General features: G+C 46.1%; 1 protein-coding gene across 1 annotated transcript; it reads right to left on the bottom strand.

Moving 5' to 3' along the window:
- Positions 1–9,725: 9,725 nt before the first annotated feature.
- On the bottom strand, positions 9,726–85,478 carry clmpb (CXADR like membrane protein b). The gene is made up of 7 exons (XM_053872185.1): positions 85,071–85,478; positions 31,145–31,296; positions 23,595–23,799; positions 20,927–21,094; positions 17,225–17,347; positions 16,058–16,208; positions 9,726–15,029 (listed from the first exon to the last, which is right to left on the bottom strand). The coding sequence occupies exons 1-7, from the start codon at positions 85,099–85,101 to the stop codon at positions 14,690–14,692; spliced, it is 1,170 nt and encodes a 389-aa protein (XP_053728160.1). The 5' UTR covers positions 85,102–85,478; the 3' UTR covers positions 9,726–14,689.
- Between the last annotated feature and the right edge of the window lie 44,609 nt (positions 85,479–130,087).

Raw genomic sequence — 130,087 nt, 5'->3', positions numbered from 1 at the left:
TGTCTGAATATTTGCTCTCAGTAAAGCCACCTGGGACCCACGGAAATTTCAACATTGGTGAAGTATTTACGCTGCATTCAAGGTGTGCTCTTGTTTTGTTAAGCCAGCAGTTCAACTATCCACCTGCATGGGTGAACAGCTGCAGGGCATGACGGCCAGAATCACCTGAAAAGTTGGAACAGGACTGAAGAATAGGCTGTTCAGGTGTTTGCAGGAGCTGAGGTAGCAGGCGTATCTTCAGTCTGGCTCACTCAGGTCAACATCACTGCTCCATCCAAGCTATTCTCTCTGTATATGCAGCTTCTACTGCTATTTTTTTTCTTTATTTACCTTCCCAACAAGCAGAGTTTGACCATGCCTCCACCGAGTCTCCTTTGAAACTACGCATCGGCTCCAGTATGCACTGCTTACGGACAAACTCTCTCTCTTGCTCCCTGTTTTTCACACTCCATATACTCCAAACCTTCATCGAGACACATAGTGGGCTGATGAGGCTTCATGAAACAGTGTCCTGATATTTGGAGCTCAGTAGGTGGAGCAGTTGGTTTAAAAATGAAGAGTCAGATCCAGAAATTTTGGAGCAGACTGTGGCCCACAAGAATAAAGATGCTGCTACATGAACGAAGAAGTTCAGGTGAGGCAGGTGTCTTGGATGGTTAGGTTCAAGGTGAGAGGCTGGGGAAAGGGTTCTGTCAGTGAGTGGTCCCCACAAAGATAGAGGACGTGTGTGTCCTCCTGCTCAATATAGCAACATTCAGAGTCCCGCTTTTATTAGCAGCAGCGCTGTGTGACTCATCGGAGCCACTGTTTATTAATATTTGATGTTCATTTGGCAGCCGCTGTGATCTTTGCAGTTTCGCGGGTGAAATGTGACGTGCTCACTGGTCGAGCCTTCGCTGCAAAGATCGGAATCAAAGATATTGAGTTGTCAACCGACTAACAACACGGCGGAGCTGGCAAGTACAGAACAACCTGTCCTGAGTTCCGACTCACTGCGCTCCGTTGGGCTTCACACATATGGCCTGCTCTGGCGGGTAATATGGTGAGGGAGAAGAAAATGGCAGCACTTCACTCCTTGACTTGTGTGTCCACGCAAAGTGCCGGTGAGAGGCTGCGTTTCTCCCTCACTGTCTGACCCCGGCGCTCAGCGTGTGTTCCACCGTCATGTGGCCCCACTGACGTAAGAGCAGCCAGGCAGTGGAGAGGTTGGTCAAGCCAATAAAGCCTCTATGGCTCCATGACCTGCAGGTAAAACACCATTTCAGGTGTCTCATAGTCTCGGAAGAACCTTGAGATCAGAATGAGTCACAGCCATAACCTAAGTGATGATCCTGCTCAAAGGCTCAAGCGTTTCATTTACCTTGAATGTGGAAGCCCTCGATCTCCTCAGGCGCCGTTCATCACGCGACTGACAGAGAGTAAAGTAGTACAGCGCCCCCATCTGGACAGATCACCACATCGCACTGCAGGCGCCTTTCTTTATGAATGGAATCTCACCTACTGATACAGTAGCTTCACAGTGATATTAAACGTTAAATATAGTACTTAAGAAGTTAGATTGATGCCCTATTTGTTATGTTTGAAAGTAAATTTCTCGTAAAAAATAAATGATGTTTGAATGATCATAAGTGATGTTTCATCTGGCTCTGAATATCGGGAAGACGCAGATAAGGTTCCTGAAGTTCAATTTTGAAGTTGAATGTTCACGTTCAAGAAAGTAATAAACTCATAAATGTCTTGTGGGAAAAACTTCATATATCGGCACTAGGACAACTGCAGAAGCTGAGGGTTAAGAAAGAGCCAGGTCATTCCCACCTCAGAGAGGAGGCACATCCTTTAAGGTCCTTGCTATCGGTGCAGGGTTGCATTCGCTCGATCCGCCCACTAATCTGCCACTTCAGTCACAGGGAGGGAAACACGTTTGGAGGGCTTTACTGAGCGGCGAGCCACGGGACCCAGCCTGCTTTATCTTTGCTCTGTGTGGCCTGGAGATAGGAAGCTGAAGACCAGATCGATGTCCCTGCATCGGCTCCTCAGCAGAGGTCGGTCTCCAGGCTGACGTCCTCGGAGGGAGACACACAAGTCACCGGCAGAGGTGAAGGACTGTGACAGGAAAATAAATATGGATCTCCATCAGTTGGGAAAGGTGCAGTGTACAGGTGAGACTGGTCACTGGATCCAACATCAACATGTCACTCTGCTGTTCACCCTCAACATCACTGCCAGTCCGGCAGATGCCAGATTTGGACTTTTGTTGTTTGGATCATCGGAATCTAATTAGAGCCTCTGACGTCCGACAGCTTGACTTCCAAACTCTGCCCAGTTCCTTCTGCAGTGGTCCACAGTTCTGAACCGAGGATCGCTCAGCCCAGCCTCCAGAACGGAGACAGAAATCCTTCAGGAAGACAAGCCGGGTATTGTGCTCGAGATTCCCTCTGACTCATGAGGGTCTTCTCTTTCGCCGCTGACACGAGTTTGAGCACAGACGTCTGAGTCTGACCGAGCACATGACTGGTGAAGTCAGCCAGCTGCTGCTCTCGGAGAAGGAATCATTCATCCACACGAGAGGCGCAGGGGAACGTTTGACTCTTTGAAGACGAGAAGCAGTCTTCACCAATCCAAGGTGATGTCATCATCTTGTTTAAAAAAAGAAATTTCCTATCTGTAATAAAAAAATGGAAAAAAGGAAAGGTAAATTAAATTCTAGCTTGCTGGAGGTCAAAAGATCTGAATGGTTCCTGTGTTGCCTTCCACGCCTCCCAACTCTGACCTGGATCTTCGGACATTAAAGTTTTGAAACGTACCCATGTTTCTTTGTTGAATCAAGAAACAATGCAACTGCACAGTCCATGTCTTGTGAGTGAGGTGGAGATTTACTCTTGCTGAAATAAGAGCCCAGAAGATACATCAGGTTTATGATCATTCTGTCACAGGAGAAGACGTGGAGCGGGACCCAAGTGCAGTGGTGAAAGTCACAGCAGGCAGGAGCGAGTCAAAAGTCATTTTAATCATTAACAACAACAACAAAAAAACAACAGAAAGCGTCACCAAACCAGGAGAAACAAAGCAAAGTCTTAATGTCCAAAAATAGTCACCAAACTGGCAGAAGTCCATAAACATGAATAAGAGTCCAATGGAAAGCGTCACCGAACCGAGAGAGTCAAACACACATAAATCTGGAAACAGAGAGACAAAAGCACAATGAACAGAGAGAGTCAATCACAAAAGAAACCTGGAAACACTTGGAAACAGGAAGAAACAAAACACTAACTCAGGCACCAGGGTTTCAGGCAAAGTCATCAAAACAAGCTGGCTAGCGCACAGAACAAGAGAATGAACGAGGAGAGCCAATTTACCACAGGAACAAGAGGAGTGGATCTGGCACATGTTGCTGGAGTCCAGGTGCTCTTGTACACAGGTGATCAGAGGGTGATTGGCTCCAGCCGTGTGACACAGGAACAGGAAGGAAGGAGGGAGAAAACAAAACAGGACTCACGGGAGCAAAATAAAAGCGGAATCATGACACAGACATTGATGACTCAAGACTCAAGACGGCTTTATTTGTCGTATGCACCTTCAACACAGGGTCTACAATGCAATGAAAAGCTTATGATAAGAGGAGCGGGGACTCGTTGACAGCACAGTGCATGCCATGCCAGAACCACGCAGAGTAGAGTGCAAAAGAAAAGTGCAAAAGGGCGGCAAAGCGGACAGAGATGACCTGGTGTCCAGAGGTGCACCAGGTCAGTGCAGAGTTGAAATGGAAAATAGTGCAGAATGACAGGTGTAAATAAGGAGTGGAAGGTATAAACAAATGAGGTGAACAGCAAACTTGGCATCACGACACGGTCTGTCACCCGGTTTCACCGTTCAGCAGTCTGACAGCTTGGACATAATAGCTGTCCACAAGTCTTGCGTAATTAAACTGAGGGACTGTAGGTGGCAGCGTCACACCTGGATGAACCTGCTGCACATCTGCCTGTGAGAGTCATGTCAGCATTGAGCAGGACCTGAGACAATCAGTGTTCTCACTGCACATGCGTGGTTACCTCTGACCTGTCTCACGTGATGAAGCTGACCCCAGCTGGATGGGACCAGTGGCTGATCAGGAGTCAGTGATGGAAAGTGCTTTTTCCTTCAACAACTTCAGCAACGCTTCATCAGAGGGAGAATGCGGATACACACAGCATTGCAATACTCGTGAAGGCCACTGGAGGTCCCTAGAGCTCTCCAAAAGAACAACATTTAGATTCCTGATGTGTGAAAATGAATGTCGAGCGCCCCCTGCAGGCGGGTGCTTCTGGCTGCTTTCTCCTGAGCGGCTGCCCTGACCTTGCCTCTTTGTCTCTGTGCTGCCGTGTCCACACACACACCTGAAAACTGAATGACTCGCAGCTGCTCAAGTGGACGCTCCTTTTGTGCATGTTCCTGAGGCTGTGCATTGTTTTGTAAAGAAGACAAAGTCTGCAAGTTTCCAGCAGCTCACCAACGAATAAATACTCATGCCTCTCTCAGTCTCTCTGGGCAGAGGAGGCCCGGCCTCTGCCTCACCTGCTTCTCCTCTCACTCATCTCAACTCCTCCCTCACCTCATCTGCCGGTCTGTCCGGGTCGTCCCATCCTCACATGTGCCCTGCACAACCCTCACATGTTCCTCAACAGCTTCCCCACTCTTCGGCCTATTGAGAGCTGCCCTCACTTGCACCTGGCTGAGTCGCTACTGCGCTGGACCCTTCATCTCCCCTCCTTCCTCACTCACTCTTTCTCTCTTCATTCGTCTGTTCCCTGAACTGTCTCTGCCACATTTGTCTTCCTCGCTCACTTCCCTTGAAAAACACATCCATCCCAGCCCTTGAGCAAATTGTTTCAACTTAAACTTATTAGATTTTTCAGTCATTACATTTCACGATTAGAGGCCCCATCAGTAGTAATAAGCTGATGAGGCTTCACCTTATTTTCAGAGCTCAGTAGGTGGCGCTCTTGGTTTAAAAGTGAGGTGAGGTTTCATTCAAATGGTCTTTCAAATCACAAAGTTTAGATTAGAGAGCGCCATCTAGTGGGCGCTGAAGATGAGGACACTGTTTCATGAAGCCTCGCCAGCCCATCACTACTTATGAGGCTTCATGAACTGGCATCCTCATTTCCAGAGCCCACTAGGTGGCGCTGTCTGCTCACAAGTACTGGAATTTAACCTCACCTCATTTTTTAAACCAAGAGAGTCAAACAAATCTAGAGGTGAAGCTGAATAAAAAGCATGCGCTGTACAGGCCAGGTTGGTTTATCTGAAACTGGAATTACATGGATTGAGATTATAGTGACATCCGTTGTTTCAACACAACAACAAGCCAGCCTCCATTAAATGTCACATCAGGATAAGGAGAAAAAAACCTTAAATCTTAGTCAAGTACCGCTGTTGCGCCGCAGGCGACGGATCACCCTGTGTGAGGTGATGCCTTCTGAAATGCAGCATGTTTCACACTCTGGATTAATCGGATCCCTGTGCAGATTGCAGAAGAACTTTTTTTCTCTCCTTCCAGCCTGAAGCTTCCTTCAGAAGCTGCATCATTAGATTGATGCCCCTCAGTGTTGTAACACCCTCAGTGAACTGTGTCATCCGACACAGTTGGCACGCACCGCATCTGCCCCGCCTGCAGAGTCCACACTGCAGCGTCCGGTCACCGCGCCGCTGCGCCGCCGCCAGGCCCTTCTCATGTCAGACCCTGATCGTCCCAGGTGGAGGTTCCCGTGGCAACTGGCAGCGACGTGTACACAGATACATTTGTGGTGGAACATCCAGCAACACTCAAGCTCTTGAAACTTTGCAATCAAAGCCAGAGGAGCTGGGACGGCGAGGTGACAGCTGGACGACTGAAGCTGTGCTCAAGACTGGAGCTCCACACATCTGCAAGTGTGCTTCTATTGTGCTTCATCTCCTCCACTCATGGAGAGATGGTGAAGCTTGAAATGTCCAGAACCGTCGCACTTTTACAGCCAAAATCTTAAACAAGTCCGGACTGAACACATTTATTCGTCGATAACTGACACTTAATAGTGATAAACAAAAATAAAAACTGATTTTTAATGGACGAAAAACATGACATTGCTGAACTTTTTGCTGGATGAAATTCAAGTGGATCAAATGTTTTTTTTTCTTCAAGGCACTTAATTGTATACTTCATTATGAAATGATCAATAGATCTTATATTCCCTAAGGTTCACCCAGTTATTTTACTGCGCCTCCCAGTTAGGTGGCTGGTGGGATGTGGATTTGAAGCGTCTCCTCTGGTCACTGAGGACATGATTTAACCTCCACTCTGGTGGCTGAACGTGGCAGATGCCAATACTCCTGAACATGGTGTGGCCTGCACTTCCTCCAGCGTCAGCAGAGAGCTGAGGTTTCCACAAACCACACAGGCACTTTATTAGACAGAGAAATCCTGACAATTGCGATTTACTATTGAATTCTTCCACTGAGATCCAGATCCGCTTGCTCTGCACTTCAGCGCTAACAGCTGCCAACGACCATTAACCGGCTTCTGTCTACTGCCACTTCTCCCTCCTACAGTAACTGACTGCACTGGATATTTTTACCCTTCGCAAAGTCTAACTTTCTGTGACTGTCATTTCCCAATTACAGAACATTCCTCAGGCTGGGATCAGCATTCTGACACGTACATTCTACATAGCAACGGTGAAAGAAATGCCCAAAACTTGAGTAGACTTTTGAAGAAATGTTTTGATTTTATTTATTTTCCCCATTTTATTTTATTTAAAAAAAATAATACTAAATAAAACTTACACTTTTACACTTTTTCATGGGTATTGTTCTGTTTCCTGTCCAACCATAGTTGTTTTTTTTTCCTGTTTTTCTTTATACAACCTGAATTTTGTCAGAGACAGTCAGTGAGCTGTTGCTAGCACTGTCCGTCATGTAGCAGTTGGAAATCCAAATGCTACAATCCAAAAGGCTTTCACAGACTGCCATCTAGTGGCTCTGAAAATTCGGATACAAGTTCATGAGGCCTTTTCAGTAGTAATGGTGATGAGGCTTCATGAAACAGTGTTGGTATTTTCAGAGCTCAGCAGGTGGCGCTCTCGATTCGAGCTTTCATTGAAACATTTGTTCAAAAATCGCCATCTGGTGGGCTGTGAAAACACACACTGTTTCATGAAGCCTCATCAGCACACTGATGCTGCTAAATACTGCCCTCTGGTGGTCCAACAATAAAAGGCCACTTTACGCTGGCGTTGCAGCAGAGAGCCACACTGTGATGAGAGAGCTCTCTGATGCCACGAGGGCAGGTGCGACGGGGGAGGAGGACAGCGGGTCAGTACTGAGGCTGGTCGAACACGTCGCCATAAAGAACAGCTAAAGTAGAGAGATGGAGCCAATGACGTCTTCCTCGTCTGTGGATAATGAGCTGTGCACTGCGACCCACATCCTCGCCGCATTTCACTTGCGCTGCTAATTCTGGAGCCGCGTGGATTCATGGAGGTTAATAACGTTCCCTCTGCCGCTGCAGTGGAGCGCCCCGTCCACGTCGGTGTGAGGTCTTCAGAGCCAACCTGCGCTGGCTCCACACCTCCAATGATGATGAATGCCGCCTGTAATTGGGGATGGAAATTGGCCACTGCTTATTGTAGCGATGCGCTCGCTCCCCGCTGTGGCCACTATAGGGACTCTCATTAAAGCCAGGTCTCATCTCATTTGCTGCCAAATATGTGCACTAAGCCACTGAGGTGAGAAGCTGCAGCTCCTTATATAGACTGGACGGGGAGCCACAGTTGGACTCACCGTCCATGGGAAGACGTGTCGGCCCCGGGAGGGCCGGCACTATGGACATCCATGTCCCGAGTCGACGCCCCAAACCTGTGACCAGGAGAGAGGGAAGGAACGTACCAAGAGCTGCTCCAACTCTCTTCTTCTCCTCCTCACTCCTGACCGCAGGACACTCTCACTGAGGACCCGGCTCTCACAGGGGGTCACCTCCGCTGCATTCCTCTGCAAGTCAAAACTGATAAATAAAAACAACCGATGTTCTGCATCGCTCCAGCAGTTGCTTTGTTACACCTTAGTCTGGAGTTGGAACGCTGCTGAAACCTGAGTGTTTATAACTCAATAAGTTAGTAATAAGTGGGGACCTCAGAAAAGTGGAGGGAAGCTAAAAACAAATAAAGAGAATCCAGTTTTTCACCGTAGAAGTAAGTATAACATCATTATTATCTAACATATATTTGTAACATAACTGGTCAGTAAAAGCCTCGAGCCTGCACCTATAGTATTAACTTTAATTATTAATAGAAAAAATGTAAACAATAGTGAAAATCGGAAATTAAGCAGAGAAAACATGAAATAAAAATGAATCTATCTTTTATATCTACATATGAATCTATGTTTTCTCATCTAAGTGTTTACAGCGCCCCAACATTTCAGATATTTTACCCTTTGTGAAGCGACACACTGAAATACAGCGAGCTGTAAACAAAGACGTCATTCTGCAGTGTTTTCTTATCAATAACGACAGTCAGTATTGGTTGTGCAACATACTCTGAATATATTTAAGATGGGAATCATTTTGGCCTCAAACTGCCTTTCTGTAATTCTACATCCCAGTGGTTTGTGATCATCTGATGTGAGAATAATTGACCCTAAAAAAGAAGACATTATTCCGGCGTCATGAACACATACGGAGATTAACCAGGGAACAACAACAACAACAACAAAATAAATAATTAAATGTAGCCGGTCGAGATGCCGCGTCGATGTATGTGTATTTATTCAGTTACATAAGGCATGAACAGCTAATAAGTGTATGGCGGAGATTTGGGGCGGATTAATCCCTGCTGATCATGGAGCGTGTGCATGTGTGTGTGAGCGTCTTCTCTCATCTCATTTGGGAGCGCATCAGTGACGCAGATCACAAGAGGCGCTTTCCCCCCGGTCAACACCAGGGGAGCCGTTACATCAGTGACTTTCACGACAAAGGTGAGGAAACTCTTCAAGTATTTACCGCGGAGATTACAGAGCAAAATCTGATTCGGTTTGCATTATTCCGCACAGCAGCTTGAACTGACACGAATCTGTGTGAGAGTGCATGTGCATTTTAATGAAATAAGAGTTGCTTCTCTTGTGAATTTCACTTGAATCTTTATGTCTGTGCGCTTCCAACACGCTCCATTTAGGCATCTTCCCACAGCCCACTAGATGGCACTCTGCTCTTTGACCTTGTTCATGGTGATGGATTTATTACAGCGTTCCGAGTTGAAGCAGTGTCTGCAATAGTAAATATGGGAAGTGATGATCAATAGTGATGAGCTAATGAGGTTTCATGAAGCAGCGGCGCCCTCTGTTTAAAAATGGTGTGAGGTTTCATTGAAATGGTTGTTGAAATCCAAGGATTTTAAAGCAGAGAGTGGCTGTGTTTCATGAAGCTTCACTTAAAGTCGAACACCCACCAAGTGGTTTTAACTATGGTTGAAACTAGTGAGGCTTCATGAAACAGTGTCCCCATTTTCTGAGGCCAGTAGGTGACACTCACTTCATACATGTTTTTTTAAGTGGGCTGAGCAATTGAAATATTGTATAAAGGTGTACAAAAATAAAATCACACAAAAATCTGTGGAGGTCCATCCATTAATGGTCATCTTATACCTGTCATTCCATCTAGTTCTGATCCGTTCACCATCTCATCCAAATACCAACAGACCAGGTAGGTTGTCATTGAATGTTTTAATTGCAAATGAAAGAGTAATAATTCAGAAATCTTAAAAATATACATTTTTACTTGTGATATATACATGGATTGTTCTCAAAACATATAAAGTAAGATAATTCGGCATGGTTTGAGCCAAACCAAAGAGAAGCCAGACAGAAGAGAACTGAGCGATGCTGCTAAAACCACTGAGAAAAAAGGAAAAGAAAAGGGTGGTACATTTCCCTTCAGGAGCGCCGTGCTGCCGTCCGTCCCCCTGACGGCCACTGAGCTCCCACACAGGCTGGTGTTGAGTCGAGCACACAAGAAAGTGCCAAAGTACATGAATGAAAGACTAAAAATAAAGCTTGGTCAAACTGCCTGTGATTCTATTTACATTTGTATCTTGCGTAACTTGAATACAGTTATGTTACATCAAAGCAAAGCTCCATCTCCCACCACATGCAGGTGCCGTTGCTTTTCTTCTGGAGGTGGACGCCAGCCCCATCCATCACATTCCACTCAGACCACACAGTCTGATCTTCTTCAACCAGAAATGAACTTGTTGACGTAAAATATAGCGGCTACATGACGCCTTTGTTCCTATCACATAACACAGGATATAAGTGGCTCCATGACAGCGGCACCGTGCGCATCATGAGGTGATATATATCATAATGCTCATTGTTTTTAAGAAACCATACTGAAGGTGCTGCAGGCAGGAAGAGCGTTTCCTTTCTGGCCCGGCTGACGAAAGCTGCGGAAAAATCCATTTATTGGAGAGAGCGCAACTTTTGTCAGGACACAAAGCGACACACATGAGAAGGGGAATGCAAACGCGAGGGATCATAAAGTGGGGGATCGGCCACCTGAGACTTGCACTTGCTGGAAAGCAAATCAAAAAGGCTTGGGAGGAATTGAGCAGCTGGAAGACTTGCATCCCATCCTCCACCTCCACTGCTACTTTCATCTGTGATGGTGGGAATTTCAGCGTCAGCCAGTGGTGCACGTCTTGACTCCCATGGCGGCGTGGAGGGAAAGTCAAGAGTGTCATTGTTTCAGTGCATAGCAGCGCCGCTCTGGCTGAGAGTGGGAGCGTGCTGTATGTAGCGGGGCATGTTTCCCTGCCTGATGGGGTGTAGAATGTCCTTTTCCTTGCCGCATTTAGTATCCTGGCTCCATCAGTCACTTGCAATGCCGCTCGACATTCAATCCATCAAATTGATTCTGAAGGAAGCAAAACATAAGCAGAGCTGCTGCCTGGGCTGTGAGTCGTGGGCGTGTGAGGGAGCCAGTGCAACAGCGCATGTACCTGTATTTCCGTACGCACTGGACAGTGCCAGTTGGTCTATATACAGTGTTCACCTGGATCATGTGAGTGTGTGTGTCTTCAAGACTGAGGCCCAGTCCACATGGAGCAAGAACCCAGTCAGAGGTGCTTCTCTCCTCTCGCTAAAGAGCAGCCAGGTGAGGATGTCAAGTTGAGTTGCTTGACACTTCAAACAGAAAAACTGTCATCAAGAAGACAACAGAGACCACGCTGCTGAAACTCATGATGGGCTGATGAGGCTTCGTGAAACAGTGTCCTTATTTTTAGAGCTCAGAGTTGAGTTGCAATTGAGGTTTCATTGGAATGGTGTTTCAAATACACAGATTTTAGAGCAAAGAGCGCCATCTCGTGGGCTTAGGAAATGGGGACACTGTTTCATGAAGCTTCATCAGCCCATCATGAGCTGAAACTTGATTAAAACAAACAAACCAAAACTATCTTGACATCAAACATCTCAGATGATTCCATTTTTTCTAATTCGTCTCAAAACATTGCAAGCAGTTAGACAAAAAAAATAGCTTTTAAATTACTGCAACGTTCATTTTATAATAAAAAAAAAGCAAAACAAAACAGAGAGATCAAAACCATACAGAAAATCTATGTGCATTTTGGGTTCCAAGTGACTCACAATGGAACAAACGTTCAGACTGATTCAATGCCTCAGACAAATGACTTCACTGTGGCTGAGGAGGAATTCAGAGCACAAAATACACAACTATGTGTACATTTCGTCTCTGATCCAAGTGATGATCCGTCTAAAAAATCACTGCGGCTACAAATACCCCAATATCGTGGATTAAAAACATGTTTTAAAGTGTCAACATGAACCACGGTCGACTGTGTTTCGGAGCTCCTTTCTGAACTGCTTTTTCCTCTATGAAAACGAAACAATTGTGATTTCAAACCGGCAGCGGTGCGTCTGCGCACATGTGGACTGGGCTGGGATGGACCCCGCAGCCCTGCATCACCATGGGCCAGCGCTGCTTCTGACCCACCTTCACATCAGACAAAGCAAAACTAAACAGTAGTCAGGTCTTCTCTTCTTGCTGGATTTACTCCCACCGGCAGGACATGTGGGCGGAGCCTGAGGGGCTTCCACTGACTATACGTGCACCCACACACATTCACTAACATGCATACAAGCACACTCGTGTCTCGTCAAACATCAGCCACTGTCTGGCGATAATGTCAAGGCAGTCATTCACAGCTACTCTCCAGTCAGGTGAGGTTAAATCCATGTGTTTAAGTACGGGAGGGGGCTCCTGTTTCTTCATGCTGCTCAGGAATCAGAGTCCTTATTTCAAGAGCTCAGGAGGTGGCCATTGGAGTGCCATCTAGTGGGCACTGAAGGGGAGGAAACTCATCGGCCCTTCACTAACCGACACCACGTTTCCAATGGTGGTTTGGTTCGATTTAAGGGACTCCAGAATTTGGGGTTAGGAATTCACTCAAGTGAAGTCGTGGGATAATTCACGATGGAGCCGAGGATTCAAAAACCTTTGACAAAGACTGAACTCCTGCTACTGAAATCAGTGCACAGGGATTTCGACTTTAGAATTTTGCTCGCACAAGCTCTCAGCTTCCGTCTCTGATATGCCGAACTTAATCGCCAGTCCCTCATACCCTGCACAAGTCTTGTCAGAAACCCTGGTTTGTCCTCGAAATGTATGGCATTATCTATATTTATACACAAAAATGGAGGTAACTGATTAAAACCATTTGAGACATAAATTCTGCATTGACTCTGTGTCAAACTGACTTGCGAGGATACGGGCCAAGGGCAACATGGCGTGCGGGTGGAAGCCTTGGTCAAAGGGTCACACGGATCAACAGAAATCGTTCTCACGCGATCAATAAAATCCATGACTCCCGTGGGAAAAGATCACCTTGGATCTGCCAGACGGGCCAAAAGGTTACGACCCTTCTGAGAGCACCGACGTCTTTGATGGGGAAGTGGACACAGAAACACATGGCTTTAAGTCACGCTGGTCTCCGTTTTGAAGAAGGAGACGCTCCCTTAAATACCCTTGTTTATTCATTTGAATGACATCATGTGCATATATTTATCTGTACAATATTAAACAGGATCGATTACAGAATGTACAGTACATTGTCCCGTGGCGTGGGATTGCTTTCTCATCGTGGACCGCGTTCCGTCGGCTTCTCCCTCACACTTATTCTAAGTATTTCCTGCCACTGACCGTCAAAGCTGGATGCGCTGGATGGAACGCTGACGAGAAGGACGAAGAAAGAAAAGCTTTCAAAAGAAAGAGGGATTGCAAAGGCACGCTTATATAGGCTTCCTGCCCCGATTCTCAGCTACTTTCAATCCAACGGCGCTCGGCCCGCCTGAACAAAAGGGGGATTGGCTGAAAAAGAAGGGCCAATATTTGAGTGGGATTGCAAACCGCCCCCATTGTTCTGCATCCAGGGAGAGTTGTGACAATGACTCCACGCACACACACGCGCACGCACACACACTCAGTGCTACCTTGGTTGAAACATAGTGCTGTGAATTCTTTGTGCCTTAACGCTGAGTCGGTATCGGAAGCTGAGATAACAGGATCCACCATCTTGGTATATCACACATTCATGGTGACAGAATTTGGTTTCAGTAACAGATAAACAAAATGCAAAGAGTCAAAATAACCCACTCAAGGGCATCGGCGGCACTTCTTTAAGTGGATGAATGGACACAGCTGTCTGTCACCCTTTCAACCTGCTTGGATAGAAGAGACACACAAAGGGATGGGGTCAAAGAAAAAGCCCAGCTATCAGATGCTTATCCCCTATATGTAAAGCACTGGCTTTCTACAGGCCTAATACGTACGATCTGTAAATACTAGTGAGCTGAATGGCGTCCATCGACAGGAGGTGGACGGGGGCATGTGACAGCGCCACGGTCTTGACCCCAATGTCAGTGCTACATCCTTGTACCTGAAGATTTCCGCTGCTAACTGGCCAAGCTGCTCGAGCCGGATGAGTCAGTCTCGCTGTGGTTTCTTCACCACTGATGCAGATGATGCAGGCTCCACGCGCCTGTCCACATGAGTGGGCACGATTGGGGCAACCCATGGGACCTGGGAGGGGGTGGGGGCGCGTGGTCTCAGAGCAGGTGCCAGAAGCAGCTGGATGGAGTTGCAGATTGACATCAATCAAAATACGACCGGGCCTCCTCTCCAGCAGCACTGTCACGCGTTTGTTTCCTTCCCGAAGGTCTCCACACCTTGTTCTCAGCTGCGCTCTGAGGACCAGACTTCACTTTGTCATCCATCTTTCAGGGTTAGCTTCTTCCTCTATATTTGCATGCTGTAGCCCTCCATTTGCTAAATAAATAAATTCTCTTCGCAGGGGTCCCTCCTGCTGCACGTGGTGTTCCCCGTGTCTTCAAATCCAAAAGAGGGAACTTGGAAAACAAGTTCAGAATTTAGCTGCGGGACACGACAGTCTGGTCTTTTTGTTGTCGATGATAATCCGTTGAGGGCAAGCGTTTCTTATTTTCCCTTTTTAAAGTTTGCATTCATGAAAAGTACTCTTGGACTTATAGTATTGATTCGTTTAATCATGTCCGTTAAACTGGTTGCATCTTCGATAGTCTTAGTCTTTGGGTGGCAAGAAGGTTGTAGGAAGGGTCTCAAATGGCTGCAGAGAGGGCTGCTCCTTCAGTCCTACACAGTCTGAAAGGCCTTGGTCTGAGCAGGGACCATGAGGGTAGGTGGTGTGGGCCCAGACATGTTCCTGGAGCCGTACTTGGGGGTGACCGGGGGCTCCGGTGTCTTGGAAGAGACCACTGTGGTGTAGGCTGGTGGCGACTGGGGGAAACCGGGCGGCTGCCCATTTTCCTTCAGAGCAGCAACAGCAGGAGGCGGGCGAGGGCGGTGACCGCGCTGGATGCTGTTGTGCACCATGGACTGGGTGGAGGACGCACCGGAGCGCGAGCTACCGGAGCGGGAGGAAGAGAGGGAGTTGGGTTTCACCAGCTTTGCCTTGGGGGCCTCTGCATCTTCCCTGTGGGGGAGAAAAACGCACACTGCAGTTATTGTAGGACGTATAAAGTGCACTTTTAGAGGCAGGAAAAAACAAAACCCCATGTCTATTTCCAGAGACCCGGATCACTTGGGACACGTATTACGCCACAGGCAATTCATGAGTTGCCCGCCGACTGAGCTCTGTGGTTAGCTGGGGTTCATTTGCATGGAATAATGGAAACTGTTTAAGTCACTGTAGCTCCCCAGACGCCCAATAGAAGGGAATATGTTTTGCCTTAGAAGAGACTGAAAACCTCATACTTGAGTGGAAAAACAACAACAAACAATTTGCCATGAGCTTTTGTAAGAAAGTGGGCGGTAAGTCGTGATGAACTCCATGCTGATGTCTATGATGGCGCACGACATCCAGAGTGGGGGTCGCAGACGAAGCCCACTGACAAGTCACTGCACTGTAACCAGTCAGAGCACAGACTTTAGGGTAACATACTGTATGCAGTGATGGAAAAAACGAAGAAGTGGAATGGAAGAGCAGCTCGTCGTAGCGGCTTCATGTGATGGGTTGGTGAGGCTTCATGAAACACATTCCCACTAGATGGCACTCTATAATCTATGGATTATAGAACTGCCACTTCAATAAAACCTCACATCTTTTTAAAACAGAGAGCCTCTAATAGACCTCCATAACTTAAAGTTCTTCTATTAAATGTCCGCAAACTTCATTTGAGTGAAGTGGCTTTGGCGACCACTGCCAGGACATACAGCAGTGTGGCCACGGCACCACAGACAAATAGATTATAAATAAATACATAGCAATATGAGATGCATTTCTAACCTCTGTATGTCTTTGGGGTGTAAACAAACCACCGGAAACACGGAGAGAAGGCAGCCCAAGTTCCTGCCAAACATCGTGATGCCCACAGCTGGGTTTGAATCTGCACGCCATCAGCCACAGGGAGGCTGTGGCGCCAAGATACCACTCTACCAGGCTGCCGGCTTCCACGCGCCGTCAAGCGGGTCAGAAAGCTCCATGACTTCACATGAGTTCACCTGATTTCATTGGGAGTTTCCTCTTCTTCGTACTTCTTCTTCTCCTTTTTCCGGAAGATGAGCCGGACGAGCCAGGTGAGCAACGTGAGGACGAGGACAGGGGCAGTAAAACCCACCACTCCACCTACGATCTCACCAACTTTTCGTTCACCTGGCAGAGAGAAGATGCCATCAGTATCACGTGTGTGTGCGGCACAGGGTTGTGTTACGTCTTGCGTCGGTAATGTCCACTGCTTGAAAACTTGACTTTCCTGTCACTGTAGTATTCAGAGAGCTCCACCTAGTGATGGGCCGACGAGGCTTCATGAAACAGTGTCCTCATTTTTTCAGAGCTCACGAGATGACACTCTCTGCTCTAAAATCTTTGCATCTGAGCAACCATTTGAAACCTCACCTGACCAGCTGAACCAGCTCCACCTACTTTAAAAACAAGGACACTGTTTCATGAAGCCTCATCACTAACTCCACCCACCCATCCTCCTTTCATCAGAGTATACGTACAGTGATGATCTCATCAACTGTTTTCCTCCTTTTAATATTTCTGAGGAACAAGTTGACACAAATGTGATACTTTTATTTTATTCACGCACTTTACTGGTCCTGGATTGTGTAATTACCCCGACACTTCTACCTTTCACAAGAAGATTCCTTTATGGGATCAGATTAAAGTATTGTCACAAAAAGAAGATCTGTTCATAGCAGAAGCATTTGTCTGCAAACTATCGTAACATGTTATGTTTCCTCCATTCCGACTAATCGCAACATAGGAGGCGTGGTCAGGAAGAGGAGGCGGCCATGTTTCAGCAGGTCGAGGCGAGAAAATCCAATATTTCCATTTGCACACATATATATTACACATATTACTACTAGCTGTGTAAGTGTGAACCTGAGAGAAGTGATTCAACAATGCAGTGTTTCCGCACCAAAAGTGTGGTTTGGTCTAAAAATACTTCTGCCTCTGCAGACCTCTCTGAAAATGCAATTGTACGACAGTGACACGTATCTAATGGCGCGTCGGTGGCGACCAGTAGACACCAGTTAAAGTCATGCTGAGGAGGAAGATGGAGAGGCAGTGAGGGGAATAAATGTAATTCCAGCTGGATAGTGGAGCAGCTCTCATCAGTCAGTCTGGCAGTTTGTGGATTGTCTCAGGATGCCGAAACTCACGTTCCATTGGGACCTCGATGGTGCAGTTTTCCTCTCCGACGTCATTGCTGGCGGTGCACCTGTAGACGCCTGTGCTGTCCATGGTCAGGTTCCTTAGAGTCACAATCTCAGGGTTCTTCAGATCTGGAGAACAGGATGATGAATCCACCATGAGAAGACGTAGCGTGACAAACAAACATAGCGTGCAACATACTTGGGATCTGGGATGTCAACAAGGGAGGTAGTGGATGATGAGTTATGAGCCGACAACATGGGCAAATCTCATCATTCACATTCCAGCAACAGAACCTTGAAGCATCATTAGGGTGTGCAGTGTCTCGTCCTGTCAGCAGAGGGCGCTGCCTGATGTGATAGTCGTGACGGGCTGATGAGGCCTCAGGAAACAGGCGCTCGCTGCTCTAATAGCTTGAGAAACTTTTCTAACACCTCACAGCAGTTTTAAACAGAGAGTGCCACCTGCTGACCTCTAACAACAGCAGAACTAAATGAATGTAGAAAAATACATGTTGGATGTCAAAATAAAACACAAAATACAAAACACAAAATATAAATAAATAATAAAACATCGGTAGTTAAAACCCCATATTCACACAGTTTTTTGCCTTTCTTTTAAAGGATGTCTAATGAAATAAAAACAATAAAACAATAACAAGATATGAAACTTCATGAAACAGTGTCCTCATTTTCAGAGCCCACTAGATGGCGCTCTGCATTTGAACAATTATTTCAATGAAACCTCATCATTTTTAAGAGGCGCGCCTCCTGCTGATCTCTGAAAATAAGCACAGTGTTTCATGAAGCCTCACCAGCACATCATTAGCAGTGAGTCTCTATTGTTAGACATTCATCTCTCTGTGATATGAAAAGTGAGCGATATACCAGACCAGACAGTGAGTCACAATGAGCGTGTACCTGAACACGGAACTTTCACACATACTCCTCCTTGGTATCGTCATTTCTACACATTGTGAATCAAATTCCACGAGAAACAACAGCAGGCATCACTGGTGACCACACATCGCGAGGTGGACGCCACCTGACATGCCCATGGGACATTCAGTCATGGCTGTCAGTGACAAACCACCAGATATTACCTCTGGCCACACACATAAACATCGGCTGATCCTCCCCAATGTTATCGCCCAGCGAAAGCTAATTAGACTGAACAGGTGTTGCTGGGTGGAGGTCATTCATTTGAAGGTTTGTGTCGGCGCGTTCGCTGTCAGGGATGCAGTGGAGCACCACAGGCGGAGATGAGACAGAGAGCTTCGCCACTCGACAATGTTTACGCTGCTTTACGGAGTACGCAGCGGGAAAATGGTCGGTCTTTCTACCGTTCATCGACGGAGCTGCTGTTGAAAGGGAGGAACGTCCGGCCGCGATGTTCGGCAGATGACAGAAGCCGCGGCATGTGAAGGAAATCTGCCTCAGGGAGCGAGGAGCGCTTCTGTTCAGGGGCCTCCGCTTTACATGTATCTTTTCCCCACTACACACATACACTTCAGTTGTGGTTGACGTTTTCTCCTGCAACCTGCTTGAGCTGCGCTGACATTTCCATATGATAGACATCCAACAACACTGATCTGGACACTTTCATGAATCATTTTGAAGGATTATAGAGATATGTATCCGCTGCAATCTAAATGCCAAGTTAAAAAACCAACACATTTAGTGGAATTATTTACACATTCATGCAGGCAAAGGGTGAAAACATGAAAAGCTGACGCCATAAATGCTTCTTCCTCGCTTGTGTTTGAAAGCCACTGTACGACAAGTAAATGTTCTGAGCGCTGAAGTATGCAACAGCGTAGCTATGCCTGGGGTGTCCACATTTATGTCGTGATCTTCCAATGGTGTTGAACAGAAGTCTCCATCGGAAGGCATTTCTGAGCACAGCCTGAGTGTGGGGAGGAATCAAAACCTTTCTGAGACTAGGGGGCGCTCTTCTGCGGTGAAAAAATGTTCCAACCATGCACACGGTTTTGTTTGTCCGTGATAATTAGCGGAGCTTGAGCATCCCAGACGACGTCATGTGACCGACACCTGAGACCCTGAGAGGGCCTGAAGAGGCAGCTCTGCTTTTATCACAGAGGAACTGAACGACGCCATCCTGAAAGGCACCACAGAACTTCTGTCTGAACGACATCATGATGAGATCATGCGCCGCTTACTCGGCTAAGATTGGCAACTCACGTTAATTGCGCCACTAATTGCATCCGTAGCCACTTGACTTTCAGTCATATGGTGCCGGAGCCATTTATTATCCGTGATAAACCTTTCATTCACTCTCATTTTCTGAAGCCCCTTCAGTCGGCCTCCACGTCTCCACCATGGCTTCCATTATCCTCTTCAGACTTTTGAGATTGTTTACTCTCCAGCGTCTCAGTTTCATGGGACGCTGCCGCAGCTTTTCCTCGCCTCTACGATGCACTGACGGGTGCAGCGGTTCGCGCTGAACTTCCGCCACAGTGGTGTCCTGTTTCTTACAGTCAGACAAAGGTTATGAAGGTGCAGGTTTCCAACAGGATTTTTTGAAATCATGAGGAGTAAGTCTGCGTCCAAACTGCCATCCTCACCCGGTCCACCTCTTCATATGTCCGGCCGGATGCGACTTCAGTTCCGTGAGCGACGGACTTCAGTTATTATCACTTTCTTTGGGGATTCTTCTGTTAGAACATGCGGAAAGCCACCATAATCATGGTGCGTTATCCGTCATCTGCTTGTTTCAGTATTATCACTTTGTTTAAATGCATTGGATGGTGTGAGAGTTCATTTTCTCATTCGCACAACCATTGTTTACAAGGAGCGGAAACCCTGGGGCAGGAATATGAACTACTGTCATTTCCGGACTATAAGCCGCTACTTCTTTTCTCGCGGTCTGAGTCCTGTGGCTAACACAGCTAGCACAGCACAGCACACACAGACCGGCAGTAGCACGACCGGTCTCAGCGGCTGCTTCTCGATTCTGCATCTGTGGCACAAAAGCTGTTAGACACTGTCTCCAGACAAAGTGCGTTCAGCTCAAAAGTCCGAGGTGAACACAAGTGAGTCGGGTTTTGGTCGCTGACTTGATTCCGGCAGGAGAGCTGCACCTTGCCTACTGTGAGAGCAGCGTGGACCAATCCAGACGTTCCGTATTACGCAGCTTGTCTCCACTATTTCCTCAGTCTCGACGATGGAGCCCGTTTTCAAAACTAGTTTAGAGAAGCGGTACAGGTCAGTAGGCGGTGCACCACTGACCTGTCCACAGCGCAGACAGCACCACTGAACCTGCGGCTTATGTATGAACAAGACGTATTTTCCTTCTTACATTAGTGGCTGTGGCTCATATTCCGGTGCACTCTATAGTATATTAGTTATGAAGGTGTGCTACAAAGATATACTACAATAAATCCATCCTTTATGATTTGAAATGACATCAGAAGAGCCACTGTTTTGGACAATACAGAGTGTAGCATGAGGAATGTGTAGCCTCTCATCAATCCACGAAGAGCAAGACCAAAGGAGACAAACGCATGTGCAGAGTTCAGATAAAAACGCCAGCATGTGAAGTCAAAAGGTCGGAGGACGCAAGCAAAAGACATTCAGTGCTTGCTGAATGCAAAGTTGTGATATTCGGTGAAGAATGGAGGCAGAGTAATATCCTCCACAGATCTCTTAAGTGAGGTGAAAAGTCAAACGGCAGGCGATGATTTCTCCTACCTATCAGGGCCAGATTTGGCAGTTTTCCCAGGCTCTTGCCTCTCTCCAGCACCCGCTCCCACTTGTAGTTGATGGGTTCGGATCCGTCGCTGGACTTGCAGTTGAGCTTGACGTCACTGCCTTCCGAGGGTTTGCCATCCATCCAGCAGATTGGCTTGGATGGTTTGACTGCAAGAAGAGATCACAATCCATTAAATTCACCACAGGAGCAGAGAGGACATCCATTATGCAGCACATCGGTAAAAATAGACACAATTTTCTTTAAACCCTCTAACAAGACAAGATCGGCTTGGTTAGCTGCGGGACGCTCTGACATACATTGACTTTGTCTGACAGTTGGCTCATGTTCTTTTATAAACAGAGAAGCAGAACGTCAGGCATGTCAAACATAAGGCGCGTGGGCTGCATGGGGACTCTGACATAGTCATACATGGCCCACAAAAAGAGGCTGACTCTCTACGAACCCTGTTTGCATGTGGATGGCCATGATGTTGCAGCGCTTGTGTCTGGTACGCGACCACAAATGGATAGTGACGGGCAGATGGGGCTTCATGAAACAGTGTCCTTGTTTTTGCTGTTAGTTTGAAAATGAGGTGAGGTTTCAATGAAATGATTGTTGAAATCCAAAGATTTCAGAGCAGAGAGCGCCACCTAGTGGGCTCAGAAAATGGGGACACCGTTTCATGAAGCCGTTTGGTGCACTATAGGCATTTAAAGGGAACAATAAACCGCCTTTGAGGGAACAGTGTGTTAGTTATAAAGCGTCATCGAGATGCATGGTCCTCGCCTGTTGGCTCCACATTTTCCGTGCCCACTAGATGGCACTCTCTGCTCACAAGCCTCTGGGCTTGAACAACATTTTCAATGAAACATCACATCATTTTCAAACGTTTTCAATGGTACAAATGTTAATTATTTTGATTTGAAGACTTCAAACCAAGACCAGGTCACGTCACACACACTCAGTATCAGCTGCCTTGGATAAAAGGGCCGTGAAATTAAGGCCCTGAACTGTGTTTATTTATCCTCATCAAAAGATTGTACGGGAAGCCAATTACTCTCAGACCAGTCCTTAAGTAGCAGTAATTACCGGCAGCCATTTTGGTGCCGCCTGATGTCACAACGGCTGCCGTCATGAGACGACATGTCAGGTCAAAGGTGACCACCATAATTCAACTTGCAGAAAGCACATTAGACCGAGGTTAATATTCATTATTCAGGAGTGTTAATGAGGATCACACGCGCACGCACGCACGCACGCACGCACGCGGTGCCTTGTAGGGAGCGGATCAATGCGACCGTGGAGCTGCCCGTGGTGACACGTCCTGCACAGGTCAGAGGTTTGGGTCACAGTCCAGTCGCTGGAGGCTCGGCTGCTGCTGCTGCTGCTGCTGAGCTGCATCTCTCTTGTGAGACGCGCTTTAAGCCCAGCCTTTGAAGCATAAAAATAGAAGCCATTCCTTGCCAGTGGCTTATTTTTAGATCAGCGCTGAGCTATATTTAATCATCGGCTCGGTATTTTTGTGGCAGTCACATTATAAACGCTGAATTTGGCTCTGGCTTCTCGTCAGCAGGGAGGGAACGTGAGCGGCGAGGCGCCCACGCAGACGCCATCCCCTCACATTGCTGGCTTTTGTGGCCTTGTTTACGGCGACGGTGCATCGTGCTCAGGGTTATGGAAGCAGATAAGGCAGCAGGGCTGGGACACTCCACTGCAGCAGGGGAGACGAGCCCAAACACCATCCAGTTGCCGCCGACATATCATATTATCCCGGACAGCAAAATGCAAATGTTTCGCCTCCCTCAAAATTGAAAGTGTCACCACAGAGCTGAGGGCTATTTGTAAAAAATGAGGCACTAACTCACTGAAATGTCTTCATGGAGGAGAGATGAGAGCGAGAGCGGGAGGATTAACAGACTGTTCCATTAGAAAACCAATAACTGTGGCGTCGGCTAATCTCCCATGATGTTTTAATAAATCGCTTGCTTTTTCTGACATTGAGAATGATCTTGTTCCTCCTGCCGGACACTGTCCTCTGTGGCCACCCCCCCCATTTTTTTCGGCCGCATGCCCTTCAGAGTCGTCGAAGCAATTTAACATTTGCAGGCAACGACATGGCACATTACCAGTCGCACAGCTTAGCCACGTGCTTCAGTTGTATATTTGGCAAATGAGCTGAACAAAAGGCGTGAAAAAGTTGAGATAAAACACAGAATAATGACTTCGCCGGAGCTTAGGAGACCCAAACAAGCGCTTGCACAGATGCGAACACTAATCTACTATTCACACCACCAAACTTTTCTAAGAAGCTTATATGCATTTAGATTGATGGAAGTTGACTTTTCCAATGACAAAGACTGTGAAGCTCAGAGCCGGTTTTAATTCCCGTCTCCACGTACGAGGACGCGCGTGTGGTCACCTGACGCAGCTGGAAAATGCTTCTGAGTGAGTGGGCCTTCATGTCATGTTGGCTGTTCCTGGTGCCACCTCAAGAGCCCAAACAGGAACTGTCTGATCAAATTCAATCACTACATCATTCGGCACGACAAAGGAAATGTGGCCGGCTAATGATGCCGTGACTGTGACTGTGAATGTGTGTGTGAGACAATGTATACGTCCTTGATCTGAAAAAGGCGTCTCCTGTTTTCCGGCGCTGCAAAGACTCACCGAGGACCACGAGATTGACTTGGGTCCAGTGGTACTTCCCCCCAGTCTTGACTTTGCAGTAGTACTCTCCGGAGTCATCCTCCGCCAAGTCGCTGATCAGCAGCGAGGTGTCGCCGCGCAGGTAGTCGCCAGCGAAGGACAGGCGACTGGCCTCGCTGCCCGTTGCCTCGTTGAAGTAAATATGGCCGCCAAAAAAGGTGATGATCTGGGGAGATTGAAAAGACGCAACGTTTAAAAAGCACAACACTGAAGCGACAGAGACACGCTGCACATCTTTACGGCTTCTTTATTCGTGAATCATTCATTTCCCATTCTTGGAGGGGAGAGCAGCTCACGGCAGCTCCACAAACAGTTCCCTGGATTTGATCACTGGAGAAGCCCCTTTAATAAAACCACAGTACCAGTACTGCAGTACCTTATTAGACACCCATTTTTTTTCCTTCAGGGAGCAGAATATTTGTGTGGCAACTTTAGGTTTTCAAATAATTTTTGACAAACGCAACCATTAATGTTCACTGAAAGGTTGGGAAAAGAACTGATCGGACTGCTATTGGCATCAGCGGCATCAGTGCCGCATCAGACCCCAAGACACGATCCCACCTCGAAGCAGAACATGCTTTTTATACCCCGGGACGGTGAGGGTTTGACTTCCCAACACCCGGCCGAACAACCTCAACTGACTCCAGACTTCTCTGAGTCACTGTTGCGTGACTTAGCTCGCCAAGATATCGGCATCCGGATAGCGGCACAAATCAGCCATCGGTTCTGTCTCTGAATGTAGGCCACGTCAGCTGGAATTTGTTTCAGGTTCAGAAAGAGCCGGAGATGACGAATGAATATATCAATGAATAATTTACCCCTGACATCTTTTTCAGTGACATCATTATTTTATCCCGCGGAATCGGCGGATCCGGAGCGTTGACGCCGATATCCTACGTGTCTGTTGCTGTTAACATTTCAACTGACAGTGTGTGGCGGCGTGGCGTGGGCAGGATGGCAGCCTCCACGTGAAACTTTGCAAAAGAAGTCAATTATGAATCAACAGTGGGGGATAATCACTTTACAAATGAGCAGATTTGCTGAAATGCCAGCGCCGGCCTTCACTTGGCTGATTATCTGGGCGGCATTCATTCTTATCTATTATTCTTTTCCTTATCACAAAGAAGTGGGATTGACAGCACAGATAAAGGAGTTAAGTCTTCACGGCGGTGTTTTTGCCGTGTCAGCAGTTAATACTTAAAGGCTTATAGTGTCAGAGTGGGTGTTCTCCCCAAAGGGTTCTCATGGCCCTGCACCTCGCAACAGGTACGGTGAGTCGAGTCAGAGAAAATGGAAAGAGTCGTTTGTTGGCTGCCCATCCACACAAAAACAATACACAGGAAAATGCATCTGTTTCCATAGGAAGCTGTAAACAGGGATTATTCAGATGCAACTGCTTGCATATTATTATTATTATTATTACTATTATTCATAAACAGTAGCATTTTTCCTCCACATTTTTTCAAAAATAAATGGCAATATTGGTTTTGATTTGACTGTAAGCAAACTATTAGGTACCTGATGCGCGAAAGTTACATGGCCGTTATCAGAATCGTCCTTTGAGGCGAAAATGTTATACTAAACTTTCACCTCTAATTTAGTACTAAAGAAACCTGTGGGATAATTGGACAATTAGAGCTCAAAGTTAAAAAAACACACGCGCACACACACACACACACACACACACACATATATATATATATATCAGAAATGTTTTTCAGGATGGGAAATAGATTTTCATAGATCTATATAATTACAGGAGGCAGAGATAATGAGCGAATGAATGCATAATACAGGGCATTAAAGTGCCTCTCCTTTGGGCCCGTAGGTGTCGGGTTCCCCAGACGATGTGAGCGTTTGAAACCAGATGCGTCAAGACTCCTATGGTTCGCCCCACATCCGTCAATCGTCTGAGAGGCTTCAGAAGGCTTCACGCTGCACGGCTGAAACCATGGATGGACATAGGGAATGTGGCAGTGACGACTGGACAAAGACCTGCAGAGAAACGTTCCCTAGTGTTCCAAGAGCAGAGGAGCTGAGTTATGAATATCGACCGGTGAGATGTGAAGCGCTGGAGCCACTCTGTCCATAAATCCTTCAGCAAGAGCATTTTGAGCTCAGTTCATTCATCAGCCAGTCGGTCTTTGAACTGAACTCACCGCAGGGACTCTCCAGCTGAGGAGCCACTGTCTACACTGAATACTTCAGCGATCCCAAGCATGACTAAACATGGTGTCCATTAGTTTAGAGTGGGACAGTGACAGCAGCTGATGCATCATGGCTCCCAGCGACAGCTTCATCACCACGCTGCATGAGATAACAAGACAAACGACTGTACGACGACCAAACTGTTCCCTTCTTCGCTTGTTCTTTGGAAACTCTAGAAACAAAACACCGGTTGTTTATCCAGAAAAGCACTGGCAACATGATCAAGTTTATACAAGCAACTTCGGGTGAAAATGACTCATCTATTTTTCTCTCTCATCGGCATTAATTTCACCCAAAAGTCATGTAACGCTCTCCAGATCCACAGTCCTTCATCCCCAGCTGTGGCTCTTCAGCCATGTATCACCCTTTTACAGCACGATAACTGAAACACTTCACACACGTAAAAACAATGGCGAGAATGGAACTATAGCTTGTTCGCTGGTTCTTCTGAAAACAACAAAGAATAAAATGAGAATACAATAATAAAGTTTCCTTTAGCTCCATTTAAATAAAAAAAGTTCAACCACCCCAACAAAGCGAATGAATTGTATTAAATGATGACTGTATGGTTTCTTTACTGCTAATAAAGTGGTGATTCATTTTAAAGCGTGAACGAACCCGTGCAGGTCTGTGTTCTAGTCTCTCATGCTGCACTTACACCAGCCTTTGTTTGCTCATTAGTCAGGTCGTGCCCAGCATGCCGGGGTCACACGGGGCGTCACAAACACACACAGCCAGGACACACACACACACAATCGCCTCCGCCTGATGACCTTACTGCGCTAACCACCCACTTATTTTTTAGCTTTATTGGTGGTTACCTTTCACTTGGAATTTGTCCTCATTTAAAAGAAAGAGAATCCTCCGCATGATGCCCCTCAACAGTAGTGTTTTACAGAAAATGTGCCCTCTCATTGAGGCAGAGACAAACCAACAAACCAGCGCTTTTTTGCTGAGTATCAACAGCTTCTGATGTCACTTGTTTATCAGCGCGAGTGTGTGCATGTGCACTTCCGTCCTCCTCCACAAACACAAACAAACGCAGCTGTCACACTGGCATATTACTCAGGGCCAGTGAGCGCCTGCAGATGGGTCTCTCTAAATGCTGGTGCCACTGAGCATCAGGGCCTGTAAAGAAACAGGGGCACCTGCTGTGATCACAGGTGACGACCGGCCACTTACACACGCAAACAGCCTCGCCACGCTGCGCACAGACTCGCGGGGAGCGGTGCCATCGGAGGGCGGGCGGAGGCGTCCGCCGGCACCACCTGAACATATTGCCAGCTCCTGCCCACGCGCCGCCGGCTGCTGACGTGAGGAAAATGTGACATTCATTACCGGCCGACGTGAATATACGGCGGCGCAGGTTCACCCGCCGGTGATGTGGGCCCGTCTGCTGAGGGACTTTTACGAGGACAGCAGCTTGGTTTTAGAGCCGCGGATGTTGGGCGGCTGCAGAGGAAGTGCGCCTGACGGCGGCGGCGCGATGCTAGCAGTCGGAACATAACATGAGCTGCTCTGTTTACTCAACTGCTGCGCTGCTCGTTTCACAGACTTGTAAAACCAAATCACTGAAGCATGGAATCGTGTTAAATATGTTTTTTTTCTTCAGCAGCAATTAATAGCAATTCTCATTTCATTTCTTCTGCAACAATTGCAAGTGAATCATGGCGTTAAAAACCAGCAAGGTCCCAGTGTTTTTGCAAGATAGTTGCAGCTATTTCAGAGCAAAAGTACGAAACTATATATAGCAAATGAGTAATAACAATAATTATGATTTATTATTAAGAATTATTTTTTTTACAATTGTTGAATCAAACTGTGCAAAAAAGATGCGTGTGGCTTCCAAACGTAAACATGGACTCACCGAACACCTTTAGCACTGGGGTGTAAGAAAATATCAATGCGCTCAAATATTGCAAAGCTTGATTGTGTGATATTCCCTGTATATTTCAGGTCAGCTATATGCATATTTAATACCTTCATACTTGTATATGCTGCTGCATTTGTGACGTGTTTAATACTTTTTTTTTTTTGTGAAGTAGTGATTCATTCCTCTGTTGGAGAGCGATATTTCACAGAATGTCAGGACAATAAGATCATTTCCATGCACATAATATTGCAGTGCATTATCTGATTTGCCCCCTTTAAATGAGAGTCTTAGTACAATACATTGCTGGACTTACAGTACCACAATACATCATAATGGATCGTATCGCCACTCCTGTATCGGGGTACACGTCGTATTGCAAGATGCTTGCCCTGCACAGTCCTAGTTTATTTTAAAGTATTAAAACAAGACTCTGAGTCTTGAAGAGCACTGAAATTACAGTTTAAAATATAATTTTATACAAATAAATAATAAACAGAATACAATGTTTAATCATTCCTTGGTTTGATATTTTGAGAAACACTTTGTTAAATGGAAATGAGGACGTGACATCAGTTGGTAACTATTTAAAAAATGAAATTTAATAATAATAATAATTATATTCCTGTATTAAAAATAAATGATCCGAAAACTGAAAAACTAAAAAAACATTAAAAGGCAATTCAGTTCAAAACAAACATCCATCAATTGGAGAAGGATAAATGTCCATTTATCAATGGAGTATTCTGTTTTTCAGTTATTACTTTTAAGACTTTATTTCTGTCACAACGTCAAATTCAGTTCCCAGAGCTCTGTTTCAGGTGAAAATTAAAAAGCCAAATGAACCAAAAAAAGGTGAGGAATTTAAAAACAATAAAACATTTTCCCTGACGTGGCTTTGCCAAGGCGTCGCTCTCTTCTCTCTTTTTTTTTTTTTGAAAGTCACCCTCCCCTGTACATCAGCTAAGAGGCTAAATGTTGACAAGCTGCTTCCCCGTCTCAACACGGCCTTGCAGCAGAACAAAAGAATGATTTATTCATCCAGCTGCAGGCGCAGTCTCTTCTCTGATCAAATTTTCAGATGTTAGGTTTTAATTAATGGCGCCTCCAATGTTATCTTCCCGTTAAATATTAATCCAAACGTTGCATTCTCAGCGCCGACCATCAAAGGCGCCTGTTTTCTCCCTCCTCTCATGCCGTGGCTCTCTCTCCTTTATTCTGCCACACTTGCTATCTGCGAAGCAACACGTCAGTGCACCAACGTGCAAATAGAACGGAAATCTGCCTCTGACAGGGAGCGGGAGTCATTCTTACACTCGGCTGCTCTGGAGGTGCAACCTTCAATTGGAGTGAAAATGCAGACCAGTCAAGGGAAACTGTGACATCTTCACCAGAAGCCTCACTTCGCTCCCGTCTGTCAGATTCCTCTGTTCTCCTCACCGTGGCTGACAGTGTTCCGGGGACAACTCATTAGGCCTTTAGTTCTCCAGCCGCTGCAGACGGTGCCGCTGAGCTTTGCGCCGTAGCATCAACAGTTGGATTTCTACTTGTGACTGTGGAGGAACTTGGTTCTGAACGGGAATCAAACCTGCTTTTGATGATAAGTGCATCGCTGCCTGCGCCGCTTCCCTCCACAGATCAAGTGAAGCATTCATGCAACAAAAGACCCTAAATGTCATTGAGTCTATTATTCAGCTGACGGTGCCACAACTCTGGCGATTAAAACCTCTCAGGAGCAGAAAACAATAACAGGTTAAAATAGCCCTGTAGTCTCATGTATTATTGATCAGACATGAACTATGCAATAAATAGCCTTTTTAATACGTTTGGAACCAAATTAAAGTAAGTCAGCTGTCAGGCTCCTCAGCTGTTTTTTAACCATAGGGCCGAGGCCCATGACTGGGCCGCTAGAAGTTTCAGTTTAACACCTCTGTGCTGTGAGCAGGTCAGGTTGCGCCATCTTTGCATTCCAAATGAGGCAGGCCATCTAGATGAGGAGGAGGAAGCAGCCTTTTCATATCTATCTACTCTCCCAGTATCAAAGAATGTGACTTGTGAAAGGCAGCAAACAACTGACAGTCCTTCTGGAAATCGAGAGCCAAACCAATATTTGGACAGGATACTCAGACTCGCGCTCTTGTCCGATCTTGCATTCACAACCAGCTCATGAATAAACAACAGTCGTATTTTAAGGCTCTATGGAGAAGAGCTTCAGTGTTGACAGCGCGTTGACCATCCTGACGGTACAGTCAGAGACTGGAGAACATGCGGCTTCCTGAATCACGATTCCTCATGCTTGGAACCAACGTTACAATAAATAACACACCCAGTTGAGAAATTGGTTGATGGACTCGACGGAAACGCAGAACATTTGGGGCCTAAGTGGTCCAAGGAAAATGAGAAAGTGAAGGTGGGTCTGGCAACCCGTTGAACCTTATGTCATCCGAGTCTGTCAGGTAGTGAAATGACTCAAAAATCTACGACCAGATTCCAATGACATTTGTTGATCTTGGGACAAGGCAAAGACCAAGGCGGTTGTGGCGCCACATTATGTACTTCATATTTACAGTGCGTGTGAGTTGCGGGACAATGCTGCCATCAACTGTCAGTAAGGTATTTATGGCTTAAAGAAGTACTGCATCAAACTGCGAAAGCAGTTGTTGGACAATAGGCAGGTCAATGAGTCTAGTTAGTTGCTGCTGAGAAAACCATGATGACCTGATGCCTTATGTCTTCTCCCCTAGTTTCGATGTTTCCACCTTGTTTTCATGTGTGTGGTCACGTGCGACCATCATGCTGAAGGCGTGGCATGTGGTGGAACACCGGCATGTTATGAGTGTAAATTAGCTCGGTGGAGGTCGGCGCTCTCTTAGGGCCTTTGCAGAAACAACTGTAGAGCTTCAGTAGGGGGGAAAGTTGTAGCGCCGTCACTGGAAATACCAGCCCAGCTAGTATTCTGTAACTGTCATGAGGTGCTGTTCATGTTGATCCCAGCCACTAATGCTATCAGTGTATGACACGTCATCATGTTGGTGAGACATGTTTGTTCACTGTGGCTTCATCAGACCATGACAGAGATGTTGTCACCCAGCTGTCTCCCTCCGACAACGCAAGCCCCATCTCAATTGTACCTCAATGATAAGAGCATTAATATTAACAGCTCACAATCTTCCACAATCTGAGTGGTAATAAGTCACAGATGCGGCTTGATAATAGCTCAGTAGAGCGACTGGAAATTTGGTGCATGAATATGAAAAGTGTTGACGGTCCACTGAGTGGAGCCAGACCCCGCTGCAGAGGTCAGCTGGGACATGTCGCCAGTCAAACATTTGTTCAGGCCCATGTTTGTGGTTTGCAGGACCAAACTGGAATGCTAACACCAGAGAGCAAACCTGGGTCGGTCAGCGACCTTCACAAATCCAGTGGATCTTACCACTTTCTGCTTGGAGTTGGGCTTCTGCAGCAGCCACTCGATATCCAGAGAGTTGGACGACGGCAATTGGTGGTGACACGGCAGGGTGGCGTTGTCCCCGACGACCTTCTTCATCTCCGTCTGGGCATCGACTGACAGCAGGCTGACTAGAACTGGGAAGGTAGAAGGAAGTTGGGGAGAGAGGAAGGAGAAAAGGAAGAAGGCTGTCAGATGCAAGCTAGCTATCCCCATCCAGAGCTCAGACATGTGACATAGATTTCTCAAACGGGAAGCGCAACACTGCCGAGGACACGGGAAGAGATGTGACCCAGAATCCTAATCACTACCTGCCAGATGTTGAGATGCATCACAGAAGACACTGAGACAGAATGGAGCGTCTGAAAGTGAATGGAATCTGGCACGGAAGGTTGACACGGAACGAGGTGATGGTCTTCTGGAGGTCAGGCGCGGTCACTGGGGACACCACTGGTCCTGGACAGTGGACACCCTCCGCATGACTTTCACCAGATCAAATCGAATCTAAATCTAACAAAATGGAATAATCTGAGTTGTTACAGACGACAGCAAACGTGAGAGGAAGGAGCAAGTGTTCAGTGTTTCACTTCAACTCACTCTGAGCTGCAACCTTTCCTCGATAACTGGACCCAAATTAGGCCAAATGCATCACGAAAGACTCTCCATCAGGTCAGCAGACCCAGTCACACATGAAGCCAAGTGTTTGGTCGCAAAGGTAATTTTCTTCATTCCATTGTACTTGTCAAGGCAAAATGGTGAAATAAAACAGTAAACCAACCCCATAATACAGATAAGAGAGGGAGAGCGTCTGATTGGAGGAGAAGAGAAAAACAGTTGAAACAATGGTGTGGCGGTGTGTGAGTGGGCAACCGTGGACTGCGGCCAGGCTGTCAGGGTGTGAGTCTCGGCGGGGAAGCAGTGAAGCTAATTTATTGGAGAAGGCTGGATAGCCAGTGCGCTTTAGTGGAATTAGCCAGAGGCGTCACTGGGAGCTAAAGCAGGAGCGTGCACGTGTGTGTGTGTGTGTCGCTGGTGGACTGCACCGCCGAGATATTCCACTCCCTCCACCTGGTAGAGCGACTTTAGAATAATGCCCAGCTCTACTGAGCTTACACAACAAAATGCAATGTGTATTTTTGGCGCTACACCACTTAGCCACTTGCTGTTAATTCAACTGCTGAATGAGCCCAACTCTCTCGGGGATACGCGAGGTAAAGTTAGCTCAGCCGACACACGACTGCCAGGAACCACGCGAGACTCTGTTACATTACGACTCTGCATATCGCCTTTGAACACATCGTTCACATGATGTTATGCACACAGACTGATCAGTATTAAGCTCAACTTGTGCTATGAGGTGATGTTTTTGCTGAAAAGAAATGCCAGCAGGGGGCAGTAATGCGTCTCCTCTGCCACGAAGGCAGCAGAATATTGCCAAGTTTTAAATCGTTTGTGACAAAACCTAGTGGAAATAAAACATTATCGACTGCATTTAGTCAGCCGTTCTCAGCCGTGCTCGGCTGGATATTTTTTTTTTTGTCAAGACCATTCAAGACTTTTCAAGGTATATAGCATGTTACATTCTGGACCATTTAAATAGATTTGTTTATGAAAAACCACCCCTGAATGCTACATTGGTGGCCATAAACAAGAAACTTGGTTGGAGATGAGCTAACTTAGAATTTGGCTTTGGAGGTGTTCAATATGTTCTTTTAGATTTATGAGAGTAAATGTGTTTAATTTGGTCTAATTTTTAGACTAGGTCTTAGCCCTTCTTGGTCTCGGTCTGCATCCGTCCCACACTCGCTCAAAGTCCATATCTTGACTTGTATATGACTATGCAGATATTACACATATCTAGCTGTGAACATTTGGTTTCCCATACTAGTTTACAAGTGATCCTCACGTATTTTGAAGCCTTTCTACAGAGCAGACAGCACCACTGCACCCACGGCTCATGGAGGCACAAGATCTGCTTTCCTTCTTACATTTAGTGGGCGGTGCAAATATTCCGCTGCACTCTATAGTCCAGAATTTACAGTAGTTGACTTAAACTGCCAAAGAAAATTTATACTACGAGTCAAGAACAGTTTCATACGTTAAAGACCCTCTTTCTCATGAGCTGTTTTCAAAGACAAGTCTCAGTTATACTGGTGAAATGAGACAATTCACTGAGATGTGACTTGGATCTTATTTCAATATTAAAATGAAAGAGAGCAACTCAAAAAGCAGCTGCTGCGTACTGGCAGATGGACTAAACACTGCAACAGTTAACTTTGCTACGTGACGCAGGGGCCTTTCGTCACCTGTGGACCCGCCACAAAACATGGCAGCACGACGGCCTTTGTGCTCAGTCGGCAAAACTGTCCCAGTGTGGTCCCAGAATGCCTCGGCCCCGTCCGCTGGAGTGAGGCTCCGCCCTCATGGGGCCCCACAGGTCGCAGGGGCACGTCAGCGGCGAGCGTCTAAACCTGTTAGTCAGAGCTGACGCAGAACTCAGAGGAGGAGACGCCCAAGTGGGAAATCCATCAGTTTGGTGTGAGCTTCAGCAGTTGCTCAGAATCTTTCTCGTTCAGTTCATACATTTGACCTGAAGGTGCTTCATTGTCAATCACATCTCGACGCGCTCTCACTTGACATTCCTCAGCGTTACGGTCACAGTTCCGGGGTCCCTCCGGTGGCCTGCGAGTGACAGCAGCGACTCAGAGGTCCCTTCCCTTCATTGAACCATCTGCTGACTTCCAAATAATGAGTCAGCAGGAAGATAGGTCCCACATGCAGCGGTGCTCCTGAGTCCTGGAGGTATCGCCTTGTATGACTTTTTCATGAATTATACGCCGAGTCGTGCATCTTCTACGAACCCTGACGTTATTATTTTCCATGCCGAGGAACATATTTCTGCTTTGTCCAAGCATCTCCAAGAGAACCACTTCAAAAGTCATTCTGCTTTAAGAACAGAATCTTCTGTTGTTATGTTTTTTTTTCCATATGAAAACCCTTAGTTCCATTTGAAATTTCTAACATTAAAAAAGGACAGTCCCTGGAGAGGATGTGACCCAGTAAAGGAAGTGAGTTCCGATCAATGGGCGACTTCTGCCGCGGCGGCCCGCCTCACTCATCAGGAGCCGGACGGCTGATCCGTTCACTCTGTTTTGGCTCTGATAAGAGCGTCCTCTTCCAAAGCTCCGCACACTTTCTTCAATGTGCTTTGCAGAAGAGTTTACCCGAGAAATAGATATGGCCAGGTTGACTGAAGAAAGTGGAGCCAGGGATTCTTTTTTTTTCTCTCCCACAGCTCATCTATCGAACCATTCAGTTTGAGTTCAAAGGCTCTAAAATGTTAGACGTCGAAATGCTTAGGCTCTTTTTGTCACTCCTTTTTTGTCATTGTATTCTTTATCAAAGACTTTTGTTTCGAGATGATCAGTGCTCTGCTCATGATAATGTTTCGTTTCGTTTCTTGTAACCCACTAAAACATATAAAACTCCCAAACAACAAAATGGAATGCTCAGATCGAGACTGCGTAGCAGTGGTTCTGCTAGCTTCAGTATACAATGTTTTGCTGAGGAAGTTTGTGTGTGTATTTCTGTTGAAGCATATCTATCATAGTGACGTCCAATTTTGGAGAAACCCCTCGCCCCTTGTGGGGCCCCTTAGTTGTTTGTGGGGGCCCGTTTTGCATGGCCTCACAAAGCCTCAGTTTAAGAGTGAAAACCTCAAAATAACTGGGCGATTCTAACTGGGTTCCAGTTTGGTCCAGAGTCCTGGATCAGGTGAGCCATGTGTTTTGGAGGGTTAGGTTCAGGAATGGAGGCTGGGGAAAGGGTGATGGCCAGGAGAGGTCCAAATGAAGATGGCATGCAAATGTGTGTGCGTGCGTAAGAGTGCATTTAAAAAAAGATATTCATCGAGTTAAAAAAAAAAGTTCATTTGAATGTAAAGGACAATTGCTGGACCTCATAAAAAGAACAGACAGACAGAGAAAAACCTATTGTCGTTGGCCGAGATAAAAATGTTGATTCATCATCCAAAAATACATATATATATATACTTCATTAAATAAATGTATTATTTATAGACATAAGTCCACAGTGAACTAGAAATGGCTTCTGCCAGAAAGAGTTGGCAGAGGAACGGCAGATGGCCTTGGTTGGTACATAATCGCTGCTCCCCACTTTCCCACTCCTTTAGTGTCTTGCGGGGCAGCTTTTGTGCTGGTGGAAGGGATGACACTGGGCTGCCAAAGTAAGCTGGCCTTGATGCGAGCTGCCGCTTGTGTACGGCTTGGCCTCATTCACGGTGTGCACAGCTGGGCCGCCTGGACCGCAGCAGCCCGTCATTCGTGTCAACATTGATGATGAGGCGTGGAGGAATTCACTTCTCTGGCAGATCTGCGCACACAGAGTTTCAGAAAAAAACGCTTTTGTCAGTCAAATTTCACGACCTCCATTTTCAAACTGCAGGAAGGTCAGGTGACCTAGAAAGGACGTTGTTGGCGTGCGGCTCACGACGAGCCTCGCCCAAGTGGCCACGTCTTCACCAGATTCCATAAGGACATGGCAAAGGCCAGGTCGATGAGCATGTGACCCGGAGGGAGGATTCGCGCAGCGAGGACCTGCCTTTGCTTCTCCACACCGGGCCCTGACCTCCGTCTCTCATTCCCCCTCCTTCTGTGGTGGGTGCCATCAGCTCTTCTCTAGTGGGGCGCAGTCTTAACAAAGGTGAAGAGGAGCGACGGACACGTCCTCCCATGAACACCTGAGGAGGTGAGCTGGGCCAAGATGGACACGTCTTGACAGAGAATGGCAGAGAAGCGGCGGTGAAATATGGATGGAAACCAATTTCTATGAAAAAGCCCTAGAGGGAGTTGTGCGCCAGTAAATCTGCCTGGCAGAGCCCAGCAATCTTATTACAGTGTGACCAGTGAGACGGACAGACGGACAAACAAGGCTGGACCGGTCTTCCACACAGCCCCGACTCGCTCAGCACATCAGTCACATTTTTAAGCTCGTGACGATTAAGAGAGGGGTTTGCAAGGGATGACAGGAAGGCGCAGGAATCGCTTTATTTTGAAAAGTTCAAGAGACTTATTCACTGCATCGCTCAGCAATTTCATCAAGGGGTTTGGTGCTTAACTTCAGCTGGCAGTGAGATTCCTTCACCAGCCTCAAAGCAGTGCACATGCCCCAGACAGTGGCACCCTTCTGCCTGAAAACCTAGGTGTGAAGGTGAGGAAGAAAGAGACGGACTGGGCTGCAGAAAAACATGCTCGACCTCAAATCATCTCATGAAAAAAAATACATATATTTATCAAAATGCCTGTTATGTTTTTTAAGAATCTGTAATGCAAATATCGGGAATATAGGGAAGATTATTCTTGACATTCAACAAGAAAGGAAATCCAATTCTAAATTTATTGTGACAATACATGATCCCCACTCAACTAACCTTTAACAACAGAGTCAACACAACAACGTAAGAGCAAGCTCCACTCTGAGAGATGGAGTCGCAGGCACTGACATGCTGTGGCTGACCCGGTGAGCTTGGTGGCTAATACAAGCAGAATACATTCACTCCCTCTCAGTATCAGAGATTCTACCACTCCTCCAGTCTCTACGTTGACCTGAAATTTTCCAATTTACTAATCGTGTTCAATCAATTGCTCCGCCATGCTTCAGAGTCCTGCGTGACCTGACTCGTTTCCTTCATTACTCTTCTGTCACAAGTCATATATCATCAGCAAACATCATGGTCCACAGACACATACACGTCCTGTACAAGCCGCACATACTCTGATGCTCCTGACTTCCACATATAACAAGTGATGGGCAGATGAGGCTTCATGAAACAGCGTCCCTCTGTTTAGTGCTCCGTAGGTGGCGCTCTCAGTTTAAAAGTGAGGTGAGGTTTCAATGAAATATTGGTTCAAATCGAAAGCTTTTTGAGCTCTGAAAATGGGGACACTGTTTCATGAAGCCTCATAGAAGAGCAACCCGCCTCACTGCCCACTCAGCGGTGGGTTCATGGTCTGAATTAGAGTTGAAACAATGAAGAAAAGGAAATGCTGCTGGGAGTAGCGCAGCTGTGAGGGCAGGACAGTCCATCTCACGTATGGCTCCGTACCGTGCACTCGTTTCAGCGTTGCATAAACACACATCGTCGCGTCTGATGTGACTGGCTCGGTGTTTCAGCGCGTCGGTGACAGCTCTGTCCGTCAGGACGACACTCGCTCCCACAGCAGAGCAGCGAGGACCAGCCTCTCACTGACAGCCAACCAGAGCCAGCGCCACACAACACTGTAATTTACCACGCCGCTGTCATCAGACATGCAGAGTCCCGTCTTCATCCTCGCCAACCAATCTGTACAAACCCGCTCCATATTCTCTGCAGAGGGAGAAAAGTCTGCAACCAATTTAATAACAAAAAAAAAAACAGAACAAAACCTGATGATAAGCAAAAACACGACATCATATAAATAAAAGGCATCCACTCTTAGTGCTGACATGACCAGAGTTTTTTAGCTGAGACGTGGACATTCAGAGAGGAACAATGTTGAAAGCAGCCTGCTTTCGACAGCGCTCAGCACATTCGTACCGCTGGACAGGAAACACCCACTGAGATGACAAAATTGAGAGTTCTCTTTTCATACCGTTGAATATCCAGCCGAATTCAAACAGACTGGTCACATGACAAGGAGGAACCTCAGCATGCCAGCGCTCACAAAAGCGACCTCAGGACGGTGGAGACGGTCTTTGGCGCCGCCACAGCTTCCGTCTTAATTGTGACTTCGAAAGAAGGGAAGTTCCAACATGGAAACACGTGTCAGGCATGTGACAGTTTACAGCCCGTCGGGTTTTATGGCGGAACGTATGGCTGTTTCCCCCTCACATGTAAACCATGTGTCACACTTCATCTGGAAGCATCCCAGAAAGCCCTTGACCTTCTATCTCTTTTTCATTTCATTCTATTTGACTCGCTCTCCCACAATGCCTCTGGAGCCACAGAGTTCCTGCCTCAGCCTGCAACAGACCATAAGTAGTCAACGAGGATGTTATGCCATTTGCTGTCTGGGTCTGTTCAGGGATCTCCTTGTGAAGACACAAAATATTGACCCACATGTCCAGAATAAACTGAACCAAGGTCAGTATAAGATGCTCCGCTGACATTCTGCAAACGGAGTGGCAACAATGGCACCAATGCAAAAATGACTGTTCCAAAATGTTGAGCTGAGGACAGTGATGGGCTGATGAAGCTTCATGAAACAGTGTCCTTATTATCAGACGCTGTTTGGCTTATAAATGTTGGTTCAGAAATATAATGGTTTCTAAACGAGAGGATTTATTGTTCAAATCCAAAGGTTTTCATGCATCTAGAGCAGACCTTGGCAATGTGCGGCCCGAGGGCCATATACCGCTCGATGCCAGTAATTTTGTGGCCCTTCTGCCATCAGACTATAACTATAACTGTTATGTTGTAATTTTTCTGCTTTTTTTTGTTGTTTCTCTTTTAGCCACCACCACCACGTCAGCAGTAAATACAACATGTTCTTGTTTGAAGACTCAAAATACATTGAAAGAATACTGGGAATATATTTTTAAATAAATTGAATTCTGGTCCATAATTATGTTGATTTATATTCAATTTAAGTGCATATAAAATGAAACATTTCAATAGGTTTCATGGCATATTTACACTTCTTAATATCGGTACTTACATTTCATCTTTTTAGATCAATTTTGTCCTTGTTACTTAAGTATATGTTTTGGATATTTTGCCATCATGTTTTGCAGTCATCGCTATCTTCCTTTTGATGATGGCCCCTCGGAACAGTTACGCGTTCTAATGTGGCCCTTTCAGAAATGTAATTGCCCACCTGTGATCTAGAGGGCTGTGAAAATAAGGACACTGTTTCATGAAGCTTCAAGTTGTAGCACATGATCACGTCTGTTTCTAAGGTCATTGACTGATGGACGGTTATTATGATGGAGCCATCTCCCTCTGGTTCTGAGGGGAAAATGATTTGCTCTTATACCAAATTCCAAACTGCAGTAGGTTCCAGGACAGAGCCAGGAGAGGCCTAAGACAATGTTGGTGCTCCTTCTTTGTACAAGGTAAACAAGACAAAGAGCCACATGTGCGCGATTGTCCGGGCCATGCTCCACTGAAAGGGCGCCCTCTCTGGGTCTCTCGAAGCATGGTATGTAGAATGAAATGAGATTAGCACAAGGCTTGCACTTTTAAAATGGCATTGTACATTTCCCCTGCAGAAGAGGAAAGAAGGTAGGAGACGTTGATAAAAGCTAATTACAGCGCTCCCTTCAGGGAATAAGATTCAGTCAAACCTGCTTACAGTGCGATACACATGGTATCAGCGCTGCATCTGGCGGAGTCACCCACACACACTGGTGGAGCTGTCCGAGGCCATAGCGCCTCTCCATAAATCTCACGCTTTTAGCCCCAAGTGGCTCCGACTGCACTCCCATGCCGGCCTTCACACCACTGCCAAGTCTGTTCCTCTGACAGACACTGACTGTAATATTCAGGGTCGTCTTAGAATCCTGCTGCTGCTGCACCGTCTCCTGACTGAGGCGTGTTTATGGTTTACACCCAAGTTAGAAAAGAAAACTTGGACAGCAGACAAAAAATGTGTTGCATATAGTTTCAGGCATTTTTATCAGATTATTATCCTCTGTATTTTCTTTTTCCAGACCATGTTTTACATCCTGCAGCAGTTAGGTTGTTGGCAGGTCAGGAATAGTCAACTCTTAAGAAAAGCCTGGTGAGCAACATGCTCAATACTTTGGTGTGACCCTGAATGACTTCATCTGAGCTACGGCACTGCAGCACAGGGCCGCACAATTTGACGTGGTCCTGCTTTCACGGTCAACAGTCGCAATGAAAGAAGAAACAAAGGTAGAGGTAAACCACATGTTGCCGTCACAACGTCTCCGACTCTACTCCGATACACTGGGCCCACACTGGCTGGAGAACATGGTTGGCTCCAGGGCTATTTTAAGTGAATTGGAAAAGGAAAGTCCCTGATGAGGCTCGCGACCTTGCCGTGGCTCAGCAGTAAAGGATGAATGAATATGCTGAAACAGAAATGCCACATGAGCTGGCCAAGTGTTTGCGGCTGCTGCTGCTTATTCAAAAAGAAATTACATTTACAAAGCTGCATTCTGAGCAGGTCAAGGACTTGACACTGACACTGCTCCACTTCACTGGGAAGTTCACAAATAACTAGTGGGGACGACCCGCGATCCTTTGTAGGGGTTTCATCGATGACACAAACGTCTGGGAGCCAAGAAGAGAGCCTGCAGTCAGACGCCACCACTGGGCACAAACATTAGCAGCAGGAAAGGTCTCAGTCAAACAGGAATGAAGATGGTAGACGTCAGGGAAATCCGTCCAATCTGTACATGGAGAACATGGCTCGGTGAGGTCGACTGCTATTGTTCTTTCAGCTCAAATATCCACGGGTCCGTCAAGCCTCGCCCTGATGAGCGGCTCCATACGACACAACAGACTGTTACCATGGAAACCACATCATAGCACATCATAATATAGAGACCTCGCTGTCTGTTCCTAATAGATTCTGAAATGAAAGTGTGCTGAGCTTCATTCGGGGCGTCCGTCCGTCCGTCTGTCTGTCAGATGCGGGTGCACTTCCTGAACTGTCTGGAGAGGAAACCCGCCATGTGGGGACAGAGAACGACAACGCTCCAGGCTGAGACCTGACCTGAGCAGAGACGGTGGCATGTGGGAACACCTTAGAATACAGGTTATAATAATGAATATGATACAATAATAATCATAAAATAGTTATAAAACAATGATGAACACTGGTGTTGACCATTTGTTAAAGCTAGCCTTTCCATTCTTCGTCTTGTAGTCCTAAATGAACGCCTGACCTTGATGAAAAAACAGTAAGAGGAAATGTGAGTTTGTAGCCCTCACTAGGATGTTGATGCAAACCCAAAGCATTCTGTCGGATTGTAAAGTCTCCTGAGGTGTAGCTGTTGATGCTTCTGAGGTGTTCAGTGGAAGTTGCAATGATCGTCCACCGACACCCAAAAACAAAAGAAAAGAAAAACGAAAAGGTAGCTGGGACAGGGAGTTGAAATTCAAGACCAGCTTTTTTTGCTAACCGTTTTCTTTCGTGACCGTTAAGAGTCGTCCGACGGGATCACACGCCGAAGCCTTTCAACACAGTTAAAAAGGCGATTTGCTGACTTCTTACCCGGCCTGACAGATGGTACACTGAGAAGCAATATGAGCTCCATTCATTAAAACTCCGTAGATGGCAGGTTTGCCTGCTGCTGATCAACTTAAAACTCTCCTGTTGCGTGTCGCTATCGAGGATATCAGCAGAATTCTGCAGGACGCGGGACAGATGGGCTGTGAAGCACGGAACACCGCGAATCCCAGCGGTACACGTACATGCAACCATTTTCCACCTTCCATAAGCAGGAGTTCAGCTCAGGACGCCCCTCCGAGATCAGACTTTAGAAATGGCTCCTAACTGCAGGCGCGTGAAGGAACTATCATATTGTTGGCACACGGCGAGTGGCGAGACATGGGCACCGACCTCAGCCGATCAATACTTAATAAGCCGTCGTGCTGCCAGCTCCGTTTTGCTGCGATCTGCAATTTTTTAAATGTCCATTAGGTTGGAAATATAGCTGACTGGGTGTATGACCACAGGAAGCGGTGGCGTGGTCACCCGGGCTCAGGCCCATGATGGATGCTCTGCAATAGTGCACGTCCGATGAAAACTCCTCACACGAGCTGCCTCACGCCCTATAAAGTACAACACCCCTGACTTTTATTAAATGCCATTCAGGGGCCCCACGGTGTTTCAAACAAGCCTTTAACAACTTGCAGGGAGACAATAAAAGCCTGGCTGTGCTGTTGGCAGCATGTGACGGCAGATGAAGGCACAGAAATTAAGACAATTTGTGGTATTTTGCGAGCGGCGCTGCAGTGCAGCAGCAGTTCGACTCCTCATAAAAACACCTCCGGTGCGTCACCACTGCAAGTTGACAGCGCTGTTTACTCAGATCCTAGAGGCTAAAGTTCACCTGTGGTCTGAGGACCAAGCCACGCTCCACACGGGAACTAAACACCACACAGCAGATTCCACGCTGCGCATTTCAGCTGCTAATTGAAAACAGACGGGACTCTAGCTCCCGCTCTCCATCCGCTCACGCTGCCTCGCCGATATGAACGCGACGGTGAGTGCTCGGCTATGTAGATCACATGTCGGCGGTGTGGAGAACAACAAAGCGGATGACGGCAGAGTCAAGCCGGTACAGCTGCCGCGCTTTCAGAGGACACAGAGGTGACACATCTATCTGAAGCAGGGACTGCCGTCTCCCCAGAGGTGAGCACATGCCATGTCTGTTTTGGCAGCGCCACACTGAAAGGTGTGGACAGAAGGAGAAGCTGACTGCGGCAGCGGCGGCTCCATGGCGACCGGGGAGGTCAACTGTGCGTCAAGGCCACCAGGAAAGACCTCACGTTTGCTCATTTAGCAGAGCTAATGGAGCAGGCTACCATCTGTCCTGGTGATGAGCTAAATCCATCCATGCAGACAACTAAGATTAGTCACCTGCACACACATTAGCGCCACGTGAGCCCAGCACCGTCGGCGACATGACATTGTTTAGCCGGTGAATTACGGCAGAGATGGAGGCTCGCCTTTCTATAACGCGACTTTCAAGTTTCCTCCAGAGAGTGATACACACACGCCACCAAACAAATACTGCTGCCCTTTGTGCAGCATAACACCCTGCCGCACGCTCCCCAACCAGTGTCTACAAAAGTAATGCCCACATGGCCCCATGCGGGGGCGGAGAGAAGATTGAAACCAGATGAATGAAGCCCGGGTGCAGCCAGTTCACCAGCCACATATTTCACTCCGGAAAGCTTGATTAAAACAAGGTGCGGCCCGAGTGCGCCCACAGCAGCTTTCTCTGGCTGCGAGGCGGACACACGCCCGGCTCCCCGGGCAAAGATGACACAGAGCTGAGGTCAGGACTGAGATTCGGGCTCCCAGAAGAAAGAAAACACCACATCCACAGTCTCTCCACCGACCACAGACAGATGACCCACTTTTAAACGCCACCGCTTATCGTTTCTTAAAACAAATTCATCTGTATTTGTTTGCTTTTTGCAGACGGGGACTTGCTGAGCAAGAATATCTTTCAGTTTAAGAGAGAAACCAATGATTGTTTAAAGGAAAATAGGTCACACACTGCAAGGTGTGTGTTTTAAACTCGGCTTCAGTGTGAGTGTTGGTGTAGGAACAAATGAGAAACAGAGGACAACTCAGCAGGGAGATGGAGAACAAGACGTTGCAGGTGGAAGGAACTAAATATCTTGACGACGGATGAGGAGCAGAACCCTGCTTTAACTAAGTTGATGACTATGTCAACACAATCATGCTTTTGTGTGTACAGCCGTGCTACAACCGACAACGCAGCACATGAGATGAGATGGAACACATTTTCCCTCCACTGACGTCGACATTCATCCTATTAATTCTATTCATATAACACTTACATACATGTACAATCTTCAGTCTTTTTATTACAAATATGTTTTTATTTTATTTTATTAAACCTCGCCATCACATGTAGGGAGGAGATAAGGAACACGGACAAATCCTTGAAAGACAACAAGTTATGTGAAGCCAAATAAAGTGCAGCGATGCTCAAACACTCTGTGTGCGGGGGTTAGCAGCAAGTTACGAGAACAGAACGGGCGAGGCTGAGTCACGACAGCGTGAGAAACCAGTCTCGTGAATGAATCCAATTTTATCCGATCATCTGAAAAATTGCAAGATTGGCAGTCGTTGCCGATCCTGAGTTCCTGAGTCGGGACTCCCTTGTTTGCTTCCTAGTTTCTCTGCCTGCTCACTTCCTGACTGGTTACATTCCGTTCATCGGGAGCAAGACATTCTGGACGAAACCCTGGAATGTTCTTAAGGAGGTTGACAACTCAAAGACATAGTCCCTTGGTTAGCAACTACACGTCACATTCCAACACTGCAACAGCAACACTGACTCTGAGCTGTGCAAGGCTTCCACACAAAATTGCAGTAAGCAGTAAGATGAGGCCTCACGTCGCTGAAACCTTTATTGCGCTTGCTAGTGACCATGAGCAAAGCTTGTTTTGAATGCAGCAGACACGACACGGATTGGGTCTCCTTCTGCACTGGGCGGTTATCAAGCCCGTCAGATGTGCGATCCTCCAGCGGGAGGTCGAGCGCTCTGTACTGAAGCCCGAGACATGTGCGAGCGTGACAGGCTGATCAGAAAGGTTTTCATCGAGTGTGTGCGATCGTCTGGATTCCATACCACTTTCCATCTCTGTCTGTTTTCTCTGCTATGCAGCCAGGCGTCCAAGCTCTCGACACGAAGCCAAACACACCCCCCCCTATCCCCTTGACATTTAAGCTATGTTACTGCTGAGAGTTGCGCTCGACCTGCCTGCTGCCTGCACGCGGGCAAATAAAGTGCAGCTCCTTCCATTCGGCCATAATGTTTAATCTACATGTGCTCGCTTGACGAGAGGTTAATCTTATTACAGAGTGCTAAACGGCCTGCGTTGGCAACGTCGGATAAGATGTAGACAAGACACTGGCTAATTAAAAGAGCAATTAAAATAGTGGAGACAGATGTGGAATAACAACGGTCTTCTGCCGTCCGTCACTGCTCCTTACCAGCAGTGATGGGGAGGAATGGAGGAGCTGAGGAACTGAGAAGGACGGTGTCTGTTTAGGCTTTTGTGCTGCACAGAACCCTGCGGCAACAGCTGCGGTTTACCAGCCACCGGCTTCTTCTCATTGGAAATGGACATTTATTCCAGCTCCTGATCAACTCTTGAGTCGCAACAGTGGGGCAACAGGAGGCATCAAGAGAGAATATTAAAGGTCAGAGTTTGAGCTGCCCAATTGAAAAGGAAATTCTCCATGACGTAGCGACAGCGTCACAGCATGGGGAGTCTCAGGATAGTCTTTAAAAAACAACAAACAAAGCATGACGCAGGCTTGGCATCACGGAGACTTGCGTCAGCAGGAACCGTGTCGTCTGACTTTATCATCGCCGTTCCTGCTCCTGGTTCCTACAAGTGCCACTTTGGCGATTCACTGCTTGACTTGCAGAGCCACAGCGCCCGGGAACTCGGAGTCTCACCCTGTGGGTACTACTACTACCAGCTCCAGCCTTTCCCCAGTCGCGGCATAAACAAGTCCCCTGGCCGTGGTGACTTAATCCCCTGTGACACCGCCACAGGGAGACGCAGAAAAAAGGAAGCAGAGAGAAAGGAAAACATGCCCTGTGCTCCACTTGAAGTGAATTAAACATTAGAATGAATGTGTATGAGGTGTATCTCAGGACACATCACGGAGTTCAGGTTGTAGCTCCACATATAATGAAGCTGAGGTGGAAATATTTCCCTTCCTTTTGACTCAGAGAGATAAAGGCTTGGTTTCCTTAATCAGCCGTGAGAAAGTTGTCCCAGAAGGAGGCAATACATGGACTTATTGGAGGGAACTTGGGACAAAACATGCCAGGCACACGGTCCCCTGCGCATCAGGCCGTGGGCCATATTTCATTTTTAATTGAAAAAAAGAGACAAACAAGAGGAACAACAAGGTGCTGGTAGAAGTCGCAGCAGCCTGCCGGGTGATTATTTTCTCCTTTTTTCCTGAAAGTTTGATGTATGATTGGTAGTTTGCAGGCACTCTGCGGATTCTGCTGATGCAGGGAACTTTTGTCTTGAGATTAATGAAAGACATTGGGCTCTTTGGCATTTGGGATCCCACAGAAATGGTGAAAACAGCGGTGAGGGGGCCGGCGAAAATGCTTCTCTTGCTTCGGAATTGTTTCGAAAAGCAACAAGAAAATAGCGAAAGGAAGCGCCGTGTTTGTAGCATCCAGCACTGTCGAACAATTACTCACATGAATGGCTTTATAAGCCCCTTGATGTCCCCCCTTTCACTTTATATAAATGCTGAAACTAATTGGTGGAATATTAGGCAGTTACTTTCTGACTTTAATGTGTTAGTCTTCAAATTCCCAGGCTTCTTCAGGTGGGTCACAAACTGATCTCATAATTACAGTTTAATACACTGTTAAAACACTGTAATACACTAGCAGATGTGTCGTCTGTAACAAGTGGAGATTGAAGGGTATGTGGGGGGAAAAGTGCGACCACTGTGACCCTCGAACCAAACACGGTCACGTATTCATAATAAACAACATCCAAAATCCAGGAGGCTCACACGAAAACATCTCTGACCTTTCACAACACACCACATTCATCCACCCATTTATTTTCTGCCAGTTATGATGTTTGCAGTTAAGTTTAAACTGTCCCTGTTTGATTCTGCGATTCATCTTTTTATGTTCTTTTTTCTTGACTCTGGTTATGTGTGACATTCCATCTGACTGACTCCTCTGCTGATGAAATATGCTCTTTGAGGTTCATGTTAAACCTCCTGTTTTGATTCAGAGTTGAAATAAGAGCAAATATTTCCAATCTCCCAGGCTGACGTCCTCATAATCGTGTGTGAAGTCGCTGTGCGTTCACTTGAGAACACGCATGAGAAGCAATAGCCTGAGAGGTGAGCGTCACCATGAAGGAACCCACACATCCTCAGCCACCACCATCATCATCATCATCATCCATCTGACATCCCAGTTCTCTGTCAACCATGATGCGCCGTGAGAGGGAGCTAAAGCACCCAGGACACACCGATCCCTCCCTTGCCAAGGGGATGACAACTCTCTGGCCGTAAGAAGAAGAAGCTCAGCTCGGCTCGAAGGTGCCACTAGCTGACCATGTACATTAGAGCAAGTATTCATCCTGAGGAGTGGAAAACATCCTCCAGAGACCGAGGACGCTCAGAAAACCTTGTGAAAATTGAGGACAGAGGAGAGACAGGAAGAATGAACAGATGTGGAAAACCTTTCTGGCTGTGAATGTTTTTCACTCCAGCAACAAATGAGACATGATATTGGGCTCTTGTCCTTGTCATGGCTGCCAGTCTACAATGTAAAGGATATAGCGAAATTAAATTTGCTTGAATCTGCCTTGGCTTTGGTGGAATTATGTAGTATCTGGCTTTAACTCCATCATGACGTCCACATCATCGCTCATCGTCCATACGAAGTGATTTGTCTTCCTGCCAATGCTTTCACAATCTACGCCTCCTCTCAACTCACCAAACAAGCCGCGCACTGGCTGGCACAGACACACTTGGCTGGTGCTGAAACTGAGCAGCCGTAATCACCGCTAAAGTCAGAGACAAATGATGACCTTGAAATTCGGGCTGCGCCAATCGATCAGCGCCGGTATGGCCACTTAAGATGTCACCATGGTCGGCCAATCAAATGTCCAATATTTATTTATTTTTTTAGATACTGTTTCTATTCCTGCATGATGAGGAGTGTGGTTACTGTTGAAAAATACACCATAATGAAACAAGCTGGAATTTCTCTGGAAGATCACGCTGCATGTTGTGATGTTGCAGAGACGCCTGCAGACCTGCAGCCACAGACAGCGAGCTAGCCAACCACCACGGCACCCATCTGGCAACACTTTTACATCAAGGAACATGACAACCGAACTGCACTTCGTTGCAGCCTCAGCACAAAAACACGACTCTCTGTGTCAAATCCCTGCGCCGAATTTGAGCACAACCCAGAAGCTCACAAACGTAAGCAACGTAAGCAACTCCAGGCGTAAGCAATGCTAATACAGTTTATTGTTTTGGTTGAGCAGGGCATGGAGAGGAGCCGTCTCTCAGGTTGTAAGTGATGACTCAAGTTTACATGGTGGGGTTGTTCTGTTCATTGTTCATGGACGTTTATTTATTTTATATTCGATACTTTGGCTTTTGTATTGTTTGTTTGTCAGTAGTTTTTAGCGGTGTTTTTCATCATTATTGTTATTTAGCAGGTTTAAACAAAAACAGACTTTTTTTGGATGATTTAGTTGTGGGGAAAAAAAAAAATCTGCAATCGGTACCGGCCAAACACTACTTCCAATATGACTTAATGCCAGATTAAAGCAGTTAAAATTTGGTAGCTGGACACTAGCTGGTGTCACATGTTATGAGTGGAACATTTAGAGTCTAAAAATTGGCAACAGATTTTTTTTTTAAATTATAACAGTTGGGGCTCATCTCTTTGGTTCTGGAGTCATTTTTCCGCTCCAGCATTTAGGACAAGTCACAAACTGAGGGTAAACATGCTCATAGTTCACTAGCAAACATTATTGTCATCTATAGTCGACTATTTTCCCACTGGTATAAATGTGGAAGGGTATTCATATTACACCACTGATTCACGTTGCAGGCCACTGAGGCCAGTGAACGACGGGCGAGGATGCTAAGCTACCAAACAATGACGCATCTTGTTGACTCTGAAAACGCGCTCTGCAACATTCATGTGCTCCAAACGTAGCCAAGTGGCAGCACTCGGTCTGCGGCTCTCCCCAGTGAATCAGGTATTAATCTGTTTGCTGAGAGGAAAAAGCCATTCTCCTCTGCTCTTACTCATATTTTGTATTAGCGTGGCCCAGAGATGATGCAATGTGACATTGGTGCTCCGCATGAGAGGCCAGCCTATTAGAGGGACACAAAAATAGGTCGGCTGAGACTCCATTTCACCTAAATCTGTCATTATTCTTCCTCAGCCGCTGTATACTGACGTCATTAACAGATATTAATGTGCATCTGCGCGGAGCGGGCCTGAGAAGGACAGCCGCTGGATCAGAGCCGCATCATATGCTGATTAGAGCTTCCTGCGCAGGAGCCACGGAGAAGACCACTTCTCCTGTGAGCTTTAATGAGCAGAAGAGTTTAGCCCAGAGCAAGGTCTTTGGGAGCAAGCACATATCCAGCGGAAAGACAGAATGTCCTCTTCTCATCCAGCAGACTGGCTGGATACAGCATGCATACCTAATTACACGTTCCTGCCGCCGCGCGCAGGCACGCACACACACGTTCTGGTCGGCTCCTTAGATGATGCACACTGGGCAGCTTTACAACACACGGCTGCGTGTTCACCAGGGTGGGACAGTAATGCTGCCCTAAGCATTGTGCTACCTTCTCATTCTGCGACCTTCAAGGCCGACGTCCTTGGTCCCTGAGATGTCCTTTATTGCTCCTATCTAATGCAAAGAGAGGGGGGCGGGGATGGGGGGTGGAGTGGGTGGGTGGGTGGGACTCCCTTCTTAACTGCTCCACACTGCATAGCAAACACGAGCAAATCCCATCACGGTCGCCCAACATGCTCATCTTTCGCTCGCATCAGCAAGTGTGCAGCATTTCCGCACTCTGCACTGCAAGTCCGTAACATGTGCACCCCATCTGAATCCAACATGCTAATGTAGCCGGCAATAAAGGTCATTTAGATTCTGCTCATGCCTCCTCTTTCGATCGTCCGTCCACTCCGTACTGTACGTGCGGGTGATCTGCACTGCAGCAACAACAGAGGGGAATTCTTAATGACATCTGAAGGGCTGTTCATGGCCTTTTGAGGTTCTAACAGATGTGGTCTGACACATTTTACATTCTCAAAGTAGGTGGATTAGAAATGGATGGACACTGCGATGGGCGCCATAATGTCACTGGGTTTTAGAGGGAATTAGTGGGAATGTCACTCAGTCTCCCACACCTGAATGTCACTGGTCTGTAATTGGCTCACTTGTGAAATGGCAGCGCTACACTGTAGCTGGGAGCTATGGCTAAATCCAGAAGGCTCCACATAAACACGACTGGCACCACAATGACCAGGGAACATGCGACTTGTTTGTATTCCATTTTTTCTTCAATTAGGGGCGAATAAATAACAATTTTCAACACGGCAAACACTTCACTCTCCGCACGTAATTGCTCCTTCCAAGCATGAAACGCACCACCACAGCTATTTACATGCCACACAGTTGAGCCGAAATAGCTGCCGAGCACCAGTTGCTCACCTCCCAACGTCCTGGTTTGCTGAACAACAGCATATAGTTAAAGTTTGGGTGGTTAAATCACCCTGCTGTCTCGCACATTTTCTTCCCTGAAATGAGTGCTTTTCTTCTGGACACTAGACCCCAGTGTTCACCTCAATTCATCCGTTCATTGTTGATGAACCCTTTCATGTGCTGAGTTAATTCGCTTATGACCTCCTCATGGTAAACGCAGCTCAGTTTACTGAGTTTGCCCAGCAACCAGAAGAGAAGCTCGACATCATCCATCAGCTGCCTGCACATGCGATGACCAAAAACCTGCTTCAAGAGAAACAGCATCTTCAAGCCGAAGGATAAAGCGGAGTATTCCGGGGTGAAAGGTCAAACTGGCCACAGCTGCCTTGACTCTCCTGGGAGCAAACTGATCAGATGGATCTGAATTCCTCCCCTGCTTCTATCAAACCCCTTTGTAAACACCATAAACCAGAGCGGCGGACTTCCAACAATGTGAGGAGCAGATCCTCTCCCTTCTGTTGCACTCTCCCACTGGTGACCCAGCTGGGCGTGATGAGTCTGCTCGGCTCATGCCGCCAAATCTGCGGCCACACAATGGACTCTTGACCACTTCAGGCACTTGCTGGATGATCTTCCAGCTGACTACTTTTGGAGACGCCGACGCTGGTGATGATTCGCATCTGCTTGTCAAATGATTGTTGTGCATAATAAAACCCGGATGATCTTGATGTACTTTGAATGATTTAATGGCTCTTTGCTCAATAACTTGACACTGGAAGCCTTGAATTCACTACATGTTGGGATGAGCAGAGTGTTGCCACGTGGCATGAATCACTTCTTCCAAACTTGGGCCTGACCCTGGTGTGTTCCTGGCCACGGTTGCTGGGAAATGTTCCTCCTTCACCAGGAACACACTGTCTTGTCTCTTGTTATCAAGGAGCGGTTTACCATTCGGCCGTTCATTTGAAGGGTTTTACCATTCAAATCTTTCAAAAACAAAGCCCTGTCGTGGTTTCCTGCAGTAATTGGTTGTTCTTTAATTGTGTAATTCATTTAAACTGGTCCCTGTCTCTGTGATTCGCTCCACCTGCTCTTGACAGATGTCTCTTCCGGTGTTTTCTCCTCCCGTTCTTGCTTTCCTGTCACCGCGGTGCTTGTTTCATTTGCATAATTTGTGTCGCACTTCGATGATGTGCACTCATTTTGATGCATTCTTTGTTTGAACAGCGCTTTTGTTGACCTCCACGATGATGAGCAACACTGTTTCAGCTCTGTCGTTAACTAGAAAACGTCTCTTTTGTCCTCCTCCCCTCATGCTTTCATCGGTAAAACATTCAGCCATTTCTACTCCGCCTGCCTTCAGCCATTCTAACATCTGTGTTGTTTTAAGAAAAAAAAAGGAGAAAATGCATCACCTGCTACGTGCTCATCGGACGCCTTAGCGCACTGGGAGACACGTGACGTAGTGCAGCCTCCACTTGACGGGCGACTAATGTTCCCACCGGCTCAGACCGGCCGTCAACTCTCCAAACCATGACAGTAAATCTCATCATACATCTTGGGGCTGGAACTTGAGATTCCACTGTCAGACAAATTCAACAAAAGCAGACGCTTGAAACTTTATTGTGGTTCATGAAGTTGGGTTATTTAAGCTGGAGATGTGACGCTCCTCCACCTTCTTTTCCCAATAAATATGGTTTTCATCTTGTCATCTGCGATGTTCCCAGCTCCATGACAGTTCATATACATAAAACGATTCTTACATATATCACATTTGTTTGCATGTTTGCAATATTAAATATTGATATTTCTCCACAGAATCTATTTTTTTTTCTCCCGACAGAACCATAGGGTCATGACCATAGGTGAGAAGGAAGGCTGACTGGTAAGATGTTAGCTGAACCTTCTGGCTCAGACCCTTGGAACTACAAAATCAAGGAGGATCCTTCCCTCGTTGGCTCCTTGTTACAGTGTAGTAACAGCTGAAACAACACCGCTGTCTCTCATGTTGCTAGGAAGGACAGAGCACATTCACAAATGTTGAAACAAAACGGGCCACAGAATGAGAGTGAGAAATTCAACATTGCACTTTGTGCATGCGTCTGCTTGTGTTAGCACCACAATATATTCTTATGAAAATGTAATGTAAAATAACTGTCATCATCTGTACAACACTGTCTCATTTGTTTACAGTTGACCTCCACACTACCTTCCTGGCAGCATTTAGCTTCACCCATTCACAAGTGTCTCAGTAAATGGTGACCTTCGTGCGTGAAGTTAGAGGTCACTCTGTCATTCGTGCTTTTCAAACTTACACCTACTCACGGATAGAACGAGCAAAAGCAATCACCCACTTGGGCCGAGCACAAAGCTGCTGCCTGTCTGGCGCTCAGGCACACACTCATCCTGACTGACCCTTAGCGTCTATGACCAACAGTCACATTCCTCTTCTGGCTCAGCTTGAGCTTTGTTTGGATTAGCTGAGAGAGAGCAGAACCTCTTTAGTCTCCAAGGCTGAGCGGCACACGTCAGCCTGCTGCTGGGCTTCAGCAACACACACACACACACACACACGGGATGAAAACCCCAAACTCATGTGTGAGCATGTGCGCACACAAGTCCACACACATGCTCACGCTGACACTCGGCTGTGATCAGGCCTTATACAGGCATGGTGGCGACCCATTGCCTTTCATGGGAGCTGACTTCCTGACATCCTGTCCTCGGGCTCCTGTGTTCTCTGCACATGATTTGTTCACAGCAGTAGATCGAGGCCGGGACAAACAAAAAGCAGAGAAGGAAAAGGCTGTAGTGCGCAGAAAAAGGACGCGGGAAAGTAAACAAGGAAGGGAAGGACGGGATTGAGGGAGAGCAGAGCAGACAAAGAGGATGAAGCGTGCTCATCCAGTGTTCAGGTTTTAGTCAGTTGGCACAAACTTGTTCTTCCCACTGAGCTTATCCTAGATTCCAAAACACCTGAGAGCAACTCCAGATCCAGCCAGAGAAAGACCAGCGGCCGGCTCGGCAGGGACTGACACACACAATGCACATCGCAGACATGCGAATAATATTATCGGTTGCTAGGTGGTCGCTTCATCACCCTGCCTCCCGAGACAGACTTCAAAACTCTGAAGTGGAAAATACATTCACTTATACTTACTGTATGTTTGACAGTAAGCACAACATCACCAGGAAGCCGTGTTTGAAATGTGAATATTCATTCAAAAACCAACTGTGGCTTGTTTGCAGTGACAAACTGTACCTGATATTTAAATGAATATTTCCTTATTTAGAGGGTTTCAAAGTCACAAAGCCATGTGGAGTGAGGAGTAAAACTGGAGCTGCTTTTGGTGCCTTTGTATGGAATGTAAAACAGAGACGGTGCAAGTGTTTAGCTGCAGGTTTGACTTCATCACAATAGGCAGTAATTCTTGCAGAGTTTTGTAAAGAAGACACTGAGCACATGAAGGGATAATCCTACGCCACTCTCAATCAAGGCTAATGTTGAGCGTAAACCAGGATAACACTGATCAGAAGACTTGCTACACTGGCTGCGATGATGCTGGTCTCATTAGTTGCTTGCTATGGAAGTGCAACGCTGCCTCCAGCTCACAAGAAACCCACTCAGCTCTTTCTCAGGAGAGCTACGGACATAAGCATATATGAGACGGGCTGTGCGTCTTGCAATACGATACGTATCCCGATACAGGAGGGCCGATACGATACATTGTGATACAGTACATTGTAATAAGAGCCATCATTTTAAGGGGGGGATCAGGTACAGAACAACCCAATAACTCGTGTACGAAAGTACAAGTACAGTGTTCGTATTCAACATGTCACAAATGCAGCAGCATATAGAAGTATGTATGTATTAAATGTCCATATAGCTGACAGAAAATATGTAGACAATATCACACAAAGTATTGCGATGTTTCATCAAAAATATCACAACAGTATCACAATATTTGTATCGATATTTCCTTACACCAGTGAGGTGACCTGATCTGTGCTCCCTGGAAAGAGCTGTACTTAAGTCACCTATGCAAATGATATAACCTCCATTTGGAGAGAGAAAGCTGTAAGGGTGAATTGGTCACTCTGAATTGTCCTTGTCAGAATGTGGCCGTTTCCCCATACGTGAGCGTGGATGGACAGGTCGGGGTTCCCCCACTGCCTCTCGCTGGAAGTGACTGGGCTCCAGCCCCCAGTGTCCCCAGCGTGCCAAGAGTAAGCAGAAGACTGGAATGAAGTATCCTCACGTATCCACTCAGCTGTGCTTGGCATGGAAGGAAATATTCACAATTCTGCTGCTACACACTTAATAAAAACATTTGACTCGTAGACTGCTGTTCCTGTGAGGGAGGTTCTACAAGAATATTTTTTATGACTGAATAACATACAAAGCAAGATGTTGTGATGCAGTAATAGGGTGAAAAAGTCACGGCATCCACAACAAGTGCGCTTTTCCTTAAATGTTGTCTCAGACGAGTGGGGCGCAGAAGCGTCCAGGGAGGGCGATGACTGAAGCGGTGAATGTGTACGGTGTAAAAGAGCGAGGCGCATGGGTGTGTGACGGTATCCCCACGGTGGAGGTGAGTCACTGGATTGTGTCTCGGCCAAACAGCCTTTTATGGACGCACACCCACCGCTCCGGTGAACACGCTGGTTTGTTCTGAATAGAAGTCGCCGTTTCACTGTGGCTTATTTATCTTCAGGTATTCTCCGGCAGAGGAATGAGCTAAGGCGCATTAATTGAGGAGCAGTTGCAGATTCAGGGCTGCACAATGGCTGTTATAAAACTGGCCATTTCTCCAACGCCGCAGGGCCTTTTAGCGAGACACTCCAGTCTGGCCCTTGCTGACTGAGCCATCCAGGAAAATAATGCATGTTCCCATCAGTCATACTACTCTGCCCCCCGCTGCCTCCACACACCCGAGAACAAATCCATCAATCCTGAGTATGGTGGCCACAAGGTACCGTCTGGGAGCTCTGTTTCTCTTGGAGGGAATAGCGGGGAAAGACAAGCAAAACTGAACAGCCAGTTACAGATATCGACACAAGGTCATGGGAGGAATGTAAAAGCGCTGGTAAGTGGTCCTCGCAGGAGACCACTCCCACGCTGTTAATGCAAAAGCTCTTAGCTGTGCGGGTGGAAGAAGAGCTGCTTGAAACCAAAGTTCAGAAGCAAAGTTTTTTTTCTTCATTCAAGTATTTTTATCACTATTTCATGGATACCTTTCATCGCAGATAAACTCCGGTGATGGTGTCGTTGAAAATTGTACGTGACAATCATCTGTAAGAGTGAGAGCGTGACAGGTGAAGGAATTTGACCTGGGGCTGAACTGGGAGCAGACCACGTCGACAGGTTTATGGTTCTCATGAGAAGACGTCCAAAACGTGTTATAGTGTGAGACGAAAACTACAAAATGGCATTGATGACTTTGAAATGGTTAGCAATAGCATTCTGTCAGGGAAGGTTTCCCGCCAATAGCTTATTTTGAATTGGATTCATGTTTAATACACCAAATATTCGACATGTTTTTTACTCTCATTAAGACAGCGCCCTCCTCCCTCTTCCTCTCTAAGCCTTTTATCTATCCGCCTGTGCCCTGCTCCCATCCACAGTCTCATTAGCTAGCAGCGGTGGCGGCGGCGGCACAGCTCCTATGAGAGTCTCGATGAGACCCACACAGCACTGTGACCTTCGTTTCATGGTGGGGCCACTATCAGTGACAAGCCATCAGCTCCAATGTCGACTGAGGTGCGCACACACACACACACACACACACACACGCGGCAGGACGAATGAGCCACACAGCAGCATGTGAGAAGCTCACGCACACAGCGTTGGGTGCAATCCGGCAGATCATGGACTGAACGTATGTCAGCAGCCTTCAACCTTCAACCAGCTATTCACCGAGGCTAAAGAGGTGACACATCTCGCAGGAAGAAGTGACAGCCATCTTGGCCTCCCCCTTCTTTCTCATTCTCACACATGATCCATCGCATGACGGGGGGATGGGGGTTATAAGGGCAAAAGCCTGCTGGGACCGCGGTCCTTGAGATGCATGCACGCGTCAACACAACACACCACACACACACGGGCTTCGCAGTAAATAACAGCCATCAACCTGTGTTTTAATCAGCGTCAGGGACGCATGGCTGCTTCCTGTGATGCTAACAGGCCATTCTTCATTGACGCGGTGCAGGCTGGGCTGGTCCACCCTGCTGTAGAGACCTGTAAGGTCAGCGGCCGGACCCTCTGCTTGACCTCTCAGGTATAATAGTGACAAGTTCGCAGATTTCAGCACAGCACACAGCAGGTGAAATATAGCACACTGAAGCAACATCCGTGTGTTTTCTTGTAACTTGAGCTCCCGCTGACATGGACCCATCCCACTAGTCACCAGGAAAACAGCTGAAACAATCTGAGTTTATGCAAATTTTTGAATGTGTCACCATGATCTACAGCTCTAAATGTGACTTGGAATGAAAAGTCGAGGTTAAGATGTTTGGTTCCAGATTCATCATAGAAAAAAGAAGAGACTGCTGCACATCTCAGTTCCGTGAGCCCTTCTTCCACATCTTTTAGGTTTGAGGTGAAGCAGCACTTGGACGGTAATTAAGGCTCACAACGTGTCTATTATCTCAACATTAGAGCTGCGCAGAGTGTGCCAAGTCTTTTCACATCTTGCTGCACGCTACGAGGGCCAGACTTGCCACACTCTTTATATGTCCGCTAACATCTGGCACTCCACCCGTATCAGCTCATCAGGGACTGAGAGAGAACTCCACCCGCTGGCCTGCTCTTCTGGGCCTGTCTTTACAAGTGTCTGTGGAGCAACACTCTGCTCGGGTCCTCACACCAGCGTCAACACAGCATGTGGATTACGCACTTCAAATCAAATGCAACAGATGCAGCATGACAAAACAACTCGTGGAAATAAGTAAACATGCGTGACAAGGCTTTTGTTGGTCCGAGTCAACACTATATTGTGCAAGTCATTCTGGCTCTTCAGTTCACCAGTAATAGGTTTTAATCTCCAGCTTCATATTTGAACACTAGGCCTGCTCAAGTTGAGAATGGGTTCCGAAGTCCTTCCTTTCAGCTGCAGCCCCTCTCTGCGCTCAAGTGTACACACACACACACACGGCATAGATCGCCGACGCCACACTTGTCATCATCTGCACGTGATAACGGGGAACACGGGCGCCAGGTTTGACCTGATGGTCAGACAGCATCGCCATCTGCTCCCAGCATCCATTCCTCAAAATAGCATAAGAATTATGATGAATTTTTAAGGCTAGAAATGTATTAAAGGTGTTTACAAAGTTTTCTTATTTGTGGTGAGTGACCTGAAATGACTGGATCATCCGAATCGTAATTAACATCCCAACACCAACCGGAGCTAATGGTCAGAGCAGAGCAATGGCAGAAGTCTGAGCAGGTATTGCGGTAACCTGTGACAGGTGGCTATGAATAATAAATGCATATCATATCGGAAAATAATACTGTGGCGACTCACTGCCTGGCTTTAGTTGCATGTTCAGTTGTGCATAGAGATTGTAGCCAATTCACTGCACTTTTCACTGAAGCAGAGGCAGAAGCCCAGCTGTGTGCTCCACACTGAGACTCTGGAAACGCTCCTCCATACAGTGCGTATCATCACAGAGCTTTTAAGGCCGTATTAAAAATAAATACAGTTTTTGTTTTGTTCTTCTACTGCGGGCCACTGGAACCAAGGCAGCACACTTCTTTTAGCCATTCAGAAGAAATATATCGTCGTCTCAAGCAGAGATTTTTATCCTCTAGCTTCATTATCTCAGGCAGCTTTTCCTCTTCTGCTTTGAGCTATAAAGGCAGGCGTGTTTTGGTCTGGCCACTTTTAGTTTTGCTCCATTCAAATGCATACATTTGCAGGGAAAAAGCTCACTTGGTGTACACCATGGCTGCCGAATCTCTCTCTAGAAATGTCGACACCCTCGTCCAAATCACTCGTTGAAAACATGAATTACATGGGAGCAGAGTTGAGAAGCGGCAACAGTAGTGTAGAAACAGTCAGTCGCACCGGTGTAACTTTCTTCTGTTAGAAAGTTGATTTACAGCAGAACTCTTGACATGGGTGACCACACTACTGAATTAAATGTTGTGCTTCGTTCAGTATGAGCAGTTTATGTGTTAAGCCAAGCTCTGTCTAAAACATAGGAAATAAAATCAAAAACAAGAGGAGACGACTGGAGGCCCTGCTGACGATGCAGAGCATAAATAAGAGCAGACCTCTGGAGCCGTGTGGACTCTCTTCCCCCTCCTCTGAATTACTGATCAGCATGGATGAAACACACTTGGATGTGCAGTTCATCTCCACACCCTCTTGTTGGGATCACCAGTCCGAGCAGGGACGTGGCATCCTCATGTTTAAAGCCACCGTGGCTGCAGGAGATAGTGTCCTGGCTCATTAGGATTCCAGCGCCAACAGAGAAATGAGCTGCGTCCTTCCATTTAAGGCAGATTAACACAGTTAAAGGTCTCCTATCTGCAACAGCAGGACCCACAGTGGCCGGCGCGCGACAGGCGTGGCCACGCAAAAGTGCCAGCCTCCATCTCTGAGTAATGGGGGAGGTGTCTCTGTTACTCAGATGGATCATTGCGCTCCAGCTCCCTGGGTGAGGCAAGAGATCATTTGTAGGGACGGACAGAGTCTGAAAGCAGACAGTGATTTAGACAGATCGCCCGGGAAACAAATAAAACACACGCACTTTAATATACTTCAGCAGAAGGGGTTAACATCACCAACTGAAAACCAATGAATTGGAACACAAGCCGCAGTCTTCAGCTCTGGGCTGAGGTAATGTGCTATGAATCTTAACACGCAGTCCCATATTTATTAGTGCATCACTTTGGTTATTAGCCGTGCATTCCGCTCCCATGTACTTTCCTTCCACTCACAGACTGTCACCATGGGGATCTCCCATCCACGACCACAGTTTCAGTCACTCACAAATGTATTCATGAAAGTGCATATATCTAGCAGGTTTGGGAAGCCGTCATCTCACTTCTGACGTCCTGGCTTAAAGGCTCATTTCAATGTTTTACCCACAGTCCTGTTATTCACCACTTCAAAACATCTTCCTATATTCATTGTTTATCATAACAGGGCTTGAATAAAGTGTAGAAAAAAGAGTGTGTCACACCTTTCACTGGGTAGAACATTTACTTTTTTGAAACTTTTGACTCCACGGCCCCTCACATTTACCACTGTGTATGTTGTGGCCCATATGGTGAGTCCAACAGCAGCGAGGAACTTGGTGACCCACAAGTAGTTAAAAAAAAAAAAAAACATGGTGTCTTGCTTTTTCATTCCCAGAAAAGCACACAAGTCATTTGTAGAGTTCATATGTGTCCCGTGTCAAACGGAATCACTGACGCTGGGAAAAGATTGGGAAAGACGAAGATGAGTCCAGCCAGTCCACCAACACGCCTTCTTCCTTGCATGTCTTTTGGGCAGCCGCCCCAAGAGGCGGTCTGCTCCGTTAAACAAGTTCACATAAACTGTGAATTGCCGGCGAGTGTGCGGAGACCAAGATGAACACTTCAAACCATTAAGGTCCCCCATCGTTGCGCCGTCGTATTTCCTAATTCTCCGCACTTGAGCTCTGAATTGCCACCGACACTTTCATCTTGAAAGAGCCGGGGAACGGAGCGATAAAGATCATCTCCCACACTGGCCACTAGCAGCTCTGCTTCATCATCACAAACATCAAGAGAGCCATAAACGGTGAGCCATTAAACTGCCCGTCCATGTGCCTTGGTTTATTTGCTAATGAAAGGCTCTGTAATAATTAATTTCAGGCCTAATTCTGGAAGAAGTTGTGACACTTCACACGGAAGTGCAGCTCAGCAAAACATCCCTCACTGCCGCTCTCCAACTGAGCCATCTTTCACAATCCGGGGTGATAAAATATTTAGACTGGTGCAACTTCTACATCTGGGGGATGATTATTTTCTCCGCTCTGGCGTCTAAATGAGCAAAAGTCAGCCAGAGTTCAAAGGTGCCAACTCTTAGTCGCTGCTCTACCAGACGAATTCACATTGTGCTTTGGTACCACTCTGAACTACCGTAAATTCAGGACAATAGAGTGCAGCAGGATATTAGCCCCACCCACTAAATTCAAGAAGGAAAACAGATCTTGTTCATCCATAAGCCGCAGGTGCAGTGGTGCCGTCTTCACCGTAGAAAAGCAAAATGCATGAGGATCACTTGTAAACTAGTTTGGAAAACAGGCTCCAGCATGGAGATGGACTCATGAATGACTGGAATCTTCGCACCTCCAGGAGATCGGCGCTGTGGGCGGAGCTGCGGACACGCGGGCGAAAATGGCGCATTTTGGGTGCTTCGAGGTCAATAGCACACCTGTGATGTCATCGCTTTGATGTGACCAGGCTCAATATTTTGGCAGCATGAGGCTCTTTAGCCTGTAAACATCCATATCTTAGCCGCTTTGTTGTATGAGCCGCAGGGTTCAGACCTCGAGGAGAAAGTAGCAGCATATAGTCCGGAAATGACGGTAGTTTGATGGGATCCTGACTTCTTTTGTTTCATGCTCATCATTAAGTGACACAAAAATGAAAACTTGAGTGTCTCATTGAACGTGTAATTGAACAGTGGTAGCTCGAGTCTCAGTCCACTACGTTCACGTATGTTGCCTTTGCTCTACAAAGGTCACTTCCTTTGTAATGAATAGAAAATTTGAAGCAGACGTTCCACACGCCCAGATACTGTTTCTTAAAACAAGCCTTCCTTGAAACCACTCCATTTTTTTGCCAGCGCAGTACCCTGGAATGTCTATTCCTGGAATTCAGCAACATGAGAACTCCTCAAACTGCTACAAGAGAAAAGCATTACAATCTGTTCAACTTTTCCTCAAACAAATCTGTCATCGGTGCATTTATTTTTCGTGCCCCCAGACAACAGAGAACTCAACTACAGAGCAGAGCAGAAGGCAATTAAACAGACACCAGAGTGACGTAGACATATGTTAAAAAAAAAAACATTCGGCTTTTTCCGTTTTTTGGAGCAACGCTGCGGAGCGATACACAGTGAAAGATTTAGCGCAGCCATCACAAAAATAGTTTAGAGTCCTGCTTGACTGTGGGATTCTGCAGACACAGTTTAAAAAGTTCTCGGCGTATTTGACCGCCTCCACCATGATCAGCTCTCTGCAGTGGCAGGACTCCAGGTGTTTTAAATTGCCTATTAAGCATGTTTACGACGAGTGACCGCAGTCATCGCAACACACTGTCAACAGAAACGTTGTCCATTTCTCTCCCACAGATCATTTCTTGAGCTGCATGTACTCACATTAACTCTGCGAGTCTGAGACCCTGCTGCGTGTACAGCCACTTTGACCGATTTTTCTTTTTATTAACTACGGTGTTTTGTGATGACAAATGACTTCTGTGACTCACCCAGCCGCCTCACGCAAGCTGCCACTTGTTTCCACCAAAGTCAAAGGGAAATGACTGGGACCTTCATTTCAATTTCACTATATAGCCCTCAAATTAGGGAGGAAAGCTGAGATAAAAAATAATTTACATTGGTTGCAGTAGAATAACAACTCACGGAAAAATCAGGGAACAAACAAAAATTCAACAACAATGGTGAGTGACAAAAGTGTGATCATCGTGCCAGACTGCTAATGAAGACTAATGCCAGCACTGAAAAGGAATTGTCAAAATAATAAAAGGTACGTTAAGTAGCCTTTAACATTTATGTGATGCAATGTGTGAAGTATGAGACTACATTCATCATTTTTGTATGATTTTGATCCAAATGCATTAAAAAGACTAATACAGGACAGAGACTAGAATCAAATCTAAGGTTGACGCTCAATGTTTGTGGAGATGACACGTACTCCCTGGTCGAAAGTCAAGCGTTGCCACCTGGAGCTCAGTGCGTACGGTTCTTTTTACACATCAGTTTATGAGCTTTGACTCGACACCATCTCACTATTGGCACCTTTATGATGTCATTTTCTCTGTTCTCCACTTACAGTATGTATCAGACTTGGAAGATTTAAACACAAATTGTCAAATGGATGATGTGTGTAAACAAAGTTGAGCAGCTCATGTTCATTAAAAATCATGAATGACACATGAGGAAATATAGTCAGGCATTTACAGCCCAATTAACAACTGCTGACACCATGAATGGACCTCAAGGTGCGTATCAGCGGAAGGTCTTTCCAGGAGCACCTGCCTGACATACATTTGACATGGATCTGCTTTTCTCTCCACTTAAAATCTTCAGCCTATAAAAGCTTTGAACAGGGAAGACGCCAAAACAGTACAGTCACTTGCCTCACAGTGAAATTAAACAACAGCTTTAAAGGCAGATTCAGACTGCACTATTCCGAAGTGAAGCGAACTGATAATTCCAAACATGCATTCCACACTCCTCCTGCCGCTGCCATTGAATCTGTGCCTCTAAAGTGAGATACATGTCAGGACCAAACATTTCCAATACCGGCAGACAACGTGACTGGACATGAAAAGACAGATGAGATTGACTGGATCAGACAGGGGGAAGCTAATGGTCATGCTAATGCACTAGCGCTACAGTGTAGCGCACGCATGCTAATCCATAAACAAATATTCACACACGGTGACCCGCATCAAGTGCTGAATCCACGTTTACTGGGGGTTTCACCGCCTGGGAACGGAGATGCTGTTTGGATCCGCCGCTCAGTGGGAGCACATCACCGCGGCAAGGGGCAGTTTTGGAGGCAATGACATTAAACAGTGGTGACCGTGGTTACATAATGGGAGCTGTTAGTGTCTGAATGCATCTACGTGGACCACTGTCTGCACTGACTGCGTTCGCCTTTCCTTCCGCTGCGCATTCTCCCTGCGTGTGAAGTAATGGATCTGTTTATACTAGAGTATTGTCAATACACCAATCGGCATCTAAAGAGTGGTCAGCCGCGGTGACGGAGGCTGTGCCTGCGTTCCAAGCAGGGCGGCTGTGGAAGGGACAGGGTTTAAGAAAGGGCAAAAACAGTCGTCAAGTTCACACCACGTGGAGGCTCACTTCCCGCACGCGAATCGACATACTGGTGTGAGGACACGTAAGACACTGGCTAAAGGTTAGAGTCGGAATGGGGACCATTTATTTTTCATTAAACAGTCACACAGCAACAGAAACCACATGACAGCCTTTTAACAAGTGTCTTCTGTGGACGCTAAATGTACCTGCTAACAAATCCTCCTCCCCGACCATAGAAACAGCTGTTTTTCCTTCATGTTTTGAGACTAACTGTAGACATTCGTTACTGAGCTGAAGGAAGCGCTCACATCAGGGCTCAAACTCAAATAATGCAGATGATATTTCAAGCCAGCAGATGCAGTGCAAACTCTCGTGGCCAGCGTAGTTGTGGAGGAGGGTCACATTGGGTGTGAAGTGCAACACACCAGTAATAGGTACTGGCTGCACATTGAAGCAACACATGCACATTTTACCACACAGAAAGAAACTCAAATAGAAAAGAAATATGTATATATTCTTCTGTTGGATGGTGCAAACCCCAAATCACCACCAACCTAATTGTGTTCAGAGTTAGAAGATTATTATGACTAGTTAATTCTATTTCATGAGCCACAGTGCTCGCCCAGACCATGCAGAGGATTTCAATAAGGCCACTTGGGTTTATGCCTTGAAAACCTTTTCATTTCCAAGGGATTCAAAGGGAACTTTTGCCACATTGCTGAGTCATGTCAAACAGATTGACTTCAAGTTGATCTGCTCATATTTGCTCATTGAACTTCACTAGGTAAGTGGTCTGAGTCAGGCACCGACATTTGTGTGTCAATTACAGTGTTTCCCAACCGTATATACTGTATATATGTATATATATATATATATATATATACGCGAGTGAACTCGTCCTCTTCAGGGGAAACTGCTAATGAAGTCAAGAGTGTGTCGCTGCGCTGCGTAACTGAGCGAGGACGGCGGCCGCAGCAGAGGCGTCCTCCTCTCCAGGCCTCCCTGCCTTCCATGGCTACCGCGGCTAAGATTGCAACCACACGGATCAATCCACTGATCGCACAGATCGTGTTGCTTCCAGCTCTGGGTGCAGGCTCATTAGGAATCTATGGAGAGACGTGTGAAGAAGACGGAGACGCAGATGGAGTCGCCAGATATGAGCTGGCATGTCTTTGTACCGTAACACAGTTCCCTAGTTTGGAAAGTGAGGTAAATCGGATTCGAAAAACAAGTGGATTAACTTAATCACCCCTCGGCTTTGTCAATGACCTTCGCTTCTGAGGCATAATAAGGATTAGTCCGTGGTAGAAAGACATATGCCACGCAGAAGAAAAGATTAGAGTTCTCCCGTGACAGCATGATTGAAAAGTGCTATTCACCATTCCTCCATGGTGAGACGGCGTGATAAGGCTCTGCGTGATAACACGTCAGAGCACAGTGACATCATGGTTCAGGGCCGTCGATACCGACGCGTGAGCTCATGCGATTCATCAGGATTTACACCTCACCTTCATTACCTCCACTTCTGTCAGGGGAAGTTCAAAAGGAATTTGGCATCAAGAGGAAAGTCAAACTCTTGATGGAAGTTGTGCGAGAGGCTTGCAGAGGTTTATATTAGCACCAATATTTAGGTCAAAGAGACTCCTGGTTGTGCTTCGCCCGATAGCAGGACTGCCTCCACAACAGAAGCAAAAGGGACTCATGCAACCCAGTAGCCCAAGAGTCAGTGTATAAATAGATGGGATTACAATACTGAGGTTTTACTTGAGGCGGCAGTTAACTCAGACGAAGGCAACTTCAAAGAACAGCAGTGCATGTGCGTATGAAACTCTGTGATAAGTTTATATCCAAAGAACATCAGGAACAGCAGACTATCATGTGACATATTGTCTGTCAGCTATGTCAGCTAACCAAACCGTCACATTACACCAATGAGCCTGCGCTGCACAACAGATCAACAACAATGACTGATGCTGGAGAAGCTCAGCGCAGAGGTGGAAAAGCAGCAGCGATGAGAACCTCAGATTAGCGCCCCCTTCTGTGCAAACACAAACAAACACTCTGCGTACGCGGTGTTTCCAACACTATTTTGGCGACTTTCCAAACCCTCCCGACGACTGTCATTGAAAAAGCACTAGGGACAAATGTATCACTGTTTTTTCTGTGTAAAGCGCATACAGTATTCAGCTCCTCCCCTCTCCTCCTGCAGTCAGTGAGCGGAGTATACAGCGCCACTCATGATGACTACATTTAGCAACTTCAGCGACGGCCAATGGCGACTTTCCCTACTAAGGAGCTGGGTATACGTCCCTAAAAGGAGTTTGGGTTACGGCAACAACAATCGTCGGGATCGTCAGGTTTAGGCTGACGTATAGAACTGTGGTAGAGGATTAGAAAGCCACACGTGCTTTGCGTTTAAGATGGAATTTTGTAGTCGACGCACACAAAGACAATAATTGGCTCTTCACGAAACAGAGCGGAGAGTTTAGGTTTTCATGAGGGCTATTGATTCGGAGCACATGCATCCTCCACCATTTCTGTCATCGGTGCAGAGGAAATAGCTTAAGATTTCAAGCAGTCCACGCTACGATCGATGGTCTGCAACGGAAGGAAGTTATTCTGAGACCGTATGAAAGACAATACAGGAACACAAATGCCGAGTGGCTCAATAGGACATTACGGTTGACAAGGTTATGCAAATTGATAACAGGCGTTGACCTTCGGGCTGACTGATGGGAAAGGTGAGGTCAAGTGGGAATACGAGGCCGCTGGGCTCGCTGCTTCAGGCAAATGGAGGAAACGAGCTCTTCAATAGAGGAGGACAGATGGCAATTGATCTCGAGTGACAAAACAAGCTGATCAATCTGCCAGCAGCCTGACATTTCCTAACTGGACGCTTGAAATGCCAGAAGAAAAGCCTTTTTCAAACAAAAAGAGAAGATACATTTCGTGGTCAGTAATAGACGCGGCTGTCCGTCAAGGAGGGTCTCAGCGTTTGATGATAAAACTGATCCTCAGATGGCGACTAAAACATCGCCAGAGCTGCAGACCATCACTTCCTCTTCTTCACATTTTCGACTTTCAAGTCCCTCTGGTATGTTGCTTCACGCTTCCCTCTCTTCCTTTTTTTCCTCATTTTCTCGCGTTGTCCTCCAAGCCAGCTTTGAGAGAAATGACATTAAAACATGGTGACTGCAGTTACGTAATACAAGCTGGTGGAAGACTTGAGTCCAAACACGTTTCTGTGTGTTTCTAATGTCTGCACTGGAAGACTGTCATTTCACTTGTGTCTCCGCTTTTACCGTCGCCACTTCTCGAGAGCTCATTCTGTTAGGATGTGTATAAATAACACGTGCCCAGAGACACATGGCTGAAGCCACTGTGAGCCTATAGACTATCACGATCGGCTAAATTAAACTTGTTCAGCCTAGTTTGCATCAGAGGTTTACTCTACTTGAGAGAACCACAGGAGACAAGCAGTTCCATTGTTAGAAATGTCATCATCAAAATGATGTCTTTGGCTTACTGGCTTCATACCTTCCACTTGCTTCCTACTACTACAATAATAAGTGTTATGAAATTTCTAGACAGAATGACAAATATTGGGCCAAGGTCACGCTGCTCCAAGCTATAATGTGAGCAGCGATGGTTCATCCGAGGACAGACGCACCATCACTAAAAGACAAACAAGGGTCCTTCAGTGGCGCTGCTTGACCCATCCTCTTGGAAATGGCCTGTGAGGCAGGAGAGCGGTCCGAGGGGCTTCAGGGGAGCAATATTGCTGCACCTGAGCTGGCTGTTTTACTCCAAGGGGGTGTGGAGCAGGGATGTTGGGGGGTGCGTGGGGTGAATGCACAATTTTTCTTGTCCAAAATGAGCCCAATGTCACTATGACAGCGCAGCGCTCCGCTGAGGGCACCGCAGGCCAGGGGGGAAAATGATGGATGAGTCGCCAAGCAGCCTCTCCTGCTTCATCACTGTGTACACACCAACCTGCGCTCAAAGTCAGAAAAAACACCGCGTATAAACACACACACTCAATGACAATGCACAACCTACACGTGGACGCCGGTGAGTGGCACACACAGCAAACATTCCCTCTCAAGGCCATCTGCGGGAACATATTCTCACACATTCGCCATGATTGATTTGGGGCTATTTCAACGCTTATCAGTCGCCTGGGATGCAGATTCTCGCAGGATGCGTCACACACTAATTCAAAAAGAGCACACAACAGCGGCTCCATTATGACTGCAGCGCCGGCTAATGCCACAGGATCAATGGCAGATCCTCCCTCTCTTCTTCCTGTGACCCAAAAGCAGCAGAGTGCTGCCACGCTCTGCGCCCTGCAGTGCTGATTTCTTCTATGACCGAGCTGCAGCCCCCAATAAGGCCCTTGGGTCATTCTGCGCTTTAACTACCACCTCCACATATCATCCATCCCCCAACCTGCCCCACCATCCACCACCAGCACTCCACTCATGGGGATCGCAGCCAGTCACAGAAAGTGCTGACCTGCAGGACGGTCGCCCTGCCGGCCGCCAACCGCGGGTTAAACACATTCCCTCCTCAAAAACTCGTCCAGGGCACAAACGCCACGCTTGTGGAGCAATTGAATCAATTCGACTCCCCAACTCAAAAGCATCTGTTATCTCATTACGGAGTATTTACAGTAACCGCGGCAGATTACAGATGCCATTTTTTAGGAATCAGATTACACTAATTCCATTACATTTAATCAAATACTCCTCACAGAGCTCACAGTAAGCTGCATCTGTGACTTTGCTCATGCAGATCATGCAGGTCCACGCGGGCAGTGAAGGAGAAATATGGACGGCCGCTGGTGCACAGGCATATAGCTGAGTGGCCATCCATCACGACCTGCAGCAGAACGCTGCACGGGCTCTGTCCGCACCCCCGTCTCATCACAGGCAGACGGGACAGTAAGAGAAAGGCCTCATAAACATACTCCCCCAGGACCGGGGAGGGCGGCCAGTGAAATCCTCCAACATGGGCTCGCAGGAAAAATGCCTGGCCTCTTAGATTGATGGACTAAGCTGCGGCGCTTGTAGTGTTTTTCCTTCTACACGATCCGCCCGGGTGTAGGGCCATGATTACTTGTAGTCAGGCCGCGGCTGGGAGTGGATGGCGACTCCAGTCTAAATATTAGGATTAATGACGCGGCTGGTGGGTGGAGTGGAGCATCAGTCACACTTCTATTGCCTTGCACTGTCGGGATGGCAAAGCACTGCAAACACAGGGCTGGACAAGACACGGAGATCCTCTGTCGGCTGCTGCGATTCCCACAGAGAATGCAGCAGAGAATCCCACGTGAGCAGCAAGGAGAGGTGAAGCGCACTCCCACTGTAATGAGCGCCATCATCTGTTGGCTTTTCCAACTCATTCAGAGGATAATACCCGCAGAAATGTCTCAAAATGTCCACACTGCTCTTTAAATGTCACTTCCCTTTGTTCCCATAATCACTTCTTCATCCATGAAATTCTTTCAGTTGGTGATATCGGAGCCAAGGAATGTGGAGACACAGATAACGGCCCCCCTGACTGATACAGTGATTTTGTTATGTCATCGGAGCTCTGCAGAAGGAGGACGATTGCTAGTCTTTTTTTTACCCAGGCTGCTCTGTCAGTCATCCTGACCGGTGGATATATGGGTTAAAGATGTTTTTAATACGAGAGAGACTCAACCAGGTAGGATGTTTCAAATATCAGTTTTAATAAACTTGCTGTTTCATTTGCACAGAGGATGTAAATAAAAATAAAGGTGTCACGGGTCAAGGACGTGGAGAGGGACCGAAGCGCAGTGGGGAAAGTTACAGGGAGGCAGGATCGAGTTCGAAATAATGTTTCAATAATTAAACAACAGAATCACAACAGAAAGCGCCACAGATCCGGGAGAAACAAAGCAAACTCTGAATGTACAAACAGAGTCACCAAACTAACAGAAGTCCAATAGACATGAATAAGAGTCCAACGGAAAGCGTCACCGAACGGGGAGAATCAATCGAACTTAAATCACAAGGAACAAAGAGACAAAAGCACAATGAACAGAGATAGTCACAAAAGAAACCTGGAAACACGCGTAAACAGGAAGAAACAAAACACTAACTCAGGCACCAGGGTTTAAGACAGAGTAACCAAAACAAGCTAGCTAGCACACAGAACGAGAGACCGAGCGACAGAGAGCCAATTTACCGCAGAGAACAAGAGTCCAAATCACAGGGAACTAGAGGAGCGATCACATGGAAACAAAGGAGTTGAACACAGGGAGCAAAAGGAGACGATCTGGCACACGTTGCTGGAGTCCAGGTGTTTATGTACTTAGGTGATCAGGGATTGATTGGCTCCAGCCGTGTGCCAAAGAACATGGCTACTCATAGCGTTTTTTTATACACAATACAAACTAATACAAAAACGGGACACAATTTCTAAAACCCAGAAAACAAGTGAACAGCAGAAACAGTGAATTATTTGCAGCAAACTAGCACATGCAATTGTGCATCTATTTGACTGCACCATCTGCCGAACACAGCAAAAACAGGGTCACCTGAAAATATCTGTTGGCCATTGTTTCAATCGAGGAGCAAGGCAGATAATAAGTAATAAAATAATAACTAAATAGAACCTCCAAATGACTGGACTTATTTTGGAATTTTAAATGACATTTTTCATGTTTACCCATTCATAAGCTCACTATATAATGACAAATGATATATATATATTATGTTATGATATATAAATGTTATCATATATAAACATAGATATGAATATATATTGTGATATATATTTCTGAAAGTAGGCACATACTTTCCAGCATCATCATACTGGGGCTTACATTCAATATGCAACTGAAAACACAATATATTGTCTCAATATAAATATGATAAATGATGGCTTCGATTTATGCCACCAACAGAAACGTGTTTGCACTAATAATTAGATATATTTTTCAAAATAAAATAAATAAATAAACGCTCACAGCTGTGAGCACATTTTAAATCTAAACCTAGACTTATTCAACACGTGAGGATGAATGTTTCCCATAACTGATATGAAATGAATTCAATGGTTATATATGGGAAGAAGGAAGAGAAAAATGAAGCGGGGAAATATTGGAGTGGGCGTTGCTTTAAGTAGGTCACAGGGAGAGCTGCATGCTCCGCCACATTAGTTTCCCATAAACATGTAAAACGTGATGTTTGCATTCACCCAGATGGTTCTGCTCACGGATGGCAAGACTGTTCACCGGTACAAAGCAGTGGAAAGGTCTCGTACGGCCCGACTGCCTCCTCCCCTCCCAGCTCTGGGACACCGTTGGTAAATAGATAATGTCAAAAGGTCGTCGGGCTCAGGGTCGGCACAGCAGTGTGTTAGTCCACATGATGGAAATGCATGTACAGTTTGCCTTACAAAGGTTCCCATTCATCCAGTGCTGCTGCGCTTCATGACCTAAAAACTCAGTGAATAAGTCGTTCCTCAATGTCATTTCACGATGAGGCCAATTAAATGTCGTTGAAGAAGACACGGCCGCAGGGCGGCATGTTTGGGATGTTTGGAACCAACCTATCCGGTGTCCCGGAATTTCAGCCACTGGCGAGCAAACACGGCGGCGAGGGCTTTTGCTAACGGTGCACTTTCTCTGACGCCCTTGCCACGGTGCAGCTTTAGGATCCTGTAACTGAAAACCGTCAGCTCTGTCATTCTCCAACCCTGCCACTTCACCACCGCCCTTATCTCGCGCGCCGATATCGACCGGCTCACGTGACGCCATCAAACGTTCTTAAGTGAACAGGAAGGTCTTTTGCAAGAGGCCGGCTCCAACAGGCCGAGCAACACACCTCTCCGTAGGTTTGGCCTGGCGGCACAGCGGCCTTCCAAAGACCAGCATTGATTTCAGACAAATGTCTTTGGACATCTCCTCTTTGTGGTCGGCTGCACCTTTCCTCTCGGCTGCTAATGAGCGGCCCGGGCCGATGGAGACGTTCCTCTTCATGCCTTGTGTCAGGAAACACAGCTGATTCATTAGCGAGGAGGAGTGAGGGCGGGAGGGAGGAATGATGGTTAAGCCTGAGCTGTAAGACAGACAACTATGTTCCCTAATCCCTTCTGAGCAGCCGTAAGCCTTCGGTTATCGCGCGTTAGAATTGTGCATCCCTTAAACACATTAACTCAGGCCCTAATGCTGCCCTCTTTTGTATGACACAGCAGCGGCGGCGGCGGCGGCGGCGTGTGGACCAAGACGGTGGCTGAGCTGAGCAGACACACTCATGCTAATTGCTGTCAAAACTCATTTCATTCTGTGACTTCTTTCAACTAAACGTCCAGCGATCGCAGCAATCAAACATGACGTAACACACTCCAGAGGTATTAGTGCCCCAAGAGCAGTCAGACCAGACACCCAAATTCTTTTGCCATTTTCAGCCACATGCTTCCCTCAACGCCCCTAGCTCTTCGACGCGTCCTCGCTCACCTTCAAAGGACGGAAGGGCCACTTTATTAGTAACCTGTGCTGCTCTCAGACGGACCGCGCTCACGCGGCCAGTCCGCGAGCGCAGAGACACTAGACGGATGCTCTCATCTCATCACAGGTTTAAGCAGCTCTCATTACAGTGAAAGACTGCAGAACCTCACTCCTCCCTGGAACCGTCTGAAGTGAGTCTCAGCCATGTCCAGGACAGAAGCTTCACCGCCTCAACTCAGTCGACCACATCTCGACGTGTTTTAGCAGCATGAATAAGTCATGACGAATAAAAAAAACACTGTATATTCATAGGTCAAGAGGTCACGCAGAAGGCCGTAAAAATGAAAGACTGCCTGCAAGCACAATTGTCAGTACATAAATTTGGTCTGGATATGTCGACCAGTTGATTAAATCAGCCTGCCGCGCTGTGATTGGAATAGATAAGAGCTGTGTGGGGCATAATCAGGTGGTGCATTTTCTTTCTTCCATGTGGGGATAGTTTTAGAATTCCCCCCTTAAATTGCTTAGAAAGTGATTGTTTTAAGTCTCTAGCTGGTTTTACCTTTATGCTTCTGTCGGGTTTTTCATGACGTGACGAAGTCTTTTGTTTACCTTCCAAATGATGTCCATTGATGGTCATTTTTCATGGCCCATGTATTAGAATAAAGAAAAGGGTGTTTTGATTAAAATTTGTTTTGCTAAAAATGTGGTGTGAAAGGTGAGTGTCCTTTGATGTGTCCTTCATGAAATGGCCCCACACTTGCAGTGGTTCTGGAGGCTCTTGGCCTCTTTGTTTTAAACTACTTTTTTCTTTTAGAATATTTTGGATGCTCTTTCGTTTGAATTTAATGTGAATAATTTTTTTTTTGTTTTTAATATTTGGCATCATAAACATTTGTTCCAGTTGAATGACACAAGTGTTATTTTTGCAAGCGTCTTGCGTCTTCCCTCCAGGACGAACAGGGTTTGAAGCACTCACCGCGCTGAGCATCGCGCCGAGAGAGAAGCATCACGAGTGGGTGACCACTAAACAAAAGGGGGGGTGTTATGTATTGGCACTGCAGCGGGGCTAAGATGCGCGGCTGCTTTGCTGAGGCAGCAGATGACTTGCTCTCTCAGCGTCCCACGGAACCAAGGCAGGATAGACTTAATTGCCTCATTAGCAAAAGAGCCGGTGAAGAGTCGGCTTCCTCCGAATTGTTCAATGTCAAGAGTGCGGCCGAGAGGAAAGGTTCAGAGAGTAAGCCGCGCCTCCTTTTTTTTAACCAAACGGAAAAACGTGTATTTACTGACATGACCAGAAGCTCAATTTGACTTTGCACCAAAGAAGGTCAGCAGTTGGTCTTCACTCCAAACAGCAGCTCCCTGAAGTCGAGCCGTGTAAAAGGACTCGCCGCTGCTCTTAAAGATTGGACGGCAGAGAAGAGTCCTCACGCCAGCTTTAATTATGTTAAAAGCTTGAAATTGCAAACTCGGCCGTTTCCTTCGCCGCCGCATCTGTAGACAGCAAATCAAGCCAAATGCAAACACTCTTGATTTCCCACTTGTAGCAAGACACACAAAGTCCAATTACATCTGCTGCTGAGAGAGAGCCTGATGGTTGGTCATTTTTATAGACATGGAGGGCAGAGAAGGTCAGTTACGGCACATTACACAGGGCGAGGAACACGCCAAACACTGCAGTGACACTTGAAACGGAAGCATCTGGGGCCAGATCCTGATCCTGTCTCCACGCAGTCTCTGTCTCGGACCGGGCCACGCAGCCATGACCCAGCCAGAGAAACAAGAATGGCAAAAAGCAACGATCTTCTATAATGAATGTGCTCGAGTGTTTATTGAACAGCCATTTGCATCAATTATCAAGTCTCCAAGGTGCACTGCATTACAGCGCGGGGAGGGAGGGAGGCCTGGGTTTGGAGGGTGAACGGGCAGTGCAACACATCTGCACAGGCAGTTTAGCGTAAAGGCTCCATTTCATCAACAAGTCAAGTCTAACCAGTTGGAAAAAACAAAGGTGCTGGCGCCATCTGTTCCGAAGCACGAAGCTGGAGAGAGAGAAAGAGAGAGAGCTCCCTCCACTCTGGCAGTCGTGACCTTATCTCTGGTGGAGGGAAACTTCCTCCAGTCAGACTTCGGCCTGTCACAAAGCTCTTTCATATGAAATAGTGAGGCAGCGCTGCAGGGCAATTAGTGGCATTACATACTTAATTATGTACAACCCAGCGATTGATCAGCGCCATTCACTCGCCGGCGTTGTTCCCGGGCTATAGACGGCCAAGTGGCCGGGACTGTGGATTGTGCAATAAAGCGATTCATCCATCATCCGCCATCCAATACCTACGACAACAGGAACCACGTTCCTGCACTTAATGGCAACAGCATTAGGAAGGGATGTGATCATCCAAGGCTTGGACCCGATGGAGAATTCATCTTCATATCTGGCAGCCTTAAAGGGTCTTCACAGGGGAGTCCACACACTGTGCCATTCACCAGCCACAGTTGTGTGTTTCACAGATGTACGGAGGACGGTGGTCTGAAAGGCTGTGTTCCAACACATTATAGTCTTCTACATGGCTCTTTCTAAACAGCAGCACCAGCCTGAGAAGAATTCATGCAGCGCATCCTGGAAACCATTTCAAGTCTTGAACTCACATACTGGGCTGTGCTGGTCTGCTTTGAAATGGTTTCATGACAGTGCATGACTGAAAATGCACAAAAATGAGGAAATGCCTTATTTGCTGAGAAAGAATCAAACCTGCGTAGCTTTGATATCATGAAGCTTTGAGATGAAAGCAGCGACAACTCTCAGCAACTTCACCAATAATATTGACTAGTACTTATATGGCTTACTTTAAGAATGTGTTGGTGTCTTGATCACTCTTCTATTGAAAGAAGATTCTATTGAAATATTGAAAAAAAAATCAAATCTTTGTGGGGACATTTCGTTGACTTTCAAGGTTTCCCCAGAACCTCACCCTTAATAGAACCATCAGAAAACACCCTCAGAACCTAAACCAAACTTGAACCCACTCGCAATGACCTTGAAATTTTTATTCTCAAATTGAGGCTTAACACACACACACACACCCAAGAAGTGCCAGGTAACGGTTTAACTGAGGGTCAAGTCAAGTGAAGCTTTCAGAAAACACTGGCCTCCAATGGAAGGATTGAAAAAAAGACACTGGAAATAAATAATAATAAAAAAGATCGGAATTGCAATGAACTAGGGTTAGTCATCTAGTAGGTAGAAAAATAGTTTGTGCTGAGCTTAAAACAAAACACAAAATACAATTGATGACACTCACTACACACCACAATGAAAGGACAGTGTCCTGCAGCGACGCCGCACTACATGGCAGACAGGTGCTTTAAAATCCAGCTGTTATTTACAAGCAAATTCAACAATGCCAGCGTAACTCGCTCTAACTTTTACAGGCAGAGCAGAGCACTTTTTTAAAATGTGCGTTTCCATAAAAAAAAACTGCTGCAGATTGAGCAGCTCGATTCCAACAGCGTCTTACAGATGGACTTGACGACAACTTGCAGACCTAATGTGTATAACTCATGCCATTATATGCATCATTTTCCCGCAGAGACGAATCCATTTATGCTGGTATTCAATCTCAGATTGACAGAAGGGTTTTTTCCCCCGATGCCGTTTGTGCACGAGAAGCGCTGGGATCCTCCAGATGGTCAGGTGAGCACTCCGTCTTCAGCCGTTCTAATCAATGGCCAGCGAATCCCCTCCCTTCCAAACACCATCCATCTTAAGGTCTTTCCAGTGCTGCCCGGCGACGACCAAAAGCAGGAGAAGATAAATGTCTGAAGGGCAGAAGGGCCTTTACTGATTAAAGCCACAAAGGCTTCAGGGAAGACTGGCCAGCAAAAGAGGAAATGGAGTGAGACGACGGAGCGTGCGGGTTCAAAACGCCTAATGGAGTGTCCTGCATACTGGGCTAATAGACTGCTACAAACTGAAAGGAACAGCAGGCGTCTGAACAGACCAAGGTGGAACACTTCCTCCTCTTCGTTTAGTCACAGGAAACGGCAGCAGATCAAGGAGAGCCTCCTCACTCGGCTTTTGTTGGCGCTCCACAGCTTTCAATCAATTCAAAACCACTGACATACAGTGGAATAGCAAGCACAGCGAAAGGAAAGTCGATAGTCTGATCACAAGAACAAATAACACGCCGGTCCATTTGAAAACTCTTTCTGTGGTCTGGCCGTCAGCCTTTTTCTCTGAGTGATTCCAACACAGCGGCAGGTTTGGTGTCAGGCTTGATATTTGGACCTGCCGATCAATAAAGACAGCGTGAGGTCAGCGCCGCGCTGGTTGGGGATTCACAGGTGCACGGTGGGGCCAGCGGAAAAACTTAGCTCCCTGACATGAAATATCAGTGATGGGCTCACGAGGCTTCATGAAACAGTGTGTCATGAGGCCTGCTCTAAGGTATTTGGATTTCAACAACCATTTCATCAGTAGAAAATATGATCGTAGTTTCTAAGGCTGTGTATTGGCAGGTATCTTGCGATACGATACAAGACACTGCAATATATTGTGATGCTGTAAGTTCAGCAATATAGTGTAATAAGAACCAGCATTTCGATGGGGGAAATCAGATACTGCAGTACAATGCTATTTCATTCTTACGAACATCAGTCCAGTTAGATTTTCAGTTCAATTTCACACAGAGGAATGAGTCGCTCCCTTGATTCACAAACGCATTAAACGCGTCACAAATGCAGCAGCATATCCACGTATCTATGTATTCAATATTTAATACCGAAAAAAAATATCAAGACAATACCACACAGTCAAGAATTGCCAAGTTTCAACAAAAATATTGGTAAAATATCTTGCACCAATATTTTAACATCCCGAGCAGTTTCGTCTTTTTAGTTCAGTAAATACTGATCAACAGTTATGGCATCAATAGTGCGGTGGGCACTCAGCAGGCAGTCAGACACCCAAGCAACCTGCCCTGATCCGTTGGTTTCTGAAGTCCATCATCTACGACGCCACATTGAGCTCCCGATGCTGGCCTCGCCGGCGGCCAGCCTTCACGCTGGCTGTTTTCTTATTCGCTCTCCCGCCACTCTAGCGCTGTAGTCAACGGCATCACGGCTACATTTGCCACTTTCTGTCCCAGAGGTGTTGAAACAGACCCTGGATAGCAGCATGGAGTTCCGCGTGGTGACGACACCAGCTGGCTCACAACGGTCGTGGACTGAAAAATGACAGCAAGATGACTTCACCCATGATGAAAAGGGGGTTGGCTTTCCAATTAGCTAACTATAGGCAACCACAAAAGCACTTCAGAATTAAACTGGCCAAGAGTCTTCATCAAATGGCATTTTGATGTGGGATCAATATCACCAAGTCAATAAGGGGCTTTTCCTTTGATGTCAATAGCAAGCACATGCTTTGGGTTTCCCTCTTCTGAACACAGCTGGGTCGTGGTGACGCTGTGGAATCACACAGTTGCATTGAAAACAAAGATACACCTAGTTTCCGCCACACGGAACACAGATCAAAAGCATGTTCTACTTAGAGAAGACAAGCATGTCAGTTTTATTATGCACTGCCAGTTTCCTCTGAAGCGCACAGCACTTGAAAGCACCACGGCGGAGAGCGAGCACTTTCAGATGATAATATCTCAACCCTTCAACTTGAAAACAAATCATCCTGAATGGTGTTTTTGCAAGCTGTATGGATTAGACACCTGGACTCCTGCGGCGGTGCTGGACGTTTCTGCACAGTCAATAAGTGAAGCTAGGAATTAGCAGCAAGTCAGAGCAGTGGCGGGAATCAATGGCGGGCGATTCCATGCTCCGACTCCATGACGGCATCAGCATTTATCGCAGCGTTTTGTTCAAGGCTTTGATCCCGCCGTTGCTGACATCCAGGACTCACAGACCCTGATTCAAATATTTATGCTGTGGAGCAGCAAATCACTTCACATTTTCCAAAGAGGTAGAACGAGCTAATTGCGTTTGCTCAATTGACTTTTACGGTAATTCAGTGCAGCAAATAAGTCAGAAAGAGCAGATTACAGCGTAACGCTGAGGCAGGGATTCGTTGAAAACTTTTTCGCGCCGACATGCTCCTGATCGCATCATAGCTCTCGTCACAGGAATGTTGGTTACTGCAGGAGAAGATCATGGCTGCAGCGTGGTGTTGTGACACCAGCTCATGGCACAGAGGGACCCGGGGTTTTACTGAAGGAAGTGTCTGATATTTCAAAGTTGGATGGCCGTCCAGTCCCAGGCACGCTTTTGGAAAGATAAAAAAACAAAACGTGTCTCAGTAGTACGACTGGCATCAGGCTAAGAGAGAGATCCCATTTGACTTTATTCTTTTGCTTTGTAGCCAAACCCAGTAGTGAGTAGGTGTGTGATCACGACAGTCGTGAGGAAGCCTGGTGGGTTCATAAACTACAAAGATGATCCTTAGAAAGGGGAATTTCTTTGGGAAAATCATGTCAGTGGATGGAACCCAGCTGCTCCAGACAGCTTGGATTGCAAGAGTCAGGAAAAGTCCCTCAAAAATTCATGCTGAAACTAAGAGCAGACACATGGTAATGTGCTTATTACACAGTAATCCAAAGACATGCGGCCAGAACAAGGTCATATCCAGCTGCCTGGACCTGACTAACATGCTCTCTTTTCCCAGCTTGTTCATTTGTGAAGTGAAAACCTGATGGTCTTTAGCTATGATTTTTATTTATCAATTCATTTAACTGGTCGGTGGTTCTGCTTTCTATGTCTTTTTTGTTTTTGTTAATCATTTTAATCTCTCTCATTTTAAGTTCCCCTGTATCATGGCCACACACACACCACCAGCCGAGGACACACAACCTTCACGGACACGTTCAACAGCAGTTCCTGCGCAGCTAAACCCTCTTTTCCATCCAAAGTGTAGCTGTTTCTGACATGCAGCGATGTATAACAAGGCTCACTACAGAAACGAAGCAACCTCTCCATTTCAAAGCCTTTCTGTCCGGAGGTTGTGTTATCCCTGAAAGCCAGATTAAATGTGTGAACAAGATTCACTGAAAAGCTCAGATCCAAGAGGAAGAAATCTAAGGTTCCTAATGCCAGTCCAATTTCTCTCTCATTATCTCTTTTTGTTTCTCAAGGCGTCAACACTTGTGGTTCATTTCAGCTGAATTATTCATCACGTATAGAGCAGTTGTGTGTGTGTGTGTGTGTGTGTGTTCCACATATCAATATTGCTGAAACAATAAAATCAGCAACGACGCTACGTCGTGTTATTCGGGTCTCTTTTCTTTCTGGTAAAGTCTAATTAAAATGAGCGCAGCATCTAAAACAGCAGTTTTTCATCAAATGTTTGCGGAACACGCCCTCTGAGTCGAGCGCGGTGTCACAGTAAACCAGTGTAACGTCATGTGCCGACTCCACATGTGGCTCCAGTTAATGTGAACGCGAGTCTCTCCGGAACATCTGTCAAAGATTAGCAGTCAAGTAAAATACGCAGTTCCTGTTCATAGGTTCCAAAATAATCTGGCAGGCCTTTTCCTGCTGGAGGATTTTGTAGGTCAGGAATCCACAAAAATAAAAAAAAAAAGTCCACTCTGTCCAGTACCAGCGACAAAAGGCGTTCACGTTTAATGCGACACATTGTCAGAGTAAAAACGACACAACACAGCTACGCCGTTCATTCCACCCTCGTGACCTTTAGATGCGCCTCGAACGTCTCTGGCTGCGATGGAAATGAAACCGAGCGCGACCTTCAGCTCGGAGGAGCGCCAGCACTTACTGTACAAAGCAGGTACATTTCCACCTACAAAACACCCTGTCTTTACACTCTATTCTGGTCTTGCTGCGACCGAGTCCAAAGACCTTCTGACTAAAAGCAATGCGATCAATGAAACATGAAGAATCCCTCAGGTACGAAAACAGGAAGGCTTGTTATTCATGGAAGCAGGTGATCATTCCGGAGCCGCTCCCATCAGTAGGAAAGTGCTTGGAAGGCAAGTCCGGGGTTGTTCATGATATGGGTTTTTGGGATGGCCGACCCCTTGGCTCTCAGGCGCTGCTGGGCGACTCCTGTGTTCCACCGTCACTTGCCAAGCCTTTCTCCATCCACTCCTCCTCAGCGCATTTGACATCGTGACTGAAAGGGACGTCATGGTGGCGCTTTTCCTTCACGACATCATGCGACATCAGAGCCGCCGACCCCTAGCTGCGCGTGTAAACCATCACCGCGAGGCGCAGAGCCATTAGCATTCCTGGCCATCACGCTCATCAACGGCAAATTAATTTTACCTGCCAATTAAAAGGGGAGTGGAGGTCGTTCAAAGGTTTACACCCCTGCAACGCGACATGAGCCCAGCGTTCCAGGCTGGTGACTGCTTTTCTGCTCCCCAAAGTTAAAACGGCGCGAGGTGTTAAGAAAGGCTGCGATGACAGAAGATTTAAAGGCATGTGGCAGCAAACAGCCATTGATCACTGAAGCGCTTCATCTACTCCACTGCAAAAGGTATTTATAGCAAATAGGTGTGGATTGAATCTGAATATATTTTATGGTTATTGCGCCGCGACCTAGCCGATGTGCCGCCTGCCATTCACTAGATAAAGCTCTCAGCGATGAATAAATCCAATTATTACCTCCGCCGGGGACTTTATGTTTGCGATGATTCGCTTGTTTGTTTGTCTGAGTGCAAAATAGCTTTAGACGGATTTGGATGGAATTTTCAGGAACTATGTGAAATGGGTCAAGGAACAGCTGATTCAGTTTTGGGAGTGATCCGGATCACCACCAGGGTCCGGGCATTTTCAGGATGCCGTGTCATTGGGAGAATGTGTTGGGGCGGGGGTGGACTGGCGCTGCTTGGCGGAGGTTTGCGCTCGCTCAGTGCTTTGCTAGCTTCGTGTTTAATGAGTAGTTCGAAATAAAAGGGAAAAACGTGGTTTCCTCTATTAAAGATGTGGACTGAAGCAGATAGACAACCTGCAGCCCAAGCTAAATAAAGACATTAGCAACTGAATACCTGACTTTATTATCATTATTATCAGTTTAATCATTTTATTTAGAGGATTATCTGTCGTGTTTTTCCATCTCAATAAATGAAAAATATTTGCCAATGGTGTCGAGTGTCCCATATCGTCCTGTGTATCAATATTGAGTTTGCAACGTTGAGGTCCGTTTATCAACATTATCAATGCTACGTACGGACAATGGTGTGATCAGGGACAGTGACACGGTGTTAAATGGAGGGGTACAAGTTTGTACGTAAAGGGAGCAGAGATGGGCCTTTAGTGTCGTGACAACCCTCATTCTTACACACGTTCACATGTACGGCAAGAATGAACCCTTCTGATCGGCAACTCATTGTGCAAGTGAAACGCAAAGCCTTGTGTGACCGTGAGTACACAATGTATTTTTCAGCTACACAGGTGCTGCAACATTAACCAGGATCAAAACAAAGGCCTGATGTAAAATAACTGGACAACTGCTTCCGAGACGTCCAAGTGTGTAGCCGTGTCCGTGTGTGTGCCAGTGGTGTGTGTGTGTGTGTGCGTGCGTGCGTGCTCGTGTGTGGGCGTGCGATTCAGGCGCAAACACATCAAGATGTCACTTTGTAACCTCTGGCTCAGGAGGCTCCTGTCATCTTCACATTTCAGAGATCCTCTGCCTACCAGACATGCTAAATATAGAACGGGGACACAATTTCTGTGTGGATTGGCTGCGCTCTTTATCTACATCTAACAGGAGCTTGCTGCATCCATGCTGCCTCACTGTTACAGACATGTGCTCACGCGGGGAGACACAAAAGGATGCCCCTCTCCCCTCACACCCCGCTCAATATCAGGGAAAAGATGCAGTTTGCACCAACAATGGAGAACATCACCATGGCGATAAGACATGGCACGTACTCTCTGCCAACAGACCGTGCCTCATTTCTCCTATTTTCCACCTATTGTGAAGCATTTTGCGTATTTTAGATGGATAGATCGATGGATAGATAGATGGCGCTCCTTGCATTTCCTTTTTGGTACGTGTCTGCAGGTTTTTTCTAATTACATTTCAGTGGAGTGACTTACACGACGTTATTACTTCTTGAAAAGTCATTTTTGAAACTCATTCATTGGAATTCATTTATTCCCGACAGCCAAATAGATGAGCAATCCATCAGCAGTCTACTTTACCTGGCCGAGTCAGCCGCCGCGCCGCACCATTACCGAGTTACTTGATTTGACCTTGTTCTCTTTCTTACTCGAAATCAGCAGAGTTGCAGGAGGGAGCCCAGGGAGCCCACGGTGCCAATTAATTTCACTACTTATCTCTAATGTGAGGAGTGGATATTACATCTCGGAGAGATATTACATTAAGGACGTCACTGGAATGGCACAGCTAAAGCCAAATAAAAAAGGAAATGAGAGCCTTTTAACGCCTATTGATTCTTTTCGAATAAAACAGCCTCTTCCTCCGCTGGCCTCGATCAGGTGGCAACGCCGACTACAGTTGAAGGCAAATCTTATTCCTCAGAACAAGAGGGAAAAGAACTGTGGAAAATCCTCCATCTATTTTCCATTGCTTATCCGGACGAGGTCACAGTGGGTCGGAGCCAATCCCAAGTGACATTGGGCAGGAGCGAAGGACTCACCCTGGACAGGTCGGCAGTTTATCACAGAGCTGACGCAGCGTGACAAACAACTATTTATACGTACATTCACATCATATTTACACGGCATAAAGCTGTTTGGTGCATAGCTGAGCGCCAGATACCTTCATTCCTCATGCCTCCAACAGGATCGGCAGGGAGCTGCCAGTTATTCTTTCATTTATTTGAATTAGAATGACAAGAGACTGAACTTTTCACTTTGAAAGGTTAGATAGATATAAAAAACAATTTTAGAAATAGTAGTTAATATAATGGTTTTGACAGGGATTCCATCTGATACCCACACGGGTCGAAAATGCACCATTCACTGTTACACTCTAACTACTCACCAACACAACAACAACGCCAGGAAAGTAGTAAACATAGTATTGGGTAAAGTATTTGATCTAATTTTGTCCTCGTATGTTTTTCTAAACTGATGCCTGCACTTTGGCTAAATATTCCAACTCAAACTAGTTTTTAGTTCGGGTTGGACTTTACTATTGACATAGGTTTAACACACCGTCAATGTGCTAACAGCACCAAGATAAAAACAGAGGGGTAGTTCTGGGTCGTGATGGGCAGACGAGGCTTCATGAAACAGTGTCCTTCTTTTCAGAACTCAGTAGGTGGTCCTGCTGGTTTCAAAATGGTGAGGTTTCATTGAAATTGTCTCTCGAATCCAAAGATTTTCAAGCAGACAGTGCCATCTAGTGGGCTCAGAAAATGGGGACACTGTTTCACGAAGCCCCACCAGCTCATCACCAGTTTTGGGGCAGGGCACTCTGATCCAGGGCCACTTGGATCAGCACATAACCCAAGACCACATGGTTCCACGCCTGCGCCCGGCCTCTTGCCCTGCTGCAGTCCGTGAGAGCCCCTCACCAAACTCAGGGCTGCCGCTCCCCGTCCTGTCGAGTCAGCACCTTTTAGTCAAACTGCAGGCTCACGGATCATCACCAGACTCGCACAAGTGTTCCGTTATTTCTAATTACATTTTGAAAGTCTCTCCTCACCAGGCTGCCTGAGTCAGCAGAATCACGGCGGATCATCACAACTGAACCAACGTCTGTTTGTTCTACCACACATGAAACGTTTGAACAAGTGGCAGCCCGCAGTCTCTCCGTTCCTCTCTGGGCTGCAACAATATCAATAAGCCTCGCGACTTTTGGACAGCGACCAGAGAAAACAAGCCTCCAGATTTGGGGTGTGTGTGTGTGTGTATTGTTCCTCTGCGCTCAGTCATTCTTACAGAAACTTTCTCGCCTTCATCAAGTTTCCATTTCTCAGAAAAACATCAGTGAAATGGCTTTTTTCTCCTGTGTGTTGGTGTTGAAACCGTGGAGGGGCCGGGGAGGGAACAGCACCGAGGAGAGTCGAGCGGCATGCTGGAAGTCATTTTCACGCACAGACTCTCTTCCAGTCAGCACCGAGTGAAACAATCCTTAATTTAGCACAGAACCTGAACGCCTCATTTTGCCAATGGATCACTGTAGCAACAGCGTGAGCACATGAACCAGCCCAGGGAATTTACTGTGAAATGAAGGAGCTCACATCTTCTCATACGTGTCCACAGAAAGTGTGGGCACAATATGACGTTTAAACTGAGGGAAAAAAACAGGCCAAACAACAGCATGGGGCCAGCGTGGTTAACTTTCACGCTCAGCTGGTTTGAAAATGATTACATTGGTTCCAACTTTGATCTCAATTCAACTACATTTTATGTTGCTGTGGAAAAAAAAATCTCTCAAAATAGTTCGTATATATGTAGCAATTCATCATCTTCTGTTTATTACTTAAATAATAATATTGTAGACACCACCGAAACTACATCCAGGATATTAACATTCACTGCATGCTGTTTTCACCATGATAATCCAGGTGGTGAAGCAATTTATTTTCATAATCGACCTGATGATGGGGATTGAAATCAACACCTTCTATTTCACGAGTTTCAAAGAAACGTCTGCTTTTAGACAGATATGTTTGGGTTTTAAAAAAAAGGAAAATGAAACCGAATTATTTTAAAGTTAAAAACATTCTTTAAAAAAAGTTGACCTCATGGGTGATTTTAATCACATTTAAAAAGTAACCAGTTCAGTCATCACTGTGACTGTGTCATATTGCACTGCAACACTTTAGACAGCTGTGACATCACTTCAGAATGTCAGTTTCCTGCTCAAAATCAACTCGGCAGCGACCGTGTATTTTGAGACGCAAGTCTTTCTCCATTTCTTCCTTTGATTTTTAACCTTTGCTCTACATGTCACACCGCCATTCAAAACCAACTACTCCAAAACACGTTTCACTTGCAATTTCCATTTTGATGAAGTGAATCTTTCATGTTGGCTGGTTTGGCCATGTTTTCCACCCCTCATCACTTGTACCGCTGACATTCTTTCTTCCCTTCAGCTGCTATTTCTCAATTGTTTTTCCCGGTTTTGATGACGTAAAGGCCCAGGTTTCCATCTCCCAGGCGCAGTCAGGTTACAACATCTGGATTGAGTTTCAGGAGCAGGCTGACTCTCCAGCCCTCCCAATGACGGGGAGCGTGCGGCTCTACAGCCCTTCAGTTTTGCGCCGCACAGCCGAAGGAGAACAATAGAAAGTTTCAGGCTGCACGCAGCGACACTATGCGGAATGCAGGCTGCCAACCTCCGCCAGATGTGGTGTCAACAGCACCGGTGGATGGAGAACACGCCGGAGCGCGAAGAGGACGAGCGAAGCGCTCCACACCAGGGATGCGCGCATGTGTGAGGCGCCAGAGACTTACCCACACACAAGGAGCCCACAATTGCAGACATCACGGCAGGGAATCCCACATAGACCGGAGCTGGAAACCAAAGCTTCACATGCGTGGAAGTGCGGCGCAACCAGGCGACGGCATCAACTGCGCAGAGGGAGCGAGCGAGGACCGAGTCTGGACGGAACACGTGAGTCCAAGGACACCATCATATGTTGCACACGCCCGACACGACTAAGAGCGCAGAGCCTGGACCTTCCTCCTCAGCCGCATCCTCGTCGCTGGCGTCAAATCAAAGTTCCACCCGGCTGTCTGGCTGCGGCGCGGGACGCGTTTTGTCAAGGTCCCCTCTAGGTCTCCTCCTCAGCAGTCCTCCTCCCCGCGTCTGCTCCTCCTGCGCTGCACAAAAAGCCAGGGAGGAGGAGGAGGGGGAGGGGGAGGAGGAGGGCGGATAGGTGGAGGATGTGGGGATGCTGAGGGATGGAGACCCCTACAGACGGAACCTCACTCGTACAGCTCTGAGTGTGGCTGCCATTCCTTTCTGTTGAGGTTGTTTATACACGCTCACGACACGCCTGTGTGGTTTAGATGAATACAGTTTCATACAAATACATCTGTCATTTGCTCCTGCTTTCATCCGCTCTTTTCTTCAGGGATAATACTACGTCATTCTGGGTGCTGCTCATTCAGCCGGTGCTGGGTCTGCACCGGGGTTCCCTCCAAGTTGGACATGCCTGGAACATTCATGGAGAACCCCCCCAGACTCCCCTCCCACCAGAAACCTCCGGCCCACACTGGGCACCCGCCCAGCTGGACAGCACGTCGCTGCCAACAAGACCGCGTCATCTGCGAAAGAGCAGGGACCAGACGGAGAGGCCGCCGAAACCAGACCCTTTCCAGCAAATCTGGGCCGATACTGTGCCAACATGAACTCGATAGTGAAGGCTGGAAGTCTTGATGGACAAGACCAGATCATCAGCAAAACACATTGCTGTGCTTCTGTCAGTATTCAGTGCACAGTTGGAACAGCAACGGAGAAATCAGAGGACAAAGAGTCCTACGTGTGTGGGTGCAACAGAACATTGAGTTATTCAAATTCACATTTTCCAAATAATATAATATACACACACACACACACGTTTCCTTAAATAATGATAATAATAACAATAATAATCATGAAAATGATTAAAAAAAAAAAAAAAAAAAAAACACTTTCATACTGTTTTCTACATATAACATTCATTTACTCGATGAATTATATAAAGAAACAAAAAAAAAAAAAATCAAGTAATTGATTTTCTATTTGATAGGATACCCGTTTCATTTTTGTTTACCCCTGGAAACATTGCACACATGGTTCCTTATGGCAAAGGAACTGTACTGAAAAGCTGGAGCGGACTGGCTACAGTCAGGATCTTTGGATTCCAATGTGTGCTCTCATGGAAACCTTGCTCTGGGTACAAACTGAAAGACGATATTTCCATCCGTATCAGGCGTGCTACACTGTATCAAGAGCCGGGAGACTTTTGCCCGGGCTATTCTAGTGTGTCAGGCCAACATGACACATGTTGGTGATCAAAGCCTCTGTAAATGTGGGTTAACAACCAAAAGGGATAATGATGTTCCGTGATGTTCCTCCCCCGTCACATCCCAGCCTGATTCCGCTGATCGTTTCACACTGCCACTTCAGATTACATCTTCACGGCAGGGTTTTCATTCCACCAAGAGATGTTTTGGAAGTGGCAGTGAGGTAAACACAGTGGTGGAGCTGGAGCCAAATGAATCCTCCTCTCACTCTGCACAAATAACAATAGGAGTCTGAGCCGCCTCTGGCCCCGTTGCTCTTTCTCTTCCCTCAAGTGGCCTGGTCTTCAGCACCAGCCATCCTCTCCTCCTTTCCGTTCCAATAACTAGATGGCTCCAAACGATGTTCTGCCTGCCCCCCCACCCCCGTCTCTCTCTCACACACACGCACACTGGGACATCGCCACCGCTGATTCTTGCTTCCCCTCCATGTCTGACACGCAAACACACCGAATGCAGAGCAACACATGTACACACAGGAGCTGATGGAGACACAGACGCCGTAATGACAGCATCACTGTCTCTTCACTCCTGTCTAACAATCAGGTTTGTTTCCACGACGTTTTCCTCCAACTTCAAGTCAACAAAGAAACAAAAAAAAACCTTAAACCCCTCAAGTGGTAGATGTCAGCAGGTACGCTTTAGCCATTGTAAGCTAACATCAACTGTTGCGGCACATTTTCTACTCAGATTTTTCTTCTTTGTGTTTTATATTGTTTATATGAGAAAATTTATATATATATAGATTAGTATATTACTGTGTGTCAGACTTCCATGTTTCCTTAAAATAATAATAATGATAATAATAATTATAATGAAAAAGGCCAATACAAAAAATCACTTTGCAAAATAAATCACTTTCATACTGTTTTCTACATATAACATTTATTTACTTTCATTATATAAAGAAACAAACCATTGACACAATTGATTTTCTTTTTCACTGGATACCCGTTTCATTTTTTTTACCCCTCGAAACATTGCAAACATGGTTCCTTATGGCAAAAGAACTGGACTGAAAAGCATGTTTACCCACATGCATTATACGTTTTTTATGTTGTTTATATGACCGTTCACTGTTATGGAGCCGATCCATGTGCGACCACAACTCTGCAGCGCCTCTGACAAGCACCAGAACGATGTGGTGTGAATAAAAACGTGTCCTTTGTTTCCATGAACCTGCTCCTCTCCCTCAAAAGCTGTTGACAAACGGCTGAAATCTTTGCTGATATTGCTCACGACGTCCTCTGCCTCCAGGCGCTCAGCCTTGTTTACAGAGTGGGTACCTCCAGTTACGTCACAAGATGGCGCCGGTGATGATGATTTATGGTAGAATATGGAAAAATACACAGATGGAAACAGCATTTCTTGGTTCTAAATTTCACTTGAGGTCAGGGACCATTTGAACACCAGCAGCTGAATCACATGAAGTCCACCGTCACCATCCAACCTGAGCGTAAACATAAGGATTCAGTTTTCTTTTCTACGTAAGATATGAAGTTTATTTGCAAGAAAAACGAATAAAAATAAAAAGAATAAAAATTCAGCAATCATATCTGCAGTACTAAATATTTAGAAAGTTATATTAAGTTCAGTTTACAAATGGCCCTGTTGGTGTTTGTCTGTACCACAAGGACTACAAAAATGGCAGTCGTGACACTGTTACCTTGCCAGTCACATGATTCAGTGTCATCTGCATCTTCCCTTGGTCATGGCGTCTTCAGTGTTTATGTCTGTTTCTTCCTGAAATAGCACAAGATCTGATTTTCATCTGAATTGTTAGGGGACACTGGAATCATGGTTGTAGAGTTCCAAATGACCACAAATATTTCACAGGTTTCATATTGATCTCGGTGGCGGACAGCAGCAGTAAAGGGAAGAAGCACTTCCTCAGTAAACAAACAAACCATCTTGCTCATTGTTAAATGGAGCTAGACTCTTTGGAAGAGTTTGCCATCTTGCACTCGCTTCTGCAGTTACCTCCCACTGCAGAAACATCTCACTCGGGCTGTTCTGGAGGTGATCGGACTCAGGTGCGTGTAATCTGGCCGAGTCCACGGGTCTACACAGCTGCGTCTGTTTCTCCACAATTCATTGCTTGTTTGATGAAAAGCAGCATTTAAACCGTTTCTGGGCCACAAAAAGTGGTTTCTCATGTGGCCCCCGGGGAAAAGGATCTGCTCTGTTCTGGTCCAAACTCTCGCCGTGGCAACTGTCAAGCTGTGATGGACGAGCGCTGGTCCCAGACGTGTTTGTCCTTGCAATCACAACAGCAATCCCACTCCTATAAAAATACTTTCTGATGAAAGAAAAGCCGATGATGGCAGAAGGAGGGCCATCATGTTCGCTTCCCTCCTGAAAGCCCTTATGCCTCTCCTCGGAAACGTGGTGTGTGAGGACAGACTCCGCTCCAGTTAACCCTTGAAAGGACGAGCTCGCTGAAATGAAGGGGATCTGAAGCAGATTCACTGCCGGCGCTAATGATTCTGCGGTGGGTGACTTGTCTCTGACGCGGCGTGGATATTGCCATGGGAGGAAACCTGTCGGCTTCTGGTGGCTTGGCCTTGGTGCGTGATGTAGCACCCCAATGCAGATGGCCTCACAGATGGTTGATATTTATACCACGAGGCCTTGAAAAAGTCAGCAGTGTGGAAAGCGCTTTCTCCCTGATTAGTCTTACACGGCCAAGAGCGCATTTTTCGCTCTGCCCGGACGACTGCTCTTGATATTCCAAGACATTTGAGGGAACTTCGCACCCAGCATGTGGGACAGGAGCATGAGAGGGGAAAGTGGGGTGCCTGAGGACAGAGGCCTGAAGAAGCCACAGTGGCTTGGCTCACTTGAAACAAACGGCTCACTGGAATCCTGCGTCCCCTTTTGTTTTTCATTCAGTCAGTGGAACACCTCAAATGACTCCTCCATCTTTTCCTTACTAAACCTTTTGCTTTATTGACTTTTACTTGTATGAACTCATCAAAATGATACATTCCTTCCCTCTAATAGTCACAAGCACGTCATGTTTTGTGGGGACATTTCATTGACTTCCATGCTGTGCCCGGCCTCCCACCCTAAACCTAACCACCAGAAGCTCATAGCTAACCTTAACCAGGCCCTGAACCAAACAGAATTAAACTGTAATGACCCGGTTCCTCATCCTCAAATTGAGGCTTAACCTCGTGAGGTCCAGCCAAATGTCCCCACAGGGTCATACGCTTCTCACAAGAATTGGACTGGTCCCAACAAAGTAGGTAGGTGGACAGCCCGAGGGCTCAAACATCCAGTCACCAAATATGACAGATATACCACGCCCTCGGGTCAAGTGTCACCATTTGGCCTCATTACATGGTTTTGGAGAGGAAAACGGTGCAAAAAGCAGAAGCCACAGAAGAACAGGAAAAACACAGAGCCCACAAAAGCCATGGAAAGTGCTTCACAAGGCGTCGGCAAATGTGGACATTATTCCCCAGTGACATCACCGATTGACCAGCTTCTAATTCCGATATGAACTCGGGCTGGCTCCCCCCCACGCCCCCCGCCCCGTTCACTTTTTAAGGGTAATGTTAAGGATATGTTTGAAGTCTCCCCTTCCTCCTTCCGGGCGCATTAAAGTGGAATCTAAGTGCAAACCCCATGATTTTTTAAAAATCCTCCAGACCCAACACAGCTTGCATTTTAGCAGCCAGCACTCTTGGCTGCTGTACTTTAAATGGGTTTACATTTTAAATGGAAGCAAAAAAGAGACGCACCTTGGACCTGGTGGCATGGCTGCTATGTTCCCACAAAACAGAACAGCTGTACCTCCCTGCTGCTGACATCACAGGCAGCCGCGAGTGTTTTGTTGATGCTAAGGCGACATGATGCAAACGCACTCCAACACGCCGGTGTGGCCGGCCTCTTCTCCATCCACACCTCAGGGGACGAGAGGCAGATATAGCCCAAAGGATTCTTCAGAAACAGTATTGATGTTGCAGGAAGAAGTATTTTGCCTTTTCTATTTTTAGCCGTGTTTCGTGGCTCACGGATCCTTTATCATTTGATGAGAAAGAGGGCGGCCCTTGGAGATTTACGCGCGCATCTCTGGGCCACATCGGCCACTCAACTTATTGATCCAAATTGGATGTTTGTTTATGGGCCAGTAAAGCTCTTTCCCTCTGGTATCACACGGCTCCACCTCCGGAACATTCAGATTGACAGCCTCCTATTAAGTCAATAAAAGAAATGCACTCTTGGTCAGTGTTCATTATTTCCATCTCAGTTTTAACAAAGAGCGGATCCCATCTGCATTCCAGCAGGATGTAGGGCAAGACAGGCGGCTGCTGCTGTGGTTCCACTTGTGTTTGCTCTGAAAAACACCTCCATGCGAGTCCTCATATCGGAATGTAGTTTAAAGGGCATGGCTGATTAAGAGCTGCTAATGTGTCCCTTGATCATGCCGGAAATGTTTGGGATTAAGGAGCGAGGAAAAAGCGGATGTTTAAAGATGTTTATATACAAAATGTTGATAAATAACCATTGAAGAATGTTTTAAATATGGACTGATGTGGACGTGTTTAAATGCATGAGTCAAGTGTGTTTTGGATGAGGACACGACTGGTTGGAGTCAACATCTGTTAGATTACTAGGAAGCAAATGCAGATTTATAGTCAGGTGGAAACTTGTTTTTCAGCTTATGTATCACACTGTGTATTTGATAAGCATTACTCACACTGCACGCTTCTGATGGCTTCACTTTCTATTAATATTAATACAGCAATGCATGCAATACTTGGACGTCTGATATGGTATTGATATTTCAAGTCTTAAAATTGTTTTTTTAGGGGAGTAAAACCTTCAATGCCTGCTGTGTATACAGTATGAGCAGTTGAATAGTTCCCCTCCCAGCACAGTTCCGTCCGCTGGAGTGACCCCCATCGTCTTGAGGGAGTGTCTTTGAATAATGTGAACTCCACCTACTCATTGTGCTACCTGGTGTGAACTGAAGGTGGCGCTTTCTCTTCATACACAATGCCCAGAGTGACTAGTGAAAGCTGGTGTCACACCAACTTCAGTTGGGTTTTTGAGATAACTCCAGAGTGTGATTTGGGCTCCACACAACATCCCTCCACTCAGTAAAGAGTCCCATGTCTCAGGAATAGGTTACTTGAGGAGCTCATCTGCGGCAGGCCTGTGTTCATGAGACAACTTCTTCATGCCACTTCCAAGTTTTCTAAATGGTGGAGTGCCGTTGTATCTGTCGATTTTAATACAAAAGCTCAATGCGCCATTATTTTTTTTCATTTTAATAGGTCCACTTTTCAAGTCCAGTGACTCTGGTGGAGGTTTGACCCAGTTGATCCCATCAGATGTCATGCATGCTCCAGCAGCAGAGTGTTTCGGATCATTGTGCTGTACAAAGCCATGGTCTGATCATCTTCTCTCAAGTGACACACCTAACAGTTTGTTTTCAGTGACAAGTGTCACAAAAATCAGAAGCATAAGGACAACAAGCTCAGACAGACGAGAGTACACGTTAGATATGAACAATACCAGCAATTAAACACTGGCAAGAAGGTAAAACAAGGGTGTCACTGAACCGGCAGAGAAAACACAAACAACCAAGGAAAAAAACAAAACAAAAACAAACCCAGACCAGAAGTGCAGAAAGCTACAAATATGGAAAAAGGAGAACAGAAACCTCAGCAGAATAAAACAGACTGATAGAAAGAAAAGCAAACAGAATCACGTGGCGGTCACAAGTCACGAACCATAGACAAAGAACAGAAAACACCTACAGCTGGAATCAGAGAATAAGGTGAACAAAAAGCACGTGGAGGTTCAAAAACACCAACAAAATCTCAAGCAGCAGAGCAAACACAAGGAGACGGCAGCGTGAGCAGCGCAGGAGCATGGACGGCCACGCGCTGGAACCAGGGATCTTAGAGAGTGACCTGATCAGGTGATTGATCCCACCTGTTCAGCAGAACCAAAACCAACACAGATTACAGCACAAAATAAAAGACAAAGACAAAACAAAGCATGGCGTGAACTTGTCTTCACTCCACCAGTTGACAACACTATCACACTGTGACTCAGGTATCGCGATGCGTCATCATATCACGTCCTGAGCCAGTGATGGGCTTCATGAAACAGTTTGCCTCCCATCATGCGTTTAATTTGTAAGGATGCCTCCTCCTTCCGTTGTGTTCCCCTTTGTGTTTTGACAGATCTGGCGTGAGCAGCAGCTGCACCTCATTCCCCTGATTCACCCCCCACTTTCTTAAGGCGTAGCTGGGTGACAGCGTGGCACCAGACTGTGCTGTTTCATGCTGTGTTCCTGTTCCTCCATCGCTTTCTGTTGAAACTCTGAGTGTTGTGTATTCTCCGTTAGAGACTCTTTCAGTTCTCATTTGGGCTGCGTTCCGTTTGCGTCGGCTCTGTCAGTGTTTGGCTTTGCCTCTCACACTTCCTGCTGTTGAGTCTGCGGTCATTTCTGAGCCTGTCACCACAGTGTCATCATGATCAGAGCTCAGTAGGTGGCGACCTTGGTTTAAACATGAGTTTTCATTGTAATAGCTGTTCAAAACAAAGATTTTAGAGCAGAGGGCGCCATCTACTGGGCTCACACTGTTTCATGAAGCCTCCTCAGATCACCACTGCCCTGTGCTTCTTGCCACATGGTACAGCTGCACACGCTGATCCTTGTGATGGGCTTCCATCAAACCAATGCATATCATCGCAAGTCGCTCCATTGTGAGGGACGCAGGATGAGATGGATCTATTTCCTCCAAATCAATCTGATAACCGCTGACGTCATCTCAGCCCTGTGGAAGGTGAGAGGAGGAAACCGTCTGATCAGGCGCCTGAGCAGTGGCCCTCTAATGACTCCCTCAACAAGCTATTTAGCAGATTAGCCTCTGATTGTCAATTGCCCGCTTTCTTCCTCATTGATTGCGCGGCGTCCTCGGGTTTATTGACAGGATGGAGAGCTCGTTGGCTCTTTTTGGTTGAGCAAACAGGCCACTTGAAACAGGTCGGGCTTAACTCCACTCTTGTTTTAAAACCGACACGACCACGGCTGAAGGAGCCACCACGGCATACGTGGAGGGAAGGTTCCTGTGAGCAGGTTTTACTGGCGGCGTGTCCCTGGGAGGTCACGCCCCTCCCTCACGTCTCCATTCATCACCGCAGGAAATGAGCGATCGGCTGATAAATACTTCATTGGGCGGACGTTTTATCACCCTCACCAGTTGGCTACAAATGCAAACCACTTGGGAACCGTTTATTTAGGGTGAGAAATGAGAGTCTGTCAGTAAACGCTGACATGACGACCCATGTGGCCCAAGCAAACCTGACAGAAGAAGACGCAATGAACCACATTGCTCCAGCCAGTTGGACGACTGAACCGCCGGCTCACCAGTTCTCACCCTTGCAGGGAGGTCAAGAGTGTGTTTTCAATCTTCCAAAAGGTTGTTTGCCCCAGGAAACGCTTCACTTAGAAAGCACTTGAGTCAATTCATGAGCATAAAGAGATTTGATGTGAAGAGGAGATTAGAGCCTTCAGACGGTAGAGATAAGAACAAGCCTTCATCAGCCAGGCTGAAATTAACATGAAAACAGTCTGTAGAGGGTCCATGTGCGGCTCAGACTCTTCTGTTCTGAGGCTGTGGATCTACAGTTCATACAGTCATATACAACCAGGCTCTTGCACAGATGGACCCCTAGTGGTGCCAAACTTTTCTGCATGACACAAGACCAATGACCATGACCAATTTTGATTTGTATTCACTTAAGTCTCTTGTTCAAGGTTTTGTTTCAATGTCAATAAAGTCATAACTCTACTCTCAATAGTTTTTCTTACAGCTGTTGATGTTTAAAAATCCTTGAAAAAAAAATCAAATAACTGATATCGAACAATGATAAATATTATGTTCTGCCATGTCGCCCAGCTCTAGCCTGAGCGTGGTCATCTGAGCAGATGTAGGAAAAGAACTTTGACACTACGAAGCAAAACTGTCCGATGGCACCACTGCCCTGGGAGCTTTGGTCCTGGAGAAATATTGAAAATGAGAACCGTTCTTTACACTGCTCCTTTTCAATATTACGAGAAATGATGTACAATTTCAGCTACGTTCCTGACACCATGGGATGCGCGCAGACACACCCCTAGCCGTGGATCCATCCTCCCTCTTTTTCCCCTAAAAGTTCCCCTTCTTGAAGCCATTTTCTAATCCATTCTTAGATTCTTGAGAAAAGCTGCTCTCTCCTCAGATCCATGCATTATTTTTGAGTCTCAGACCGGGAGACTTTCGCTTGCTGACGATATAGTCCACATCATTCATTGTCCAAATACATTTCTGTGACAACAACATTGATTTATATATATATATATATATATATATATATATATATATATATATATTTTTTTTTTTGCGATGTGTGCCCTTTCTATAAGACACAAGCACTAGTGCCCCAAAATGTTAATCGCGAGTTGTTGGGAGGTGGTGTTGGAGCAATGGAAGAGTGTTACCTATTTTTAGCTTAAACATTGGTATTTTTGGATATTTAGGGGAGGGATAGAGAGGAGGGACAGCACTTTTAGAGGGGATGTTTTCTTGTACGCGGGGGAACTCAACTCCTGTTCTGGTTATGGCTGTGCTCTTCTTCACAACAGAGCAAGGTTCTCATGACTGCATTGGCTGCACTGACCCTAGGTTCCTCAGACTCAAACCTGGACTCGAGTTACTGACCTTTTCCGACTGAAATCTGGCAGAGCAGATCACCATCCTGTCAGCATCAACTTCAGTAAGAATGTAAGGTCTTTGTCCAGCAGCCACAGAAGCACATCATGGGCTAAAAGAATAAAAAACCTGAGCTCACCAAACCAACCAGCCTGAGAAATTCTGCCTCTAAAAATAGTCATGTGAATAGCGTGTGTTAGCAGTTTTGGTACTGTACACTCCTGGAGCACCTCCCGCTGAGCAGGTCCTCATCTTCACAAGCATCCTTTTCTTCCTCATTTTCCTCTTGTGTTTCTCAACAGGAGGGAGCAAAACAAAACAGAAGCCAGACCCCGTCATCTCCGTGATCCTAAATATGCAACCCACATCACACAGTCCATCATTCAGGAACCTGAACAAAACGATCCCAGGGAGGAAGAACCTCCTCAAAAATGACTTTCTTTTCTCTTGAGATTTCCGTTTTTTTTTTGCTGTGCCAAACTCGTCAGACAACAGTGAATATGTTAACTCGGGAGGCGTCTCTGCACTTGGATTGATGAGTTTACCCAGAGTGACAAACACTCAGCAAGGTTTATTTTTCGGAGAGTTAATGTTCTGAGACCACCGAAATGATTGTTTCACATTCTCCAACTCTAAGCTGTAATTACGCGAACCCCCCTCATCGATGCCCTGCGAGCACGGCTGCATTTTTATGTTTCTTTCCCCAGTCCTCCAGTGTGACACCAAGTATCTGAGCTGTTTCATTGGGAGAATTAAGCAAGTGACCACGGTCTCATCCAAACTGGCAGGACATGATGGATGTTGCCAAGCGGAAGCTTTTGCCTCAGTTATTGTTTCTTACACTACGAGACGTGTCATATTAAACAACTGAGCTGAAGACCTAATGACCGACTCTCAGCCAGTGAATGGGAGACATTAAATCATTCACAGATATTTCCATCGGACATCGAAAGCCGCCATGTCAGCTGTACTTGCTTCAACAAAATTAAAGGATTTTTTTTTTGCGGTGGAGAGATATTTTGGTACTTAATGTGCTACTGAAATGCTCTGAAGTTACCTATGATATTGTAGTTCACTTATCCTGACTGTCTAGTTGTCTGACTAGTATACTGCTCATGTAAGCTTTATAACTTAGACGCCTCATTCCTGCGCCCATCTTCCATGGATATAAGGGCAGGAGTCGGTCCCACTGGGGTCAGTACGACCACCCATCACTGGGCACCCACACACTCGCTCACACCTCCAGACAAGTCGGGGACATCAATTGGCTCCAGCACGTTTTGGACTGTGGGAGGAAAGCGGTAAGAATCTATGCAAGTGTCTCTAGTCCACACAGAAAGGAACAGGTTCCCTTCAAACAGTGGATTCACACACGCAACCCTCTTGCCAGACTGCTGCAGTCATTTATATAAACACTATGTACACAATGGTGTTTGGTGTCAATCTCAGTTGGATGATTAGCACAGACAATAGGTCTCAAATTAGTAGAAATATCTCCAATATTCTTGGTGATACGGTTGAGGGATTGAATGTTTGTATATGATGAACTTAGCTTTCTATAGCTGGATAACTGATGGAAACGCATATTAATACGCGTCACGTCGGAAGCTATCGCAGACAAAAGATGGCGCGCCACTCTCAGGCTCCAGCCAATTTTCTGCAGCGAGTCCGGGCTGAAGCGTGACTGATGCAGCCGCCAGTCAAGCGTGAACATTTCTTTGACAAGTCTGAACAAGAAAGAATGACAACAGATGAAATATTCAAAGCAAACGAGGCTATCTTCATTTGGCTGTGCAGATGACACACCGCTGACTGAGCCTTCACTGACGCCGCCTTGACACGTGTGCGTGTTGGGATGGCGACACTGGCTTTCATCATCGTAAAGATCGCATAATCAACGTTTATTTTCAGAGGGAACGCTGATATTATGGGAATGTGTCGGATCATAAGTGAGATGGATGAGGACAATGCTGTCTTCAGAAGACGTATGAAGCAGCAAACGTGACTTGGTGGCAACATTTCTGAGCTTGTGTGTGAATTATTGTCCAAGTGACAGGTCTGGGGCGTCCGCCGATGCGCCCCGTGTAGTTGGATTAAGCTCGTGCTTTTGTGAGCCCTCTCATGAGGTAGATAACAACTGAGGTGACCAAGCGTCAGGAACCTTTGCCCTCTAACATTTGGAGGATGACGGTCAAGCAAGCCTCGCCATCCGCTCGGCACATGGGTTGGAAGATGCTGGGAGACCAGACGCTCTGGTTCCCAGTGACATCGATGAGCTCACTGTGCCCCAGTGCAGGGGGGAGCGTCCTGTGGGTAAGAGACTCTGGAAACCGCTGAGCGAGCAGATGAAGGCAGGAAGGACAAGATGGGTAGACGGAGGTTTCAGAGGGTTGGCTGCCACCTTCTCTGAGAGAGATGGGGATTGGGATCTACCTGATGAAGCTCATGTAACGGTCCTCCATCACCCTACACTCTCATCGCCGACCCAAGTGAGAATTCAATTCAATCCTTGAGACAGAGCCACTGTTCACCCATGAAGAGCTGAAAATAATCATATTTTGCTTAAAGATATAGGCTGCTTTGATTCCTGATAAAGAAACGCTCTTTCAGAAGACAATGGTCATGACAATGTTCAAGAATCATGAAACAACATTGAAAATGTATCAGTAATAATTGTAGCTTTATACAGTGATGGGATTATGAAGCTTCATGAAACAGTGTTCTCATTTTCAGAGCCACTAGGTGGCACTCCCTGCTCTAAAATCTTTGGATTTGAACAACCATTTCATCAATAAGACCTCACATCATTTTGTCAGACTAAGGGCGCAGGCTCAAGACGCTTCCTCCGCCCTTCACCAGCTCAATACTTTATGAATGGCTGATGCAAGTTGCAACACAGTGAAAGAGTTAAAGGAATAAAATTCAAAATACTTTTTTGAAACGTAAGGCAGAGTGTGGCCCACATCCAGACTTCTCTTCTAAGTGACTCATTACAGATCCTGACGCTGAACAAGTGTCCATCACCATCCTGACCTTTCTCTTCCATTCCAGGCTCCATTCATCAAGATGCTCAAAAAAGATCTTGTTTGGGGGGAGGGGGGGGTTGAAAAGAGCAGTGGCTGAGAGCGATATTCTGCTTGTAACCTGGTGAGCCGCTCCAGCTAAATCAAATAACTGGAGCCCTGTGGCGCAGAGGTGCGACGTTCGCGTCTGTCTTCATTTTCTGGCTCCTTCTTCAAGAACAACTTTATTCATGGCTTTCTTCACTGATGCTGGTCTGATGGTCTGTCAGCCACTTCCAGCCTGGACAGCAGAAGTTCTGATGAGAACGGTTCCATCTTGGACCCACATTATCATGAGGAGGGGAGCCCCGGGGAGCCTCCTGGGAGCGCTTCTCGCCGTCTGAGGTGGAGGAGCCGCATGTGCGACTTCTAATAACCAAGGTAATGAATATGATAATGGCGGTGTGGAGGCACTCAAATGCCAATCATTTGCGAATCATGTGCTACAGCGCCAACGATGACAGACGCCATGCTCACGTCGATGTAAATGCTTCAGAGACACCAGGGCCCAAATATAATCAAACGTTTCCCAAGCCCCCCGATCCTCTGGGAGGCCCCGCAGCAAAACCCTGAACATTTCTTTTTCAATCTCCTGCAACAGAAGCAGTTTTCTATTTCCATACATTGTAATGCACCAGCGTTGTGTGTGTGTGTAGACGTCACGTGTGCGCGCTAGTCTTCTGTTCCTCACTCTGGAACTGGAATACTTTAAATGTACAACAACCTTTTGACACTTTTTCTGCATTTGCTACATCAGCCTTCAGTCTGTCCATCATGAACACCGCCATCAATGGCAGCCAAACCTTTGAGTTTAAACTTTTTTTGCTTGTTTTTTCTTTTGTGATATTTGTTAAAGAGAGGAGAAACAAAAAGGGAAGCATTAAAACCAAGAATGGTTCAAGAACACAGCTGTGTATTAGCCAGCCGGACCACCAATCCCACACCTTCTTTTTATGCCTCTTCAGTTTCTCATGTCTACAGTTTTCATCTCAAATACATTTGAGATGACGCCCACAGTGGTGACGTCACTTGTGACGATCCCCTGTATAGCAGCTGCTCTTCCTATCAGTGTGTGTCCACGTGGCCTTTTCCTTGAATTTATCCATTATCAGAGAGTTGGGACACGAACAAAGTCTGAATTTACCAGTGATGTTACTCGCCTGTTCTTTAGAGGGATCAGTGCACCAGTTGCTGCAGCCTTGTTATTGTTGTTAAGCAGAGCGAGGGCTTGTGTAGGCTGAGAAAACTTTGGATTTCTGATGCAACTATCGTTTGGATCAGACCATCTCCAGTTGATGTAACATGGGAGAAGCCAAATATCCGAGATAATGATACTAATTGGGTGCAGAGTGGGTGGTCAGCACTGAAGTCTCACAGCAAGAAGGTTGCAGGTTTAATCCGGGCACACAGGTTCTCTCCCACAGTCCAAAACACCGAGGATGTTCCAGTGGTGTTTTTGACTGCGAGGCAGACTTTGGATTTTACTGAGTTTGCACCGAAAAAAATCCTCTGGCAAAGAGATGTTCTTAAACCAAATATCAACTGTAAGACTAGTATTTGTGCATATTTCTAGATGACAGACCTTGTTTGTGATTCCTTAACTTTGCGGTGATTGTGCCCGGTGAGCACATATGTAATTGCATCTTACGTCAGCCGAGAGCGTGGGGCTCGCGCCTGTGACACATTCACACATGTAATTAGCTTAGACACCGAGCTGTGTTTTTATAAGAAACAAATTACAAGCTAGCATGAAGCTGTCACTTTGTTTTAGCCAGGAAGCCCACCCACTAAATACCACGCAGCCCATTACTGTACTCCGCACTGCTGTTGCTGAACATGTCAGAAACAAAGGCCCCGCATCTCTACCTTGTTTTCTCCATCGAGCAGATGCTTAGTACCGTGGCTGTTCCAGACAGCAAAACCTGTCAGACCGGGAAAGGCATGGGGAGACCTCATCACTGCTCCTGTCACTTGTGAAAGTCAGCCTTCACATTCAACATGATAAGGTCATACGAGGTAGCTTTTCTACTGGACGTGCCTTGAGGCCATAGTTGCTATTTATGCTTGACTGAACAGGTCGACTCCACGAGGGGACGCCGTCGCTCGGTCGGTTAATCAACTTTGCCTTCAAGAATCTGCCTTCATTGTACCTCAATATTCTAGAAAGAGATCGGATCTTTCCTGTCTTGGCTGATGACGACGGTAATAATTCAATGCTAATTTGGCAGACGGGTGAGTGACTCATGAAACACAGTGGAAGCATCGACTCCTCACATCTGTTGTTGACATTAAACTGCTCCAAATGTGTCCCAAGCTCCGCCACCACAGCCGCTCTCAGCTGCTGCTTCTCCTCTCCGCTCCTCCAGGAGATCGGCTCTGTGGGCGGAGCTGCTTTAAAGTCAATAACACGCCTGTGATGTCATCGCTTTGATGTGACCAGGGTCAGTATTTTGAGGCTCTTTAGCCTGTAAACATCCATGTATTAGCAGCGTGGATGTATAAGCCACAGGGTTCAGGCCACGAGGAAAATGTAGCAATTTATAGTCCAGAAATTACGGTAGTTGAATCCTGGATATTCACTTTTATCAGAAGTGCTTCAACAGCCTTTTTAATATGTGTAATAATTACGTTGTATACCAAGCGTTTCAGTTCAGGTCTTCAGTGATGATGTTTAAATCCCATAATGCACTGCAACAGTTTTAAGCGCTAATAAAATAACATTACATTTTCAGTTTCGTAGGAGGAATCAGTCGAAGCGTGCAAAACAAAAAAGTCATCGATATACAGTGTTGGCGGGGGGTCAGCAGAGTCTGGTGGAGGTGGAGTGTAGAGGCTTTGGAGCTCACTCTACTGCAGTACCAGACCACAGACGGCAGTAGGAGCCCGAGGCCCAGAGGGAGAGCAGCAAGGAACTGCTGCAGCAGACATTGGCTGCGGCTGAAGCGGAAGGGCACCATATGGGCTGGTGAAGGAGCCACCAGTGCGACTCACACCCACGTCTGATCCGCCTGCGTCGGCCATGCCTGTGGCCCTGGGGTCAACTGTGTCACACTGGAACCACCCGTTCCACCCGTTCCACAGCAGTGGTACAGTATTCTTGGATATTATGAAGCACAATCCTGGACCAGTATTCAGACTGACTTGTTTACTTGAAGGACTTCAGCGATTCACTCACATATCTACTTTGAAGTTCCTTGGGGGATTGTTATTTGTCTGTATCTCTGAGTTTCACACGCTCAATTCTCAGTGAATTTTGGAAGGAAAATGGCGTATTGTCAACGCCACAGTTGAGTGCCACAATGATTAAGTATTAAACAAGGAGCTCCAGCGAATTAAAAAAACAATGTCTCCAGTGGGCGTGCGTTGCACTCCACTTTGATGGGGCTCCAACACTGGGAGCACTTGCTGCTTTCTCACCGCTACACAAGTTGGGGATATAGACGGGCTTAACGCTGAATGATTTGTGGCTTCACAAAATGAATTTGCTGGGTTGATTCCAGCTGCGCGGCCTCTCTGTCTCCCCATTCTGTCACTTTCTCTCTTGTTTTTCCATCCAACGTCTGCTGCTGCAGAGGAGCTCCGAGTGCAAACCACAGACTGCCATTGGAAGTGAGGTCCCATCCCATTAAACCCGCGAGACACAGGCGCAGCAAAGTGCGGTTAAATCTAAGAATATTATTGAAGGGAAATGAGGTGTTTTTACTCACACACCAGGTAGCATCGTTCTCCGGACGCAGCTAAAGGACCTACTTCAGACGCTGACATGGTCACTGCCGCACTGCTTCACTTGTGTCTCAGAAATGATGCCATCAACTCAGTTAGCTCATTTTGTTTCCAAAGTAGATGATAAATCCTTGCATCACACGTTTCAGGCAGAGAAATAGATTTTTTTTTCCCCCGTGCTTCTGACGACTGCTGCTGCTCCTCAGAGAAGGTTAGCTAAGGTCAGCGGGAAGAGCGGTGAATGGAAAGCAGTGAGGTTTAAAGATGAGTCAAACAAAGTGGAGAAGACAAATGTTTGAGGAGAGAAGCTCGCACCAGGATGAAGAGGGATCTGACTTCCTCGTGTTTGAACAGTGGACTTCAGGGGAAACTACTTTAACTGTGATATAAGAGAGAGCAAATCTTTACTCTCTGAGAGAGTGCTTTCAGAGCTCAGTTGAATACGGTGAGGGAGATCAATTTTCTGTCAATTAGAATGATATCGTCAGTTGGATTTGGTTTGAATGGATCCAAAATATCTGGAATAAATAAAACATGAATATGGTAATGTTTTCCAAAAGGTTCCTCTGCCGTATTGTAAATGCCTTCCATGACTGTTTTATGATGCTCCACTAAAGTTCAATCGATATTTCTTCTTACGTTTCACAGAGATTGAAAAGGGCCTTATTCCCACGCTGAACATAGGTTGTATGTGTGTACTGTGTGTCAGCTTGTGTTAGTTGTAATGTGATGTGATGTTTTAAAAGGCTTTATGGAAGAAAAGTTAATATGACCAAAATGAAGAGTGTGAAGTTTTAAAGCCAGGATCTATCTAAGTAAACCAAGAGGTAACATGAAGTGGCACTGCACATTACGTTTCTTTTGTACATATTTTTATTAGAGGATATCACGTGTTATAATTGCAATTTCAGACCAAATACAATTAAAAAACAAAATAAAACAATATTGGTATGTCATTCTTCCAGGTTTTTTTTATTCTTTTTTAATATACACACAAAAGAAATCATAGTGATTTTCCAAACCAAAAGCGACACAGTGATGGACAGCAATGAAACATGTGAGCGCTGCATATTTACTATATCTGGCAGCCTGATCAATGCCAGATCATCAGACCAAATCATCACTCTCAACCCTGAATCCAACTTTATAAAGATAATTCTGTGTTGACATGCTCCAGTCAAATTTCCAAATAACTTACCTGAAATTGATTGGAGTGCGCCATCTGGTGGCCTCTGAAAATCAGGACACGGATTCATGAAACCTCACACAGGAGACACATTTGGTTTGGAATTAAGGAGAGTATTTGGCTAAGAAACACTTTCTGTAGCCAATGCTTCTGCTGCCTGGTTCTGGTTCGAGTCGGCTACTGACCCCGTTCAAATACCAAACCTTGAGCTCCAGCTAGCCTTGTTTTGGGCCTTGGAAGGCATCACCGTGCACCTGACCGGTCGCTCATATTCATGCCTCGGAATGAGACTTTGCTGTGATGTTTGTGTCGACCTCTAAGCAGAGTTACTGGACTGATTCTACTGCCATACAGAAATAGAATCAATGTTAATCCTGTTAGCAAGGATCAGCTCCAGCCGCGTGTGGCTTCGGAATAGCAAAAATAGACGGCGGAACATCGATGGAATGAGCTTCCGTCCGTTTGTAATGTCCGGTCATCACGTCGCCTTGCAATCCTGTGGCGCTTGAGAGCGTGGACCACAGGGATTGGACATGATGACGGCAGGTAGCTGGTGTTTGATTCCCGTCACAACACAGTCTTAAATTTTATCTTCAGTTATCGCTCTTGAAACTTGTCACGTGACTGAAATGGAAAGGTTTATGCTAATAGCCAGCTGGAGGATGTAATATTTATGTGGCTTCACTGATGCAAAGACATGAGGCGGGGAAGCGCTTACTACACCACGACCAGTCGGGGTTTGTCCTCTTTGGCACGTGGGAGATAAGACACGACAGGCTCTGACACATGGGGAGATAAAAGAGGGGTGAAGCGCTTGATACAATTTGAAATTGTGCACAAAGATGAGGGAAACGAAGGATCAAGGCCAAGCACCAACTGCTAAAAATAGCCTCCTTTCTTAGCATCTTCTTTACCTTCCAGCGGCTCTCGACCTAAAAATAGCAAAAACACACATATGGCTCAGGGACAGTGCAAACAGAGTGGGAGCGAGGCCGAGCAATATGCCTGGAGAATACATTGGCGAGGTTATGATAATGCTTTTGGAAGACAGGCTTCCTCCTCAGGACATGCTGTTCTCCTCTCCCAGTCCCTCAGCCCTGTTTAATGAGCTTCAACAGGCAGGAATGAAGTCTGCGGAGAGGAAGTGGAAGCAAATGTGGCACGGTGATGTATCGCTTGCTTGTCCATAGCAAACAAAAATGGTCTCCAGACATGACATAAAAGCCAAGCGTCCTTGTCCGTGGTCATTTGTAAAAGTGACCGTGACAGCTGAAGAGCACACCGTGAGGGAAAGACTATCGAAGCCCTGACGTCTGTCCGAGGCAATGATTCAGACCGCATCCCTTTAGAGGTACTGCTAGGACAGCACAGTCATAATCAAGTCAACAGTAGTTCAGCGGAAGACGGATGCTTCCCTTTGTAATAGTCTCTGACTAAGGAGGCCTTTAAATGCATGCCGTACTTTGGATCAGCCACAGCTCGCCAGCCATATTAGACTTGCAGATGACGTTGGCACGGCCGAGTCTCAAACTCCTTTCCGGAGATTTACATATTTGGCCAGTGCGATGGAATATCCTCTGTCACTTACTATTTGCTATCAGTGGCTACACAATCTGCGCTTTGCCTGGCATAACAAACAGCTGCAGAAACACCCCGACATTAGGCCGACGCATGATAGTCCCTTTTTCATTGTCTTCTTGGCCAAATCTGTGGGATGCTCACTGAACTGAGAGTGACTTTGATGTGATTCACAAAACAAATTAGTCCAAATGTGAGAGGAAAAGGGAGCCAGTGTGTGCCGAGGCAGATCGGAGGAGCGCCGCTTCTGCACGGGGAGAAGCTTCCAAGCACGGCAGATGAATTTGGGGAGGATATTGGAAACAAATCCTGCAAGTCGGATTGCAATATGATTCCATTTGTGTTGATATCCAGAGCAACACAGATGTGAAGAAGCCTCAGCGTAACCCATTTGTGTCTGGCATTGACTCTACTGTTGGAAAATAACGTGTGAGATCATATTTTCAGCAGATAAACAACCTGTTAAAGTGAAGCTAAACCGGTGAAGCCCAGTATTCATTTTGCTCCTGGATTTTGACGCATTATTTATAAAGGGATGTGCTAAAACGCTGAATACGTAAATGTGCTTCATAGCTTATTCTGGCAAAAGAAAGACAATGCAAATTAAGGCTTGTGATGGGCTGATGAGGCTTCATGAAACTGAGCCCACTAGATGGCGCTCTCTGCTCTAATACCTTTGGATTTGAACAACCATTTCAAAGAAAGCTCTCCTCATTTTCAAACCACCAGCGCCACCCACTGAGCTCTAAAAACAAGCACAGTAGTTAGAATGTGTCTAGGTCAGATCCAACTCAGGTCTCAGGTTCTGCTACAGAGGGGAGGAAGAGGTGACGTCATTGAAGATGAGTGATGTCATTGCTGGAGCACCAATGAGGGCGAACCGTGCTTCAGAGTGCAGTATGAACTTGTTTTTGTTATCACTTCAGCCATGAAGTGGAGCTGGAGGGCCGTGTTGGCTTTGCATGCAGGTTCACTGTTCAATAGTGTCTCACTTGTCCACTGTCTAAATTTTGCCAAAGAATGTGAGCACAATATTACTTTTAATCAAACATTCAGGAATTTCATAATCCACAAATAAAATATGTATTTCAACAGTATTTTCTTAAATACATAATTTCAGTCAACATAAAATGTGTAATTCCAGCAAAATTGTTATTTATTTTCAAAAACACACCATGAGTTCTTTTCTATACAGTGTAAAAACCTGTCCGTCCATCTATCCAGCTGTGGTCCTGACTAAGTATCCAGTGGGTCCAGGACAGGAATATTACAACATTACATCATTGCGTGGCCACTGCAGCGCCTCACCTGCTGTATGTTGCCATGAATGTCTTCCTTGTTGGGGGTGTACTGTAGATACAGTAGGCACTCCACAGCACGTGTCGCTCCAAAGAAGATGTTACAACATTTAAACGCCACTTGACAGCGAATGGAATATCAAATTAAAAGCCGGCGATTCGTCTTTCTTTCATCGCTGCGTTGAAAGTGTTGTACTAGATATGTGCATCAGTAGGGCAGACAGCCTGGCTCTTTCAAGGTCTGCGGATCAGTCACATTTCCCTCACCCCACGTGAAAATGGATGAAGACATTTAGCTTCATATTTGATGAGCTGAGTCAGAAAGTCGCGCCCTGGTGAATTCACGTTTCCATGAAATATCCAAACTGAACCAGGGCTTTTCAAATCCCAAAATGGCTGTGTCATAATCCGGTAAATTCAAGAGTCTAATTGGATATTAGAATGACCAAGGACAGAAGCGGAATATTAAATCCGGAGCATGATTCACAGAGGGAAGACGGGGTCAAGCGGAAAAGCCATCAACGATATGCCCACGCTCAACCCTGAAAACTCATTTTGCTCATATCGTTGACTCCCATTCTCAAATGTGTTCAGCCAACAGCGCCTAATGACCGAGCTAAACTCTGGAACAAATATGAAAAGTGTTTCCACACTGAAGATTGGAGCAGGAAACTAATTACAGCCAGCGTGTGAGTTATGAAGGGGGAGCACGGAGAGGACGAGGTCCGTCAGCGTCTCTTCTGTGGTTCCCAACAACACGTCCAGGTGGAGCAGGAAGACGGAGGAACATTTCACTCAAGCCTGGTTATTGTGGCTCGGACGCACACTAAATGGGTTGCTGTTTAAAAATAACACCTTGCGAGTCGTGACCTATATTTGCCTCAAAAATAACTGGAAGACCAGGAGCCACTGGTGGAACATGGGACGAGGAAGCTTAATCCCATTTGCCAGTTCAGTCACAGTCTGGTGCTGTCTCAGTCACTGCCTTCAGAGAGAAGCACAAATGCTGTGGAGTTTTCTCAATTAGATGCTTCGTCCCTCATTCAGAGGTCGGATGAAGAATTTCGAAAGAGGAAACAAGTCCTGAGGAGTCAGAGCATGTGCGACACAAGCCGTTTACCTACAAAATATATAACTCTGGCTGATGTGGAACTTTACAATCGTGTACGTGAGTTGAAACAAGTGGAGATAAGGAAACAACAGGACAACGAAGATTGTTTTTTTCCCGTGAGACAACAGTACATAGTGCCATCCCCCGCACGTGGATCAGCAGGTGAACATTCTGAAGATGTTCCAGCGCTGGAGACAAGGCCGACGGCGTCTTGAACGGCGGCGCCTCTCGTCCGACCCGTCACCTCTGCGTGTTGCGTGACTTATCCGCGACATTACTTCTTAATTAGACTCTAAACCTGGAGCGGATCTGACCTGGCCTCTCACCTGTCAGACACCTCCGTGAAGGCGGCCGTTACTTCCTTCTGTTAATTGCCCCTTCATGCCATTTAACCGCTCACCGTCCAGGAAAGCAGAACTCGGAGGTGTTTATGAAGAGGAGCACTCATTTCCCCCTTGATAAATGGTTCCTGCGGAGAGAATCCTGACACTTGAGGAGGACTGTTTGTGCTGTCTTCGCGCCTCTGCCCTCTGGAATGAAACGTGGAGGAGGCCTGACCCGGCAGCCACGACTTCTGATCAACACCCACATCCTCGCCACCTCGAGCCCGAGAGATCACGCTCGCAATTGGATTATTCCAGAATCATGAAAAGCCTCCTATAGTTTCTTGTACACCCCCAAACTCTGATGTATACAGGTGCTTCAAGGGTATTGCAAATGGAGATTTGAGGGCGGAGCCAGTCCTGGGAGGAGGACCCGGAGAAAACCCACTCGGCACAGTGAGAACAAGCAAACTCCTCCCACAAAGGTCCACCTCTGGATTAGGACCCTGAACCTTCTGAAGAAGAAGCTGCGTTAGTCACTGTTCCGCCCTATGACATGACTTATCGTAAAGAAATGAAGTGCATCTAAGACTATATGCTTGAAATGGCATATTCACCTAGGCACGGGATTAAGACAGAAGGGACATCCAGATGGAAGCGTGCTGTAGTTCTATGGTGCATCATGTCATGACACATTCTCAGGAATGATGTTCCGACACATTAGGTTTTCAGTTGAAGCAGTGTGTTGGTGAAAGAAGCGAGTTATAACTGGGGTTGGCGCTTCTTTCTTTCTCAGAGCTGGAAAAGTCGGCATGGAAATTGTCTCACCCTTACTTTCAATCCCGAACAGCTTGAGTAATAAATCAGTAAATATGGCTCATTCACCACAATGGAAATAACTTGTATTTACACAATGGTAGTTGGAAGGATATCATTCATTTCTGTACATTACCAAACATTTGACAAGTCCACGATGGCGACGGTGAAGTCGCTTGTTCAGGAGGCTCACCGCATACCAAGTTGAATAGTTGTCGCCTGCTGTTCACTACGAATGTTGCTACGAATTTGCTGCAGTTAAACTGACACTTTCCCACAACCTGAATTAAGATTACATTTTCCCTGTCATTTAATCTGAACCGAACTATTCAGACACGTGCTGTACCTGCTGCACAAAAACGGTTGCTGAAGAGACGCTTGTGACACACTACTGTACTGCCTCCATCCATTAGTAGACAAACCGACATCCGTAACCTAGCAACCCATTCCAACTGAGAGTACTGCATTGTTCCAGTTATTGGTTTGTTCAACACATTTGTTTTGCATATTTTTAACATTAACTTTTTTTCTTCAAACTAACTTTGGTTAGAGGGGTGTTCACTGTTGAGGCAGAAGGTGCCGACGATTCATGTTTGTTATGAATGAATTTACTGCTCATTTCACTTCCACACAGTGACTCAAAAATCAGCCCAAAAATGGAGACAATGATCGGCATAAACCCATAAATGAAGCTTCATTCAGAATCAGATTTATTTCCACTGTCAGTGAGAATCCCACCAACCAGGAAAGTGCTTCAGTATGTTGTGCAATAATGCACAAAACCAAAAAAAACCTATAATATATTCGAGTCATTTCATTCAGCAGAAGAGTGATGGACCATCAGAGTGGTCCACGAGAACACAGCATTACTGGGTTGAGCTCTTGTCGGACACGTTAACAGTACTAAGTCTGTGTATGTGTGTCAAATGGATTGTCAAAATGTTGTATGTGTGACTGAAATAAACTACTACTACTTCTCCTAGGATTAAGATCTAGATGATCCCAGCGCTCAAACCTGAAGAGGCGTTTGTCTGTGAAGCCTGGTGCCTGTCATGAGGCAAAGACTGACAACACACACACACTCATGTTTATTTGTAGCTGAAGGAATTGCTGGAAAGCTACAATGATAAACAGCAGCAGTTGAGAATGAGGTCACACTCTCACTCTGTTTGGCAGGTATCGCATCTTACCTTGAAACAGTCATCTTTTCCTCTGCTTCACCAACGTTTCTACTTTGGTCTTCAACTCTTTTCAAGTCACGGCTGTAAACCAGCGCCTTATCGTCTCATTTTCCGTATCTTGAGAGCAGAGAAGCATAGATACTGAATGCAGCCTCCCGATGCTCTTTAAAGGTAATGAATGGTGCATATATCTCTGAGGGTTGTTCCAGTGAAATCTGTGTTTATCTCCTGGTTACACAGTTCAGAGAGCGAAGCCGCCCATGCATAATAGATGCATGTTAATACTCGGGGAGTAAAAGGCGGGCTAATAACTGTCAATTCACTGATGATGGCAGATCTATGCAGACTGCTCACGCCAAGATGGTGTCTGAGAAACATTCGCGTCAAACGACTGCACCACTCTGTGCTGAGATCTGAGAGGTCCTGTTTGTTTCCTTTTGAAAATAAAGAGCGAGCCTGAAAGCAAACGCACGGACGCTCACGTCATAGGTCACTGCTGTGGCTCATCGATGGTGCAGCTGACCAAGCGGCGTTTGAGGCGACACGTCGCTCTGCTGTCACTTCTGTCTATTTTGGCTGTTTTACATCACGTTCCCCCTCGTCCAAAAGAGTTCCGCCTATCAAACAGCACCCACCTCCTCATGCTCTGTTTACACTTCACTGAGCTCATGTCATCATTCCTACATATCTTGCCAGGTAGAATTGGCCTCCTTTTCTCCTTCCTGTTGTTCAACGGCTATAAATAAAGCTCCTGTTTGCAGAGCTGCCATGAGGCTCCAGTCTGGTCCTCCACGGGGCTTTAAACTTCCCCACATAACAAACACAATCCACTTTCAGAAGTCAAAGACAAAACAAGTTCAGCGATTGTTTGGGTTTCAAACGTTTGTTCACCAGACGGGGGAAGCACGACGGCATTGTCCTTCAGATGCTTCAATCTGGAGGTTCGTCCTCCAACCTTCCTGAAACAAAATCTCCTCCTCTGGTAAAAACTGATTCCAGAAACATGAGCTTCCAAGCTCCTCTTCCACTGAAACCTAAGAGCTCCCCAAGTTTAGCCACGTTCAAACCAGTTTTCTTTGTCACCAACTTATGCAGTGAAGCACACAAAGACGCCCTTCAACACCATGGCAGTGTGGCAGGGTAACCAACATTGGGACAGATGTAGTGAGCGTCTGCAGGAAGGTGAAGGGGCCTGACATGGAACATCATGAGGAAATACACAGCGAAGAGCTGTGTTGGGAGCACAGGGGGTCAACATCATTGTAGCAAGTGACAAATGAAGAGGATTGTCACCAGTGGATGAGATAAACATCAGTGAAAGTTATGTAACTCACTGTGTCCCCCAACTGGTGGCGCCATGATATACGACTTAGATGAGTGAACTTACCACCCAAACTTTGGGTCACGCTGAAGATTTTTTTTTATCTCCAATCCTTTCTATGCTCCAGCCTTTTGAAATAGTCAGTTGAATTTCACTGAGAAAAAACAAACCAAACTAGGGTTAATTGTCCAGAGTTTCAGCCAACTTTCACACCACGGATGAAGAAGTAACAATGGAGATATAGGTGAGCAACGTTGGCCAATGAAGGGTTGCGAGGAGACAGGGAATCCACCTCGTTGGACTTAGTTCCAGTAGGTGATCTTCATGCTCCAACCACTCATGACAGTGAACGGTGCTCCTTTGAAGTCCACATTCATCTCTAGAGTCCCTGAGGTCCAGGTAGCCTGTGTGCACTGGGTCCAAGTCTGATCAAGGCTTGACAGAGGGACGACTTTGCTTGGTTGAGCATTAGTAATGAGACTTTCATGGTTTGGTTTGCTAGGTGGAGAACACACGACGCACCTGTCTGACTGAGTCCTCACTGGCTCGCAAACGCCTTTATTCTACGAGGTGGAAAGTCCCTCCAAGAAAGTTAGGACTTTAAATTGCTTTTTTAGGACAGAGGGAGTTTAGATCAGCAGCCCGACTGAATATTCACGCTTCCTCTTTTATTGCTCGCAGTGAGACGAGGCTGCGGTTTCGACCCATTTGTGAGACAGAACGTCAAGTGCAGATGAATCAGTTTACACCATTACACTGGTCTGCTGGACCTTCAACACTGTGTGTGTGTGTGTGTGTGTGTGTGAGGCACAATTCCGTCTGTGTCCTCTCTGTGAAACAGAAGTGACAACAAAAGAGTGCTGATGTTTCCTCACTTGAAAGCTTAAGAGCTCAAATCCAGAGCTGAGAAAGGTTCTCTATCGACACTGGGAAGTAATTCAGATGGACGTTAATGCATCTTGCGTTTTGATCTTCAAAGCACTATTCCGACGGCCGGGAAAAGACAGCAGGTTCACCTCCACTTTTGCATCCCAGAAGATCATCTGATGCTGGAACGCAGGTTTAAATGGGGTCGCATGCTTGGTGGCTCACGGAGGGACGTTCAGCGCACGACAGCGCCGTGTTGGGGGCTGTTTCAATAACCGATGAATAATTGAGTTGATGTAATGATGCATCAAACTGCAGGCAACGTGGCTTCTTCCTGCACAACTTTTGTTCATTTCACTGACAGGAAGAAAAAAGCATGACTGGATTAGTCAGTTACATTTATAAAAAGGTCACATTGCTTAGTCAGAGAAAGTATGACTTTAGGAAAAATAAGCAAGCAGCCCTCGTGTTGGCAACATTAGAAAAATAACGACGCACAGCACGCCGCCTTTTCATCTCCATCTCTGATGACTCATGTGTTTTTGCATGCCTTTTGTTTGGATATATGCATATCATTTTTTATCATTCTTCGTGTTATCCATTCCATATTATCCCAATCTGAATATAAGTGATCTGTGCATTGTCAGACAGTCAGTACAGTATCTTTCTTGAAGTGCAGCTACTTTTTCTTGGGACACGTTTGGCGCTTTAATGTCAATAAAAGACGTGACATTGTGTTCTTGATGTGTTTGTCCGGTAACGGTCCTTGTAAGACATTTCCGATGCTTGGTTTTTGGCTCATCCGAAGAGTCTGCTCACCTTGGTCAAGTTCAAACTCCTCCGTGTTCACAGATGGTGAAGGACAGATGGAGATTTCAGCAGGGCCGCTGATTCCCTTGGGCCCAGGAGAATGAAAGTTGGGGGAAATAGTGGCTGAAAAGGTGGTCAACTTAAGTAATTGTGTAAATATTTTGTGTAAAGATCTGACTGAGTGAGCACAATGATTTTCAGAAACATGACCCTTCTGCTTCTGAGATTATGACACAATATAATATACTAAAAACCAAGATGAAACTTGTCTTTCATCTCGAATATTTATGATGATCAAAGGACCTCTCATAATTCCACACTGCAACTATTAGTTTTCAATTGTGTTCCTCGCTGTAAAGTCATACGTCTTTTCCTTTCTGTGCCAGAGGAACCTAAAATAATTTCATGAAGAATGTTACATGTTCTTTTTCTACATCACGGGATCCATTCTCAGACAAACTGAATTCTTAGTTTTGGTTTTAACATGTTTGCCTTTATAATCCAGTTATAATCCGGTTATGATCCAGGCGCGGTTAATTTTGCAGAAGAGAAACCAGCCTGAAGCCTTTTCTCACAGTTAGTCAGAGCGGATGTCTGCTGCCGGTTACCTGACGCCGGAGGAAGACGGCTGGTGTTTTGACTGGTACGATGCCGCATGCGCAAGTCAATAGATGTCAACCTGACAATTTGCAATTTATCTTATGCCTCTGAGATAAACATTCCAGTCAACGTCCATCAAAGTGACAATGCCCTTCACTCTGACAGTGAAGTGAAGGCTGATATGACTTCAACATCAATATTGACTCCAGCTGCAGAAAGTTTAAAGGCCACAGCTCCGAGTGAAGCAGATGCTTTTATGCCGGGACACGACGTGACTGTGGATCACCGGGATAAATACCACCCGACAACCTCTTTAGTTTCTCGTCACCACCAACACAAAGCATATACATCATCAATGTTTTCATTATATGTACAGTCAAATAAGCAATAACTGTGCCCTTGCTTCATTGTGACAAATATTTGTTCGATGAAGTTTAAATGTATTAACTCCATCCAGCTGTGCTGTGCTGCTGCCTTCAGTCAAACTCAAGGTAACAGTGAAAGAGCATTTGTCCTCCTCATGTTTGAGTCTTTCTCTCACCAGACCTCATTGGGAGACGACCTCATGGCGCTGGGAAATGGAATGGCGATAGCCAGTTACTGTACATGAGCTGCGGCGTGACCTCCTTGCACTGCCATGGGAAGTGCTTTTCTCCGTCCTCAAGTTGAATCTATATGATATTAACGCCTGTTGGATCCAAATGAGTCTTATTTTTCCGTCAAAATTCAAAGCAAATGTCTGCTCGTCTTGTTTCAAGTCCTTGACTCAATGCATCGTCCTGAATGACATCACAAGGAGGAGGTGTGGAAAACTGTGGGTGTCAGCAACGCTCCTGCCGTCACGTGACTGTGTCGAGGCAAGCAGTGAATCACCGCACCTAATGGCTGCTCCCTCTAACCCGACGAGTCAAACCCCAAAATGTACCCCGCAGGTGCAGTTGCTGTAGTGAGGAAGAGGCCTGCCAGCGCGGGTGCGAGGGCTGACTGCTGGAAAATGAAGGCGCTCAGACAAGAGAGGGCGAGTATTTACCAGAGCAACAGCCCAAGGACGAGCGTGTCAGGAGGCTGACCCGCAGGTGTTTATGGTCCAGCCAATAGCTTTCCATCCCTCTGTCAGCAAGAACCTGAAGGATTATTCCCAGTCGCCGTGAGCGCAGCACTTTGAGCCCTGTGACCTTTCCACTACAAATAGTCTCACTTGGGTGTAAATCAGTGGGACGGGGACAGAGTTATGGTCCCCACAGATGAGCTCTATAATTAAGTCCGAGAAGGTAAATACCAGTCTGCGATTGGACGGAGGAGGGAGCTGCGCCTGCTAAGCACATTGCTGACAATCAATATTTCCTTTTTCATCACTGAATGGCTCGGTGGAACGGAAGCAGCATCGTTGACAAACAAAGCTTACTGCTACATTTTCACCTCCATCAACCCAAAGAGTGGAAATGAGCTTGGTCTATATTATTGCTGGAGTGTTGCACACATTGTGATGTTGCGAGCTGAGTGGTTCAGCTAACTGGCTTCTCTCACTCTCGGACACCAGCTCAATTCACCGGCCCGCAGAGTGACAGTTTCAGTGTGAAGCTCTTCCCCACACAGGTGTTTTAACTCTCCTGATGGGATTTGCAATGTGCATTCAAATCACCATATCACCGTGCTTTTGTCAAATAACCTCTTAAAACAAGCCAAGAGCAGGAGCTTTCTGCAGTCACGCGACATTGTATTAAGCCGATGTGCCGTCTAAAACAAACCAGACCTTGCGCCCACATGTATAAATATTTCACTGTGTGTGTCCAGACATGGTTCAGCGGAGGCTCCAGAAGAAGTGGAATATACATTATTTTGTCTTGAAGCGTTAACCACGTAGATGCCAGAGATTATGATATTCAAATGTATCCAAATCATTGAAGGCTTAGATCTTCAGAACTGGCTCAAGAGATGCTGGCTCAGAACAGAAATCCATTATTTTACATCATACAGTGCATTATTTCCTCGATGATGAAAAGGATCATATTGTAACATTATAGTGTAAAAACAAATAAAAGTGGGAAAACTGGCTGCAATAGATGAAAGCTACATTTCTGTGAGTAGTATTAAAACTAGTTTATGATTTTCATTCTGTCCGTTCTTGAGGTGCAGTGTATTGCAGGGACAGATTTTGTAAATCTTAATTGTAAAAAATGTAAAATATAAATAAACAGTACGAGTGTCGATGTGCGACACTTAAGGCAGAGACTCTGAAGGTAGAGAGAATGTCTCCCAGTCGTTACCTGTTCAATTGTGGTGGACTGATGGGAACCTCCACGAACCAGTGGCCTTAGTTTGAGAGCTCAGTAGGCGCCGCTGTCAGCTTAAAAAATGATATCAGGCTTTATTGAAATGGGTCTTCAAATCTGAATATTCTAGAGCAGACAGTGCCATCTAGTGGGCTCTGAAAAGGAGGACACTGTTTCATGAAGCCTCATCAGCCCATCATTGTGGCAGAATTGTATTCTTTTTTGTTGAATCTAGTACTTCTGACAGTACCACCCAGTTGAATGCATGAGGTGTCCCAAAACGTGTACTGCGGTCTGTACATAAACAGTAGAGCTCAGCCATGAGCGAAGTGGCTCATTGTCCATGCGTGTATTTACAGACACACAGTGCTGTCCCTGCAGCGCGTCACATATCCAGCCTGCATTCACTTACAAGCCGCTCGTGGCTTTAAAAGGGTCACCTTGCTTGGATGTTGTCACCTCTTGGCCGGTTCCAGCGTGTCTCTTGCAAATGAAGCAGAGCAGGGAGTATCTGTCATGGCATCTATCATCAGATGTCAAACGTCCTCTTTAACAGCTTCATACAAGAAACCTCTTTAAACTGCTACGTTCCCGTCGATAGACAATTACCTGTGCACGACGGAGAATTTATCTGCCTGTTTGCCTTCACAAGAGAATCATTTGCAGACGCGGTTGAGTGAAACAAAAGGTTAATAGGTGTGTGGGAAGCAGGCAAGGTAAATAGTTTGCCGACGAAGCGGACGGAAACGGATTCCCACGTGAGACCTGGTTAAGTCATTTGCTCTTATCGCCCGACGCCAATATCTCTGTAGGGCTAATCCCTATTGATACAACAGGCCGCTCGATGAGAGTGAGTCAGTGTGGGAATGGAAAATCTGAAAGAAAAGCTTAGAGGAAGAAGCGCTGGATAAGAAGACGGTGAAATGGTCCGATTCGGTTCGACTCTGCCAGCCAGGGTTTGACCCCGGGCTTCAGTCTGGAGAGGTGGATTACCTTCAACAAACACAAAGCAGTAGGTGCAAATTTCAGAGAGTGCTTGGCTCGAGATGCAGTGAGAAATAGAAAACAAATATTTGTGCTTATCCATGTACAGTGAAGGCATCACCACTATGAATGAACACATATGGAATGATGTAGTGAACAAAGAAGTGTCCAACTATTTTCATGTCTTGCTGTGGCCACAGCGTCAGGATATGCCACCGAAGGCAGAACATGTGCTTCAGTTGAGAGCCAACTGCATCATTGTTTTTTTGTCTCAAAAACGCAAATTGACAAAACGCAAATTCAAATTCCATTTTTTGGTATCGGATCAATTATTCCAGCTCCGCAGTTGAGTAACAGACAATGTTTTTCACAGGCATTTTGACTATACTTTTTAAAGGCAACAGGGGACGCAAAAGAAAAAACATTGCATTTGAAAGAAAAAAGGAACGTAAGTCGAGAAACAAAATAGTGTATTGACATAACAGCGATTAATAAAGAGCAAATATTGGAAATCGCTTAATGTGGGACTCTCACAAGCCCAAATAATGGAACGTTTCCACATGAGCAGTTTTATGGTTCCACACTGACCTCGTGAGGGCCGAATAAATGCCAACAAAAGACTCGCTTTCACCTGTTCTGTCGCCTTAATGCCTCTTTATTGATCTGGATTTTCCCTGCGGTTACCAGGCTGATAACGCTAATGTCGTGTCGCAGCGCTGGTCGCAGCGGGGAGCCACGTCTCCTCCAGTCAGCACAAGGACCCACCGCCTGCTCCTCTCAGAGCACTCCATGAGTTTGCTTCTCGCTCTGGCCTAAAAATATCTGACATTTTCATGTGCGCAAAGCAAACTCGCAAACAAAAACAGAGCCGCGCCTCTCCGCTGGGATGGGTAATCCCCAGACATCTGTTTGCCAGGCATCCTCAGAGGACGGCCTGTGGAGCAGAAAGGATGGTCAGTGATGACAAAGTCCTCCGTCCTGTGCAGAACAGTGGGAGCTGCTTGGCAAAACACAGGAGTCACCATGACGTCACATGGTCCCTCGTCACTGTCTGAGAGACGCAGAAGAACTCCAGCACATGTGAGGTTGGATGGGAGAGGAGGAACATTTGTTAGGGAGGAACAGCGGTGGACCAAAAGACTCGGATAAGGAGCCAGAGGAACCAAAACACTGGTCAAGGAGCCGCTGCTAAACACGGATCACAAGAGACTAGTGAGAGACTGAAGACAGTTAACAGGAGACTGGGAGATCCGGAGCTGGAAGAATGAGCGAACGAGAGACTTGACCCATAAAAATCATCATCATAAAAGATCATAAAAAATGAGAGACTGAACGACACTTCAATCATAAGCCGGCAAAACAAATGTACGACAGACCCATTAAGTCTTGGATCACCAGCTGGACAAGTGAATGGAGACTGAAGTGCCTTTGATCTGGAGCTGGAAGACCAAAAGAGACTTGGAGTGAACAAGAGCCCAATGGAGAAGTGGATCATGAGCCAGAAGAGCGAGTGAATGAGAGACAAATGAAAGCCTTGGATCAGGAGCTGGCAGAATAAGTGAGTGAGAGACAGAGGAGAACCTATTCCATCAGAACAATTTGTCCAGTCTCTAGTTACGGCTTCTCATATGACATGGCAGAGGTCCATGAAAGGTTCTTCTCTCCACCTTCCTCTTCCTGAGGTTCTCCAGACAGAACCCTTCAGCGAGCCAGTCCGACTTGCAGCGAACGGTACTTGCTCTTTCAACAATGCAAAAATGAATTGACATATTTTCTATTGCGTCAGTGTTTCTTTCACTTGCCTTCATTTATATCTGCTTTTATGAATATCTATATGTGAAGCAGGCCTCAGCTGAGATGCATTATTTAAAGTACTCACACACTGTAAAGCATCTTCCAGAAACTACAAGAGGAAACAAGTCCCAAGTTGAAGATGTGGTTGATGTGTGACCCACATACAGTTTGTGACCCTTTGACCCGCCCTGCCTGGCCTCCACGGAGTCAGAAATGAGAAAGTTATTGCATATGTATATCAGATGAAGACGCAGGAAACACAGCTGATGAAAAGCAGAGAAGCTTTATTTGTCATTAATGAGTCAAGCTGGTGTTGACATTACAGACGGTCTGAGAAAACAAAAGTCCCAGCCAAGACAGGAGGACAGGAACTCATCGGTTCACGCCACAGTCAGGATTCTGCTCAGTGTAAACGTCGCGGTTTAGCTCAAACGTTCCGTTCAAACACGTGGACTGCTGTCGGCGCCGCGCCATGTGAGAAGCAACGGCGGGTAAAACACACAGCTCCAGGCGTAATGGGATGTAACCAAAGAAGAAGAAGCTCAATTCTGCAGTTAAAAGACAATTAGGCATCATTTAGCGTTTAATAGATGATTTCATGTTCGAGTGTCTCTGGAAAATTAAAGACATTTAATAGCGATTCTATTAACTGTATATCATTTGAGTGATGATTGCGATCAAATACTTCTTCAGCATGTTTAATCCAATTTGGCTCTCCAGTGGATGATGACTGTAATTGTATTTTCCACACCAGATATGCAGCCAAACATATGTTTGGATTCATCTCAAATACCTTTCTCAAGCCACGGCACCCGTGGTTCAGTGAAATCCAGAGGCTCACAACCAGAGGAACCTGGGCCAAGAAAATCCCTATTATTATTTATTTATCCGTTGTTATTACAAGCACCAGAGGAACCTCTATTCATTTGTGAAAAACTCTAGCTACTGACACTGGCTTGTTATTCTGCCAGGATATTTGCAGAAACAAACTGTTGTTTCAAATGTGGTTTTTGTCATATTTATATCTCCATTAACAACGACAATACATTTGTAGCCTCTCTTTATTTTTTTCTATTTTATATTGGCTGAAATGCAGAGCATTCTGGGTATTACTCAGTGCTAAGGTACAGCAGGTGCCGGCGAATCTCAAAATCGAGGAAGATAGTGTAGCGACCGAGTGTTTTATGACGACATGTTGTTGCATCGTCTAACCAGGGATGAGCATGTTGGAGGGTGGGGAATGCAGACCTGGGATTGGAGGAGGGCCCGCGAGCAGAAGGGGGGTGTGTGTGTTTATGAACAGGAGCGGGACAGGCAGAAGAAGGACACGGATCAATAAAGAAACCTTGGAATGCATTGAGAGACTCCAGCCTGTTCTGTCAAGAGCGCTACAACACTTTCCCCAATCTTGATCCTCGACTCAACATCCTGAGAATCGGGTCAGTTCTGAGGTTTCTGAGGTTGAGGATTGAGGAACAGCTTGGAATTCTTCTGGACTGTAACTGGACTTGGAGGTGCAGTTTCCCTGCGTGTTCCCAACGTACCAGCCGTGCAGGGAAATGGAGTGAAGGAGCTTCATTTCTCACGATAGACTCAAGTGCAATATGCCCTCAGCGGTGCAGGAGAATGAGGAGTGTCAAATCTGTGCCGGTGTGGTGTCCTAATGCAATTTCTTTGAAAAGCTGAAGTCTCTTTTCACCGTCCTGCAAAACCTAAATGACACTTCTCAACTGAATTACAGCCAGAATACACGTTCCACTTGTCAGGTAGCTCAGCACTGAACGCTTCCACTTCAGCCGCAAGTGCTGCACTGAGTCACGGCTTTTAAGAGCCTCACGTACTCCAAACACAGCTGATCAGGGGCCACAGCTGCCTCTCCACTGCCCTAAACTAGACCCACATCAGGGTATTAAACTACCAACAATGAAGAGCCCACTCATGCGGGAGGAATGCCAGTTCATGAAGGGTGGGAAGCCTTGAAGGGATAAACCAGAGGTGGGACAGCTGTTGAATTTAGCCCAATAAAAAGTAACAACCCATATTTTCACAGAACATTATGCAGAATAAATATGAATTGTGTTTCACCCACAACTAAAACTGAGCATTACATTTTAGCTCCAGGCATCGCATCGTGGGAAAAAAGGATTTTGGACTCCGCTCTATGGATGTGAGCGTCCGTTTGTGCAGATTTCTTCATTGAAAAAGTCACTGGAAGCTCTACTTTCTGTCAGTGAGGGCTCGATAACTCCGTGGCTGAAAGAACAAAGACAGAAGGCGAGCTGATGGAAGGTCGATTTCACAACCCAGTTTCAACACTCCTTCTGTGATGGCGGTGCATTTGCTCATCAGGGATCGGACCCTCCCTCCTTTGCGTTCGCCGGTCCCTTTGGGTCGGCCGCTTGCACAACCTGCAGTTCTCATTGAAGCCGTGAAGGAAATCGCCCTGTTTTGGCTGCTGATTTACCGGAACTGACTCGCATGCTCTTGTCAGCCATTACACCTAAAGTCCAGCCACTGGAGCGTGTCGGACCGACTCCCAAACACTGGCCTGTCATCTCTCTGAAACTGAAGACGGAGCAGACAAGACACGCAGGACGGGGCGGGGGAGCGTTGAATCCCATTATAGACTGTGGACCAGATGCGTGCTCATCCCAGCAAACATAAAAGAAATGTTTCTCTTGTGAAGCCACAGACCTAGAAAACGGACAGTCCGCGACTTCTGCTGAATGAAACGGCCATGATGAGCAGATGCGACGGCACAGTCATGAGACAGGGCCAGCAATGAAGCGTCTGGCTCGGAGATGACTCCATCAGAGGTGATATCAACGTAATTCTCATGTTGCGTGTGAGGAACAGAAGTGCAGATGGAATGAACAACCCACTCAAGTTATCCCTCCTTGTCACCGTTTGCGATCGTCGCCCCAGGAGTCTGCTGCAGTGCTGAGGATGGATGGCCATGCTTTAACTCCACATTAGGCCCTCATTCAAAGAGCAAATGTCACATTAAAAAAGGGAAACTTACGACGTACTCTGCCGCTATTGGAGGAAGGAATTCCATGGACTATTACTTTACACCGCATAGTGAAGCAGCGTCTGGAGATGTTTCCACTGTAGACACACAGCTATTGAGTTTTACTTCAGCTTTTCTGCGGCTAAAGTTTGATAACAAAAACATCATGGACACACCTGAGCTATTTATCGAAGAAGACCATTTCACCATCACACACACACACTTTTGTATTTATGGTCTCCCAGCCTCCAATGAACCATCCAAAACAAACAACCGGCAAACTTAACCAGGACTGTAAACCAAGCTTAAAACCCAACTATGATGATTACTGTTTTAAGGTTTAAGGTCCACTCAAAAGTAAAAAGTCCTCATAAGGAGGTGTGTCTCTAAGAAATGGTCCCCGCAAGTATAGTAAGTATATGTTTCTGTATTTTGTGAGGACGCTTCTTCGACTTTCATGCTTTCCCCAGCCCCTCACTCTAAACCTAAGCATCCAAAACACATGGCCAACCTTAACCAGGACCTAAAGCAACTACAATTAAATTATGATGTATCATATTTTCATCGTCAACTTGAAGCTTAACCTTGGAGGGACCGGCAAAAGGTCCTTACATATAGCTAAAGGTCTCCAACAAGGATGTGTGTTTCCAAGAATTGGTCCCTACAAGGATACGCCCACACACATCCAAACACTCACATGTTTCATTTTGCTCAACCCACTGATCATGTTAACTGCTCTTCACAATAGTTCCAACGTCCAATCCTTAATATCGATTCATCATGATGTAATCGTAAAAAAATCGTTTCCTCTCCATTTCACACACCAGTTTAGAACAATTCCAACAACATTTGATATCGATGTATTCGTTTTTACACTTGACATGACTGAATTTTTCAAACCTGAGCAACCAAATCAGTCCACTAACATTTGTCTGGTGAATGCCGCAGGTTAAACTCACACTACACAGCCAAAGAGACGGACGCAGTTGTTTGCGAGCAGTTGGGTTGTCTTCTGGATGCAGCGTCTTCATCCCTCCACGTGCATCGATCATGCTTATGTCCCATAATGCAATCAAAAGCTTAATGGCAAACACAGCCCAGCGGCACAGTGCTGAGGCAGGGAGTTTTTCCTGCCTCCATAAGTGGACACATAAATAAGTGAGTCAGGGTAATCACCGAACAGAGACGGTCACGGCTCGCGCTGCGCGTCCGTCCACCTCAGCCCAGTATTGATCGCACACCCCGTCGCAAGGCCGCGGTGGGCAACCTGCCGGCGACTGTGACCGCCGTCCTTCTCGGCCTAATTCCACGTGCGCCACTTTCTGTCTTCCTCTCTGTTTCTCATTGGGACGTGGTACCCTGGAGGGGCCGCACGTGTGACAGCTGTCCGACTCGATATGGAAGACAGAGACAACGGCGACACCGAGAGACACCTGCCTCTGAGAGTCCCTCTTTAATATGTCACCCATGACCCATGGAAGACTCGGGCTCATAGAGAAGCTAAATAAACACACCAGCTCAAGGTGTCCTTTCAGGGACAGATTGAGGTTAGATTTGAAGAATTCCTACACAGACGACGGAAGGATAATAACTATTCAAGACGCAAAGCCTCTTTATGATAGGGATAGACTGCAATGATGCAGGGAAGCCTTGCGTGAAATTGAAGAACTGACATACTGTGTTTTCATCTGCTTTTTTTATTTGCGGTTCAATAACAAGTCCAGTCACTCGCTCTGCTGAGTGACGCGATGTTTTTGTTCTCCTCTTTCTATCATTTCCACTTTTGCTTATCCCACTGAGTGGTGTGGATGATTGAGGAAACCTACTTTTCGTGATACCTGGAAACGTGTTGCTCTCCTCCGGACGTCTGAAGGTGGGAGATATATTCCACTTGACGTGCCTCAGAGAGATGTCAGGTGGAATCCTCGATAAAAGGGCTCTGTGTAAAGGAGCGTCAGCACAAACTGGACGCGGCCCTCTCTCACAGTGACCACGCCGCTATTGACAACAGGCTTTGAAAGCTGACCTCACGTGGCATTAGCTCTGGAGCAGTCCACTCTGAGAACCTTCAGCCTCTTGGATAACGTTGTAGTTCCCGGCCCTCTGTCAGTCAAGTGATAAAAGATTCATACGAACATCACATATTAAAAATGGATGGCTTTCCTCTCAACTTCCCTCATCAGTTGGATTTATTCACTTTCAATGCTGCAGTATTTATCACACAAAGGAATTCCTGTGCTTTGCTGCAGTTGCCTGTAAAAGTTGCTCTGCGCTCCCTTTGGACCGTTTTTGTGGCATCCTACTTGTTTAAGCGTCATTCACTTGATGGAAAATGAAATGCTCCAGCCTGAGAAAATGGCCCTCTGAGTGCAGGAGCATCCCACATTTGGCTCAAGACAACGCCCTTCATACACAGCAGCAGCCCCCGAAGAAAGAACCTCAAACCATTTCAATACCTTTGACCCTGCCATGAATCGGTGTCTTCAGGCCTGAAAGCTGCTGCAACAGCAGAGACAAACAAACGTCCCGCTCCCTCAAAGGTCTTTGGGCTAATATCTGACCAAAGCCTAATGCATGATGCAAACATGTCCTCATCTTCACCCAAATGACGTCTTTCAAAGTCAGTCCTTCTGGCTGCACCTGGGACACTGGGGCGGAGGAAAGTCGCTTAGTTCCTCAGAAAACACACCTTTAAACGTGGAAGATGGCAGTGTCATGTATGCAGCCGTGTGCTGGGGGAGCAGCTGGAAGAAGAAGGATGCGGCACGCCTGGACAAACTGGTGAGGAAGGCAGGCTCTGTTGTTGGCACAGAGCTGGACAGCCTCACATCAGTGGCAGAGCGACGGACACTGAACAGGCTTCTGTCCGTCATGAACAATCCTAGTCATCCTCTGCACAACACCATCTCCAGACAGAGGAGCAGTTTCAGTGACAGACTGCTGTCATTGTCCTGCTCCACAGACAGACTGAGGAGATCGTTCCTCCTTCACACCATTGGGCTCTTCAACATCTTTCAGGGAGGACGATAGAACGGACAAATACACTCCGGACTCACTACACACTCACACCATAGACACACATGCACTTTACTTTGCGACACACACACACATTCACGTGCGTGGACTGTTGTTTGTTTATTTAACTTTTTCTTATCTTTATTTGTACTATTGTTTTTTACTTATTTTTACTTATTATTACTTATTATTGCTCTTATGTTTCCACCTGTCATGCTGCTGGAAATGGGAATTTCTCTTTGGAGATTAATAAAGTATTTATCTGTATCTATCTATCTTTATTGTTTTTTTTTTTTTTTGCGATATGGGATATGAACATTGGGAAGGTTTCTACAACACAAAATGCTTGTGATGATGCTTCATCCTCATTTTCAGAGCCCACTAGATGTCACTACCAAGAAATGAGACCAGCTCTGTATACATGTATCGCATCATCAGCATCACGCATCTCACATGACACAGCAACAAAACTACATGAAATGTATAATTAATACCATTAAAAACACAAACATATTGGCTCCAATATTTGAACAGGAGGATGTGTTTAAGCCTAATCCCTGACCTAAAAATATTTTTGGTTTGATTGTGAATGATTTCATGATTCAGTTTGATGGTGAAACTTCTCTCCAAATCGCGTTCACACACAGCCATCCAGAAAAGTTGCCCCTCCCGTCTGTGTGGAAGCCTTCAGTTCATTTCTGCAATGACTGGAGTGGATACAACAGATGCACATGGAGGTGTTATCGATTTGACAGGGTGCAGCCCAAAGCTGGAGTTTGAAGTCTTTCCATCCTACTGTCTGCTCACGTTGTCCCTCCAGAAGTGGAAGGGGGGGCTCACTGCCAAAATCTATTCTTCATTTCATGCAAACCAACATCTGTCTCTACGGCTACGACAAGTTTGGATGCCTTCAGACTGTTGTCGTTTCTTGGCAAACTTCAGTGTTTTTAGTTTAGTATCAGCCCTCAGTTGAAAAATCTGTTATGAAAAATCTGTAATGATACATAACATCGGTCTTCAATCTTTTAACCAGAAAATACACAGTGAAACTTAATGTTTCAATAAGTAAATAGTCCCAGTGAAAGCAGAATTTACTGTCACATCTTTCAATGAGATCCTGTCCCTTTTGCAGCATTTCACCGCTTCTCTTCCATTTAGAGACTCATTGTTGACATGTTGCTGGACGAGGAAATGAGCCGTCACTCCGTGGACACAGAGCTGACAGAGCTGGGACTCCAGGGGTCGGTGGTACGGTCGACGTGATATGAAAAGGTTGATGATTTCCGTATCCCATTCGTCCCACCAAGTCAGCGGACACAAAACAAGCTTGTCGCAGGCAGACTGGTCAGGGAACCTTTCCCCTGATGCTGGTCTCTTCAAAAGGAGTCAGTGACCTCGCGACTTATTGAACAAATGTTTTCGTCCACATTCTGGACAGAACAGCCACAACAGAATAAACAAGCATGAGTCGTCCTAATCCCGGATGCCGTCCAGAGTTGCCGCAGCCCGATTTGGTGTGAGCCAGGGTTCGCATTGCCGAAAGATATTTCAAGACATCTATTCACACTCACAACACTCACAGGCTATTTACGAGGCCCCTGGACCTGGAGTTTGAACCCTCATCGACTTGGTCCTCTAGTAAAACTTGGGTGGTGAGCTGGATGGAAAAAAGCTGTACAATCCTAGTACATGAAAAGCATTGTAGTCAAGGTCTTACAAGTTTCACCGGAACACTTACTGACTCTTCCACCTCTTTTTAAAGCGCGGCAAGTTTTTGTCCTGTCATCCTCATGTCATAAAAAGTGTGGGCTTACATTCATTTGTCAGTGACTGACACAGCACTTAAGCATCATTTTGCTGTGTGACGTGATCCCTCCGAAGATGACATTGATTTGTTGTGTGCACTGATTTATTCCACCGAAGCCAGTGCTGTTGAGCAAACGCTGCAATCAAAGTTTGCTGCAGGAATCTCATTGTCATTGATCAAAGTTATTGTTATGATGGTGTAAACATCATCCTGAAGAGAGCAAACCACACGCAGACTTCCCATTCTGCAGTCAGCCACAAACCTGTTTCTTACTTGCCCGTGTCGGTCAATAGCTGTCGTTGTGTTATTCTGCTGTCTGTGTCATTTAACACAACATTCATCCAAGCATTGCCTTGTTTTCCTGCTTCCTCATTTCCCCCTGTGTAATGATTTCCTTTGGCACAGTTTCTTTTTTTTTGCTGTGTGTCAGTACAGGGGTTGCCATGGAGCTTTAGTGATTCAGTTCAAAGGAAACTGCTCAGATATTTTGTGCAATGTTTCTGTTGGGAAACGGAAACAACAATGTTGCTCAGAATTAGAGGCATTTTAAAAATAATAATTTTATTTTATTTCCCTAAGCAAGTAACACTTTTGTTTGGTAGCCCTTCTCTTTCAAGACTAGTGCAAATCAGACGTCATAAACGTATTATTATTAACTATCAGTGGTCTTGTTTTTCTGTCTGCAGATCTCATGGCTTGAAATAAATTATTTTTCAGTACAAATACTGGAGCTTAGTGATGGGCTGATGAGGCTTCCTGAAACAGTGTCCTTGTTTTTAGAGCTCAGTAAGTGGAGCTCAAATCCACAGATTGTTTTTTGAGCAGAGTGCGCCGTCTAGTGGGCCCTGAGAATGAGGACACGGTTTCATGAAGCCTCATCAGCCCATCACTGGCAAAAATTGTTCCAGCTGTGTTAATTGTTTCTTCGAACTGCTAGAAACTATTAAAACAACAATTTGATTGATGTGCTTGTGCACGATCCAGACTATTTAAAACAGAAGATGTAAAACGTTTTCCTTGCTTTTCCCTGTTTCTAGTACACTAGTGCTGTCTACATCCTGCCGATATGACTCACAATGATGTGCAGTTATTTGTGGGTTGTGTTAATTTATCTGACACTCTGGATTAAATAAAGATTTCGACTGTTCAGACTCTGTATTCCGATCGATTTCAGTGCACTGATTCATTCAACCCAGTCTGCTGAACTCATGCACACACTGCAATTAAAGGTGGGAATTTAATTCCCATTGATCGTTGTTTTATGATGTCTGATACGCAGCAGGCTGAGAGAGTGTGTTTGTTTTTTCCTTTTCTGGCTCCTTATCCTTTTCCACAGCATCATGTCTGACTCTGGTTTAACTCTCATTCTTGTGAATGTAAATCTTTACCTTACTCTTGTTGACTGTCCTTGACCTCAGACTTGGTATTTTCACGGTGTTGTCTCCCACATGTTAAAGCTGAGTAGTTACTGTGGTGTCTTTTACTTCAGAGGAACCATCACAGACTCACCATTACAAGATGATTCATGTAATATTCCTTGGAATTGCATCTTCAAGAGGCAGCGGTTAAAGCAGGGTAAATGAAAACTGGTCCCTCCCACACATCTTCAAAGGCAGTTTTGCCTTTTGGAAAGTTGTTTGTGGCTAAAAAGAGCACGCAGCTGAAAGCGCGGATCAATTAGGAGGCAGCGTTCACCAGGCCGAGCAGAGGATGGACTGGTGGATATTTGGAATAAGACTGTATGTCAGCATAGTGGGAGGCAGGAACTGGGAGTATGGAATATGAAAAGCCCTAACTAACACTGTTATCGTTGACTGTCTGCGCGTGTGAGATGCGATGTGACAGCTGAGCAGCACTGTGAGGGCAGAGATGAATTCACAAATGGTAGCCCCAGGGACCAGTGGAGGAGCAGGGAAGGAGGTAGGAGAGGGTGTGACGGTGCGTGATGGGGAGGCAGGGAGGGTCGGGAGGCTAGCAAAGGCTGCTGAGAATCAACAACTGACACTGCACCAGGGTTTTCCCTGCTCTTTGCCATACGGTGACATCCTCAAACTTGTAAGGAGATATTTACTTTCAAAGAGTTTCATCTATTCAAACATCATATAAAATAGCCAGGAAATGGATTTCAATACTGAGACTCTACAGTTGGAAGTAGTGATGGGCTGATGGGGCTTCATGAAACAGTGTTCCAGTTTTTCATTTTCTGAGCCCACTAGACGGCACTTCAGAGTGAAATAACCATTTTCAGCAATTTTTAAACCAATGGCGCCACCGTCTGAGCTCTAAAACTAAGGACACTGTTTCATGAAGCCTCATCAACCCATCTCTAGTTTAAAGAATTCCATGGTGATTTGTCCCTGGCTATAGAGCACTCTCCAGCCCATGCAGGGGCTTGGACATGTTGCGTTCAGTTTGTTCCTAGGTTGCTTCCCCATCACGTTCCTCTCACAGTTCTATCTTCCCCAGTTTGCCACTCAGAAGATGGGGGTGACTGCAGGGTGGTACAACAGGGACCATCCAGCCACATGCCAATGACCACACTGTGCTTTTATCAATACTGAGATGGGAAAATGACTCCCAAACCCTGGGGTTGTTGGCTGGTATTCCTTTCTTGTCACGCTCTGTGTGCAGGAGTGTAGGAATCTTCATGGTGTCACAAGTGGGGTGGTGACACCAGAAGCTTGTACACTGTCAAATTGAGACAGCGGCTCTTTGATATCAGGTTATATGTGTCCACAAAAGACTAGGTTTCATGGATGGGTCAAGTCGTTTCGCATATATTGGCTACCAATTACTGATCAAACCCCATAGATCCAAAACTGTCTTTACAATTTAGACTGTCTACCTGATCCTCACAGGGCGGCCCAGTAGTTTGGGGAACCACCTGGCTCCCCCAACAGAGTCCAGAGCGAGTAATCACGTTGGGTTTTATTGATGTGTGATAAATGAGGTGTTTAGAGAGAGAAAAATGCTCAGTATTTTATGGGAAACGTGTCGATATTAAGTCTAAAAGGCTTTCGCTGGTTTTTAATGTGACACTCACCTCACAGTGGACAGGACAGGACAGCAGAATGGGCGCTGGATGTGACCCCAGCGCCTCGTAAACCACCAGTCAAATCATGCCAGATTGTTTTGAAGATATTTAAATCATCGGCCTCATTTGCGCCGCGCTGCCTATAGGTCCACAATTCCCTCTCCATCACCATGAATATAGGTGAGCAGATGCATGGGAATTGTGTTTTCTCCTTCCACAATCCATCTTTATGTCTCTCACTCCAGTCGGGGGCCGATAATAGCAGATTGCAGATGACATTAGGCATCAGTCTATCAAGTCATCACTGTGTCGCAGCCCCCCTCATCCACACACTCCACTTCATTCCAGCTTCTTTTCCCCTCCACTCATGGGAACCCAAGCACAGATGCTAGCAGGAGCGCGGGTGACAGTTGCTCCAGCAGGAAAGAGGAAAGAATGGGGGGAAACAATGTAGCATATTAAATAGCTGCGCCATATCCAACTCAACAGAAGTGCCTTAATTAAAAGGACATGCCCCGTTAAAGCGCCAATGAAATCTGTGCTGTTATTCACTGCAGGGATGAAGGATGTGTTCCCAACTGCATGGAAAAACAAATGGGCCCCACTTCATCCTAACTGTTTATGGCAGGTAGAGAGAAATGAATTGGGCCAAGGTTGATGTGACACACACAAACCAACAAAAAACAAAACTTTATTTACTGATTACTATGATGTTAAACCCACGTTTATACGATGCTCAACATTAGTGACGGGCTGGTGAGGCTTTGTGAAACAGTGTCCCCGTCTTCAGAGCCCACTTGATGGCTCTCTCCGCTCTAAGATCTTTGGATTTCAACGACTATTTCACTGAATCCTCACCTCCTTTTCAAACCAACCGCTCCACCTAGTGAGCTCTAAAGACAAGGACACTGTTTCACTGTTTCATATCGTGTGGCCACTTCTCACTGAACGGC

This window comes from Synchiropus splendidus, chromosome 8 (assembly GCF_027744825.2).
Source record: "Synchiropus splendidus isolate RoL2022-P1 chromosome 8, RoL_Sspl_1.0, whole genome shotgun sequence".
NCBI classification, from domain to species: Eukaryota; Metazoa; Chordata; class Actinopteri; order Syngnathiformes; family Callionymidae; genus Synchiropus; species Synchiropus splendidus.
This window is presented reverse-complemented; position numbering and strand designations above follow the sequence as displayed.

What these genes read in the sequence shown, in the direction of transcription:
- clmpb (XM_053872185.1), bottom strand. Translation starts at nt 85,101, where the DNA reads ATGTCTGCAATTGTGGGCTCCTTGTGTGTGG. An exon ending in CATCGAGGTCCCAATGGAAC is followed by an intron (nt 16,209 to 17,224) that starts GTGAGTTTCGGC and finishes TCTCTCTGCCAG; the next exon opens with GTGAACGAAAAGTTGGTGAG. An exon ending in GAAACTCCCAATGAAATCAG is followed by an intron (nt 15,030 to 16,057) that starts GTGAACTCATGT and finishes TCTCCCCCACAG; the next exon opens with GGAAGATGCAGAGGCCCCCA.